General features: G+C 47.8%; 2 protein-coding genes across 2 annotated transcripts; one reads left to right on the top strand and one right to left on the bottom strand.

The window, feature by feature from the left end:
- Positions 1–43: 43 nt before the first annotated feature.
- On the top strand, positions 44–14,223 carry ADNP2 (ADNP homeobox 2; the record flags this gene model as incomplete). Its single annotated transcript, XM_080720096.1, has 3 exons — positions 44–151; positions 8,804–8,893; positions 11,065–14,223. The coding sequence occupies 3 exons, from the start codon at positions 44–46 to the stop codon at positions 14,221–14,223; spliced, it is 3,357 nt and encodes a 1,118-aa protein (XP_080576222.1).
- Positions 14,224–25,008: 10,785 nt separating this feature from the next.
- PARD6G (par-6 family cell polarity regulator gamma) lies at positions 25,009–87,859 on the bottom strand (the record flags this gene model as incomplete). The annotated part of the gene is made up of 3 exons (XM_080720097.1): positions 25,009–25,865; positions 53,896–54,118; positions 87,788–87,859. 3 exons carry the CDS (start codon positions 87,857–87,859, stop codon positions 25,009–25,011), a joined length of 1,152 nt encoding a protein of 383 aa, XP_080576223.1.
- Between the last annotated feature and the right edge of the window lie 56,320 nt (positions 87,860–144,179).

Raw genomic sequence — 144,179 nt, 5'->3', positions numbered from 1 at the left:
TATTATAATCATGTTTTCTTTTCTTTTAAGGAAAATTTCAAACATGTTTCAAATTCCTGTGGAAAATCTTGACAACATCAGGAAGGTGCGGAAAAGGGTGAAAGGCATTCTGGTAGATGTTGGGCTTGAAAGCTGCAGGGCATTGCTGAAGGTAAGAGGGTAAACATGATAAGCCAAGAAAGCCTATAGGCCTGGGGTGCTGGCTGGGTCTGGGAATGAGATCAGGAGAGTTTTGAAGAACAGATAAAATTTCTCAAATTGGGAATTGCTGCTGCCTCAGATGATTACAGGAAAGCATCATAATACTTATGTCTTTCTGAGTAAGAGTAAGCTGTTTAAGTTGTTTATGGTTTTAAGCTTCTTTTAGCAGAAACTTTTATAGTCATTAGTTATGAAAAATATTTGTTTTTAGCTATGTCTGTGGCACACACCTGTAATCCCAGTACTTGAGAGGCCAAGGTAGGAGGATTGCAAACCTGAGGCTAGTAGCCTCAGTAGCTTAGTGAGACTAGCAGCGACTTAGGGAGATCCTTTTTTTGGCAGTACTGGGGATGGAATCCAGGGTCATTCTACCTCTGAGCTATACCCCCAGCCCTATTTTTGATTCTTTATTTTGAAACGGTCTCACTGAGTTGCAAAGGGCTTCACTTAAGTAGCTGAGGCTGTCCTTAAACTTTGGTCCTCCTATCTCAGCCTCCCAAATGCTGGGATTACAGTGTGCCCCCATGCCCGGCCAGGGAGGTCCTATTTTAAAAATAAATAAATAATTTTAAAATGCTGGAGGTGTAGCTCAGAGGTAGAATACCCCTGGGTTCAATCTCCAGTACCATGAAAAAAATATATTTTTGATGTTTGAGGACAATGTGTTGAATTACATATTGACTTAGCAAAAGAAGGGTCTCAGTTTATCGATAAAGTGACCAACAAATGGGTGTGCCCATGTAGTGTGATAGGTTTTCTTTGTCTTTCTTGGTCCTAATTTATGAATTTATATACATACACAGTTTTACAAAGGTTTCAAAGTTAAGGCTACAGTCAAATACTTTTGGTAATTTTTTTTTAAATAATTTTTTTTTTTCTTTTTAGAACTGAGAATTGAATCCAGGGGCATTCTACTTCCAAGCTATACCCCAGCCCTATTTTTTATTCTTTATTTTGAAACAGGGTCTCACTAAGTTGCTGAAGCTGGCCTTGAACCTGTGATCCTCCTGTCTCAGCCTCCCAAGTACTGAGATTACAAGTTTGTGCCACCACACTTGGTATGGCATAGGTAGTTTGTTTGTTTGTTTTTGTCAGTACTGGGGATGGAACCCAGGGGCATTCTACCTTTGAGCTGCACCCCCAGCCCTATTTTTTTTTCTTCTTTATTTTGAAACGGTCTCACTGAGCTGCAAAGGGCCTCACTAAGTAGCTGAGGCTGTCTGCGAACTGTGATCCTCCTGTCTCAACCTCCCAAATGCTGGGATTACAAGCGTGTGCTACCATGCCTGGCTCATAAGTAGTTTAAAATGTTAAATAAGGGTTGCTATCTATCCTTAGAGCCATTATAATTTTGTACATGTTTTATTTATAGCTATAGAGATAGGGATACACTAAATTTCTAAAAATCATGGAGAATTTAATTCAGAATATGATGGCCTGGGAAGAGCTAAGTTTCTTAATTTCCAGACTTCAGACTTTCAACCAGATTTTTACTTACAAAGTCAATCTAATATGAAAAGACTAATGGTTGCCAGGACTCCCATCAGTGGTCAGAGTTTGTCTTTGCTGCCAAGTAGATAAGTACTGTTGATTTCTGATAGGCCCCAGATAGATCTCTGCTCAGACATTTCCTTCTCAGAGAGATCTTCATTTTTACACACCCCCCTCTTGGGCTCTCTGCTCTGTCACCCTCCTCTTACTTCTCAGAGCACTTAACACTACCTGAAATTATTTATTGGTTATCTGTCCCCAACTTGAATGCAGGGTCTTGTTCTGCGTACAATCCAGGATAGAATCTGACACATGGATGCTTCACACATATTTTTGGAATGAATGAATAAAAGTAAGATTCAAGTAATGAAAACTTTATTTATTTATGTGGTACAGTTGATTAAATCCAGGGGCATTCTACCTTGAGCTTTATACCCTAACCCCATTTTACTTTTTATTTGGAAATAGGGTCTTGCAAAGTTTCTGAGAGTCTCCCTATATTGCTGAGGCTGTCCTTGAGTCTGTGATCCTCCCATCTCAGCTTCCCAAGTACTGGGATTACAGTTATGCGCCACCACACCCAGCTGTGAAACACTTTAAATAACTGAGCATGACTGCAAGTTAACTTCAAAGTATAAAGATAGGAGCCAGCATGCTGGTGCACGCCTGTAATCTCAGTACTTGGGAGGCTGAGACAGGAGGATCACAGTTTGCCACTAGCCTTAGTTACTTTATTATTATTATTTTTTTGGTGGTACTGGGGTTCCTGGAAGCCCTTCTACCTCCGGGCTACACTCCCAGACCTATTTTTACATTTTTATTTGGAAACAGGGTCTCCTAAGCCAGTGCACGCGGGTGGCTTTGAACCTGCGCGATCCTCCTGTCTCTGCCTCCCAAGCGTGGGGATTACAACCGTGCGCCACCACACCTGGCTCTTAGTTACTTTATTGAGGCCCTCTGCAGCTTAGTGAGACCCTGTTTTCAAAATAAAAAATAAAAAAATGGGAACGGGGGTGAAGCTTGGGGTAGAAAGCCCCTGGGTTCAATTCCCAGTACTGCAAAAAAAGAAAGTAAAAAGACAGGAAAGATGTGAGAGAGGAGGCCCTCTGGTAGAACCTGTTGTTTGGGAATATCCTAAAAAGAGACACTCTTGGAGCTCTTTGCAGCTGTCTGTAAGTCATGTTTTTCTGTGTATGGAAGGAAAACAGTGTATTTGGAATCACGATGGAGGTGGGAACTCATCCTTGAAAAACAGATAAGTAGTACGACTGAGTGACATTTACAGAGAGTACAGACATGAACACCTGAGAACACAGGTGTGTGCAGATGACACGGCTCCATGGGGGTGCTCCAGCAGTGAGCCTCTCCAGGCCTGGGAGTGTGTTCACAAGTCCACTGTGTTCTCAGTTAGATGGAGCCTTAATCCTGGCTCTCTCTTTTTCTTTAGTTTTTTTGGTACTGAGGATTGAACCCAGGGACATTCTACCTCCAAGCTATATCCCCCAGCCCTATTTCTTATTCTTTATTTTGGAACAGGGTCTCACTAAGTTGCAGGCAGCCTCACTAAGTACCTGAGGCTGGTGGTGAACCTGTGATCCTGTCTCAGTTTCCCAAGTACTGGGATTACAAGCATGTGCCACCATGCCTGGCTCTAATCCTGGCTCTTAAGCAATGGTGTAACCTTGAGGGACTGAGTCCTTGCGCCTCTGGCATAATCACAGGGAAGTACTCCCTGTTATTCCTGGTTTCAAATGTTAATGGATACTGATAAGGTAAATAATACTCAAATCTATTTAAAAGTATTACTGTTCCTAGCATCTGTTGGGTCCTGTATTTTCTCAATTAGTAGCTATTAGAAACATGCCTGCTATCACATGGAGGCCGGGAGAAATTTTTTTTTTCTTGGTGGTGGTACTGGGGATGGAACATAGGGGCCTTCTACCTCTGGGCTACACTCCCAGATCCATTTTATATTTTTTTATTTGGAAACAGGGTTTCTTAAGCCAGCAGAAGTTGGCTTTGAACCTGCACGATCCTCCTGTCTCAGCCTCCCAAGCTCAGGGATTACAAGCGTGCCCACCACGCCTGGCATCAGGAGAAAATCTTGTCAGAATACCCAGGACTTCCTGAGGGATGATGGGATACCATCGTTTCTGCCTCTCTATTACTTGTGGTGATCACCTTGTGCACTTTTCTGTCATTTTCCTGCACTGGACCATCCTCTCTTCTGCCTGAGGGGAGCCCAGGAAATCTGCCTTGATGTGAATACTCTTATTGTCGGGTCTCCGGCCACAGTGTTAACTTTCTGTGTGTTCTCATTTCCATGATTTTGGGGATCCCTCACCCAGATTCATGTGCATGGTGTCTTGGTTAGAGTGACACAGTGCGTCACTGAATCTCTTGGGAATCTTTAAAATCTGTTTGCCCTGAGCTCTCTTCTGTGCACTTTTAGAGACCTAGATTTACGTGTAGATTTAATTACTATTATCATTCCTCTTTTGGCAGTACTGAGAATTGAACCCAGAGGTGCTCTACCACTGAGCTACATTCCAGACCTCCACTTGCTTCCAAAATTTAGATTTACAGTCTCCTTAAATTTCCCAGCCTAGCCTCAAAATTTCAATCCTTGTACCTCACTTTCTTAAGTAGCTGGTATTACAGGGGTGTGCCATCATGCCTGGCAATTTAAAAAAAACTATTAACCTATTGTTTTTTAGTTTTTTACTGCTGGTTTCCATTTGGAAATTGTTCATTGCTTTAAACTTTTCTACCTTATTTCTTACAGGACAACATTATTGTTTCCTTCTTTTCTACTTTTTTTTTTCAAATGCACAGATATTTGAAAAGATGGTTCATTGAAAAACTCATTCACTGACCACCTATCTCCTTCAGAATTGTTTACATTTATTATAGTTGCTTTATTACCTATTTCTACATCTCTCCACCCTTATTTTTTCATTCATTTCAAAGAAACTTGCTAACCTCCATATATTTTACCCTTGATCCACTGGTGCATGCCATCAGCGAGAGCTCAGCACTGTCGGCGGGAGTGGAGTGTGAAGCTTACGTGCTGTGAAATGCACATCTTGGCCTGTGTGTGCACATGTACAGATCAGCACATGCAGCAGCCCTGTCCCTCCAGAAGATCTGCAGACTTTTTCCTTTTCCTTTGCCCACTGGCTTACCGCTTTGTGAGATGTTTATAGATTATATTTGCTCTTCTACACTTTTATGTAAGTGAAATAATGTGTTTTTTAATCCGGGAGATTCTTTTCTATTGGTGCATATATGTTGGGTCTTTTTTAGTTGCTGAGTAATAATAATAGCCTGTTATGTGAGTACATTGTGATTTATGTTTTCATGATGGCAGGCATGTTTCTAGGTTTTGGCTATTATGAATAAGGTTCTTAGGAGTATTTTTATTTTTTTGTGGTAGTGGGGATTGAACCCAGGGGCATTCTTCCACCAAGTAACATCCCCAGCCCCCCCCCCCTTTTTTTTTTTTGGTTCTGTATTTTGAAACAGGGTCTCACTAAGTTGCAGAGGGCCTAAGTAGCTGAGGCTGGCCACGAACCTGGATCCTCAAGTCCCAGCCTCCCAAGTACTGGGATTACAAGCGTGCACCACCACACCTGAGAGAAGTATTTCTTAAATATTCTTTTTTTTTTTTTTTGTGGTGCTGGGGATTTAACCCAGGGCTTTGTTTATGCTAGGGGATTTATTTATTTGTTTGTTTGTTTATTTATTTATTTGGTGGTACTGGGGATGAAACCCAGGGGCCCTCTATCTCTGGGCTACACTCCCAGACCTATTTTATATTTTTTATTTGGAGACAGGGTCTCTTAAGCCAGCTGAGGCTGGCTTCGAACCTGCACGATCCTCCTGTCTCAGCCTCCCAAGCGCAGGGATTACAAGCGTGCGCCACCACACCCGGCTTATGCTAGGGGATTTAATCTGGGGGTTTGTTCATGCTACACGAGTATTATTTTTTTGGTATTTGGGTATTGAACCCAGGGCACTCTACTTTTGAGCTATACTTCTAGCCTTTTTTTTTGAAACAGGGTCTCTAAGTTGCATAGGGCCTGGCTAAGTTACTGAGGCTATGAACCTGCAGTCCTCCTGTATTAGCCTCCCAGTTTCTGGGATTACAAGTGTGCACCACCACGCCCACCTGTACATTTTCTTACGGAAGTGTTTTTATACCTGGGCTTGTGGCTCGCATCTTGTAATCCTAGTACTTGGAAAGTTGACACGGAAAGCTTGCAGGTTCATGGCCAGCCTCAGCAATTTAGCAAGGTCCTCAGCAACTTAGTGAGATCCCGTTGTTTCCTTTCCTATCTCCCTTCCTCCTTTCCTCCCTCTTTCCCTCCCTTCATTTCCCTCTTTTTTTTCTTTCTTGTATTGAACCCAGGGACATTTTACCTCTGAGCTACTCTCCCAGCCCTTTTTCATTTTCTTATTTTGAAATAAGGTTTCACTGAGTTGCAGAGGGCCTCACCAAGTTGCTGGGATTAGTGGAGAACCTGAGATCCTCCTGTCTAGCCTCCCAAGTGCTGAGATTAAAAATATGTTCCACCATGCCTGGCTGAGACCTTGTTTAAAAAATAAAATAGGGCCCCAGTGTTCTCTGGGTTCCATCACTAGTATCACAAAATCAAGAAGAAAAAACTAAAATGGAAAAAATATTTGTTTCCTTTGTGATTTCTTATTTGACCCACAGATTATTAACAAGTGTGGTATTTAATTTGAAAATGATAGCCAGGTGTGGTGGTGCACTCTTGTAATCCCAGTATTTGGGAGGCTGAGACAGGCGGAGTGCAGATTGCAGGTTTGTGGCCAGCTTCTGCTACTTAGTGAACCCCCCCTGCAATTTAGTGAGACATTGTTTCCAAATAAAGAATAAAAAATAGGACTGGGGTTTAGCTCTGAGGTAGTATGCTCTTGGGTTTCATCCCCAGTACTGGGGAAAAAAAGATGGGGTTTTCCAGCTGTCATTTTGGCATAATTTCTAATTTTGCTTTGTCCAGAGACAATACTTTGTAGTTGTTTTAGTCCAGATTTATTGAGATATATTTTGACTCAGCATGAGGCCTGTCTGGAGAGGGTCTTGTGGCTCTTGCTGTGGCGGTGGTGGCCTTTCCTGGGGTCAGGTGATGGGTTGTTCAGGTCTTCTCTGTCCTCCCTTTCACCTATGTGTTCTGACAGTGATTGAGAGACAGATGCTAAGATGCCGGTTGTAATTGAGGATTTAATCATTCTCTTTCAGTTCTATAAGCTTGTTGCTTCGTGAACTTTAAAATTCTTTGAAGTGAATATACATTTAGGATTATTGTTTGTGAGAATTGGCGCTCTCATGAAGTGATTTTATTCTTTCAGGGGATTGGACCCATTGGTGGTCCTGCCATTTGCCAACCTCTACATATCTCTTCTTGAAGTTTTTTCCATGTCTCTTCTGTTCATATCTCACTCTGCTTTCTTTTCTTCTGTTGTACTGGAGATTGAACAGAGAGGCAGTCTATCTCTGAGCTACACCCCCAGTCCTATATAATTTTGTTTTATATTTTATTTTTTTGTGTATATGCGTGTATGGTGCTGGGGATGGAACCCCAGTGACACTCTACTTCTTTTTTTTTTTTTTTTTTTTGTGGTACTGGGGGTGGAACCCAGAGGCTTTCTACCTCTGGGCTATACTCCCAGAACTATTTTATATTTTATTTGGAAACAGAGTCTCACTAAGTTGCAGAGAGCTTCACTAAGCTGAGCTGGCTTTGAACCTATTTGATGCTCCTGTCTCAGCCTTCCAAGTACTGGGATTACAAGTGTGTGCCACCATGCCTGGCTATAAGAGTTCTTTACTGTGAAGGACTGTATCCCTCACAGAGTTGTGGAACCCTTACCTGCCTTTGGTCCTTGCTCACATATACAAAGTGTAGATGGTGATTTGTCAGGAAGCCTGTTTATTTTTTATAAACTATCATTTGAGTCAGGCATGGTGGCCCATGGTCGTAATCCCACTACTTGGGAGGCTGCGATAGGAGGATCTCAGGTTCGAGGACAGCCTCAGCAATTTAGTGAGGTTATTAGGAATTTAGTGAGATCTTGTTTAATAAAAGATAAAATCAACCTGGAGGTATAGCTTGGAGGTAGAAATCCCCTGGGTTCAATCCCTAGTTTTAACTTGACTGTCCAAACTTCTCCTTAGCTCTCATATTCTGTTGGCCCTCGGTCAGAGTTTTCTGGTGGCTGTACTTTGATTTCTTTTTGCCCATTTAGATTTCTTAGGCAAAGAGCTGGGTTTGGTGGCACACGCTTGTAATCCCAGTACTTAGGAGGCTGAGACAGGAGGATCTGGTTCACAGCCAGCCTCAGCTACTTAGTGAGGCTCTCCACAGTTTACTGAGACCCTTCAAAATAAAGAAGAAGAAAAGAGGGCTGGGGGTATAGCTCAAAGGTAGAGAACCTCTGAGTTCCATCTCCAGTATTGCAAAATTAGCAAATAATTAAAAACAGTGCTTCTTTATAAGGTTCCCAACACATAGTCTAAACTGCTGGTGGACAACTGAACACTAGTTGGAGGAGATGAAAGCCCAGAGGCCTCAGGCTGCACAGGGAAGAGTGTCAAACAGTCAGAGTACCACACATCTCTAACAGTAATGGAGGAGAGACAGAACCACAAAACATTGAACCTGAAAGAAAGCAGAAAGAGCTAGGGATGCTGACGCACCACACCTGTGATCCCAGTATTTGGGAGGCTGGGACAGGAGGATTGCAGGTTCACACCCAACCTCAGAAAGAAAGCAGAAAGAAGCCAGGGATACTGGTGCACGCCTGTAATTTTTTTTGTTTTCAATACTGGGGATGGAACCCAAGGGACATTCTACCTTAGAGCTATTTTATAAGTATTTCAAAACAGGATCTCATTGAGTTGTAAAGGGCCTAAGCAGCTGAGGCTGTCTGCAAACTTTGATCCTCCTGTCTCAGCCTCCCAAATGCTGGGATTATAAGAATGTTACACCACGCCTGCCTTACCAAGTAATCTTGATCAAGTTCTAATAAATATTTCTTTATCTTCTGAATTTGCACAATGATCCTTTTTCTCCATTTTTTAAAGGACCTTAAAGGCTTTGATCCAGGAGAAAAGTTCTTTTATAACACATCCTGGGGAGATGTTTCCCTCTGGGAGCCTTCTGGAAAGAAAGTGGTATGTATTTTTGGATTTGGTTTTGGGGGTGAGTGTGAGTTTAGTCTGAGGAATGTTACAGGTGGTGGGGTTGATGATGGATAGGTGAAGAGGGTCATAAAGTACCCATTCAGGGAGGTTAGGCGGTGTGGGATTATTGAGGATTTTGGAGAGTTTTCTGCATACGGAGTTGATGGAGTGAAACTGCCATCTCTTACTATTAAAAGCCACTAGATGCCAGGCATGGTGATGTACACCTGTAATCCCTGTACTTGGAGGCTGAAACAGGAGTATCTCGGTTTGTGGATAACTTCAGCTCTTAGTGAGGCCCTCCGCAACTCAGTGAGATAAAGATTAAAAAATTGGGCTGGGGCTGTAGCTCGGAGGTAGGATGCTTCTGGGTTCCATTTCCCACTGCCGCAAAATAAATAAATAAATAAATAAATAAATAAATAAATAAATAAATAAAAAATAAAATAAAAGCTACTAGATCACTGATTTAATAACATTGAGTAGAAAAATGCATGGTGACATTACAGTCAATGATGATTGAGACACCATGCAGAACAGTGGTCCCACAAGATTGTAATGGGAGTGTCACTGCTATCAGAAAGCTGTAATATGGTGCCTTACTCATGTGATTGTAGTGTTGCTTGTATAAACAAATGTCCTGAGAAGCCTGTCTTAGGACAGTACCACATACGGTTATGTACATTTAATAATGTTGGTGCTGGGCATGGTGGTACATGCCTATAATCCCAGTACTTGGGAGGCTGAGACAGGCTTGCAGGTTGGAGGTCAGGCTCTGCAACTTAGTGAAACTGTTTCAAAATAAAAAATAAAATAGGGCAGGGGACAGCCTGGCACACTTGTAATCCTAGTGCTTGGGAGGCTGAGACAGGAGGATTGCGCAGGTTTGAAGCCAGCCTCAGCTACTCAGTGTGGCTCTCAGAAACTTAGTGAGACCCTGTTTCCAAATAAATATTAAAAAATGGGTCTAGGAATATAACCCGGGAGTAGAAAGCCTCTGGGTTTCAGCCTTGGTACCACACACACAAAAAATAGATAAATAAAAAATAGGGCTGGGGGTATAGCTCAGACGTAAAATGCCCCTGGATTAAATCTCTAGTACCATAGGAGAAATAATACTTGGTACTAATGGCTATATTACTGATTTATGTATAGTCATTCATTGCTTAATGATGGGGATATGTCCTGGGAAATGTATCCTTAGGTGATTTCACTGTTGTGAGAACATGACAGAGCATACTTAGATCTGCATGGTGCTGCCTACTACACACCCAGGCCACAAACCCATACAGCGTGTAGCTGTACTGAACAGTGCAGGCGAGTGTAACACAGTGTTCAGGATCTGTGCACCTGAGCACATCCACACATAGAAAAGGAACAGTAAAAACAGTATGTAAAGATGACAAGGGCACACCTGCGTGGGGCACTGCTACACATCCAGGGCTGAAGGCTGGTGTGTGTGAGCCACTGAGTGTGATGGGACCCTAACTGCTGCAGGCTTCAGGGACGGTGGATTTGGGCTATGCTCTTTTTTTTTTTTTTGCAGTACTGGGGATGGAACCCAGGGGCATTCTACCTCTGAGCTACACTCCCAGCCCTATTTTTTATTCTTTATTCTGAAGCAGGGTCTCACTGAGTTGCAAGGGGCCTCACTATGAAGCTGAGGCTGTCCATGAACCACGATCCTCCATCCTCCTGTCTCAGCTTCTCGAATGCTGGGATTGCACCATGCCCGGCTTGGGCTGTACTACTTTCATAAAATCACTTTCTTCAGTAATAAATTAGCTTATTGGGACGTCTTCATTTTTGTCTTATAAAGCCTAATTTTTTACATTTTGACATTTAGCTTAGTAAAAACACAAATACAAAGCCTGGTGTGGTGGTGCATACTTGTAATCCCAGTACTTGGGAAGCTGAGATAAGAGGATCACAGGTTCCACATGTTGCCCTCAGGCTTGTGCTCCTAGCACCACCACCTGTGACCCGCTAGCCTAAAGCACTATTGTCTCTGCTTTGCGGAAAAAAAGTTTTTAACCCCTGGCTTGCAAAAAGCACTCCTGGGCGATAGTGTCCGGCCGCGCACCAGAGGATGCACATGCACGCTGCAGAGGGCAGCCTCTGGTGGCTGCTTTCTCCACCTGAGACTTTTTTTTTTTTTACAGAGATACCGAACAAAGCCATACTGTTGTAGCCTCTGCAGATACTCGACAAAGGTGCTTGCTTCGCTCAAAAACCATTTACATCGTCACCATGAAGATGAGGCTGACCAGGAGCTAGTGATCCCCTGCCCCAACTGCACCTTCGCCTCTCAGCCCAAGGTGGTGGGGAAGCATTTCAGGATGTTCCATGCGCCTGTTCGGAAAGTCCAGAATTACACGGTGAACATTTTGGGCGAGACCAAACCCTCTAGGAGCGATGTGATAAGTTTCACATGTTTGAGATGTAACTTTTCCAACACTCTGTACTACAGCATGAAGAAGCATGTGCTGGTGGCCCATTTCCACTACTTAGTTAACTCCTATTTTGGCCTACGAACCGAGGAAACAGAGGAGCAGCCGAAAGCCAACGATGTTCTTTCTGTGGACAAGACGCCCCCGTCTGACAGGTATTACTGTAAAAAGTGCAATGCCAACGCCAGCAGCCAGGATGCCCTAATGTACCACATTCTGACATCTGACACACACAGGGACTTGGAGAATAAGCTGAGGTCTGTTATTTCAGAACACAGTAAGAAGACTGGGAGTTTGAAGCAAATGCACATTGCTCCAAAGCCAGCAGCCCGTGTGGCCATACTGCCCAACAGCAGTGTCCCCAGGGCCTCGGCCCCGCCGCCTTGCTTCCGCCTCACCCTGCCACAGAGCAGCCAGAGTCCTGCTGCAGTGCGGCCAGGGCCTGTGGCCCCAGGGTCTTCTGGAAGCCTCAGCCGCTCGCCGCCTGGGCTGGCCCAGCCCCATGTGACCCTGGTCTCTAGTCCTCTGCCTGTGTGCCAGAGCAGCCTCTCCCTGCAGCCCCCAGTGCCTCCGCCTGTCCTGCTCTCTCCTGGGGGGCCACTCACACCACCTGGGAACCCTTCCGTGCTGCCCCCAAGCCAGCCAGTGGGGCCTGTCAGTAAGGCTGTGGGAACGAGTGTCCTCCCGGTGAGCCAAGCTGCCCGCCCTGGGGTTTTACCCCTCACTCAGCCTGTGGGGTCCCTGAACAGACCCTCTGTCACCCCCGGAGTTCTGCAGGCCGTCTCACCAGGGGTGATCTCTGTGGGTCGGGCAGCCCCGTCAGGGGTCCTTTCTGCAGGCCCGATGACCCCTACTGGGGTCATCCCTGGGCAAACGGCGACATCTGGGGTCCTCCCTGCTGGCCAGGTGGTTCAGTCGGGGGCTCTTCCTGTCGGCCAGACGGCTCCGTCGCGTGTGCTTCCCCCTGGTCCAGCGGTGCCCTTGAGGGTCCTCCCTGCAGGCCAAGTAGTCCCATCTGGGCTGCTGTCTCCAAGCCCGGCCGTGCCCCCGGGAGTTGTCCCAGTGAACCAGAGTGTGAGCTCGGGCGTCCTTCAGCTCAGTCAGCCTGTCACGTCTGGAGTGCTTCCTGTGGGTCCTGCTGTGAGGCCTGGTGTGCTGCAACTGAGTCGGCCTGTCAGCACCAGTGTCCTGCCGGTGAGCCAGCCGGTGAGAGCTGGGACTTCGCAGAGCACCACCTTCCTCACATCGGGCTCTATTCTCAGGCAGCTCATCCCGACAGGGAAGCAGGTGAATGGCATCCCCACCTATACGCTGGCTCCTGTGTCTGTCACCCTGCCTGTGCCCCCTGGCAGTGGAGTTGCCACGGTTGCCCCGCCCCAGGTGCCCGTCCAGCTCTTACCCTCGGGCTCAGGTGCGCAGGTGGCTGGGGCCCTGCCCAGCCTGCCCTCCCCACCAGTACTGGTGAGTGCTGCCCAGAGCATATTTGTTCAGGCTGCTCCATCTCCGGTGGATTCAAACCAGGCACTCAAACAGGCCAAGCAGTGGAAAACCTGCCGGGTTTGCAATGAACTCTTCCCGTCCAACGTCTACCAGGTTCACATGGAAGTGGCTCACAAACAGAGTGAGGCCCAGCCCAGTGAGAAACTCGAGCCTGAGAAGCTGGCAGCATGCGCGCCCTTCCTGAAGTGGATGCGAGAGAGGACCGTTCGCTGCCTGTCCTGCAAGTGCTCCGTCTCAGAGGAGGAGCTTATGGGCCACCTGCTCATGCATGGCCTGGGATGCCTGTTCTGCCCTTGCACTTTCCATGACATTCGGGGTCTCCTAGAGCATAGCAGGACTAAGCACCTTGGCAAGAAGAAGCTGCCCCTGGACTACAGTAACAGGGGCTTTCAGTTAGACCTCGATGCCAGTGGCAACCTGCTCTTCCCCCACCTTGACTTCATTACATTACTGCCACGGGAGAAACTTGGGGAGCGGGAGGTCTATCTGGCCATCCTTGCTGGTATACACTCCAAATCACTGGTGCCTGTGTATGTTCAGGTGAGGCCCCAGCCTGAGAGTATGCCCAGGGTCCCCAGCAGACAGAAGCTGACCTGTCCCTTCTGTTTCGGCACCTTTGTGACGTCTGATGCCTATGAACTGCACCTGAAGGAGAGGCACCATGTCATGCCAACTGTTCACACCATGCTCAGGTCTCCAGCTTTCAAGTGTATCCACTGTTGTGGGGTCTACACTGGAAACATGACTCTGGCAGCCATTGCCGTCCACTTACTGCGCTGTAGAAGTGCTCCCAAGGACAGCAGCTCAGACCTGCAAATCCAGCCAGGTTTTATTGAGAGTAGTGAACTGCTGCTAGTCAATGGGGAGGTAATTCCTGATTCCTCTTTTCCTATAAAAAGAAAGCTGCCAGATGGCCATGTAGAAGCAGAAGACCAGGGGGATGGGGCGGGGCCACCGCTCGTGCTGGATGCTGATGCAGCCCCAGGTCCAGAGAAAGGAATGAGTCTTGTGCCTTTGAAGAGACAGAGGCATGAAAGCAAGGCAGAGGGACCACCTGCTGGTGATGACGCGTTTCAGGCCCTAGTGCTAGACCCTAAGAAATATGAAGGCCGTTCGTATGAGGAGAAGAAGCAGTTTCTTAGAGACTATTTCCACAAGCGGCCGTATCCTAGTAGAAAAGAGATAGAGCTGCTGTCTTCACTTCTGTGGGTATGGAAAATTGATGTGGCCTCGTTTTTTGGAAAAAGAAGATATATTTGCATGAAAGCAATAAAAAACCACAAGCCCTCTGTTCTTCTAGGTTTTGATATGTCTGAACTTAAAAATGTTAAACACAGATTGAATTTTGAATATGAACCACAAAACTCGTAGAAAGACAAGTCCACAGGACCAGGTAGTGGTTTCTGACTGAGATCTAAAGAGGTCTTCCCTGGCCACGCCGGGTTGTCAGTGTCGTGTCTTTATGCTGCTCTTCAGGGTATTTCAGGTGCTCAGAAAGACTTACGTCAAGGAATCGAATGGCTCTTCAGATGTATTATTTCCTGCAGTCGATTTGTAACAGTTATTCTCAGTTTTTCTCTCCGACATGTAAATTAAATTTTTTGGTATCCATGCACGCCTTGTTTCCCCGATAGCATCAGTATCCAATGATAGAAACTGAAATATTATACTTGTTTAAGTTTAGGGAAATTCAGCTTGAGAGTACTCGATTGATTGAGAGTTGATGTGCTGCTCTTCCTTGGCTTCGTAGGGAGCAGCAGTAACGGAGCACATGTGCAGAGGCCTGACCACAGTCCTGCTTGTCCGGCTCTGAAGGACACGCTGCATTTACTTCTGCTGATGCTTCTTTGTGAGCTCTTTGCTTATGAGATTAATGTGTGTGTGTGTGTATTTTTGTGTGTGTGTGGTACTAGGGCTGGAACCCAGGGGCATTCTACCTCTGGGTACACTCCAGCCCTGTTTTTTTTTTTTTTTTTTTTTTTTTTAATTTTGAAATAGGGTCTCAGTGTGTTGCTGAGGGCCTCATTAGGTTGCTGAGGCTGGCCTCCAATTTGTGATTCCCCTGTCTCAGCCTCCCAAGTACTGGGATTACAGGCGTGGATCACCACGCCTTGCTGACAATTTTTCAGGTTTGTCCTGACAGCTTTTTTTTCCTTTTCATCATAACTCAGAAAACCAAATTTTTTTCATTAAAAATATTGTGAGTCTGAGGTCTGGTGTGCAACTCATAATTAAGCATTATTTTAGAAAAAAGTCATTGTAGGAACAGAAATACTTTTCAGCTTAGACTTTCCCTTTTGATGGGGTGACAAGTCATTTCTCCATTTAAAGGTAAGACAGTAACTTTTTAGTGCCTTTAGAATAAACACTGAAAAAACCTGTACTCAAAGTGGAAGGTAAGGGTGCTCAGGAATGACTTCTGCCCTGAATGTAGATGCCAGCTGGGAGGGTTGTGGGTTTCAGGCACAGGATGAGGAGAACAGACCCAGAGCTTGTCCTTGTGGTTGGGAGAGCAGAGGGAAGGTGCATCAGAGTGGGGGTCCCGGCATCTGCTCTGGCCTCACTGACCTGGTGGTGGGGCAGGCGGTCATTGAAGTGTGCCTGTGGGTGTCGGCCTTGCCTCTCCTCACAGTGTGAAACAGCTCAGAGAGTTCAGCTGGTGAGCATGTCTTCAGGCAGAACACTGCTGGACTTTTACAGGTAGGGCACTTGCATGCCGTTGCTGTAAAGTGCATCTTGAGGCAGTTGTGAAACTGGTCTGTGACTGTTGGTGTATCTTGTAAGTTCAGAGAGCGCTTGTTGGACTTTATTTTATTTTTTTTACATATTGTTTTCAGAGTGTCTATTTTGAATTAAAATTTGTTACACCACTGCAAATAGAACGGATTAATTCTTTTAACATTAAAACATTACTATGAGCCAGGTGCCTGTGGTACCAAGCTACCCAGAGGCTGGGGTAAGAGAATCACTCCAGCCCAGTCTAAGGCCATCCCAAGCCTTTAACAGAAACGACTGTGTGTGTGGAAGCTCCAGCCTGTAATTCCAGCCACTCAGGCTGAGGCAAGAGGTTTTGAGCTCAAGGTCAGCCTCAGTGGCTTAGTGGGACTATCTGAAGAATATAAAAAGGCATGGGGGTATATCTCAGTCATGGCGTGCCCCTGTGTTCTCAGCATCTTTCCCTACCCCCAAAAAAGCAATATGACCCATGTCTTAAGACCATTAGTTGTCATTGTGGGAAATAAGTCAGCATAGCCAAGAAGGGCTAATTAGTTACCAGAACCACAAAATCACAAAATAATGTGGTTTTCCTTTTTTTTTGGTTACTATTACTAAAGATCTGTGGCTCGTGGTTCTGGAAGGGCTGTCTGGTGATAGCTTCTTACTGGCAGTGCCACTCACTAGTGCAAACCGAGAAGCAACTTTGTTGTTTAAATGAAAAGTAGATTATAAGTTAAGATCTTACTACAAATAAACAGTTATCAACTGCTTGATGTGGCTAGGAATTGGGCTGAACAACAGTGTTTATCCTTAGGGCCTATCCTGCACACCGTCAAACATGGGCAGACAATGTGGAGGCCTCCACCAGGCGCATGGCACATGATTGGAATCCCAGTGTTTGGAAGGCTGATACAGGAGGGTCGCAGGTTCAAGGCCAGCCTCAGAAACTTAGCAAAGCCCTCCACAACTTAGTGAGACCCTGTTCCAAAATACAATTGGGCTGGGTGTAGCACAGAGATATAATGCCCCTGGGTCAATGTCCAGTGCTTGCACATGCACATTCTTGTATGTGTGTACATGCACGCGCACACATCTTCCCATTCCACGTGGGAGGGGAGAGGAGTGCAGGAGGTTGAGGTGGCCCAACAGCCTGCCTGGGTGCCTACTTGAGCTGCTTGCTGTGCTGCTGCTGCTGCTGCACATGGAGAGCCTCATGCTGACCCCACCCTACAGGTGTCATGTGTCTTACAAATGAAGAAAAGGCTCTGATTGGATGGGCAGCTGTCCCAGCTAGCTCAGGATTTAAGGGATAGACTTGCTATGCTAAAACTGGACCGTCCCAGGCAAACGGGAAAGTTCAGCTTCCCATTTGAATTTTATTTAATTGACCAATTATTTAATTAATACTCAGTCTTTAATATTAACCATGGGTTTAAAAGTTTCAACAGCTGAGTGTGGTGGTGCACACCTGTAATCCCACTACTGGAGACTGAGACAGGATGACTTCAGGTTTGAAGCCAGCCTCATCAACTTACTGAAACCCTGTTTCAGAAAACAAAAGATAAAATGGGTTGTAGGTATAGCTCAGAGGTAAAAATGCCTCTGGGTTTAATACTCAGTACAAAACAAAAAACTTTCTGAAAGAATTCTCCTGGATTCAATTCCTACCAAAAAATAAAAATAACAATAAAAAGCCTCCCAGCAGCACAGATGCTGAAGGGGCTAGACAGAAAGGGAAGCTATTTTCACATACAGCAAATGTGCTGCAGAACATACACTACATTAAGTGCACCCTGATGTTACCATGCAGATCCTAAAGCCAGGGTTACTTCATAATCTAAACAACCTGAGCGAGAAAGTGAAGTGGGTGGAAGGTTGACAGTCACTGAAATCTAGAATATCGTTGAACTTCATGCCACACAGTAAAAACAAGAATTCACTTGGATACCGTTACCCTCAAAGAGCAGGGCTTGCGACCGGCTTGCGACCCGCTGCCTGAGGAGGCTGCCTTGCTGTGCAGAGTGGAGTGGGCCAGGCCTGCGGGGCCTGCTGACTGTCAGGCCTGAGAGGGAAAGGGCCTGGTGCCACTTACAGGAGTTGAGGAAGGTTTCCCACAGCATTTCAAAGCAGGTGCTCCTCAAGCCACTTCTCCATCCCACTCAAAATCACCAGCAACACATTTATTTTTGTTGATGCTGAGGGCTGACCCCAGGGCCCCATACATGCTAAACACATGCCCTATCATGACACATTCTAACTACTCAAAAGCAAATGGAAGGAAATTCTAGACAAAATCAGCTTTTAAAAATAACCCCAAAATACCTTATCTTCAAAATACATAATTTCTTTAAAAATGAGCTTTTCAAGCTTTTCAAGTCTTGTTTTCACAAGTTGTCTTCCACAAGATAACAGCAGACAGCCTCCCTGGGCCTTCAGGTCTGCTCTTCCAAGCACACACAGCTCATGAGGGTCGGAGCATGGACTCAAGTGTCTCAGAGAGTATGTGAGTTTTTGTCTCCCTCCTACATTTCTCAGCAAGCTGCTTGGAGGGAAGCTGAGTGCTCTTACAGAACTGCCCTGTGCATGGATCCTAGGACTGCACTGGTCCAGGTGCTCCTCACATGTGTGGAAAGGTGACCTGAGTCAGTAAAATCTATGACTCATTGAGAACAGCTACTCAATTTTTTTCTAGCTTACTTTTAGGTAAATGGTGAACTGTTTATATTAAACTTTCTAAATTTCTGAAAAATGGTAATTTATGGTAACTAATTCTGAGTATATCTTATTATTTATTAATTTATTTGTTTGGTGGTACTGGGGATGGAACCCAGGGGCCTTCTACCCCCAGGCTACACTCCCAAACCTATTTTATATTTTATTTGGAAACAGGGTCTCTTGAGTCAGCTGAGGCTGACTTTGAACCTGCGTGATCCTCCTGTCTCAGCCTCCCAAGTGCGGGGGTTACAAGTGTGCACCACCACGCCTGACTTCTGAGTATATCTTAAAGTGTGTGGACAAACAAGTGATAAATATGGCTATTTGGCTACTAAAGTTTGGTTTATAATTTAAGATTTTTATTTCTTATTTGTTTAATTAATTTTCTCTGATGCTAGGAATTGAACCCAGAGCTACTGAACTACATCCTCACCTTTTTTTTTCTCTTTGAGACAAGGCCTTGCAAATTGTCCAGGCTGGCTTTGAACTTGCAGTCCTGTCTCAGCCTCACAAATTGCTGGGATTATAGGTATGAGCCACTACATCCGACAAGATTTTACAGTCATGTTGGAAAGTTTCTCTTCTGAAAACGATCGTGTATGTGTGTTGTGGTTCTAGGGATTAAACCCAGGAGCATTCTACCTCTGGATTATATACTCCCAGCCCTATTATATTTATTTTGAAACAGTCTCACTAAATTGCTGAGGGCCTTGCTAAGTTACTGAGGCTGGCCTTGAACCTGCAATCCTCCTCTCTCAGCTTCTCAAGTACTGGGATTACAGGTGTACACTACCGCGCCCTGCGGTGTATTTTCTCTTTAGAAAAATAAACAATTGACAGGTGTGGTGTGGTCAATGCCTGTAATCCCAGGCATGTACTTAGAGATAGAATGCCCCTGGATTCAATGCCCAGTACCATCCCCCCAAAACCTCCCCAAACCAATCAGGCCTAGGGTGCACCTGGGAGCCGTGCATGCTGGGAAGAGCTGCCCTAGGCCAGGCTGGAAGCTCCCTGTAGGGATGCTCTTTGTTCCCAGAGGAGGGAGGTTCACCTGCGCTTTGCTGTTACCGTGTGAGATAACTTGTGGAAATAACAGACTTAATGAGTGGTCATTTCAAAGAGATTACTGTATTGCAGGAAAGGTAAGTTTTGGTTATTTAAAATACTTGTATTGGTGTATTGTAATTATACATCCTGGTGAGAGTCAAAGTGACACATTCATACTGCACAGGTCACTTGCTGCATTCCCCACCTCACTCCCTCCTCCCGCGTTTGTGAAATGGGTGACACCTTCACATGTGGCATGTTTGCTGTTTCCTCCCTCAAGCCTCCCTTTGTCCTCCTACCTCTCTCCCCACCCCTCCACTAGTCTAGTGGTCTTTCTCCACTATATGAAGTCCCTTTCCCCCCTATTTTTCCCGCTAGCTTCCATATTATCAGAGAAAGCATATGACCTTAATTTTTGGTTATTTTTTTAAAGTTAATTTTGTCTAGATCTTATTTGTGCCTTCAGGTAACTAGTGTATGTGTGTGTGTGTTGTGAGGCAACTTAGGACAGGAGGAGGCTAGGAGGGCTTTGAAGTGTGTGGGGGAAAAGCCCAGGTCAGCCCTCTGTGCCGCTGCACTCAGGGTCCCAGTGGAGGTGTGGCGGGCGGGCGGGCACCAGCGGAGGCGCTAGCAGGTCAGTACACGGCTGCGTCCAATGGCGCACTCCCTGTTGTATCCATAGTGGGTCTCTGTGGCACTTGCTAGCCACAGTCGACAACACTGCTGATGTTCTGGTTCTGTTCACAGTGACCATCTTTGTCTGATGAAGTACCAGCTGAAAAGGCAGCAGCATACACACCTGTCTGCACCCAGGACTATAAGTCTCTCTAGCCGTATTTGAGCTACTTACCTGACCAATCCTTCACTCGTACATGCTCTTTATCTTTAAGTGGTTTGATGACTGCAGTAAAAGTTGAGATACTGGTGGTCTCAGTGTACCTCAGTGGCAGAGCACTTGCCTAGCATGCCTGAGGCCTGGGATATGATCCCCAGCACTGCCCCCACCTTCCCAAAAGTTGAGATACTCAAAATAGATGTATTGCTACTAAAATGTTGTGTGTGGTTTCAATTCAGTTATTTTAAAAACTAATGTTAAAATGGAAAATTCAGCTTCAGACCTGTTCAGCAATAAAGCCAGACATCTAGGGACGTTGTTGTGTCTCTAAATTTTTATCTGAGTCCTACTTGGGAATTCTTCAGCCCAGCTTTAGAACTGCACACTGTTGTCCAAATTAAATACATCTTTCCAAGATCAAAACACCCATAATGTCTGTGGGACTTGGTATAACTTAAACAATATCCCCCAAATAAATTCTTAGCTCCTGAGTTCTGAACAAGAACTCTTAACCCATTTCACGCCTAGGGATATGTGTGACACTGAGAATGGCAGCGTGGATATTCCCTCTGTGCTCCAGCAGATGTGCTAGTCCAGGCACTAGAAATTGCCATTTCTGATTGGTTACCTGAGGCTGCTTACCTGTGACGACCTGTGTGAGGCAGGTTTGGGTAGTGCTGCCCCTATGCTCAGTGATGTCATACCACACAACAGTCTTCCCACGAGTGGAACGTTACTTGTGTGCACAACTGGATCAGGGGAGGCCGCACTGCGCCCAAGGCAGCAGCAGTGCTCCAGGCTTTTCCTGTAGAGGGCAGCGGCTCAGCTACACTCAGCAAGGCTGCTTCTGTTTCCCTATCATCAAACCTAATGGTGAGAGAGGTGCCAGGGTCTGAGGTGTTTCCCATATGCCCTAACCTTGAACCTAGGTGATGCAGGCCATCAGATCAGCAGAGATGGAGCTGGTGCAGGGGTGGGCAGCCACACACTTCATCTAGAAGCTTCTCCACTTGTTCTTGACAGCCTCATGGAAGCCAAGGAAGCCTGTGTGGTGCCCAGTCAGGGGCACCTCGAACCGCCCTGCACAGCCTGGTTCCATACCTAGTCTCAGCCTGCATGGCCAGGTAGAAAACTCCATGTTCTAAGCTGGTTCTACTTTAATTTGTTTGATTGTAAATCTTTTTTTAATAGGTAAGTTTCAGCTGGGCATGGTGGCTCATGCTTGTAATCCCAGCATATGGGAGGCTGAGACCGGAGGATTGTGGTTTGGGGATGCCTCAAATACTTAGTGAGACCTTGTTTCCAAATGAAGAATAAACAAACAAACAAACACATAGGGCTGGGGGTGTAGCTCAGAGGTAGAATGCCCCTGGGTTCTCAAGAGGGCATACTTTGGCATATGCATACTTCCCACTAAGGACTGTGCTTGTCATTTCTTTTTATGCAGGTCTGGGGATAGAACTCAGGGGCATTCGACCTCCGAGCTACACCCCCTGTCTTATTTTTTTTACTTTTTTTTTTTTTTTTTTAATTTGGAAACAGGGTCTCTTGAGCCAGCTGAGGCTGGCTTCGAACCTGCATGATCCTCCTGTCTCAGCCTCCAGAGCGCAGGGATTACAAGCGTGCGCCACCACACCCGGCTTTTCTTTTATTCTTTATTTTGAAGCAGGGTCTCACTAAGTTGCAGAGGGCCTCACTATGTAGCTGGGGCTGTCCACGAACCGCGGTCTTCGTCTCAGCCTCTTTCCAAGATCAAAACACCCATAATGTCTGTGGGTCTTGGTATAACTTAAACAATATCCCCCAAATAAATTCTTAGCTCCTGAGTTCTGAACAAGAACTCTTAACCACTGGGATGACAATCTTTGGATTCTGGTAACTCTCACTCCTTCCCGGGAGAGGCACATCAGTTTGATCCTCACTGACAGGCAAACTGCGGCCTGAGGTGAAGTGGCTTTGAGCAGAGTCAAGTGGTGGAGTGCTCAGTGGAGCCTCGTCTAGGCTGGTTATTTCCTAGTATATGCTCCTCATCACTCTCAAGCACCAGCACCTCTCAGGATGCCACGCGAGAGTCCCAACACCCTACAGTCTTAGAGCACAGTCCAGTGCTGGTGTGCAGCCTATCAGCTCTCTGCAGACTGCAGGCTGACTGTCCAGTCTTTGAGTTCCAACTGGAAACGAGAACAAGATCCAGGAAGGTGAAGACACCTCTGACAGTCCGATGAGGGGAAACTTGTTTCCTCTGGGTACTGGTGCTTGCTGTCAGTTGTTGTGATCTGGGTGAATCTTGATAGTATGCATTCTATATTTTATTTTTATTTTATTTTTTGTGGCACTGGGGATTAAACCCAAAGACATTCTATCTATGAGCTAAACCCCAAGCTCAGTTTTATTTATTTGGAAATTGGGTCTCACAAAGTTGTAGAGGGCCTTGCTAAGTTGTTGAGGCTATCTTCAAGTGTGTGATCCTCCTTCTCAGTCTCCCAAGATCTGGGACTACACGTGTGCGCCACCACGCCCAGCTTGCATTCTACAACTAGCAATGCCAGAGTGACAGGGAAAACTGCAAACCAGGTCTATGTAGGGAGGGCTGCATAGTACACACAAAAGCTTTTGCAAAGGACTTCAAAGGAAGTCCATGTGCTGTCTACCAGTGTTTCTTAGTGTGGGTCCACTTTCTCATCTGTAAATGGGAATACTAACGCTTGTCTCATGGAGGATGTGGGAGGCACCAAGTAAGCAGCGCCAGTGCCTTTGGAGAGGCCCGCGTGCCCTGCCACTGCCTGATGCTCTCCCACTCTCAACTGACATGTATCAACAATACAGTCTATTAACTTAAAAGCAAAAAAAAATTTATTCTGATATATAAAACAAAAAAACCCTTTAATATATAATGACAGTTTTTTTTTTTAAAAGAAAAGAAAATGACAGAAGTGTGGATGTGGGCAGAGGGAGCACTCAGACAGCTCCTGCAGGCTGTCTGCGGCTCCTTAGAGTTAAGAGCAGGCACAAAGTCAGAGTAAGCCTTTTTTCTTTAAAAAAAAATGATTCACATTTGTTTAACAACTTAAAACATAAAAAGAAATATAACATTCCTTCTTGGTAGCAGACCCAGGTGCTCAACAGATACTCAACACCAGTGATAACTAAGAAAAGGATGTTTCTTGGTAATAACTTATGAAAGGACATTTTTTCTTTTTTTCTTTTGTGGTACTGGGGATAGAACCTCAGGGGCTTTCTACCTCCTGGCTACACTCCCGGACCTATTTTATATTTTATTTGGAAACAGAGTAGCTGAGGCTGGCTTCAAACCTGCCTGACCCTCCTGTCTCAGCCTCCCAGTACTGGGATTACAAACATGCGCCACCATGCCCGGCTCATAAAAGGACATTTCTTGGCGATGGTAACTAAGCGTTGGAGTTCTGGTTCCTCAATACCTGTCTTAGTAGAAAGTGCTCCTGTCTGCTGTGGTGACAAGAGCCTGAAACCTGGGTCAGGACCAAGCAGCAGTGATCACTTGCTCACAAGCGAGAAAGTCAGATGCAGGTGCTGGAAACATGTTACTCAGAAAAATATACTCTGCCCAATAAATAGTTTCTAAATAGAAAATATATTTCTTTTCACTGAATGCATCCAAGGCAAATGGAAATGTAGAGCTGCACCAATTCCATCTGACATTCAGGAAGCCAGGACAGTTCTGCCACTGACCAGCAGGTGGAGCTGGGCCACAAGGAGAGCTGCAGGAGGAGCTGGGACCCAGAAAACCCAGAAAAATACTTTTACCTGTATTCAGACCAAAGATTTACTTGGTCAAAGTTTGTTCTCAAAGTATAAATGTAACATCTTCTTCCTGACATTGTACTCAAACAGAAAACACATTTTCTATAAAATTTAATCGAATCAAACATGAATAGACCTCTAAGAAGTTTAAAGGAAGGTGACAAGGAATTTAATACTTGTCAAAAAACATTAAGTTCCATGAGACTTGTTACAGTTAAAAGCAAATAATGCCTGCCACCAACCCCTACTCTCGGCATGGGAATTAGCATGTACTAATTGTGACATAAAAATACTCAGCTCTTTGAGAAGCAGAGAATGTGTGCACAAACCTGACCGCTCTCAGAGACTGCATCGGTGTGTGACACCCAATCATTCCTGTGGGGAACATCTGAAATTCACCGGCCAGAGCCAGGTGATGTCAGGAGAGAGTGGAGGAAGCGCACTGGCCCCACCAGCTGCTCTCTCTCTGGTCTTGTGAGGCGGGAGATGGCTCCCTCCACACTGCCGCAGCAGTGCCGGGACAACCCCACAGCTGGCCAACACTGTGGGCACACTTCCCATGGCAGCCTGGCACCAGCCCAGACACTAGGTCCTTGGATGGCCTGGGCTTCCGCGCTGCAGCCTGATGGCAGGTCACGGAGGGCAAGAGCAACACGGAAAGGCGTCTGGAGTGGTTAAGTTAAAAACACGAATATTATCTTGAAAAGTTATTTTAAAGCTTCATTCTAAAAAACGAAGAATTTTTAAAATTTAAAAATGAAGTATTTCAATACTTAGGTTTTTACCTGCATGCAGGCCTGGCTTGGGATGTGCACAGGTGTGTTAAGTTCTGTGAGAAATCCTATAAAAATAGACAGTATTTTTAATTTCTGTCCAAAAGTTGAAATAAAGAATAGGATTGTGAGAGTCATAAACAAAATAAAGAAGGGGATAAAGTATACAGTTACCTTTCTTGTTTTAAAATTGGTATAAAAATGGGACACATTTTCCTCTGGAAGTCTCACTTGTGCGGTCACCAAGTGCCAGCATGGCCAGCTGCGCTCATGCTCTCCTGCATGGGCCTAGAGGGTGATGGCGGGCCCGTGCTCCTCCACCCCGCCCTGGGGGAGCACCAGGCTCTGGCGGGGGTCTGGCTTGAGGGAGCTGAGGAGTCTGTGGATGCTGCCATTGCCTTCTCGCCCTGATCCATGCAGGGCCAGGTCCCGATGCAGCCTGTGTGCAAGGCTGGTGCCGTTGGCCCGGGAGAGGCTCCCTGGAGGCGCGGCCTGGGTCTTTGGAATGTGTGGAGGCCCCAGAGCACCCTCGATGACAATGTCTGCCTCCTCGTCGCTCTCCATCTCATCAGGGTGGAAGTTCTGCAGAACGTGGGGAGCGGGCAGGCTGTGGTAGCTGGCGGCGCTGTCTGTGGACTGGCCGGAGCTGCCGGAAGTGCGGCTGCTACGGACAATGTTATTCCTCTGGTTGGTGGGCTTGACCGTGACAATGAGGTTGTGGCTGTTGGCGATCATCATGTCCGTGACTTGATCCAGCGTTTTGCCGGCCACCTCTATCCCATTTACCTCCAGGACTTCATCATTCACAGCCAGCAGCCCGGTGCTCTCGGCGAGGCCCCCTGGCACCATGCGGGAAATGAAGATGCCTGGGACCTTCTCTAGCCCATGGGGAGTTACCCGCACACTGGTGCCATCTCGAATGTAGAAGCCGAGGGGTTTCTCACAGCCGTGTCTATAGAGCCTCACCCTGCGGTGTGTCTCAGGGAGGATGTCCACGTCAATGATGGAGGACACCGGGCGGAAGTCGTGGGGCAGGCCGATATCTAGGTGGGCGCGCCGGCGCAGACCCTCGTCCCGCAGTGTCACCAGCACCTTCTTCTTCCTTGATAGGGTGCCTGCCCCAAAGCTGTAGTGGTCTGCTTCTTCTGAAACAGCCCAGAGAGGGGACAATGAGAGGAACACGTCATGCAGGGAGTCAGAAAAGAACAAAGTAAAACCAAGTACAGAAGCGCAGAGGCCCGAGTTCATCCAGGTTGGCCTGCTTTTTGACATCACCTTGAAACTCTCCCATTATTCAGACCCTGGCAGAGCGGCTACAAGGCTTCTTTGCAGCCACACACAGTCTTGTGTGTGGGCTTAGCATCACTCCAGAGGGCCACACACTCCAGGCTGGGTGGGTCCCATGCATGTGCAGTAACCTCCTTAAAATTAACCGTGGGAACCTCCAAACTGGTGCATGGGCAACCAGACCAAGCCGCCTAGAGGGCAAACGGTGGGAAGGAATGCCTGGAGCAAAGGGAATTCTCCTGTGGTCTCAGTGCCTGGCATGCTCGTAAGAGCTTGGGTCAACCCAGCAGGACTGACAATGAGCACTTCCAAGGAGCTGGGTCACACGATTAGTGCCTTAGACCTTACGCAACCGAGCTCTTTAAAATGACTGCTAAGCTGAGCATGGTCGCATATCTTTGTAATGCCAGTACTTGGGAGGCTGAGACAGGAAAATCGCAGGCTGTTGGCCAACCTCAACTACTTAGTGAGGCCCTCCACAACTTGGTTAGACTCTGTTTCAAGAAAAAAATAAAATAGGGCTAAGAGTGTAGCTCAGAGGTAGAATGCCCCTGGGCTCAATCCCTAATACAGAAAAAAAAAAAAAAAAAGATTCCTTTGTTATCCAACTATGAGGCAGAGAACTAGCAACAGTCTGACAGATTTCACTTTCCTTCTCTCCCTGTGTATAAGCACAACAGTTATAACTAGCAGCTTCATCTACTGGAAGGTGATTCTTAGGGAATCTTTTCTGCACATTTTTGATGGTGAGATGTGGCACCACGTGCCGGCAGAGGTAAACACTGCCCCGAGGTGGGGCTACTGAAAAATAAAAGTTAACTGGCGGGCCAGAGGGATGCTGAGGACCTCAGTTTAAAGTTTCTAAAAGTGGAGAATATAAGGGGAACAAATAGGCAGTGCTTGGGAACTCTTAACAGGCTTTTCTGTGTCTGAAAAACATCTTAGGTTACACTTATTTTTAAATTAGGCCTATTTTTGACACGAGGCTGTATAAGAAAGGCATTTCTGGGCGCAGACTGAAGGGACACACGTGTGTCCATGGTCTCCATGCTGGTTCCTCAGAGGCTGTTCCTTGTGACGGCCTGTTCCACATAGCCTGGGAGACTGATGGGCACCCTGCTGGGGAACTAATTCTCCTTCACTCCTGTCCCCTTGAAAACTGACCATTTCTCATATCCATCCTCCCTCTGGGCACCAGGAGGCAGCCAGCTCATGGCACGCACAAGACCATCTTTGGTCCGTGAGGCCAACACTGGCCCTTTCTCCCTTATGTAGCTACTAAGAGAGAGTAAAAGGGAACCAATCCAGGCAGCATGGCGGGAAAGGTGGGAGGCAGGCAGGGGAGGAAGTGTAGGTGGGAACAGGCAGCAAGAACATTCTCTTAGAGTCCAACAATGTGGAACCTCCTGTCTTGGGGACAGCTGAGGGGCTGGGTGCTCAGGAGGAAAGCCTGAACTGGAAGAGGATGTGCAGGTGCAACCTCCAGCTAAACAGTGAAGGAGGAAGCTGCTGCTCTCCACCTGCCAGGTGCTGAAAAGAAGGCTCTGGCCACTGTCACTACCAGCTGGTGGTGACAATGGTGTGTGTCCAGAGGCCAGGCTGGGAGTCCCTTGCGGTGCGGGCTGAGGACTGTTCAGGGAGCCTGGAAAGGTAAGCTCTCAGTCAGCCTGTGAGCCTGTACTTGCCTTCCCTGGACCTTCCCGAACCCTCCCCGAGGCCATAGGAGCTCGGCTTCAAGAAGCTGAGCGATGGCTGATGCCTGATACTGGGCCTTGCGGGAAATCTGCCACCACCACCTCCACCAAAACTGGCATCCACAACTTGAGGCCCCCCAAACACTCTACTGATACTTCTTTCAGCAGAAGTGGCTATGGAAGCCCAGAAGCACAGGGGGGAGGAGGGCCATCAACTCCCAAAGCAGGGCTGAGTGGAGGCTGTAGGCTGTAAACTCTACCAAGAGTCAATGCTAGTTCTCAATTCAGGGCTACATGTGGTCTGGTTTTGCTCCAACAAATGGAATTTATTTTCAAAAACTGGTGCTCCAAATTTCTTACCAGGTACCTACTTAAATAATAAATAAATTTTGTTTGCTTGGAGGTGAGATTTTCACCTCTCCTGTGAGGTGGGGCTAAAGGTAGCAGTGTCTGCAGGAGCCAGCTGCCTGGTTTTGGGTCTGCATCCTTGGTCTATTCTTACTATCTGGCTCCTCTGCTTTTTCTCTCACCCTCATCCAGTATGAGACCCACATCTTCTCAGTAATCCAGAGCAAGGCAATACTAAAGTGTACATGGAGGAGAAGCAACAGGATCCTCGGCCCATACTTTCTCCCCCCAGTTACTGGGCATCTAGTCCTGCCCCTATAATTGCCACTGTCAATGTTGTCTATTCAGCCTCTGGACACACACAGTGAGCAAGAATGATGGATTGCCAGACCAGTGGAACCGTGACTAGCAGGCAGGTGATGTCTGCTCACCCGGAGAAGGCGCTGCTGCACACGTCCTGTGTGATTACAGTGTCACGGTTTGGCATGGACTGTGCACACAATCAAGTGCCTGTAGGATAAATTCCCAGGTCCTGAGCTCCAGCTTGTGGTGTAGTTTTGAGCCCTGGCCTCGGGGGCAGGTTATGGGTCCTGGTAAGGGACACAGGTTCGTAACCTTGGTCTGGGGTGTGGTGCTGATGCTCTCAGGGGCTATGCTCTGGGTTCATGGACCCATTCTGGTTAAGAAGGAGTTGCTAAGCTGAGAACACTATCTGGTACTGACAAAGAATGTCTTCATGCAGAGGGGGAAAGGGTGGGCTTCTCTGTGGAGAAGCACAGATTCCCTGTGTTAGAGGGAGTGATCTTCCAGACTCCTGAAGAGAAGCACCACAGTGGTTTCTCCGGGCCCCCTGGCCAGGGCCAAGTGTGGCTCCAGCTGTGGGCCCAAGTCCCCATGAGCTAGGTGAAGAGCAAGCCAGGCCCGCCTGTCTGCGGTAGGATGGCGCCTTAGCCTGCAGACTAGCACACTGAGTTGTAACACTGGGGTTTCAGACAGCAATCTGATTCTCTGTCTCTTTAAATATAAACCATCACACATGGACTTTATTAGTCAAAGTTCCAAGAACCTTAAAAGTAAAATTTGTTCTAAAGAATGTCCCATTCCTAAAATTCCAATTTTGTTTCCTTTAATACCTTTTTACAAGAGCAAAACTGTCATAGCTTCTCCACTAAGCAATGTGCTATATCCTGTATTTTCACAAAGTGAACAACTGGAAGCTTCATTTTTCTGGCGGGTGTCTTCCCACGTCCTGTTTTCACTCAAATTACATTTTCTTTTCTCACTTCTTTTTCGAGATATCCTCAACAAGAGGGGAAAGAAGTCCGCACTATAAAGCTCTTAGTTATGCGGTTATGGGTTTTCAAACTAGAGCCTCTACTCTAAGAAATATTTTCTTTCTTTTTTGTGTGTGTGGTACTGGGGATGGAACTCAGAGGCATTCTGCCTCCCTCCAAGCTATACCCCCAGCCCTAATTCTTATTCCTTATTTGGAAACAGGGTCTCACTGAGTTGCAAAGGGCCTCACTAAGTAACTGAGGCTGGCCGCAAACCTACTATCCTCCTGTCTCAGCCTCCCAAATGCTGGGATTATAAGCGTGTGCCACCATGTCCAGCTTTAAGAAATATTTTCTTGCAAATAACACCTCATATGATGTAGTGTGTGTGTGTGTGTGTGTGTGTGTGTGTGTGTGTGTGTTACTGGGGATGGAACCCAGAGGCTTTCTCTCCGGGCTATACTTTCAGACCTATTTTATATTTTATTTGGAAACAGGGTCTCACTAAGTTACTGAGAGTCTCACTAAGTGGCTGAGGCTGGCTTTGAATCTGCATGATCCTCCTGTCTCAGCCTCCCAAGTGCTGGGATTACAAGTGTGAGCCACCACACCCGGCTTGATGTATGTGTTTGATATGGAGTAAACCCATTCCTGACCCTGAGCAGCCTGCTCACAATAAAGCAGGGCTGAGAGACTGGAAGAGCCTCCTCTGAGGTTTTTGGGACTTGCTTCTGGGTAGAGCTGTCTACCGCCTGCCTAGGGAGAGGAGCAGCATGCAGCTGAAGGGCAAAAATGCCAGGGCCCGGTGGTTCCAGGAGCCTGGCTGCTGAGGTGAAGCCCTTTGCAGTTTCCATTTGGCATCTGGATGAGAATCGGAATGTGTACAGGGGTTCATTTCAAGTTGTACTGTGCCATTTATGAGCGAGGGCACTAAGGGCCCCAGTAGTGAGCCCTCCTCTGCTGGCTGTACCCTGAGATTAGCTAGCCAGCCCTCCCGCAGCTCGGTGGACTCATCATCCTACCTGTGTGCTCAGATGCTGAGGGCTTTGTTGCCTGTTGCCTTCCCCCTCAACAGACTCACCTGGACAACAGCAAACTGCACAGCAGAGACCCTCACCTGCATCGGGCAGCGAGACAGGAGCAACCCCGACAGCTACTGTGGAGCCTGTGAGCACTGGCCTGTTTCGACAGGCCTTGTCAGGTGACTGGGGAGGCTTCTGGCAGGACCCGGGCTCCGAGAGCACTGCTCCCGCCTGGCTGCATTCCGTTCTCGCTCCCCAGCCCCTGGTGAGCTCACTGCTCACGGGACCACGTGTTGCCAGGAGGCCTGCTGGTGCCTGTCTGCTACACACAACTTGGTCTTTGGTGTCCCCGCCCCAGAGGAAACACAGAAGCCAACACGATGCCACCCTTCATCTCCACCTGGCAGGTACGATGTGCCCTCCCTTCATCCTGGAGGCCTCAGCCCAGAAAGGTGAATGAAATCCATCCCACCCTTAGCTGGTGCTGCAAAAACAGGTCTGTATGCAGAGGTCAACCTGAGCAGGTGTGTGTCTAGAAGACCAGCGTCTCTGCTCACCTCACCAGTCTGCATCCCTGCTGGAACCGGGACATCAATGATCTGTGTTAAGACAGTACAAGGAAAGGAATTCTGGTGTTCACAGACCTGAGTTCTGAGCCCAGAGAGCAGCTCAGGACAGTGTCTGGAGGCAGAGCCAGGTCCAGGAAGGTGGGGTGACCAGCTGCAGGCTTAGACTGACTTCAGTGGCTCTCCTGCCACAGAGCTGACCATATGGGAACTGTGTGTCACTGTGAACTCAGCTATACCCACCGAGGGAGGGTGCAGGGACATCCTGGGGCAAAGGAGGAGTCAGGAGGAAGGCTCTGGGCTGCATCTCTGGGCCTGGGCAGCACCTGGGGCAGCCCTTGGCTGGAAGGGCACTGTCTTCCCACCACTGCCTTCCTGAGGTGGTTGTTGCAAATAAGAAAACAGCTTTTGGTTATTGAAATAATGCAGGCACAGTGCTGTGTCTCCCAGGCCAAGCACAAGAGGCTTCTCATCAGCTGTCTCCACGGCTGACCCTGGGGAGCTGTGTGCGGCTCAGGCCATGTCTGATGCTCTGTTCATTAATTCTGTAGATTGGGAATATTTGATCAGTATCATGTCTGGAAATACTTTTAGTGGCTCCTTAAGATTCCAGTGTATGAATTTTCATGAATTTCTTTAACCCACCCTGCTGAATATTTGGTTTAATTTTACCTCTTCATCTTACAATTGATGATGATATGGACACCCTGGGCATGCTCATTTCTATTTTCCCTAAGGTGAACTCTCGGGTGTGATGGGAGCTCTTTACCAGGACTCAGTTTACACTGTAAATCAATCCATGTCAGCTGTCCTCAGCAGTCTGAAAGCATGCTGTGGTCTTACACATTCTCAACCACAAGAACAAAACTGGATATAAGGAGACCCATGGGTGCTAGCTGTGCTTTGCAGCTATAGGTGTTGTCTTGTGTGTGCTTGCATCACCTGGCAATTGTCACCAACTACAACCAGCTCAGGACTGGTACTCAACAGCAGGCGATGCATTGAGCCAGCTCTGTGCAGGAGGGAGCAAACCTTTGGACCCATGGCACCAGGTGGTCCTGACAGAGCGTCTCCAGGTGGGATGTGGAGGTGGTAGCTTTCTATCTAGACATGCTTTTATTAAAGCCCAACTATCTTCACTGTGGCTGCTGCAGTGGCAGCCACTGGTTGGGAGAAGTGAGAGAGGAGAACTCATTCTGTTTCATTCTTGTAAGCACTCATCAGGGGCGCATCAGGTAGATGCAGAAACTGGGGCACAGAGGCACCATTTGTCCCCCTGGCAGCAAAAGACTGGAGAAGGGTGTGGAATGGCAAGGTCGGATGCCCCAAGGTGCTTGAGGGTGCTGTGGACCGCTCCTCTGCCCCCCAGAAACTGACGCACCGAGTGTGGCACATGCCGCCTCTCCAAACACCCAATTTTTCTGATTTTCCTGTCTTACAGAGCTCCTCGTTTTCAGACCATTTGTTCTACTGCTGTCGATTCAGGTTTTCTCCACCTAAGTGGGAACGTCCCCCTCCCTGAGGATCAGGTGTGGCCTTTAACTTCAGAAAAGTAGGCTCAGTGTCATGGGCATCACGGGAATGCCTGTTCAGCCACAGACACCCCAAGCCAGCCCTGGGGCAGGCGGAGTCTGACACAGGACACCCCGAGTTCATCCTGGGACACACTGAGTTGTCCATAGCACACAGCACCTTTGGCCCCTGCCCTGCAGAAGCAGTAGCTTTCTTGCTCACGAGCAGATAGGACAATGGCTTAAATGAACATAGGTTTTAAAAATTAAGAAAGGAAGAGCTGGGCATGGTGGCACATGCTTGTAATCCCAGTACTTGCTTAGCTTACAGCCTGAGACAGGAGGATCGCACAGGTTCGAAGCCAGCCTCAGCTACTTAGTGAGGGAGGCTCATAGTAACTTAGTGAGGCTCTATTTCCAAATAAATATAATATAGGTCTGGGAGTGTAGACCGGAGGTAGACAGCCCTGGGTTCCATTCCCAATTAAAAAAAAAAAGAATAAAGTAAGAAGGAGGAAGTGCATGGGGAGGGCTTGCTTTCCATCCTCTCAGGGATATCAAAATGATGCCCCACGGGTGACATGCCTGTACAGGCCTCCTTCAGCGCCAGAGGCCAGTCCGTACCCTAACCCTCCCCACAACCCAACCGCACAGACTCAGACGGGAAGCATGCCGGAAGAACTGCACCACTGGATCAGAAAACAAGCTGGTACAAGATTCTGTGCCTAAAATCAACACAAGTGTCAACATTTCAAAGCCTACCATGAAAGGGGAAAAACATAGTGTGCTACATATGAAGAAGGAACCCCTAAACCTCAAATATAAAGGAACCCCCAAACCCCACATATTAAGAAGGAACCCCAAAACCCCACATATGAAAAGGATCCCCTAAGCTTCAAATATGAAGAAGGAATCTCAAACTCCTCATATTTTTTTGTACTGGGGATTGAACCCACAGGCATCTACCTCCAAGCTCCACTTCCAGCTCTATTTTATTTATTTATTTTTAGTTTATTTATTTTTGTGGTACGGAAGATGCAATCCAGGGGCATTCTACCTCTGAGATACACCTCCAGCCTGTATTATACTTTTATTTTAAAACAGGGTCTCACTAAGTTACAGATGGCCTCACTAAGTTGCTGAGGCTGGCTGTGAACCTGAGCTCCTCCTTGTCTCAGCCTCCCAAGTACTGGGATTACAAGTGTACACCCCCGTATCTGGCTCTATTTTATTTATTTTGAAACAGGGTTTGGTTAAGTTTCTGCAAGTCTTGCTAGGTTGCTGAGGCTGGCCTCGGACTTGTGATCCTCCTGTCTCAGCCTCCCAAGAACTGGGATTACAGGTTTGTGCCACCATGCCTGGTATGTTTGGTAGAAAATAATTCCAGAGGAGAGAACCATGGTCCGTAGACCTGAAGATGCCCGGGGCCAGTCTGACTGGCTCCTCGGCCTCAGGCCCTCATCCCACCTGCATGGTGCCTGCTCATCCTGAGACTGTACTGAGGGACCTGCAGCACTGGTGCTTCCAGGAGCTGGCATGCACCTATGTGCCCAGGGGTGGAGGTCTGGCGCCCTTCTCCTTGGGCCGGTGGCAAAGTGGACATGTTTCCATCCTTGTATTCTTCCCTTCCGGGAAGGAGGCTGGTCTACACTGCAAAGGGCATGGGGACCCTTTGCCAGAACACAGGCGATGGCAGAGGGTCTGGTCTGCTGTGTGCATCTCCAGAGGGCTCACTGAAGCTTAAGTGGAGGTGCAGCTTAGGCTGCTCTCAGCAGAGAACACTCCAGAGCCACATTCTCCTTTGAGACCACAGATGCCCCACTTGATGGAGCCTGAGGAGGGACAGGATGGAGCCTCCTGCGACCACGTGGTGTGGTCGCTCTAGTGGGCTCTTCTGTCGACTGCTGTCTCCACTGGGAGGGAGGGTTTTCCCAACAGGTACTGGAGTTGGCTCTGGGCTCCTGCTTCGCAGATGAAAGGTCAGATGTTAGCAGAGAGAACTTGTATGGTGTTTGTGTGTGGTCACCTCTTTTTCCCTTTTCTGTCCCTTCCCCAGCTCCCACAGGATAAGGCTGCTCCTCACACTTCTGTCTGACAAGCTCCTGGATCGTCCCAGAGGCCTTTTCTTGGACGTGACCCTGTTGTCTGGGAAGGTGCTGATGGAAGCTGGCAGGGCTCCAACCAGGGCAAGTCTGACCTTAGCCTCTTGATGCCTAAGGCAGGGCCACCCTTTGATGAGGTCCTGGGCTTGCCAAAAGAACCACACCAGGCCCCGGCTTAGTGCTCCTCCCAGGGGATGCTGTGTGAGCTGTGGTGGCTAGCAGCTGGCGAGTGGCTTGACTGTAGCTATCATCATATGCTGAGACCCACTCTTTGTAAATGGAGTCATCAAGAGTCCTTAGCTCTTTCTTATCAGTAGTGTGGACAGCTGTAACCTGCTGCCCAGTAGACGTGGAACATACATCCTGTGTGGCATCTCTACATGCAGGCCCTGCCTGCTGAATGGGCAGCAAGATGACTTCCAGGTGAAGGGGGATCAGGTCATTTGTGCAGGGCACCTGAAGGTCTGTCTGCAAGACAATGGCTGTCCACTCCGTGTTACACACAGCCCAGGAAACAGGAGCATGCACTGCCAGAGAAGTAGAGTGAGCCTGCAGTTGATGGGGAGGTCAGGATGAGGAGGGCACGCACGGCACAGGGATTCATGCTGGGAGGAAAGCTCAGGACCCCTTTTGCTGTGAGATACACACTCCCCTAATAAATTCTGAGGGTGTGAGATTCCAGGAGGCTGAGAGAGAGTATGGTCATACAATGAGATTTCTGGGGACAGACCCCCCCGCCCCCCCGGACACAAACTACTACTTTACCTAAGTAGTGTTTTTTTGTAGCTTTTAAGCAACATTTTACTTCCACTAACACAGGAAGAAAGAAGCCCTGGGACATAGGTCTCAACTCTCCTTAAGGTCCTGTGTGGGCGCTTGCTCCAGGGCACCCCTCCAACCCCTCCCAGGATGGAGCTGAGGGTGGGAGGCAGGCAGGACCACACAGCCGTCCTTGGGAGCACTGGTTCTGGCTCTTTGTTATTTCCCTCCTCTAAAGATATCAACCCAAGTGTTGGCCTGGGATGCAGCTTGGTGTCAGAGTGTGCCCTTGCTCGCCTGGCAGGTGCGAGGCCCTGGGGTCCAGAGCAATCAGTCAATCACTGCAAGTCACATTTGCTATAGACAAAAAAAAAAAAAAGGAAGCTAAAATGACGACGCCCCCAAGCTGCCCTGCAGCCCCAGGTTGGGCTCTTTTCTGACCAGCCAGTCAGATCTGGAAGGATGTCCAAACCACCCTCCCAGCATGCTCCCCTGGGTATACCACATGCTCTGGCCTCTAGAGAGGCCACTCTAGGCATTGAGGGTAGCACCGCCTGCTGCCTCTTCTCCACGCACGCTGCTTCCCTGGGCATTTGGTTTAGACTGTTTTCTGTGATAAAATTTACATAACATAAAATCTGCCAATTTAACCATTTTTAGTCTACAATTCGGTGGTTTTAGTGTGTTGTGAAGCTACTGCCACTATCTAATTATAGGACATTTTAAGTCTCCCTGCAAAGGAACCCGAGCCTCCCAATACCCTCTTCTCTCTACCACAGAGCCCCTCTTCTGCCTTCTGTCTCTGAATTCCTGATCTGGATGCGTCATCTAAACAGACCAGGTGGCTTGTGGTCCCGGTCCCTGTCTGGCTTCTTTAGCACCACATGATGCTCCCCTCCCAATGCCTACATGAGGTTCGCCCATGTAAGTGCTTCATTTCCTCTCCTGGCTGAGGTACTCGGGTGTGCAGAAACACCACATCTCTTTGATCATCCAGGCACTGATGCATACCTTCACCTATTGTGACTAATGCTGCTGCAAAGATACGCACATAAGCGTTATGGTCAAATGGCAACCCTATGGTCATATGGCAACTCTATGTCTATGTTTTTTCTTTTCTTTTTTCTTTTTTCTTTTTTTTCCTGCAGCACCAGGGATTGAGCCAGGGCCTTACACATACCAAGCTTGTGCTCTTACTATTGAGTTCCCCGGCTCAAGTTTAACTTTTGAGGGACTACCAGACTATTCCACAAGCAGTGTTGGAGGTTCCCATTTCTTTTCTGTATTTCAGTTCGATTTCCTCTTTACAGTAGTAACCCTCGTAGGTGTGAAGTGGGTTTGTTTTGCATTTCCTTTGGAACTGTGATGGCCAACATCTTTTCATGTGCTTGTTCGCCATTTGTATATCTTTTTTGGAAAATGTCTATTTAGATCTTTTGCCCATTCTCTTTCTCTTTTCTCTCTTGCCTTTTTATCTTTCTGTGGCACTGAGATTGAATCCAGGGGCACTGAGTCACATTCTCAGCCCTATTTTGTTTTATTTTTTGCGGTACTGGAGATGGAATTCAGGGTGTTCTACCTCCGAGCTACACCCCCAGCCCTATTTCTTATTATTTATTTTGAAACAGAATCTTACTAAGTTGCAAAGGGCTTCACTAAGTAGCTGAGGCTGTCCATGAACCGTGATCCTCCTGTCTTAGCCTCCCAGATACTGAGATTACAAGCCTGCACCATCACGCCTGGCTTGTTTCTTTGTTTGTTTGTTTATTTATTTATTTATTTATTTATTTATTATTAATTTTTGGTGGTACTGGAGATAGAATCCAGGGGCTTTCTACCTCCAGGCTACACTCCCAGACCTATTATATAATTTTTGGAAACAGAGTCTCGCTAAGTTGCTCAGAGCCTCACTAAGTAGCTGAGGCTGGCTTTGAGCATGTGCAATCCTCCTGTCTCAGCTTCCCAAGCATGGGGATTACAAGCGTGTGCCACCACACCCGGTTTGTTTTTTATTTTGAAACAGGCTCTAAGTTGTGAAGGTTCTCATTAAGTTGTTGAGGCTGGCTGTGAACCTGCAATCCTCTTGTCTTAGCCTCTCAAGTACTAGGATTACAGGTTTGTGCCACCATGCCTGGCTCCTTTGCCCACTTTCAATGGAATTTTTTAGTCTTATCATAGACGCGCATATTCTTTTTATATCTAAAAACAAGTTCCTTCAAAGGTTTAAATGGTTTAAATATATTTTCTTCCATTCTGTGGGGTATCATTTAATTTTCTTGATAGTCATCTTTGGTGCACATCAGTTTTAAATTTTGATGAGGCCCAATTTACCTACTTTTGTTTTTTTCATTTTTTATTGGTGTATTATGGCTATCAATCTTAATGGAGTATAAGATGGAAGAGACACACAGGCCCACATCACTCATTTAGCCCTTCCCCAATTCCCACCCCTCTCCCTGCCCGCCCTCCTTCTCATGTTTGGCTTAGCAACTGACTTTGATGTTTGCCAGTGTACATCATGTACATGATGGAATGTTTCTTCCCACTCCCATCCTCTCAGTCAAGTTGCCTTACTTGCTCATCTATGTCTTCTCCTTCTTCATCCAGAGTTCCTCCTGTGACCCCTTTTCTCCCTAGCTTCTGCATATTAGGGAGAGCATCCTATTTCTTACTTTTTGTGACTGACTAACCTTACTTGGCAATATGTTCTCCAGTTCCATCCATTTCCTTGCTACCTAATTTTTCTTTTGTTACATTTGTTATTAGCATTACTATTTAAGAAACTGTTCCTAATCCAAAGCCACATTCCTGTGCATTTCTGAGCACAGTGGCTCAGAAATATAAGTTTATAAGAACAGAAACAGCCGGGCGTGGTGGCGCATGCTTGTAATCCCCGTGCTTGGGAGGCTGAGACTGGAGGATCACACAGGTTTGAAGCCAGCCTCAGCTACTGAGTGAGGCTGTCAGCAACTTAGTGAGACCCTGTTTCTAAATAAAGTATAAAATAGGTCTGGGAGTATAGCCCAGAGGTAGAAAGCCTTTGGGTTCCACACCTAGTACCACAAAAAACAAAACAAAACAAAACAAAAATAAACAACAACAACAACAACAAAAAAAAAACCAGAAACACACACACCACCCATGCTTCTGCCTGCCTTGGAGGGGTGGTCCCGAGTGCCAGGCACTAACAGAAGATGTCTGGCCTAGACTGATGCAAAAACAAACCAAATGACAATCGGAGCAGGAAGTTCCACTAAAGAAACAATCTCCCCAGCCTTGCGAGTGTGACATACACCAGGACCTGCGTTGCTTTGGGTGCTGAAAAAGTCTACCACACAGAAGAAGATGCAGAACTGCTGCGGGCCAGGGCCAGGGGCGCAACCTTCTCAGAAAAGGGAAGAGAGGCTGGACCTGGTGATGCCCCCTGGACCGAGGAAGACAGCAGAAACAGATGCTGACTTTTTCCCGTTAAATGGGTTTCTTCAAACAAAGGTTTCTTCCTGCGAGCTTCACAGTTAAACAAAGCTAGCGCTCACACCCCTCACTCTGCTAACAAGAAACTATCCAGGGGTCTGAGAGGCCTTTAGTCCTCTCACTACTGCAGAGGCCTCTACGCTCAGTCCTGGGCAGTACCCAAATCCCCCAGGGACTCAGTTCTCAGGTCGAGAGTAGGTATGAATGCCGTGTGTTCTCAGTTCTAGCACCAGCTGTCTGGCTTGGTCCAAGTCTCGAGCCACTGGCCACTGCATGAGCCTATGGGCCTTGGGGAGCTGTTTACCATTTCTCAGCCCAGTAATGAGAGCTATAACTTGAGGCCACACCAGTGACCAAACTCCTCCTCTCAGAGGCCTGCACTTCCCAAGTCCACTGAAAAGGCTTATCACAGGGCTGGGAAGAAACAGAAGTAGAAAAGTCCCCTGCTGCTACAGCATCTTATGCAGATCTTCACAAAGCTCGATCAGAGGATCCGCAACGGCGTAGATCCCCCATGAAGTATGTCTAGCATTCCTTTCTTCAAAAAATTATTTTAGGATTATTTGGATCAATACGTATAATTAGAATTTTATGTATAAGCATTATAAATAAAACTGATGGGCAACGGCCTGTGAGAGACTCAGGCAGCAGAGACTTTTTCTCAAGGATAAAGTTTGGGCCAAGGATTAAGTTCAAACTGACCTTAATTAGGGTTTGGGTCAATGTATAAGATTAAGCTTAAGTCAGCCTTGTGAAGTGAGACAAAGCATACTATGATTATTTAAATGTCTGACACCCTTGCCCTAAACTCTTTTCCTGTCCTTGGAGTTCCTGCTTGCATGGCTATACCCTTGCTTTTCTTTTTTTTTATAATGTTTTTTTTAAATTTATCTTTATTGGTGCATTGTAATCATACATCACATTGGAATACAAGACTTGAGAGGATATACAAGCACACATCATCCAATTAGCCCTTATCCACTCCCCATCCCATTCCCTCCCCCTCCCTCGATCCCATGCTTGTTTGGTGATTAACTTTGACACATTTGTTTATGTACCTCCTGCATTTTAAAGAGGCTCCATCCTCCCCTATTCCATACCCTCTGATTGCTCACCTTAACTGCTTCGCTATAGATCCCTTTCTATAACTCGACCTCATCCTGTTGCCCCTTTCCTCCTAGTTATTGCTGCGAGGCTGGGATCAGAACCTGATGTGAGGCAAGGCCGGTGCTGGGGCCTCCGAGGCCAGGATAGGAGTCTGTTGAGGGGTAAGGCCGGTGCCAGGGCCAGCGAGGGGAGCCTGCCTTGAGGCTAGGCCGGTGCTAGGGCCACCGAGGCCGGGATCGGAGCCAGCCGAGAGGTTAGGCCGATGTGGGGGCCAGCGAGGCCAGAATCAGGGCCTCCCATGAGGCAAGGCCGCTGCTTGAGCCAGCGAGGTCTGGATCAGTCTACCGGGTAGCCAGGCCACTACTGGGGCTTTCAAGAGTGGGATCGGTACTGGCAACGTGGCATGCACAGAGAAATATCGCAGAAAATAAAAACCAGATACCCTTGCTTTTCTGCCAAAAAAGAAAATATAAAAATTGTAACAAATCCTAAATAAAGTGGAGAAGTTTAAACCTGGTCTCATGTGACAGCTCTTCTCTCATTCGAAACACACAAACCTCGACTCATGCTAGGGCTAGACCCCAACACCCTGCTGCCCTGTGACAGCTGCTCACCCATTTCCTTTTCGGTCCTCACAGCCAACACCACCTTGTAACTGCGACAGACACTGAGGTAGAAGGCCACAAGCAAGGGGAGAACCTGCGCTCACCCAGCCGAGACCCTGCTTAAGCACACGTGCTCTGTGGTGGTGAGGTGCTCAGGACAGCAGCGCTGCTCCTGCGTGGTGGGCGTCTGGCCCTCCCCAGTTTCCGCTGTAGTTTAGTTAGGCGCTACTGGATCTTAAGACTCTACAACAGCTGGGCCAGCCAAGGACCCACACTGCTTGCCCCGTGCACCTGACCCTGGTGGGACCCTGGACCGAACTCAGGACCACCCAATACACCTGGTGGGCTTGAGCTCGCAGGGATCGGGGTCTGGGCTGGAGTGGCCTCCAACAAGAACACGTTTTGTGACTCAGGTAAACCAAGGCACTCCACTGCCAGCAGTCCTGAGTCCTGGGCACCTGTATACCACCCCCCCAGGCCCCTAAGGCACCAGGCCCGAGTCCTACCAGACCATGTCAACATGCCCCTCCCTGGCTGAATACACCGGAAGGACCCCAAGCCTACCCCGACTCCTGCCCTGCAGAGGAAGAACCGCTAAGCCTACCTCACATGGAGGTGGAAGGAGTGGCCAGCCGCCTTCCAGAGCAGGAGAGGGACGGGGCACGTGTGCCCCATGGCTCCCCACATCCAGGGCTATCATGGCTACAGGTGTGGGAGGCTGGCGGCTGCTCGGCACAACCTGGCCTGCTTGTCCTCCAGCCGCCAACCCTCCTAGCTTGGGCGAGGACCCACTCTGGGGCCGTCCACGTGTCGTCCCAGAGCTGGCTCCACAGCCCAGCTGTGATTCAGCCTGTATTTATATGACACTGTAGTGGTTACCAGTGAGGACAACTGTAATTGAAACAACCGAAAATAGCTGCTGGCAGAAAAGCCCATACTTAGGGCAGACCTCCTTCAGCAACCCTCATGGCTTGGCCATGTCACCAGTCCAACTGTCTGCGTCTCTTTTTCAAAGGAGATTGTGAAGCCCCACAGGGGCTGGGGGATGCCAAGGAGGTCCTCATGGCCTGGCCACCGGGCCTGCCCCACCCTCGGCTCTGGGGCCAATCTCTCCTGATAAGCAGAGTCCAAGGCAGACAGGACAGCAGGCCCTTTGGGTAAGGACACTGGCAGATGCATCTGTGGCTCTCCACGAGCCAGCAGGAAATATCTATAGGCAGGACGTGCCTTTCTCCTCCATGGTAATGAGAAGGGGGTGGCTCCACCTTCAGGAGCTTCCAGGTGGCCTCAGGGAGGCTTTCTACCCAGCACCCAGGACCCGTAGCCCTGGGCTCTTTCCTCCAACTAGACCTCGCCTAAGAAGAGGTGAAGCAGAACCCAGTGGAGATGAAGGTTCAGTGCCAAAGGGAACACTGCCGAGGGGGTGCTTTCAAACGGCTGTGCGAGGAGCCATGCAGCACATGCATGGTCTTGTTTAAACTACAGTCCAGTGGCTTTCAGTGCAGGCTGATTTGTGTGGCCATCACCACAACCCAATTCCAGAATGTTCTCATCATCTCCCAAAGAAACCCGAAACTCCCGTTCTCAGCTCCCCACCCCAGTGCTGTGGCTTTCCCTGGTTTATGGACTACTCCAGAATTGGTAATGCAAAGCCCAGCAATACAGATGCAGATCTATATTCTCCCCTCGTGTTACAAGGGTCATGCACCCTGTGTTTTCTACTTAATATAGTAAAGACTGTAGATTTTAAGAACTGAACCAGTGGTCTTCCTGACATTTCAAAGAACCTTCCCAGTGTTCCTCCGTGAGACCCAGGTATGCAAATCCTCGGGGACAGGGAAGGCGCAGCCTCCTGGGAGGACCAAACCCCAGCTCGGGTGGGATAGCTATACATCTGTCTTCTGTCCAGCTTTGTGACCAAAAGATACCACACAGCCCAGAACTGGGTCCAGCAGAAGCCCTGGCGCACACAGGGTCTGACTTGCACAGTGCCCGGTATTCTACAGTCGAGTGAGAGATGGGTGTGGTGAGACCTGCACTGGGTGCTCAATGTCACTGAACTACGCTATGCCGTGTACTGTACCACTATATAATTAACTAGTTATCTTTATGTTAGTCTTGACACTCTCACAACAGCTTCAGCACATGTGCCCCGCCCGGCAGGTGGGTACACTGGAGGTGGGGCAGGGCCAGGGGGCCCACCCAGTGTCCCTGTCCCAGAGGAGGAAGCTCCAAGTGCAGCGGGAACTCTCACCACACCCTCTGTCCACACTCACTAAGTGTCGCAGCCTGGCTCGGTGGGTGAGAACTAGACGCGGGCAGCACGTGTTACGGTTGTGATCACTGAGATGAACCACTTCCCAGCAGGGAGGTGGAAAGTACAGCGATAGGGAAAAAACAGGAAGAGAGACTGCTGGCAAGAGGAAATCCAAATCTTGCTTACATTTCTGGAAAAGAGTTCACCGTGGAAATTTTTATATCTGGATTCCAAACCAGTGGAGGCAAATCACTTCTGCAGTACACAGCTGAATGCACTATAACCAAAGGTCTCCCGGCCGAGAGAAATGATGTGGCCTTAAAGCGAGCCCGGGCCACACGATCCACTGCAGCCCCTACAGCGGCTGGGTCTGAGCTGAAGGGAAGGTCTTTGTTGGTGAAGTGCCCGGACATCTGGTCCTCCATGGGAGGTGCTGTGGACACCCTGGAAGCAAAGACCCCAAGCACACTTCAAACAACTTCAGCTGAGAACACGTGTGCCCTGCTCAACCTTCCCTGAAGCTTTGGTTTCCTCACGTGCTAAGTGAGAAGACTCATACAGCACTGTTTTAAGAGTCATGTGATAACTTGGAAAATCTCTGGTTAGCAGATACATGTTTCTATATGCTCTTGGGCAAGAGTTCATCCCTCAGTGAGTGAGTGAGCCCCAGCGAAGCTAAGCCATGACCATCGCCAGCCGTCCTGGTTCTGAGGAGAGGATGGTAAGCCCAGACTGCCCCGTACTCGGCAGAGGGGTCCCTGGCCATAGAAAACAAGGTCTGGGGCATCCAAAGCCAAGATGGTCACAACAGAGAATTCTGGGAAGTGATGTTTGGGAAGGGAGCCCAGCTGGAAACAGCAGGAACTGGAACAAAGAAACCACAGGCCAGGTTTCCTGGGACCCTCTGGGGGGCCAAGGGGCCAGCTGTGCTTTGATGGGAATGTGATCAGAGGGTTCTCCTGGGGCCGCCTGCCAGGAACCACAGAGCTGCTGTGAGTCTGCCTTGGGCAGCAGCGGGAGGAGGGTGGGCAGGAGAGCGGCTCACAGACCAGGTCAGCCCCCTGCCACGGCCCAGCCACCACAGAGCCCCAGGACACAGGGGGGGCAGGCAGTGTGGAAAAGTAGTGGACAGTGTGGAAAGACTGACAAGAGCCTGGGAACTGAAGGAGAAAGAAAAGGGAAGAGAGAGAGGAACCCCAAGAGTTGCCAGCCCAGTGTCAAGACCTCTCCAGGGGTACACCGAAGGGCTTCAAGTGGGCTCTGGATGCCATGTCTGAGGCAGAGCAGAACCTCCAACAACTCTACTGCCATGGCTGACTTCTGGTCAAGGTGACTCAGCTTTAGGCACTGTAAGCACTTAATAGGACCACACACTCCACATGGACACATACCCATCAGTGGCCAGAAGCAGAGGGGCTGTCCCCTCATCCAGGGCTGTCTGTGGGCCAGCCCTCACCCCTTCTCCCAGCTCTCAGCCAGTCTCCAGCCCATACCCTGCTTCTCCCAGCCCAGTCTCCAGCCCTCACCCAGCCTAGCACTTCTATATTCTTCTGAAGACAATTTCTTTCAATGGAACAGCACACAATGAATTCAGAATCACCAGCAACATTTGTATCTTGTCAATCTGAGAACCACAGGCACTGGGGACTAAAGGGACTCTATGATAAAGAGTCAGGATTTGCTACCTTGAGTTTCTGGTGCTTTTTTTTTCTGGCAAAAATACCTCACATGCATAATGCATGATGAAACATAGTTTATGAACAAGGCCCATCAACAAATTCTCACCACACAAAGGATGCTTCAATCAGCCCCTTTTATTTTTTTTAATTTCTTATTTTTACTTTTTTTTGTGGCACTGGGGATTAATCCCAGAGCACCATACCTCTGAGATACACCTCCAGCCCTATTTTACTTTTATTTGGAAACAGGGTCTCACTAGGTTGATGAGAGTCTCATTACTTGTTGAAACTGTCCTTGAACCTGCTATCCTCCTGTCTCGGCCTCCCAAGTACTGGGATTACAGGCATGTGCCATCATGCTTGGCTAACTGGCCCCTTTATGAACCCATCATAAATATCTCAACTCAACTGGGCGTGGTGGCACACAGTTGTAATCTCAGCATTTGGGAGGCTGAGACAGGATCTCCATTGGAGGCCAGCCTCAGCTACTTAGTGAGGTCCTTTGCAACTAAACTGTTTCAAAAAGAAAGAGTAAAAAATAGAGCCAGGGGTGTAGCTCAGAGGTAGAATGCCCCCGGGGCCCATCCCCAGTACCATAAATAAATAAATAAATAAATAAATAAATAAATAAATAAATGTCTCAACTCAAGGTGTTCAAATGTGGCTTCTCCATGGAGACCAGGAGCTAGCCCTTGTGGATTTGCCCTTTTCTCTGCAGGCCTCTGAAAATGATCAATAAGGCAGCCCTGTAACTGATAGCCCAGCTCCAGCACTTGTCAGAGCCCAGGTGTCAAGCCCATCATGAACCTATCCACAGTCAACATAGGAGTGTTGAGTCTGCCTCGGTGAACAATGGCCTACAAGCTGAATCCTCCAGGGCACTGTGGGCTGCCACACAGTCTGGGCTGGCTGACCTAGGTGAGGAATCCAGGCCAAAGGGGGAAGAAACAAGAGCTGGGCCTTTGAGAGGTCACCTCTCCATGACCTCAGTGTCAAAGGCAAATGGCCCAAACTCAGCCCTGGCTCAACAGAGCCCAGGCTCCACGTGTCTCATCCCACCAGTGTGGACAGTGAATAAAACACTACAGGTCTTCTCTTCATCCACACAACACAAGGCGTCTCCCAGAGCCCCACCCACTGCGGCTCACTTGCTGGCCATCCAGATGTGCACCCCAGACACCACCACAGAAGCTTGATGTCCCCCAGCCTTCATACTTGCTGAATCACCCAATCCAGTTTTCACTGACTTAGCAGTGAGCTCCTGTGGGCAGAGCCTGTGCTCGGAGAGCAGGAGCCACATCGGAGGAGACACAGTATTTGAGGAGAGACTAAGCACGTAGGGAGTCAGGAATGAGTGCTCACCCACAAGACCCCAGTTTGGCCAGGGATCCAGGGCTCCTGTGTTGTGTTGCTGCAGGCTGAGCAGCTTTTGAGATGGTTGACATATTCCTTCCTTCTAAAAACAGGCAGCAGGAGCCCGGCGTAGTGGCCCACGCATGTAGTCCCAGCGCTTGGGAGGCTGAGACAGGAGGATCGCACAGGTTCGAAGCCAGCCTCAGCTACTTAGTGAAGCTCTCAGCAACTTAGTGAGCCCCTGTTTCCAAATAAAGTGTAAAATAGGTCTGGGAGTATGGCCCGGAGGTAGAAAGCCCCTGGGTTCCACCCCCAGTACCACCAAAACAAACAAACAAACAAACAAGCAAACAAACAAAAAGTAAAAAAATAAAAACAGGCAATAGCATGCATAACCCTAACCTACCCTGGAAATGGAGAAACACAGTCTTGTTATATTTCCTGAGCAGTACGCTGCTTCTGGTTTAAACAAGTTCTGCTGCTAAGCCAATCCTGCTAACACAAGTGGCCTCAGAACCAATTGTTTAGGCTCCAGCTTATTACTGCCCCAAGCTGGCACACATGAATGTGTTCACTACCACACAGTGGGCTGCTCTGATGTGGAGAAAAGAACAGATGATAATTCTGTCACCCAACACTTTGGCCACTGAGGCAACTCGCCAGTGGGTACAATCTGCTCACAGGCACACCATCCCAGATGCCCCTCAACCAGAGACCAGACTCCATGGGCCCCACAGCCCTCACCCCAGGCGCAGGAGCAGGTGGGAATCCTGCAGGCTCCCGGCTCCCAGGCGGTGGCCATCCATTTGCCCAGCTCTGTGCTGTCCCAGCAGGAAGCTGGCCTTTGCCATGAGTTTCTATGCCACACAATAACAGTCTTCAAAGATACATTTTTTTCCAAATGAAAATGGAACCAATTCAAATGTTACTCTGCTGCCCTGCTAAGGAGAGGAACACTGGAGGTATGTATCTTTTAAAAACACATGCCCAGAGCTGGGCATGGTGGTGCATGCTTGTAATCCCAGCACTTGGGAGGCTGAGACGGGGATCATGGTTCACGGCAAGCTTCAGCTACTTAGTGAGGCTCTTTGCAACTAGTGAGACCCTGTTTCAAAATAAAGAATAAAAAAATCGGGCTGCAGGTAGAATGCCTCCGGGTTTCATCCCCAGTACTGGAAAAAAAAAAAAAAAGTCAGCCAGCTGTGGTGGTGCATATTTGTGATCCCAGTAATTGGGAGGGTGTGACAGGAGGATTGCAGGTTTTCAGTCAGCATCAGCAACTTATTGAGACCCTCCACAACTTTGTGAAATACTGTTTCAAAATAGAAAATAGGGCTGGGGTTGTAGCTCAGAGGTAGAATGCCCCTGGGTTCAATACCCAGCCCCCCCCCCCATGTTGATTAACAGAGAACTCATGGCATTTAATTGGAGTCATACGACTTACATGCCCATCACAAAAGGCTGATTTGTATCTTCATATATCTAGATGAGACAGAAAACAGTGTTAGGCCAGGCAACCCCACAGCACACCCATGACAGCCAGTTCATGCAGCTCTACATGCAAAAGCATCTGCTGCCAGGGAGAGGCTGGAAGGGTCTCGCCAAAGACTCAGTGTCACCCAGGGAGAGATGACGTCCCCATCATCTGAGCTTCCTTTCAAAACATTTTATAAACAGAAAAGGTTGAATATATAAAATATGACTAGGAAAAAGGAAGAAAAGAATCAGTGTGGTGAATCTGAACTCACTATTTTGATACGAGGTGCCTGCCGGGATGCTGGAGACTAGTGAGGTGCTTGGCCCTCATGGAGAGACTGGAGGAGAATGGGCACAGCCCAGGCTGTGTCTGCTGGCCCGGGCGGCACATTCCTGGGGCGGTGGGTGCCTCTGGCTGTGTGGCTTCTCGAAGCTGCATCAGCACATTCTCCCCACGCCCACTCCAGGGAGAACGTGCTACAGACATGTTGTTTTCTCCACGTTCCCACGGTGGCCAGTGGGAGGCTTTTTGCCCTTTTTTTTTTTAATTAAAGAAAATAAAAACAGAAAAAGGAAATCTTCCAAACACACAAACTTCCAGGAAACTGTGCAATACAAAAGCTCACGTGTCTTGTGGAGGGGCCCTGCACCAGAGGGGTGCAAGCCTGACCCCATGTCTGTCCCTGTAAACACAAGGACACTAACAAGGCCAGTTCAGCAAAAACTTGCCCTTGAGGAAAGTGAGTGAGATGGGGAGGGACAGAAAGAATTATTTATTTTTTTGGTGGTACTGGGGATGGAACCCAGAGGCTTCCTTCCTCTAAGCTATACTCCCAGACCTTTTTTCTATTTTATTTGGAAACAGGGTCTCACTAAGTTGCTTAGAGCCTCACTAAGTAGCTGAGGCTGGCTTCGAACCTGTGCGATCCTCCTGTCTCAGTCTCCCAAGCGTGGGGATTACAAGCGTGTGCCACCACGCCTGGCTGCAGAAACAGTTCTGAGAGCAAGTCAGTCCCACTTTAAAACCCAAAAGCAGCCGGGTGTGGTGGCGCATGCTTGTAATCCCCATGCTTGGGAGGCAGAGACAGAAGGATCGTGCAGGTTCGAAGCCATCCTTGCTGGCTTAAGAGACCCTGTTTCCAAATAAAATATAAAATAGGTCTGGGAGTGTAGCCTGGAGGTAGAAGGGTTTCATCCCCAGTACCAACCAACCAACAAACAAGCAAAAAAAAAAAACAACAAAAAAAACACAGGCATATGAATCCAAGAAAATCATGAGCAGGATTCACATACTTGATACTTTAAAATTCTGCCAGTGTCTAGGATTGAATTCTCAACTATTCTATTTATTTTACTTTGGAGAACATACTTATAACTTTTCCTACCTAGCAATTCACCTAAGTGAAATCACAAACACAACTTCATGCAACCTCTGACAAGTCTCAATGTTTACACATGTGTTCGTACTCTAGGAACCCCAAAGAGTACTCCAATATCCAGGCAGGCAGCAGAGAGAGCACGTACACCTCCCCAAGCCCCTTGCATCCAGGCAGGGCCTGAGGCAGTAACGGGACCCCAGGTGTGCTGGTATGCAAAAGACTTATTTGATGGTTTAGTAGTGTTTGCACTCCTGTTTACTCTGCTAAAAGGAGAGCGTCTTAAGGGTCTTCTCTGACTTGGTCCTGTGCTCTCTGGCTAGGGCCAGCTTCCCAAATGCTCTATTGGGCTTGGGCATGAAGGTGGCGTAGGGGTCCCCCCCATCCCCCGGCTTGCAACCCAACATCAAATATGAGTCCAAACTCTTCTACTGGACTCTCTGTTCTGGAGCTGCTCCTCCTCTAACTTCAGTGGGCAAGGCTTGGTGAAGGCAGAAGGGTAGCTGCTACTTACCAAGGGGAGGCCAAAAGCCATCCCATGGGCCGAAAGGCCATGTAGTCCTCAAGAAAATGTCCCTGACCAGGTCCCAGGAGGAGGAAGGAAAGGCTACCCCTGATCTGAGGGCCAGGCCGCAAATGCAACATGATGTTCTATACATGGGGTTCTTGGCCCCCTGTGTTCAGTGAGCCCTGCAGAAATCTGATGGTGACTGGGAACACCTTGGAATTATGTTTAAAAGTATAAAATAAGCTGGGCATGGTGGCATACACTTGTAATCCCAGAATTTAGGAGGTTGAGACAGGAGGATCCTGGTTTGTGGAAAGCCTCAGCTACTTAGTGAGGCCCTCTGCAACTCAGTGAGACCCTGTTTCAAAATAAAGAATAAAAAATAGGGCTGGGAATGTAGCTCTGAGGTAGAATTTCCCTAGGTTCCATCCCCAGTACTGCGAAAAACAAACAAACAAACAAACAAACAAAAAAACCCCAAAAAACATTAAATAAAATATAGGGGACTACAAGGAAATATATTATTTTGAAGGCAATTATCAGACTACTATAATAAAGGTGTGCTTATGTGCTTTCTTATTAGCATGTAACAACATGCTATTATTTAAAAATAATAATTACTGTAAATGACTTTTAAGCCATCTAGATATAACTCTCACATGATGTGGAAATATTTGTGACTCGTACTGGTGGCAGCAGCAGCAGGTGCAGCATATCCTGCTGGGTGTGCCTGCTCACCCCTCCTGAGGACAAGCAAGGCCAAGTGCCCGCCTGGGCATGCCTCACACCTGGGGGCTACCAGAGTAGTACAGTACTACCAAGGGAAGAGAAAAGTTTTAAAATGTTGAACAAAAATGTCAGTTAGAAAGTTCAAGGCATGCATCTGGGCCACCACATCAGCAGCCACAACCGGGAGAGCCCCCAAGCATGCACTGGACTAAACTCAAGGACCAGGCCTCTCAGACCTAAATTTGTTGGCAGGAGCTGCTGAATCACGCCGGCGCCAGGCCCAGTACTGTAGCCCCTGGCAGGACCTCTAAAGGGCCAAGGGCAACCTAGGGCCCTGGACTCCAGTAGGAAGTGACCAATGGGAACCACCGGAAGCAAAGGGTTGAGGTGAGAGAAGGCCCAGATGCTGACTGACCTGACAAGCAAGACCCCATTCCCATGGCCAGCCCTGACCCCCACCGGTGAGCTCAGATCCCCCAGACCTGGCCCTGCCCGCTCTCCTGCCCCACCCAGCATCTCTTCTTTCCCATGACCTCTCTCCACAGCTCCGCTTTGCGCCCTCCTAGGGCCCTTCTCCCCACCGCCCTTGCTCTCTCCTGTCACTAATGTGAGGAACCTTTGTGAAAGTCCAAGCATTCACACATGTTGGATCCTGAAAAGAAAGGTGGACACAAGCCAGGGAGCCTGACTGAGGTTGTGGCCAGACAGTAGAGCACCTGAGCCACCAGGTAGCCAGTTCGGACAGTTCTGCTGAGATACAGCTTAGGTGACATTCACCTCCTAAAGTTCACAGTATCACATTTACAGAGATCTAGCGCCTCAAAAAGAAACCCCATCCCTCAGTTTCTCTTCTCCCTTCCTCTGGAACCACAGATCTACCTTTTGTCTCTATGAAGTTGGTCATCCTGGACTTTTCACATACAACCAACTCTTGTTGTTAGTCCCAGTTCTGACGTTCCATACAGTCATTGGGAATGCTGAGCAGGAACTGTGGCTGGAGCAACAGGGGAAGGTCACCGCAGCCTCTGTCACCACACCCTCACCCAATGTCGACACACCACCCGTGCTCCGTGTCTCTGTCTGAAGACACCTGAATGTGGACTATCACGTCATGGCTCTGAACTCGTGGTGGTGATGAGGCCTGGGTGTAAAAGCTGCACACGGTGAGTGGCCTGCGTGTTGGGCTTGGTTCTCTCAGTATACTGTGTTTGCACTCATTCACATGGTAGCATGTGCCAGCTTCATTTCTTTGTATGGCTGTTGACATTCTATTGTATGAACACATACATTTTGTTTATCCACTCCCTGGCCAAAGGACGCACTGGGCTGTCTTTGTCCTCTGGTTGTTGTGAAAAGCAGATGTGAACATGTGTGCAGGACTCTGTGTGGACCGTGCTGCCCATGCTAGTGTTTGGCTGGGGTTTTATGCCTATATTCAGGAAGGATGCTGGTCTGCAGTTCTATTGCCATGTCCTTGTGTGGTTTGAGGAAAGAGACTACATTAAGCGGAAGATTTATTAATTAAAAAAAATTTTTTTTGGTGGTACTGGGGGTGGAACCCAGGGGCTTTTCTACCTCTGGGCTACACTCCCAGATCTAGTTTATACATTATTTGGAAGCAGGGTCTCACTTAGTTGCTGAGAGCCTCACTAAGTAGCTGAGGCTGGCTTTGAACCTGTGCGATCCTCTTGTCTCAGCCTCCCAAGTACTGGGATTACAAGCATACGCCACCATGCCTGGCTGGAAGATTAATTTTTTAAACATAGTTGTGAGTTTATTTCAACATATATTAGAAGAATGCTGGCTTCATTTGTGATAGGAAAATAGGTTCCTCTTGAAACATATTTAAACCATATATCAGAATGGAAAGCGTCTGTCCAACATCCCGGCTGTGGCTGCTGTGGAGTGGGGGCCATGGGTGGCAGTGGAAGGCTGTGGACTGTGTGCGTTGACCCTGGGGTCTCAGCCACAACCAGCTTTCCTCAATGACCAACTAGTGTCTGTCTGCTCATGAGGGCACTTGGCTGTCCACAGATGTACAAGGGCCCAGCCCTCCCACCCTGCCAGGCATCTCCATAGTCAGAACCTACTGAGGTGAGAAAAAGGCTATGAGCTCCCTGGTGATGGTGCCAGGCTAGGACAGTGTGTACAGAACCAAACAAGGCTTGTGGACACGGGACCCCACACTAGTTCAGGAGACAGATGTTGCCTTCCCAAGAGAGGTCAGGGGCAGCAGTTTGAGCACAAAACCCCTGAGGGTGTCTGAGCTCAGATGATGACGTGATTTGGGGTAGGCAGCAACATGCTCACACTGAAAACACCGGCGAGCAAAAGACACTGTGCAGATGGGTAAAAGCTGTGCTGCTACTCTGAGGGCAGAGTAAGGAGGAGAAATAAATAATAAAGACTGAGTGCAGGGCCTCAGCCAGCACGCAAGCTGAGGAGGCAAAGCTGTCTGAACTCAGCTCAGCCTCTGTGCAGACCTCAACTCCTCAGCCAGCGGACATGAAGACTGGCTGCCCTTGGGAGCGAGGCTGGGAGGTGGGGCCGCTGCAGCAGTCAGGGTCATGCTGGTGGCTTGGGGTCTGGTGGTAAAGGACAGCAAGCCACTCTGAGAGCTATTAGTGACTAATACACAGAGAAGACAGAGAAGGCACAGCATCCACAGATTCCTGAGTGATAAGCGGGGTGAAAGAGTACAGGCACCAGTTGGTAGCGTGGCCACCACAGAGGGAAGGAGGCCGAGAGCAGAGTGGGATGCTGCAGGCTGAGCAGAGCCCTGCAAGGACCATGGAGGGCCCCATTCCCCCGTGATGTCCTGCTGCTGCAAAAAAGGGACAGCTCTGCTGGCCTCTCAGCACCTCACGTGGACGTGCTGGCTGGGCCAGGACTGCAGAGTAGGCCTGCAGCGAGGTCAGGGTACCCTGTTGTCCCCCATTGCCACAAGCAGGAATAATAGGTAATATTTACAGAGCACAGGCTGTGAGCTGGTGTGGTGCTCAGCACAGAGCCCCATGGTAACTTGGTGGCCTGGATCACTGGCACCCTCATTTTGCAAACAAGGATACTGAGGTGCAGGGCATAGAGGGCTGGTCGGCAGCTGTGAACTCCGCAGCCAGCTCCCACACCGCACTCTCCTACCCTCTCGCTCAGCACACCACTGTGCATGCACCAGCCCCTCTCAGGCTCCACTGCACAAGGTCCCTGCTTTTCAAGGGTCCCCAGTGGATGCTCTTCGAGGCAATCAGTGCTTGATGTGCACACAGCAGGTCCACACCAGGGGAGACAAACCTCTCCAAGTCAGTGTTCACTGTGCACACAGTAGGTATGCCCCAAGAAGGAATAATCATTACCAAATCAATTACAAGATGTCATTTTCCCAATTTCAAGCCTCAACTGCAGTTCCTTCTTTCCCTTAGCATATTATTCTAAAGAGAGGATGTTCTCCTAGTTTCCAGATGAGAAAAAAAATCTAAAATACATTTCTGAGATATAAGCAGCATGCGGTCTCACAATGAGTCTGCAGCCACCCTGGTCAACCACCAATGTTAGTGGTTTGTCTTCACATGAAATGACATTACTATTACTTACATCAAGGGTAGGCCTTCAGAGCTAAACATTAACCAAAGTTATAGTTTTAAAGTTCACACTTTCCCGCATCCCTAACAGGATATGGAAAACCACACTAGTGACCTCGAGCCTCCCTCTCAGCTGCTGACCAACTAACCCCTCTTCATGGCTAAGTCCCCTGCTCCAGCAGAAATACTGAGAGTGTCAGTTTGACTTTTTCCTCAGTATTTAAAGGCCAAAGTCCACACTAGCTCAGGTGGAAAATACAGAGTAGCTATTATTAAGTCTTTCTAATAAGTTCATGTTGACCAAAAATTTTTAATTTCTTTAGTGTCGTACTATAGAAGATTATCTCCTGTATTCAAATCCTACAGCTAGAAAATAGAATCTCATTGTCCTATAATGGCAGACAAAATTGACAACTATATTTTCCTTAAGTAAGTGCTGAACAAGTACAGCAGCTCATTCTCCTGGGTACCTCGTTTCTGGATGAAGACTCGGAGCAGAGGATTCGCACTGGAAACAGCCTTGCAGAAGTTGTCATCGTTGTTGATGGGCAGCAGGTCTCCATACACATCCGCGTAGCCTATGGTTACTTCTGTGTTGGAGAGGTGGTGGGTGTGCACAACTAGCTGGTAGAAATCCTCAAACTTCCCGGGCTTATGGCGGTCCAAGGAGAACCTTCGGAATTCAGCCCCGAACTACAATGCAAGAAATGGAGATAAACCAGGAGAAGGTGCAGTGTGCTTATGGAATAAGCAAGTGGTTACTCTATCCGGCCCAAGAGTCACTGATGGTGAGCAAGGATGCAGGAGTGGCTCACTTGCCCACACTGATCATCCAGTCTTGAAAATATGAGCAGACAGTCCAGTGGGCTCAGCTTGTCTGGAAAGCAAGGCCAAAGTTTGTTATAGATTTGGAAGAAGGCAGAGTGATGAGTCCACACTAACTCTTTGGGGATTTGAGGAGGGCCTGCACCACAGTAAACCTAAGAAAATCTAGAGACAGGAAGGGGAAGCATGTTCCAGACTTTTCGATAAGGGCAAGGCAAAGCCCTATGGGTTTTAACTCTGAGCCAGAAGTATCCTGATTGATTTGTATTATTTATTTATTATTTGTGTATTATTTGTGTATATATGTATTATTTGTGGTACTGGGGTTCCTGGAAACCCTTCTACCTCCGGGCTACACTCCCAGACCCATTTTATACTTTTTATTTAGAAACAGGGTCTCTTAAGCCAGCAAGGCTGGCTTCGAACCTGTGCGATCCTCCTGTTGCAGCCTCCCAAGTGCAGGAATTACAAGCGTGCACCACCACGCCCGGTCTGATTTGATTTGTATTTTAAAAGGACCTAAGGACTGTACTTTAAAAGGATAAGAAATGAAGATAAATTAGAAAAAAAGGGGGGGGGGCATGACATCAAGGTCTGCTTCACAAATCCCAGGCAGATAGGATGGTGGGTTCTGATACTGACAAAAAGCAGAACCAGTCTCTCTTCAAAAGAGAGCACTAAACTCTTGCCTTTGAACTGTAATCGGTGGCCCCACAGGGGGCAACGCCCAGGGGCTAACCTCTTTCCTGCAGACACTGGCCTGGGCCCAGCTGCCTACAAGCTGCCTGCAGAGGTCCTGGCAGCCTTCCTGAAGACCTGGGCTCACCCTCCTCCACCCCCACATCACTCTCAAAGCAGCAGGGGTGCAAGGATGGGGCCCTGGTTTGCCTGGCCCAGCTGCCCATGGAGCGGCCCTCAGCTCCTGGAGGCGTCCCAAAGACCCAGGATCACCTCCCACATCAGTGCAAGGACTGACAGGGCCTGGTTGCCTGGCCCAAGGTCTCTGGCTTGGGACATGCTGCTGTCCCTTACTTGGCAACAGGGAACTTTGCTCTTCAGTATAATTTAAAATTAAGTAAATGGGCTCCAAAATGTACAAAAGTTAAATGTCTAATGTTTACACACACCAGTCATTAGATCATCTATCTGCACATACCAACAAGCTATAGGCAAATCGTTGAGTCACAGGGCAGGTGGCAGAATCATTTGGGTACCCCTTGGAGTTTGAGGTGTGGTCCAAGAATTTGTGCTTTTAAAAGTTCTCAGAAGAAGTTGCGGCCAGTGATCTGGGTGCCACGCAGAGAACCCCTGACTTGGGGGCCAGCCACCTGGACTTCCAAAGACCCTATGAGACTGACTCACCCCATCCCCCCGCCTCTCGTCCAAAGCAAGGCCAGCCTCTTTCCCACCTGCACCTGCACTCAGTGGTGGGGCAATCTGACTGGTAGTGTGGGAGGCCTCCCTTCAGTGACTGGCCCAAAGTCTAAAGGCCTCTGCCACACATCCACTAGGGGAAGCAGGGTGCCCCAGAGCCTGGGGTCTGCTTCCCCCTGCTCACTGCTGTCAGAGCTGCTGAGCAAACCTGAAGGACCCCCGCAGCACTCAGAGATAGGCTGGCTCCCTCTCCCAGCACCTAACCCCAGGGTGCTGATGTGGGAGGTGTGCTTGCAGCCTCACACCCAGCTGCAAAGCCCCGAGACACAGGGACAATGCCTACAACACCATCTGTATGTGTTCTTTCTCATCCTCTATCCAATCAGAGCACAAATCACTCATTCCTGAGCAGGTAGCCCTCCAGTATTCCATCTTGCACAGCGATGTCTTTTGACCCCCAAAGCAGCCCTGCCAGCACCATCTCTCATCACTAAGCACAGGAATGCCCTTCTCCATGACGAGACCAGAGGTGCATTTCTTTCCTTTTGTTTTTTTCTATCATCCATCTATCTATCTATCTATCTATCTATCTATCTATCTATTTATTTTTGAGGTACTGGGGGTGGAACCCAGGGGCATTGTACCTGCAAGGTACATCCCTAGACCTATTATTTAGTCTTTTTACTTTATTTGTTATTTTATTTTATTTTTTGGTGGTACTGGGGTTCCTGGAAGCCCTTCTACCTCCGGGCTACACTCCCAGACCTATTTTTACATTTTTTTAAAATTTGGAAACAGAGTCTCCTAAGCCAGCGCGCGCAGCTGACTTCAAACCTGCGCGATCCTCCTGTCTCTGCCTCCCGAGCACGGGGATTACAAGTGTGCACCACCATGCCCGGCTTAGTCTTTTTATTTTTATTTATTTTTTTTTTTGGTGGTACTGGGGTTCCTGGAAGCCCCTCTACCTCCGGGCTACACTCCCAGACCTATTTTTACATTTTTATTTGGAAACAGGGTCTCCTAAGCCAGCTCTCGCAGCTGCACGATCCTCCTGTCTCTGCCTCCCAAGCGCGGGGATTACAAGCGTGTGCCGCCACGCCCGGCTTAGTCTTTTTATTTTGAAACAGGGTCTCACTGAGTTGCAAAGGGCCTCACTAAGTAGCTGAGGCTGTCTGCAAACTGCGATCCTCTGGTCTCAACCTCCCAAATGCTGGGATTACAAGTGTGCACCACCACACCTGGGTTCTTTTTCTTTTATTTTAACATCTTAATGTAGATGCCTTTGTTATTTTTGCCTGTTATTCATTTTTAATACTTTTATTGGTGCATTTTAATTGTAAACTATAATGAGATTTCAAGTGATACAAACCTACATGCACACATTACTAGTATATTTTCCCCAAGAAGCATTTCTGACCTTTGGCCATGGTTTCCATCAGCACATCCCAGGCCTAATTTGTGCACTCAGAGCTACAGGAAGCCAGCCTACCTTTGACCAGCTCCAGCATGAACAGCACATTCCCCATAGCTAGGCCCACAGTGTTTCCATCTTAACTGTATTCAGCAACTAAAAGCCATCTCTAATCCTCAGTTTTATTTTACTTTATTTTATTTTATAGTACTGGAGGTTAAGATCAGGGGCACTCCACCTCTGAGCTCCATCCCCAGCCTGATTTTTTTTTTTTTTTTGGAACTGAGGATGGAACCCAGGGACATTCTTCCTCTAAGCTATAACCCCACCCTATTTTTTATTCTGAAACAGGGTTTCGCCAAGTTGCTGAGAGCCTCATTAAGTGGCTAAGGCTGGCCACAAATCTGGGATCCTCCCGTCTCAGCCTCCCAAGTACTGGGACTGCAAGCCTGTGCCACTAGGCCTGGCTCTGATTTTTTATTCTTTATCTTGAAACAGCGTCTCACTAAGTTGCAGAGGGCAAGTTGCTAAAGCTGGCCTTGAACCTGCAATCCTCCTGTCTTGGCCTCCCAAGTACTAGGATTATAAGCATGTGTCACTATGCCCAGCTCTATTCTTCAGCATTTTAATAATTTACCTCAAAATATATCTTCATTTGTTATGTGAAAAGAAAAGTGAATTCAGGCCTTTCTGGAGATGAGTGCCTCTGTGAGCCTGACAATGGTGCTGCCTGGCCTCCATAGGCAGCAAGCCCACCTCACACGCCAGAGAGCAGCCATGTTTGGACAAAGGGTATGAGATTTCCTAGGTAAAAGCACTTGATTTGAAAGTTTTATTGGCCTGAGTACTAAATTAAACCTGAAAAAGCAGGCTCTAATGACCACGCAAGAAATCTTGCAAGCCAGTGGTTTCCTGTTAAAATGTGTCCCGATCCAGCTGCTGGCTAGTCGTCATCCAAATAACTTAATGACAGGCCGCTGCGTGGCCACTATTTCTGGCGTGCAGCCTGGTGAGGGTTCAAAGGGCCGAGCCACCAGGAGCCCTCACTCTCATTTACGTAAGCACTGACTTGTTTATGTGGACAAAGCTTATGCAGGTGTTGGCGTCTATAACAGGAGACAGCCAAAGAGCCTGTGCTGTCCATCTCGCTTGGCAATAAACACTTTTATTACATGGAAGGCTAATTTTTTACATCAACCTGGAACTAAGCTTCAATCTTGATTTAATAATAATTGTAATGGCAATGTAGGAATGGTTTTAGTATAAACACATGCGATTTGCCTTCTTAACCATTTCCCTTCTTCTGGAAGAGTGTCAGTTACTGTGACTGGGTCTCTAGAACTCTTCATCTTGCACACTAAAATTCACACCACCAATAGCTCAGAAAAATTTGAATATCCTTATAGCTACATGAAAAAACTTTTTTTTTTTTTGGTGGTACTGGGGATGAAACCCTTCTACCTCTGGGCTACACTCCCAGACCTATTTTATATTTTTTAAATTTGGAAACAGGGTCTCTTAAGCCAGTGAGGCTGGCTTCGAACCTGTGCAATCCTCCTGTCTCCGCCTCCCAAGCACGGGGACTACAAGCGTGCTCCATCACACTCGGCTTACATGAAAAAACTCTTACCCTCAATTTATGTAAACTTTTTGTTGTAGAGAAAAGTGATAGGTAATTAAGCATAAATTAATAGGACAAAATAACAGAACAAATCTTTTGGGAGAGTAATGGAGAAAGAAATCAAGGAGAAAAAGGAATGTAAATTTTCTGATAATTAGGTTCGAAGCCAGCCACGCTGGCTTAAGAGACCCTGTTTCCAAATAATAAAAAAAAAGTATAAAATAGGTCTGGGAGTGTAGCCTGGAGGTAGAAGGGCTTCCAGGAACCCCAGTACCACACACACAAAAAAAAAGACTGAGAGTAGTATCAAATCATTACAGCTTTTAGATGTCACTAAAATATATTTATATATATAAATATATATATTTAAAAGATCATTTGCTAAAAATCTTTATTATTAAGTGAAATATTTACAGCGTGCTGTAAATCATTTCCTCTGCAGTGGGTGTACCAGGGCTTATGCAGACTCAGCACACCTCTATCTTTCAGTCACACCTCCACTAGTGGTAGGTTTCTTTTTTTTTTTTTTTTTTTTTAGTACTGGGGATTAAACCCAGGGATATTCTACCTTCAAGCTATACCCCCAGCCCTATTTTATTTTTTACTTTGAAATAGTATCTCACTAAGTTGCAGAGGACCTCACCAAGTTGCTGAGGCTGGCCACGAACCTGAGATCCTCCTGTCTCAGCCTCCCAAGCACTAGAATTACAAGCATGTGCTAAAACATTTTTAAGGGGTTTGTGATGTCAGGAAACCACTGTGAAGGAGCCTAAACCACTCCGAGGCCTGGCAGGAGCCTGGCCGTGCCAGTCTATGCTCACTGCCTCTGGGTGTTTGTTCACACTAGGACTGCCACTGTCCACCAGCACATCTGCTCCGATCTCTTCCGTACTTCATCCATCTGCCATACCACACACAAAATGCTGCCCAGGGACTGCCCTGTCCTGGGAGGTGGGCTTACTAAGGCTGTAGCTGACTTTAATCAGTGATCAGTATTTACTACAGAAAGGTTTGGGAAAAGCTTGCCGTGTTGGCTAGATCAGTACATGAGTTAGTGGACAAAGTATCATAAAGTCCACTTTTCCACCAGCACCTTTCCCCTTCAAGGGAACTGGGGCTCCTGCAAAGTGACTAATTCTAGGTCTGTGGCAAGAAGCACACAGGTGCCTGTGAATCTCATCCTTTGAATGAACATGGAGTTATTAAAGACAACTGTGGTTACATCCAAAGGATGTAGGAACTAGCCCAAACAATCTCCCACCAGCTGAAGATGAGGCCATTGGTGCCTTTGACCATCAATACATTATTGATTGGAACACATCTAATATGTGCAAATATATGTGCTTATGATAAAGAATTATTTGTCAACTTATAGAGGATTCTAGGGAACCAACCTATTATTTTAAAAAATGGTAAAATAAAAAAATAAAATAAATCCTTTTTAAAAAATAGAGCACTGTTAGCCAGGTGTGGTGGCACAGTAACTCAAGCATTGGGGAGGCTGAGACAGGAAGACCACGTTTCCCGGACAGCCTCAGCTACTTAGTGAGGCTCTTTGCAACTCAGTAAGACCCTGTTTCAAAGAAAAGAATAAAAGAAAATAGGGCTGGCGGGGGTGTGGCTCAGAGGTAGAATGCCCTGGGGTCCACCCTCAGCACTGCAAAACAAACAAACAAACAAACAAACACACAAAAAACATGACCAGATGCTCAGTACCATTAGTATTAAGAAAATACAAGCCAGGCATGGCTTGTAATCCCAGCATTTGGGAGGTAGAGATGGGAGGATCGTGGCTCAGGGACAGCCTCAGCTACTTAGTGATGCCCTTCACAACTCAGTGAGACCCTGTTTCAAAAAACAAAAAAGACTAAAAAATAGGACCAGGGGTGTAGCTCGGAGGTAGTATGCTCCTGGGTTCTAGTCCCAGTACTGGGGAAAAAAAAAATACAAATCAGCCCGATGTGGTGGCACACATTCCAGTACTTGGGAGGCTGAGACAGGAGGATCACAGGTTCGAGGCCAGCCTCAGCTACTTAGTGAGGCCCTCTACAACTTAATGAGACCCTGTCTCAAAGTAAGGAAAGAAAGAAAAAAACAAAACAACAACAACAAAAAAAAAAAACAGGGCTGGGGGTATAGCTTGGAGGTAGAATGCCCCTGGGTTCAATTCCTAGTAAAACAAACACACACACACATGCACGCACACACATCAAAAGCATATTGGATCATTGCTATGGCTTGGACGAGTGTCCCCAAGGCTCACCTAGTAAAGGCTGGTCCCCATGGCCCCTCGTGTGAGGTACTACAGGCCTCTAGGAGGTGGCCCAGGCCTCAGACACTGGGGGCATGCCCAGAGGACTGTGGGTCCTCAGCAGGTCCACCTTGGGCTCCCGGCTCGAGTTGCACGGTCTGCTCTGCCATCTGCCCGTCGGGATGTGCTGCCCACCACACGCCCAGAGCCTACTCCTGACTTGGAACCTCCATAACCACAGACAGATTTGTTTATAAGATGATTGTCTCGGGTATTTCCTTATAGTGATGGAAAGGTGTCTAATACAGTTACCATTTTGATTTATAAGGATGGCTATAATAAAACAATAAGAATATGTTGGTAAGAATGTGGAGGAATCTGAACTCTCATACGTTTCTGGTAGGAATAAAAATACTGTAACTGCTTTGGTGAACAGTTGGGAAATTCCTTAAGATGTGACCCAGCCATCTCACTTTTAGGTATATGCCCCAAAGAATACGAATGCCCACACCAACACTTGTATATGAATGTATAACAGAATTATGCACAATGTCCAACTGAGGAAGATAAGCAGGACATGGCATGTACACGTAACTGAGTAGTATTCAGCCACAAAAAGGAATTGTACAGCCGGGCATGGTGACGCACGCTTGTAATCCCCGCGCTTGGGAGGCGGAGACAGGAGGATCGCGCTGGTGCGGAGCCAGCCTTGCTGGCTTAAGAGACCCTGTTTCCACACAGAAAAGTTAAAAAATAGGTCTGGGAATGTAGCCCATGGGAGTGTATCCCGGAGGTAGAACTTCCAGGAACCCCAGTGCCACCAAAAAATAAAAATAATAATAAAAAAGAATTGTACACTATGCCACAAAAAAAAATGTTAAAAACATACCAAGTGGAAGATAACAGACACCAAAGACCACACATTTTATGATTCCACCTACATGAAATGTCCAGAATAGGCAAACCAATCCAAACAGAAAATATAATGGTGTTCATAGCCTGGAGGGAGGAAAGAATTAAGGATGGCCACTATTAGGTATGGTCCTGAGGGGCTTCTTTGGGGGTGAGAAAATGTTCTAAAAAGCTGGGCATGGTGGCGCACGCTTGTAATCCCTGCGCTTGGGAGACAGAGATAGGAGGATCACTCAGGTTCGAAGCCAGCCGCGCTGGCTTAAGAGACCCTGTTTCCAAAAATAAAAAAAGTATAAAATAGGTCTGGGAGTGTAGCCCGAGGTACAAGGGCTTCCAGGAACCCCAGTACCACCACCAAAAAAAAAAAAAAAAGTTCTAAAATAAGATATTGCCAGGCATGGTGGTGTACACTTGAGGTCCCAGTACTCGGAAGGCTAAGACAGGAGGATCACGAGTTTGCGGCCAGCCTCAGCTACTTAGTGAGACCCTGTTTCAAAGTAAAAAAATAGGTCTGGGAGTGTAGCTCAGAGGTAGAATGCCCCTGGGTTCAATCCTCAGTAATGAAAAAAAAAAAAAAAGAGTGATGACTGTTCAACTCTGCGACTAAACTAAAATTCACTGATTTTCACACTTTAAAGGCGTTAATTTATGTTAATTATAGCTTATAGGGCTGTTATTTTTAAAAACAACAAGAATTCACCTCAGATATTATTTTTTTAAGCAGCCAAGTGAAAGCTGACTGGAAGCCAAGTTGGGCACCGTGGAACCCTGGGGAGGCACTGGACGAAGGCTGAGTGCAGCCCTGATTTTGCTCCAGGCAGGCAGGAAGCCCAAGCAGCCCGGGGTCCAAGGGCCTGTGTCACACAACAGGTAGAAGATGAAAAGTTAAGAACTCTGGGAAGGCTGGGCAGCCTGCTGGGCCTTCAGGGAGGATGTGAGACTCACCCGCCCAGCTGGTAGAGCAAGCCTTTCCAGTCTGGATGGGTCCGAGGTGCTGAGTGGTGAGGACAGAGGGCAGGCCCTTAGAGCAGGGTAGGACTTGCCTTCCCTTGCACTCCGGTTTCTACCCTGAACCCAAACTGCAGATGTTCCTCAGTCCCCCTCCGACTCAGAAACCCTAACTTATATGAGTGACAGCTGTAGAGTCACAGGGCTCTGGGCACATAAATCTATTTTCATCCTTCAACATTTATCCCCAACAATATTTCATCAACAGTACTATGCTCATTTCTTATTTTCTAGGTTACAAGGTATTAAAAGTGTAAAGTTTCTTTTCTTGATACCTGAGGAGGACACCTAAACTTACTAACACTTAAACCCATTCTGTTTAGAAACATTTAATTCAGAACATGAATGGCTCTAGAAAGAATAAACCCCTTTCTCTGAAAGAATCAGAAGTCCAGGTGGGCACACTGGTGCACGCCTGTAATCCCAGTGCTTGGGAGGCGGAGCAGCAGGACTCGCAGGCTCAAGGCCAGTGCATGGTAACTTAGCAAGACACTCTTTCAAATAAAGAGTTGGAGTGTAGCTCAAAGGTAGATCATCCCTGGATTCAAGCTCCAGTTTTACACTCGAAGGAAAGAAGAAGAAAGTAAGGAAGGAAACGAGGGAAGGAGGAAGGGAGAAGAGACAAAGGAAAAGCCGAACCAGGCACAGTGGTGTCTGTCTGTAATTCCAGGACTTGGGAGGCTGAGACTGGAAGATTACAGGTTTGCAGACAGCCTCAGTTGCTTAGTGAGGCCCTCCGAAACTTAGTGAGACCATTTTCAAAATAAAGAATAAAAGATAGGGCCGAGGGTATAGCTTGGAGGTACAATGCCCCTGGATTCCATCCCCAGTACCGCAAAAAACCAAACCAAACCAAACCAAAACAAACTTTCAGAGGCAGGCACAGTCCCTGATGGATATGGTCCCCTGAGGAAGGCCTTGGCTGCCACCCTCATGCTGAACCCCACTGTGCTTTCCTCTCCAGGGTTCAGGGGAGCAGGAACTACAAACAGTCCTGTCCCTGCTCACTGTCATCTCCCTGGCCAGGGAAGGCTCCCTGGTGTTCTTTAGTGGCCGGGAGGGAGGGAGGCCTCCTGCCAACACCATGGCTCAAGTGAAGGCCAGGTCTTGTCCTATTCCTCCCAGCCACTGGGGGTGTGAGATACACACACCCTCCCTTGGATCCCAGGCACTAGGGAGAGATGGACTGCCTCTGCACAGAGGGACCCCAGGGCTCCGTGAGGAAGAGCTCCCTGGCCCCTTTGCTCACTCTCTGCTAGTGTCTGTCTTGGCCGTAGCTCACCTCCCTTTCCAGGATGGTCTCCATGGACAAGCAGAATTAAACCTGAAGGCATATGTCTCCAACTCTGACTTTCCACTTGTCCTTTCCTCAAAAATAATCCTTTTTTTTTTTTTTTTTTGGCCGTACTGAGGATGGAACCCAGGGGCATTCTACCTCTGAGCTACATTTCCAGTCCTACTTTTTTTTTTTATGTTTCAACAAATTATGAGGATTTTTTAATTTTTATGTGGAACATTAAAGATGGCATACATTCAGACTGCACTTGGTGCCCTCTCCCCTCACAATTCCCCTCCCCCTCCCAACAATGAGTGTCCAGGTTGACCATGCTATATTCATACTTTTACACATATTTGGATTTAGCTCCTCCATTAATTAACCTCAGCCTTCTTCCTCCTCTACCCTTCCTTTTTAGCTTGGCTGAGGTTACTCCTCTATTGTCTGGAGTCCCTCTGGTACTCCTAGTGCTCCCTAGTTTGGGCATATTAGAGAAAACATATGTCCTTCTCTTTCTGTGCCTGGCTGATCTCACTTAACATAATGTTCTCCAGGTCTTTCCATCTTCTTGCGAATGACATGATTTTTTTCTTCTTTATAGCTGAGTAGAATTCCATTGTGTGTATTTCCCATAATTTTGAAATTTATTCATCTGTTGATGGAAACCTAGGTTGGTTCCATATTTTGGCTGTTACAAATTGTGCTGCTATGAATATGGGTATGCATTTGTTACTGTAGTTCTCTGAATTCAACCCCTTTCTAGCCTTACTTTTTATCCTTTATTGTATTTTTGTTTTTGGTGGTGCTGGGGTTCCTGGAAACCCTTCTACCTCCAGGCTATACTCCCAGACACCTATTTTTTATATTTTTATTTGGAAACAGGGTCTCTTAAGCCAGTGAGGATGGCTGCGAATCTGCGTGATCCTTCTGTCTCTGCTTCCCAAGCGCGGGGATTACAAGCATGTGCCACCACACCCGGCTTATCCTTTATTTTAAAACAAGGTCTCACTAAGATGCAGAGGGCCTCACTAAGTACCCGAGGCTGACCTAGAACCTGCAACCCTCCTGTCTCAGCCTCCCAAGACCTGGGATTACAAGCATGTACCACTATGCCTGGCTCTGTTGTTTTTAAAAAGTATTCACAGCCTCAGTTACTTAGTGAGGCCCTCTGCAACTCAGTGAGACCCTGTTTCAAACTACAAATTAGGGCTAGGAGTGTACCTTAGAGGTAGAATGCCCCTGGGTTCCATCCCAAGTACTGTGCAAAAAAAAAAAAAAAAAAAAAGAAAGAAAGAAAGAAAGAAAAAGAAAAAGAAAAGAAAAGAAAAGAAAAGAAAAAAGAAAAAAAGTGTTCTTTGCTCTTCTGCACCTACTCAAGGTAGTGTTCATCTCTGAATTAGTCAAAAACACTGACTGCATGTTCCTGTGAACACAGCCTATCTGGGGAGCCACGGGCCATGCTCACTCTAGATACCTTAAAGACAGGTGGCACCCGGTGCTGCCTAAGGCTACCTAGAGACCCCACAGTGCACAAGTGTCTGACCCAGAGCACGGCTGTGGGTAGCCTCAATCCCGCTGATTGCTCTTGAGGGTCCACACAACCTGGCAGTTCACACAGAAACCACTGTTAATGCAGCAGGGTGCCCCTCTAGTCTTCTATGAAACACACTTTTTAAAGGTGAAGATCATACATGATGTAGTTTATTATTACTGTTATTTTTTTGTTTTGAATAGGGGTAACCACATCGTTCAGAACTCAAGTGGTTTTTAGGAACCTCTCCCAGCCTCCTCCCCTAGACCACCAAGGACTCCAGTTTTTATGTGTCTTCAAAAGGTATTTTCTGCATAGAAAGGCAAGTGCATTAGAATCACACCCCTCTCTTCTAAACAATGGCAGCAAACTGTCCACAGGGTGTGCACCATACTTTTTTCATTAAATTGGCATATTGTGTAGATTCCTTCACTTGATGCTGGGTGCTATGGAAGAGGTGCCATAATTTGTAAGTGCATGTCCCTAAACTTCAAAAGGTATATATTACTGTTTCTGGCTTCTAAGGTGCCAGAGAGACAGATGCCATCTGTGTCTTCTGTGTTATACTGGCCAGCTGAAGAGATGGGAACCAGCCTTCACCAGTCAAACCCACTCAATCCCTAAGCAGCCACAACGTTTAAAGTTTTAATCCATATTAGAAGTAGGAGGACTGCTCCAGCTTGCCACTGACTTCAAGCATACAGTAGTGCTCAATCTTCATGGAACTAATGAATTAAATCTGCCAACCAGCTTTAGACCAAACTTCAGAACATTATTAAGTAGACATTGACTGAGAATACCACAAAACAGAAGGATGGGATGTGATTCTGCAAGAAGTCCTGAAAGGGTCCCATTCCTTATAGCCTATGAGAGTCCTGCAAGCCCTGCCCCATGCACATGCATCACCACAACCTCCACCCTCTGCAGCCACACACCAGCCCACAAGCTGGCAAAGTTTCAAAGAATAGCTGCAAGGTGAGTAAGAACAAGGTCAGGTGCCTCAACTGCACCCAGCAGTTGAGGTATCAGATGTTTCCTTGAAAAAAGGCTTTGTTTCCAAATTATCCACAAATCAACGTAGGGAATCACTGTGACCACTCACCTTCTGCTTCTTGCTAAGATTGAGTGGCTTAGGCCACAGACTCTGGGCACTACTGCCCCAGATCCTCTGAGGGCTCCCAACCATAAGCTTCCTCAACAGATTGGACCCTATGAAGAAGATGGTTGAGAAACATCATTTACGGAGCAACCCAGAGACCACCAAACCACTGAAGCTCAGGAAAGGCCAGGTCACTTCAGAAAAGAGTCACTTTGAGGAACAGTTGTCTCTTTATTTGAACTTACTTTTTCAAACCATAAGTAGGACCCTATTCATTGAATCAATTTTTTCCTATGCTGGGTTTTAGCATTCTCAAGGAAAGATGTGTTCTCCATGTTATTGCCCCTAGAGCTTGTACAGAATAGGCACTCAAAAGCATTTGCTGAGTGAGTGAGTGAGTGAGTGAGTGAGTGAGTGAGTGAGTGAGACACACGATATGGCCTGCCTTCACTCACCCAATGAATATTAATGGACACTGCTGTGCATAGTTGTTGTCCTACACACTTGGAAATGTGAGAGAGCAAAGCAGAAGAAATGCCTGGACCCAGGAAACCTGCACTCCCAGAAAGACAGACAGCAAACAGTAAACCCAACCACCATGTGCTAGAAGGTGAGAGCTATGGAAGAACAGACAGGGGCAGGAGGTGCCACAATCCTGGAGGCTACACTGGACACAGATCACCACAGCACAATGGCCGCTTCTCCTCCAGCTTCCTAAAGCTGGTCTGCAGGAGAAGCAGCCAGCACCTCCCAGCCCCAGCCTGTTCTCCAGATTCCTCTCACCTACCTCAGGTAGCATGGTCCTGCCTGCAAAGGATGCCCAAGGCCAGTCACGTGCCTGGGATGCCCAGAGTCCCTGCCTACTGAGCTGGTGTTTCTCCAGCTGCTGCCAAAGGGACACAGCCCATCTCCACATCCTACATCAGTATCAGATACAGGACTTTGTCTCCCTGTTTCTTGAGGAAAGGGCAAAGTGAGGAGGAGGGAGTACAGAGGCAGGACTGGGGTGAGACTGGCAGGTGGACAGTAGAGTCCAAATGTGGTCAGAGTGGCCTCTTTCCACTTTGGCATTTGGTACCTGGAAACTTAACTCTGACTCAGTCATTTCATCTCCAAAGATGGCAGGCACCCCATGAGACTACTGGCCTGCCCGGATCACTCAGATGCCTGGGGTAACAGAGCCCTGAGGGAAGGGAGGGGACCTGAGGGGGCCAGGTTAAGGCCCCTCCACTGCCACTGCTTTGGACCTGGGGAAAGTGCCCAAGGTCTGTTTTACTAGGGCTCCACTCCAATCTTTAAGGACCCAGGGGGTTCCCATGAATGAAAGGCACTCCTGTCTTTCCACACACGAGTTCTACTGACTGTAAAACTGTCTCATGGTGTAGCTTGGAGACACTGGTTTGAATCACAAGTCCCATACCAAGGCCCTATCCCACCTGGTTAGGCCCCACCCTGCAAAGCCCCCAATCCCCAGGATCCACAGGTAAGAACAATCTCAGGCCACTAGAAGTACCAACAGAAATTCAAGATATTTACAATACTGAAAAATGGAAACAGTAGGTGTGATGGTTAATCTGGATTGTCAACTTGAGGAGACTATGAAACACCTACGATTATGTGACTCTGGGTGTGCTGATGAGATGACTGCCATGTGGAAGTGAAGACTGAAGGGGAACCCTGCCCTGAATGTGGGCGGCAGTGTTCTGATAGTCTGGGGACCAGGATGAAAAGAAGACAGTGCGAATGTGTGCTTGTTTCCTCCTGAAGGAAGTGCGTGTCTGCTCTGCCTGGGATATTGAGCTGCAACCCATTTTTTGCTTTTTGAACTGGACTTTCAATAATGTTTCTGTAGCTTCCTGGCCTTTCCATATTGAATTGGAACTACCATCATTGGTGGCTCCCATCCTGAGACTCGAGCTCTTGGACTGCTCGAACATTTGCTGTTTTCTCCAGTTCTCCACGTGTAGGCAGCCACTTGGGACTATGCCACATGGAACCATAAGCTGATATGATTAGTCTCCTTTTATAATATATTTATCCTGTGAGTTCTGTTACTCTAGAGAACTGTGAGTAAGACAGATTTTGGTACCAAGATTATTTCTAGAGAAGCAGAATTGTGAGGATGACGTTCTTCATTGGTTTTGTGGTTTCTCTCTAATTTGGTTAGGCCTAAAGTTTCTAAAGACTCTCCTGATAGTACAGAGAGTGCTAATAATTCATTCCATGATCTGTTTAGAGAGATATACAAGCTGGGCATGGTGGCCCATGTTTGTAATCCCAGTACTTGGGAGGCAGACAGGAGGATCACAGGTTCAATGCTAGCCTCAGCAACTTAGTAAGGCTTTCAGGATTAGTGAGACCCTGTTTCAAAAGTAAAAAATAAAATAGGGCTGAGGATAGGTATAGCTCAGAAGTAGGACACCCCTTGGTTTAATCCCCTGTACCACACTTGACCAAAAAAAAAAAAAAAAAAAGAGAGAGAGAGCCATGAAAAGTGGATGCTTTAGTGCTCCTAATTTCCCCTTGTAAGAGGCAAGGAGTTTAGCGACTCTATAATATTTTTGAACATTTCTTAAAAACTAAGGGATTTATATAATGATGTTGGCTGGTTGCTCCTGGCATCACTGGGCAAATTAACATGGGGAGATAAGCTCTACAAATGCTAACTAACCTGAAGGTTTTTCAGTGTGTGCTGAAGGGGAATTTTGTCCATTATAATCATAAGGCTAAAATTTCCAAAAATCAAACACAGGCTCTCACCCTGAGTCTAGATGAAGTACACCCTCGGTCTCCAAAGGGTGTCTGCAGTTAAAATGAGGGCCCTGGTCAGGAAAGAATGGGATTTTGCAAATCGAGATTGAGACATATAGGAGGGCCCTGAAGAGACTGAGGATATTGAATTCCTACATTCTTTTATTTTTTTTATTTTTATTTTTTTGTGGTGCTGGGGATGGAACCCATATCCCAGGCAGAGCAGACACGCACTTCCTTCAGGAGGAAACAAGCACACATTCGCACTGTCTTCTTTTCATCCTGGTCCCCAGACTATCAGAACACTGCCGCCCACATTCAGGGCAGGGTTCCCCTTCAGTCTTCACTTCCACATGGCAGTCATCTCATCAGCACACCCAGAGTCACATAATCGTAGGTGTTTCATAGGTGTACTACCTCTGAGTATCATCCCCAGCACTATTTTTTATTCTTTATTTTGAAACAGGGTCTTACTGAGTTGCATAGGGCCTCACTAAGTAGTAGCTGAGGCTGTCTTTGAACAGTGATCCTCCTGTCTCAGCCTCCTAAAGTGTGGCCCAGAGAATTCCTACATTCAGATTTTTTTTTTCCTGCCAGAAGACATGGCCAGCCACCCCTAACCTCTATAGAATTGACTTCTCCACCTTGCCCTGAAGGAACTAATTCAGAATTGCCTATGGAAACAGAGTAAGATAATGCTAGTTCTCCTCGGGGCCTACCCTTACCACCCACATTTGCCTCTGACCTATCACGAGAAGCAAGTCTGAGCAGTCCCCTAGAAGTGAGGTACAGAGTATGATCCATGAGGAAGTACATTATATTCCAAAGGAGCTTTCTAATTCATACAATCAGAAGAACATGCATGGGAATATATTTTAAAGGGTGTGGAATAATGGTGAAACATACAATTAGACCAGGTTGAATTTATTGATATAAGCCCATTAAGCAAAAATTTTAGATTTAATGCAGTAGCTTGCAATGTTAAAAATGATATCAATAGTTTATTTGGTGGGTTGGCTATGATATGAATCAAAAGATGGCCTACTATGAATGAGCTGGAAGTGCCTGACATCCCTTGGCTTTCTGTGCATGAAGGAATGCAAAGGCTCAGAGAGCTTGAAATGATGGAATGCATTTGCCATGTAAGACCCCCTCCACAGTGGGTGAGTCTAGAAGACATAGCCTTCATCAGTACTCTATTTTTTTTGTGTGTGTGTGTGTGGTACTAGGGGTGGAACCCAGAGGCTTTCTACCTCCAGGCTATACTCCCAGACCTATTTTATATTTTATTTGGAAACAGGGTCTCACTAAGTTGCTGAGAGCCTCACTAAGTAGCTGAGGCTGGCTTCGAACCCGTGCGATCCTCCTGTCTCAGCCTCCCAAGTGCGGGGATTATAAGCGTGCGCCACCACGCCCGGCTTCATCAGTACTCTAAGAAACAGATTTATGAGGGGAGCACTAGTGTTTTGGTCAACGTTCTCACTGCTGTGACCCATAAGCCCAACCACAAACTGCTTAGAAAAAGGAAGATTTGCTCACAGTACTTGGAGATTTCGGGGTTCAGTCCATGTCAGGCCAGGTCTGAGGAGCTTAGGGCATGGTGGCAGGAAGAAGAGAGGGGGAGAGAGGGAGAGGGAAAGGGAGAAGGAGAGAAGAGAGAGGAGAGAAGAGAGAGGAGAGAGGAGAGAGGAGAGAGGGAGAGAGAGGGAGAGAGAAAAAGAAGAGAAGAGAAGAGAAGAGAAGAGAAGAGAAGAGAAAAGAAGAGAGAAGAGTGTGTGTGTGTGTGGAGGTGGGGGGGAGAAAAGATCTTATACAAGCCCCAAGGCCACACACCCCCAGGGATCACTTTTTAGCAATCAAGCTCCCGTTCCAACATTACTCTCTTGTTTCCATGAGAGCTAGAGGGACATTTATAAATTTATCAAATCATTACACCTAGTACCCTTGAAGACTTCTGTCATGGCTAGTCTCTGCATGACAGATCTTATAGTGTGAGCCACTGTCACTCATTTGGGAGACTTAAGCACAATGGGTATAACAGCATCCTGGAATGGCAGGGGCCAAGCGGTGGCTCTCAACTACCTAAGGCAAGGTGGTTGTACTTGGGCAGTAGAGGAGAAGCAATGAACAAAATGGTCTGATTCATGTAGATCTACGATGTTGGCTGATCAGTCATGATGTTCCCAGAAATGAAACAGACAGAAAATCCACAAAATTATTTGATTTATATAAGCTGAAAAATTCCAGGGCAAATAGAATTTGGAGTCTGCCTTAAATCATAACAGCAGGAAATCATGGATCCTCAACCAATTCCCAGACTTGAGCCAATTTACAGACCGAAAACCCCAGACTGAATGGGAGGCCAGATTCCCTTGAGGAAGGACCCTGCTACAGACCCAGAAAGTACTGCTGTTAATCTTTCTCCCATTCTTCCCCAAAGGGACCTATAGCCTTTCAGTAGGTAACTGTGCACTGGGAAAGCAAGTGAGGAGAACTTTTGGGAACTACTGGACATTGGTTCCGAATTGATGTTGATTTCAGGAGATCCAAACTGTCATTGTGGTTCTCTGGTCAAGGCATGTGTTTATGGAGGTCAGGTGATCAAAGGCATTTTAGCCAAGGTCCAACTCACAGAGAGTCTGGTAGGACCCTGAGCTCATCTGGTGGTTATTTCCCCAGTCCCAGAATGTGTGATTGGGACAGACATACTGAGAACTTGGCAGAATCTCTACTTTGGTCCCCAGCCTATAGAGTGAAGGCTATTACGGTGGGAAAGGCCAAATGCAAGTCATTAGTGCTACCTCTACCCAGAAAATAGTGAATCAAAAACAATATTGCATGCTTAAAGGGATTGCAGAGATTAATACAATCATCAAGTACCTGAAAGATGCAGGGGTGGTGGTTCCCACCACATCCCCATTTAACTCTCCTATTTGGCTTATGCAGAAGACAGATGGAACTTGGAGAATGATAGTTTTATCATAAGCTTAACCAAGGCATGGCTCCAATTGCAGCTGTAGTGCCAGGTGTGGTTTCCCTGCTTAAGCATCTCCTGGTACCTGGTATGCAGCTATTGCTTTGGCTAATGCCTTCATCTCCATACCTATCCATATAAAGCAATTTGCCATACTTTCACTGTTCTTCCATAGGAGCATAGCAACTCTCTAGCCTTGTGTCATGACTTATTTTGCAAAGACCTTGATCACCTTTCTCCATAAAGTATTACACTGGTGCATTACATCCATGACACTATGCTGATTGGACCAGTGAGCAAGAGGTACTTTGACTTACTGGTGAAGCTCATGGCTGGTTCTGCACAATGCAGGCACCATCTGAAGTGGACAACCACAGCACTACAGCCCTTCTCTGGGATATCCCAGCATACCTGATTTTTGCATTTTGCTTGGAAGGAAAAGTGGCCAGATGTACACTTATACAGTGATTCATGGTCTATAGCAATGGTTTTGTTGGATGGTCAGAAACTTGGAAAGAACACGATTGGAAGATTGGTTGGTGACAGGCATTTGGGGAAGAGGTATGTGGATAGATCTCTCCAAATAGGCAAAGAATGTGAAGATATCTGTGTCCCATGCTAATGCCCATCCAAAGGTGACCTCAGCAGAGAAGGACTTGAACAATCAAGAGGATCTGGTCTGTGGACAGCAGTCAGCCTCTTTCCGGCCACCCCTAACAGTGCTCAATGGGCTCATGAACAAAGTGGCCTTGGTGGCAAGAACAAATGTTATGCATGGGCTTAGCAACATAGACTTCCACTTCCCAAAGCTGCCCTGGCTACGGCCACTGCTGAGTGCCCAATCTGCCAGCAGCAGAGACCAACACAGAGCCCTGTATGGCATCATTCTCCAAGTTATCAGCTAGCAACCTAGGGTAGGTTAATTATATTGGACCCCTTCCATGATGGAAGGGGCAGTGCTTTGTCCTTACTGGAATAGACACTCTAGGTGTGGATTTGCCTTCCCTATACATGATGCTCTGCCCAGACTGCCATCCATGCTTATGGAATGCCTTATTCACTGTCAGGGTATTTCACACAACATTGCTTCTGACCAAGAAACTTACTTCATAGCCAAAGAAGTGTGGTAATGGGCTGTTCATGGGATTCACTGTCTTATCATGCTCCCCACTGAAGCAGTTTGTTTGACAGAACAGTAGAATACCGTGTGTGTGTGTGTGTGTGTGTGTGTGTGTGTGTGTGTGTGTTAGTTACTAGGGATTGAATCCAGGGGCATTCTACTTCTGAGCTACACTCCCAACTCTATTTTATTTTATTATTTTGAAACAGGGTTTAAGTTGTCCTGGTCCTTGCTAAGCTGCTGAGGCCTGCTGCAGACCTGCAATCCTCCTGTCTCAGTCTTTCAAGTACAGGGATTACAAGTGTGCTTGGAATGGACTTCTAAAGATGCAGTTACAGTGCCAACTTGGTGACAATATCTTGAAGGGCTGGGCAAGGTTCTCTAAAAGGTTGTATGTGCTCTAAGTCAGCATCTACTCTATTCTACCATTTCCCCTATAGCTAGAATTCACAAGTCCAGGAAACAAGGAGTGAAAATCAAATGGTATCACTCACCATCATCCTTAGTGACCCACTTGTGAAGCTTTTGCTTTCTGTTCCCACAACCTATGCTCTGCTGGCCTCGAGGCCTTAGTTCCAGAGAGGGGAATGTGTCCACCAGGAGACCCAGAAATGATTCTCCTGAACTGGAAATGAAGAGCTCCCTTTGGCCACTTTGCTCTCTTCATAAGAAGAGAGTTATGTTGTTGGTGGGGGTGACTGATCCAGATTACAAAAGGGAAATTGGACTATTATTCCACAATGAAGGAAAGAAACATGCCTGGGGGAAGGAGATCCCTTAGAGCATCTGCTAGTATTATCATGTCCTGTTCTTAAGGTCAATGGGAAACTACAACACCTTAATCCAGAAATGAGGTATATGCCACCCCCTCTGCCATGATAGTCAAGACCCACTGAAGTGCTTGCTAAAGGCAGAGGGAGTACAGAATGGGTAGTAGGAGAAGGCAGTTTTAAGCACCAATGACAGAACAAGTTTTCTTATTCATTCATTCAGCAAAATAGTGCTGAATGCCAGCTACACTTGACCCTGAGCTGGGTTGAATATGTGTTGCTAACAAACCAACCACCTGCCCTCATGAAGCTGATGGTTCACTGGCCAGCAGAAAATCAAATGGTAGTCACATGTGCAAAAGCATGATTACCACTGAAAAATGTCCAAGAAGCATTTGTAGAACTTACCCATAATTTAAACTGGGTGTATAAGGAGAGGAGATCACCAGGTGCAGAGAGAGAACAGTGTTTCACCTAGGGGACAAGCTGAAGGAGCTACATAGCCCTGGGACCAGGTAGGCACTAGCTGGACATACAGGACAGGGTCATGTGCCAGGTGCTATGGGAAGTGTAGACAGCAAGGTGGGTACCACTTTGCGGAGACACAGTCACCTCTGGTATCCCACTCTTCATGCAGGTGCGTCCTGAAGTCACAAGAACTGCCCCAGAGGAAGGAGTTACATCCAGCTCTGGCCAGGCACTAGTAGAGACTGAACCTGTCTCCAGCTGTCAGAGACCTGGCCTGGAGCAGAGTCTGTCAGGAAGGAGCAGAGAGGCTGGACCAACAGTTGAGCCCATGTAAGTCCTGCCTGTGGGGCCTCACACATGCCTGCAGTAAGCATGTGCCACCTTGGACCTTTGAGGGACAGAGCCATGGAGTGTGTGTGCATGCACATGCCATGGAGAAAATGAAAAAGAACCCTACGGAGGAAAGATAACACAACAGAGCTAAGAGAAAACAGGCTGGCATCCTGACGAGGAGTCTGCTGGAGTGCAGGACTTGGCAGTATGGATGACTTCTGGGCTGACACACTGGGGCACAGTTTAAAATGAGGCTACTGGCCTGTGAGTCAGGAGAAGTGGCGTGCCGCCCCTTCCTGCACCATCTATCCACCATCACTCAGAGCACAACGGACCTGCAGGGCTGCCTGGACCAGCGTGCTGGTCCACAGGACCGCCCAGGGCAACTGCTAGTCCAAGAGCCCACCTCTGCCCGTGGCTCTGCGAGGCCAGCCCCTAGAGACAGAGCCCATCTGTGCCCAGCCCCAGAGACAGAGCCTGTTACTCTGGTGCCTGTAGTGCTCTGTACCCTGTGGAGCTGGAGCTGGTGTACTAGAGAGGAATGGCATGGAGGGATAAGTGTGGGCGCTTCCACATGCTCCCTAGCCCCGATGGCATTTCTTTTCAGAGAGGTGCCACTGTCCCCATTTCATGGGCAAGGAGAGTGAGGCTGAAGACTTGATGACATGCCCAGCCACAAGGCCAGTAATAAAAGGACAGAGGCCAAAGTCCAGAAAGTGTTGAGGGAGAGCCTAACACATTTCTGCTCCCATGGTGGTAGAGAAAAATTCTAAGGGAACAGTTAGGGTCAAAGGACACCCAGGTGGGAGAAAACATTGGAGCATCTAGGGGCTGCTGGTGAAGAAGCAGCCTGAAGAGCTGGGCACGGGGAGGCATGGGGACTGGGGACTAGCCTGGCCTGGGCAGGGGCAGGAGGGCATGAACACAGCTGTTCATCTGTCCCCACCTCCATGGGACTTTTCTGAAACTTCAATCTATGGCTGTGGAGAAAACAAGGCAATTCCAACATGTGCTCATAACACCTGGAGTAGGGTGGTTTCCAGGCTGAGAGTTGCAGAGAGGCTGAGGGGAAGCAGGTGGCTCAGGGTGGCTCAGAAACAGGCTCAGAAGGCAGGGCCAAGCCTGGGCGGCCAGGCTCTGGAGTCCACAAATGGGCTTCCACCCCTTCACTGGGTATGTAGCTCCAGACAACATATTAAACTGATCCTGCACTTCCCTGGTGAAACAGGAATGAAAACAAACAAACAAACAAACAAACTCCAAGGCCATTGAGAGAATCAAGTAAGACTGTGCCTTGAACTCCTGCCCTGCCTGCCTGAGAAGGTATGGGACCCTTCCTGAGTGGCTTGTTCTAGGGCTGGAGCGGGACACAGCTCTCCCTGACAGGTTGCTGCTGGGCCCTCCTCAGGACCCTAACTCATACATTTTTGCCTGTGCATTAGTGACAGTCTGTTGCGGGCATGCTCACACTGTGGGCTGGCAGTGTTCAGCTGAGCAGTACTTCCTAACTTCTGAAGAGGAGCCTCAGCTTTCTCAGGCTTGTCCCTCCCAGTGCTGGCAGACACATATTCTTTGGAGCCATTTTTCAAAACAACCTTTTTATAAGCCATGAGAGAATAGAGCAGCTCTGGGTGGGTCCTGTACCCAGCTGTGCAATTTATCAGGCTTCTTGTAACTGACCTTCCACACCAGGGTCTGGAGGGCCCAGTAATGCTTCAGACACTACACAGGGAAGTGGGTGAGGTGGCCAGGACTGTGCTCCTGGTCTGCGCTCCCTGTATCCGCCAGACACTGTGCACAGGGCCAAATACACCCCAGGCCAGTGCTCACAGCAGGATCAAAGGCTCAGGCTGCTGGGGAGGGGGATCTCACAGGATGCAGGAGGCATTTAGGAAGCAGCCCAGCCCTGAGCTGTGTCCGGAAGACACTGACCTCAGTGTGTGCAGGTGCTGTCTGTTTCCCCAGAGGTGGAGTCACAGATATAGAACCAGATGGATGCAGGCTGGTTGTGTAATCCAGAACTGTGGACTCTAATCCTCATTGAGCCTCAGGGTCCTTATCTCTATAGCTAGGAAACTGACCACTGTGCGAGGTGTGACGAGCATCAGCAGAAACCTTTGGCCAAGTATCCAGCACAAAGCTCGGCACAGACCCTGCTTAAGAGAGGTATCTAAGCACTCCAGACTGTTCAAACTGATGAGAAAATGCCAAATGATGACCCTTCCCCATGTGATATGCCTGGTGACAGCTTCTCCCACAGGCCTGCGCAGTCCTCTGGGACAAGAGGGGCCTCACAGAAACAGGCTTCGAGAAGAATCTAGGACAACCCCACAGTGGCACAACTCAAGAGCTGAGCAATCAGGTGCTAATCCTCGGCCACCTGTCTGCCTGGCCTAAGAGGACCCTCCCTACCTGCTCAGCCTTGTCCCTCCCACAGCCAGTGGGTCCACAGGCCAGGGCAACAGTGAGCTCTCAATGGAAGCTTGTCCAGCTACAGACCTTACATGTAGGCCCCAGTGCAACTCATCTCCTGGAAGTGGAATGGGGCTTCCTCTGAGCATCCTTCTGGCACCAAGAGACCTTGATGTCTGCAACCCTGTTTGTTCAGATACCCGGGGTCGCCTTCCAGGCAAAGGACCCCACCTCCAGCAAAAGGCATGTTTACAAATAATTTTCAGACAGAACCAAGCATCTGAGTGATACAGGATCTCCCCTCAGCATCAACTGCTCAGCCCACGTGGACACGGGCGGTCTCTCCCTGCAGCAGTCTGTGATCGCTCCCAAATATCTACACCAGCACTGGTGCCTATGGGCCCAGGTGGCCACAGGTCATGAGGCCAATGCACCTCTTCCACCTCGGGAAGGGCTGTCTTTTAGCAGAATGCTTTGTTCCACAGTATTATTTGCTATTTCAGACCAGTGAGGGCGTGAGCCAGGACTGTGGGTGTGCAGCCAGTGGCTCAGGAAAAGTACTGGCATTACCTCCACTTCCACACTCCTCTAGACAGCCTGGCCCTCAAACAGCAGCATTCACATGCCCAGTTTCTCTCTTCGACACCTACGGGGATTCTTCCACACCAGTACACATCCCTCAAAAGACGCCACCTGAGGGGACACAGATGCCTGTGCAACTTAGTCCCATCCCTCCACTCAGAAGTAGAGACAAAGAAAGATGTGTTGCCATGGACTGACCAATTCATAATTCAGCTTTTTTTTTTTTTTTTTGGCAGAACTGGGGATTGAACCCAGGGGCATTCTAGCTTCAAGTTACATCCCCAGCGCTTTTATTTATTTATTTATTTATTTATTTATTTATTTATTTATTTTTATAGTACTGGGGGTTGAATCCAGGGGCATTCTACCTCCGAGCTATACTCTCAGCAAGATTTTTTATTCTTTACTTTGAAACAACATCTCACTAAGTTACAGAGGGCCTTACTAAGTAGCCGAGGCTGGCTGCAAGCTGCAGTCCCCCTATCTCAGTCTCCCAACTCCTGTGATTACAAGCATATGCCACCATGCCCAGCATTTATTCTTTATTTTGAAACAGGGTCTCACTAAGTTGTGGAGGACCTCACTAAGAGCTGTGGCTGGCTGAGAACCTGCAATCCTCCTGTCTCTGCCTCCCAAGTATTAGGATTACAAATATGTATCACCATGCCTGGCTTTATAATTCAGCTTTTGACAAGCATACCAAGGGATAAAACAGAAAATAAACACATTTTCTCAGAAGGCAGGACTTTTTAGGAGAAGCAGAGACACTCCAATTGTGCTCTGATATATCAACTAGACTTCAAGTGTGTGTGCAAGAGAAGAACTGCCTGTCAGGTAGCCCAGACACCTCTTAGGCAAAGAGAGTAAGAGTGTGGGCTCTGAAGGACCCCACAGTCCACCAAGAGGAGGCTGTCTGGGGTCTTCATCCTATTCTTCTCATGCAACTCAATTTCCAACTTTCAGCATACAGAAAGATCCAGAGCCACAGAGCCCTCCTAGTGACCTGCCAAATGGCACCCAGTTGGTCCTCATTCATCTCCTGTTTGTCTGCTACAGTGCCCAGCCCACCCGGGGAATCCAAGAAAGATCTGCTAATGTGGACTAAGAGAACGAAGAAACCCATAAAAGTAACTATTTGACCTCAGCACCAAAGGACGGGCTATGAACGCCCTTTACACCTCAGTAATGGGACCCTGAATTCTGCAGAATACTCTTCCTGATGCACTATTTACTGATTTATTTTTGAGGTACTGGGGATTGAACCTGGGGATATCTTACCTTCAAGCTACACCCTCAGTCCTATTTTTCATTCTTTATTTTGAAACAGGGTCTCACTAAGTTGTGGAGGGCCTCACTAAGTAGCTGAGGCTGGTGGTGAGCCTGTGATCTTCCTGTCTCAGCCTCCCAAGTCCTGTGGTTACAAGCATATGCCAAGCTGTGGCTCTAGTGCTCCAGGATGTCCTGAGGCTGGCCACAGCCACCATTCCACCCTGAATCTAGGCAGTGATCGCAGCCTGTGTGCAGCAGAGCAAGAACAGCCCTGGTGCTGCACTGCGGCCAGCAGGAGCTCACCCCCACTGACACCAGAATAGCTCAGCATGGAAACAGGGAAGGCCATGACCATGAAGGGCTGTGTGGCCCATCAGAACTGCTCATGCTTCATGCCTGAAGAGAAATGCACGTACATAACACCCAAGGACCTGGATTGGAGCTCTTGTGGCAATGTTGGTCACCGGGGCCAAGCACTGGAAACAGCACCTGCCTTCTCAGCAGAAGAACAGAAACACAGGCTGTGAGAACTGGGTTTCAACAAAAAATATCTGTGAATACATACAACATGGACGTATTACACAGACATCACACAGAACAGCTGGTGTGCAGTCTGGCTCTGCCTCAGCTTGCTTGGGCTGCTTGGGAGGGCTTCGTTCCCAAGCTGAGACCATCCCACTTTGGGGAGTGAGGTTAAATTCTTTAAGCAGCAAGTCTTTTCCTCCAAAATAAAATGCTATACATGCACCTCCAAACTGAGCTGATATGTTCAAGTTGGGAATGGGTAGTGGAGCCCCTCCCTTAAATGGGGTCTAGACAGAAGGGGGAGGAGAAGGAGGGAGAGTCAAGGGCAGGGCGGGGGTACAGGAAGGCACAGCCCTGGGCCTGGGAATGACAGGGAGCGGGATCAGTCACAAACAAGGCCTAGGAAGTGGCCAGATTCTCTCAGTCCCAGTGAGTGGCCTTGGTAGTGGTGGCTCTACAGGAGGAAGTGGGCCTGCTTCACCTCAGAGAAGCAGGGTTGGCCACAGCAGAGCAGAGCACCAAAGAAGCCAGGAGCCCCAGAAATGGCAACATGGATTTTTAATTTCCTGTTCCTTTGTTTTGTTAGCTCACCCCCCACCTCACCATGGACTAGCATTACATACCTTTATAAATAGGGAGGGGGTGAGGCCATGGGCTGCTCTCAATCCTGGCAATAAGCCAAGTGTACATTAAGTATCTGTCACTTTCTTCAAAAAGTAGGTATTTTCCCTCCCTCCCTCTCTTTCTCTCCTTTCTTTCTTCTTTCTTTCTTTCTTTCTTTCTTTCTTTCTTTCTTTCTTTCTTTCGATGGTACTGGGGTTCCTGGAAACCCTTCTACCTCTGGGCTACACACCCAGACCTATTTTACACTTTTTTTTTTTTTTGGAAACAGGGTCTCTTAAAAACCAGCGCGGCTGGCTTCGAAACTGTGCAATCCTCCTGTCTCCGCCTCCCAAGTGTGGGGATTACAAGCATACGCCACCACGCCCGACCAAAAAGTAGGTATTTTCTAAAGAATCCTATCAGACCAATGTGAACCAATAGCTATCGTGAAAGTACAGTAATTTCTTGTCTGAATTCAGCTCAATGTTGATTGGTTACCCACTACACACAGAGAACTGCTCCTCAAGGTTAGATGCTGAAGTTTCCCTTGAGCATCCGATTGAGAAATGCTGTTCACTTCCTGGCCCGGCCTCCTGGCACGCAAATACCCAGAAGCATGGGAAGAAGATGAAAGGGCCCAAGTGAGGAGAAGTACTGTCTGGAGAAGCAGCCTGCAGAGAAGCAAGCCCAGACATGACTCAGGACCAGCCTGCAGGCTGCCCTAGCCCTGAGGCAGAGAGCAAAGGATGGCAACTGCAGAGTGATTATGTCAAATAGCCTTGCTGGACACTGGGCAGTGGGACGGCCGGGCTGCCCTGAGGCCTCTGGCTTCCCTGAGAGGTAGAGTTGGGGATTTGGTGGTACCTAGGACGTCAGGACCAAGGATGCCACCCACCACCACTCAAATCTGCCCACTCACCTGATAAGGTGAGGGTGGCCTCTGCCTTGGCTGTCCTTGTACCTGAACATGAGCACGGCCTGTCAGACACATAGTGGCTGCTTAGTAAATGAGCAAATAAGCCAGGTGTGGTAGCACACACTTGTAACCCCAGCATTTGGGAGGCTGAGACAGAAGGATCGTGGTTCACAGATTTCTTCAGCTACTACTTAATGAGGCCCTTTGCAACTCAGTGAGAACCTGTTTCAAAATAAACAATAAAAAATAGGTCTGGGGGTGTGGCTGGGAGGTAGAATGTCCCTGGGTTCCATCCCCAGTACCAAAAAAGCAAGCAAAAAAAAAAAAAAAAGCAGATGAATGCTAATTAATGATGGAGGGTGGGACTGAACTTTTGAGAAGGGTTACTGAATAGAGGGCTTCCCTAAGGCCTTGTTGCAAAAACCTTTTCCCCAAATGTCCAACCTTCCCTCCCAGCTGTTTCCATGAGTTCCAGGCCCGGGTAGCCAGAGCTTCTTGTTCTACAAAGGGGTACCTGGGACACCTGTGTGAACACCCTGGTCTGAACTTTGGCTTGCAGTTCCTAAGAAGCGTCAGGAGCCCACCTCCACCAACAGCAGACACTAAGTGGTGCAGCTGTGGATCCTGGAGCCAGACCACTGGGTCCCAGAACCTCTGTTGCGCTCTACAACTCTGGGCAGGCCATAGACACTTCCTGTTGCTCAGTGATGGGGACATAAGAGAGCCTATCTCAGGCCGTGATGGGATTGATAAACTGTATTTGCTGTTGCGATGCATTTGGAACTGAGTCTGGCACATATAGGCATATATTCAGCCTCTGTGTAGCAGGCTATGTATATCGTGTCAGGAGCAGCCTCAGAGCAGGGGTCAGGTATGTGCTGAGAAGCTTGGGGGCTGCAAAGGAGAAGCCACTTCCCATGGCTCCCAGTAAAATTGAGATTGGTCAAGAGGAAGTGGGGGCCAGAAAATGTGGATCTGACAGGGAAACAGCCAGCTGGACAAACCTCACTGCCCAGCACCTTCTGCTGCTGTCTACCTCTGAAGGCCGAGGAGACCCCTTATGGAAAGATCAGGAGAACCCTTGGTCCCAGTTCTCAACATAATTCCCAGATGTTAGGGCTTCTGAGACCTTGAGCAACTGCACCTCCCAGTCCCTGACACCTTTCCCTTCCCTTCCCTGAAACAGGGAGAACTCTGCCCTGTATCTGAAATGCCTGGGGTCCTAGGACAGCACTTAACTCCCTGGCTGGGTGTGGCTCCACAGCAAGGCCATCAGGATGCTTAGCCACTTGAAGTCACAGACCATTAAGAGATGAGCGGTCTTTGGGGGGGGGGCAGCAATGCCACCTATACCCCCAGGTCGACAGCTCATCTGGGTCCCTATGAGAGTCTCCTCTGGATGCCACTTCCCAAATCAAGTCCTGGAACCTGTTTGAACACCTACGTGCAGAAGTACTGCAACCAGCATCTTAAAAGGGTGTAGCTGACACACAGGTGAGTCAAACCGAGTCCAGGCAGTTCTCAACTGGCCCACAGGAGGCAAGTCCCCAGCCCGGTCCCACCTGGTGTCTCATCCCAGATGAAAGGGCGTGCCCTGCAGCGCTACTGTAGCCAACAAGCCCAGTGAGTGATAAGATCTTGGGGACCCGAGGGGACAAGCCGACACAAGGAACCGTGTGCCCAGCTGTCCCCGCAGAACTGGCCAGCCAGGACCACAGCACTCCCTACACACTCAGCCTCCTCAGGGCGGGGAGCCACCAGCTTCACTCAGCACCCTGAACACTAGCATAGCACCCATAAGGTAGAGCATCCCAAAGTTTCATCTCATACTGGGGGGAAAGTGGGTGCACACTGGATTGAGGATACAGCTCATTGGTAGAATGGTTGCCTGGCATGCAAGAGGCCTCGGGTTTGATCTCCAGCACCACCAAAAAGGAATGTACATACCTTTCTCTGAACTTCTAGGATTTGTCTTGAACAAACAGGAAGAGTTCTACACTGACTTAATAAAACCAATAATTTTCACATACTTTACATATATACATGCATAGATACACAGTCTAAATATCTTTATGTAAGCCAGGCGTGGTGGCGCACGCTTTTAATCCCCATGCTTGGGAGGCTGAGACAGGAGGATCGCACAGATTCGAAGCCAGCCTCAGCTACTTAGTGAGGCTCTCAGCAACCTAGTGAGACCCTGTTTCCAAATAAAATATAAAATAGGTCTGGGAGTATAGCCTAGAGGTAGAAAACCCCTGGATTCCACCCCCAGTACCACCAAAATAAATAAATAAATAAATAAATAAATAAATAAATAAATATCTTTATGTAAAGACCAAAATGTTAAAGCACTGTACACTATGAAAAAATGGGAAGTAACCTAAATAAGATATTGGTTAAATTAATTATGGCTTAGACATGATGTGGAATATTATGGAGTCTTTTTTAATGAAATGAAAAATATTTGCAACATACTGTCATGTTGGAAGTGGGAAACAGGCTGCAAAATAATGTTATAATGCTAATTCTGTACATAATTACATGGCACACATGTATATGCCTATAACCAAGTGGAGGGCCACAAGAGACACAAGACAGTATCTCATCTTGGGACAGGAAAATCAACAGTGATGTTTACCTCTCTTTTGTCCCAACATTCTTTAAATCAGGAGGCACAAAAGGATGAAACTTTTAGTGTTTTTCTCCCAGATGTCGTGGATACTTGGAGCTCAGTGTAGTGCCAGGAGGGTCTTTTGACCTGCCCTGAAAGGATGTGCAGGAACATTGTGACAGGCGCCATAAGGTGAGTAGGGAGGGGTTAGATGGTGGGTGCTTGGCTTGGGGCAGGCACCCGTGCAATGACTTTGTAGGAGGGATGCAGTCTAGGAGGTTGGTTCTTAGCATTTCAGATGTAGAAGCCATGCTGCAGGGCACACAAGCCAATATGGGCGTGGACAGAGGCCTCAAAGTCTGCCAGAACCAAGGACCACACCTCAACTGATTCTGAGGTTGCATCACTGCTGAGATGTGACCTAGGTCCTCCGGTTTAGCACAAGCAGAGGGTGGGTATAATATGCTGATGGGCTGAAGGCCTCACTGGGTTCTAGTGATGTGCTTTCTAGCTTCTCAAATGAGGTACTTCTCCTGTCACTGCCCCTGTGGGCCTCTCTACCTGGCACTGGCCTTCCTGCTGCTCTTCAAGGTGGCCTAGGTATTTGCCCTCTGCCCTCAGCCTGAAACCCCCTCCATCTGCAGGGTCACTTCCTACCAGCTACATATCTTAGGAGAGGAGAGGCAAAGTCAAAGGTAAGAGGCAAACAGCCAGAACCAGGTAATGCAAAGTACAGGCTGTTGACTGGGGAGCAAACCGACTTGTTGGAGTTGAAGATATTTGGGGAAGTGTAGGGTACATGTAATGGGGAGACCCACCAAACCAGTATCCTGTCCCCCTGGTCTACCTGGCTCCTACCAGGAACTCACTAGCTGTGGCAGAGTTGTGCCAGTTCTGAGAGGGCCTGAGGCAGCTTTTAGACCAGATGTGTCTTGAGATGCACAGCATTCTTTGTGTGTGTGAGTCTTGCTAAATTGTTGAGGCTGTCCTGGAACCCGTGATCTGCCCATCACTGGGATCACAGGAGATGCCAGGGTCCTGATCTGCAGCATGCAACTGTGCACGCTCCAGTGCCAACAGAGCCTCACACTCACTGCCTCGTTTCATCTCAAAAGGTAAGCAGATCAGGTATAAAGCCCTTTTATAGGTAAGATAACCGAGGCTCAAAAGAGTAAGTTAAATGACATGCCAGAAAGCCTTGGGTAGACCCAACTCCCTGTCTGCCATTTTCTCACAGAAAGCCCATCTTGCCACAGTGTGACATTTCGGGTATGTGATGCCCTCACTGTCATCAAGTCCTGCCCCTTCCACTTTGACAGCAGGCTCACCCTGCAGAGATGACTCCATAGGAATACGTACTAACGCTGTGTGTGTGTGTGGGGGGGGGGGGTTACAGAGGAAAAGCCATACAGACCCTCCCTGCAAGCTGTAATCCTGGCTCCAGTGTAGGAGGGGAGTGGGACAGCCAGTCCAGAGGGACCCAGGTGCACATGGACCTCCCAAGGACTCCCATGTTCAATCAAAGCCCCAGCTCTGCCACTCACCTCCCTAGGAGCATCCACTACACTTGAATTTGAACCTCAGGGTGGCATGGGTGGCACCTCTCTGCTGCGTAGAGCTAGAGGGGCAAGCAAGCTAACACCCCCCAGGGACAGGCAAAGGCAGGTCCTCACTCTCCAGCCCAGCCAACTGCAGGGCTACAATGGTAAGAGCATTTCTTCCATATCTGTCCCAAGGCCTTGCTGTGTGTTTGAGAAGGCGCAGGGCGCTCCATGGCTGCTGAGCACCTCAACAGAGTGCTGAATACAACTGACTCAGAAGGGAGGAGCCACTGTGCAAGGGTGGCAGGAGGGAGTCATTTGAAGGGCAGGACTATGCTGGTGTATGTACGGCACGGGCCTTCAGGCACACACAAGTGAGCCAGGACACCCAGTGATATCCAGTCAGGGTCCCACATAGGGGACAGGGTGCTAATCACATGAGATGGCATTGAGAGATGGCTGGATGGTGTCCTAGGATCTGCGCCTTCTTTTTTACAACTGCTTGTGAATCTACAATGATCTCAAAAGAAGAAATTAAGGAAAGGTAAATTCCGCCATCCTTAGTGGCTACTTTTTTTTTTTTTTTCGATACTGGGGATGGAACCCAGGGGGAATTCTACCTCCAAGTACATCCCAAGCCCTACTTTTAATTCTTTATTTGAAACAGGGTCTCACAGATGCAAAGGGCCTCACTAAGTAGTAGCTGAGGCTGCCCTCGAACCCCGATTCTCCTGTCTCAGCCTCCCAAATGCTGAGATTACAAGCGTGCAGCCACCACACCCAGTCTCAGTGGCTACTTTCTAAAGAAAAAGTGGGCAAATTCCTCGACCTCCCTCTGGCTTGTGGGTCCTTCACTCACCACCCATGCCTGGCACATTAGATTTTGAGGCTTGGGGCACTCCTGGACTCCAGAGAGAAGAGAGTGGAACCAAAGTCATGGAACTGGCATTTGGGGAAATAAAGGACCCAGAAAATGTATCTTTCCAAGATGGGAGGGAAGCCCTTCCACTCACTGCTGCACGTTGCTGGGACCCCTCCCAACCCCCATCCCCTGCGAAGAAATTCTTTCTACACCAAAAGAGACACTAGCCCCCTTGCCCCAAAGCGAGCCAAGAGCTGGGGCACGGCCCCCTTCACTTCCACCCGAGGCCTGGCCCTTTCCCACCGCTCTGGTAGCCCTGACTAGTTTTACAGAGAACAGGGGTGCGTAGCAAGGAAGGGCGAGAGGGTCACTGGACTCCCAGACAGTAGCTAGCAAAAGGCTGAAGTGCCCTCTCCCACTAGACCTGGAACAACGGCAGCTCGTCCGGCTCGCAGGAGTCCACCACAGAGACCCTCGCAGACAAAAGCTACTGCAGCGAATCAGCCGCCCCCGCAAAGGGCAGGCGCGCCAGATGCTATCAGCCAATTACCCAGACACGCATAGTGCCCGCAAGTTCGAGCACGCTCGGCCCGGCGCGGGCAGCAGGACCCGCTGGGGCGTGCCCAGGGCTTCTGGTTCTAGCTCGGCGCGTCCATAGCGGGTCGTCAGCAGTCTGGGCAGGGGGCGTGCGCAGGGGATAGGATGCTTGGGCTGGGGGCACTCCCGGGAAGGGTGTCTGGGTCGGAGGCGCGCTGAGGGTGGCTGGATCTGGGCCAGGGCGTGCCGAAGGCGTGTGGGTCGGGGCTGAGCCTGGCTGGGGGCCGGGTCGGGCCCTGCTCCGGAGCCGAAGGCCAGTCTTCGCAGCGGCAAGCAGGCTTCTGCACGGCAAGGGCCCTTCCCCGCCTGAGTTCCCAGACACCTCCAGTGCCCGGAACCCGAGCAGCCCCTGGCCCCCAGTTCGCCCCGGAAACGCCGCCCTCCCCTCCGCCGTGTGGCGCGCCCGGGTCGCCTCTCGCTCCTGGAACAAAAGAGCAGCTTTCGGGGAGCGTGTCCGATGCCTGCGCGGGCTGTCCGATGGCCTCGGCCCCAACAGGACCCTCGCGGGCTGCCAAGCTTTGTGTCTGCGCGGGGGCGGGAAGCGCGGCCGGGGAGGGGGCCCGACGCCCACCCCGCCGACCTGTGCTCAGCCGTGCGCGGTGCCCCAGCCCGAAAGTTGCCGGGGCCGGCTGCCCCCGCGCTCTTCAGTCCCCTCCGCCGGGCACCCCACTGGCTCGCCGGGGTGGGGTGCAGACCTCCAGGCGGGCTCCGGGGGCTTACCTTGCTCTTGACTTCCACGGCGCTGCAGTCGTAGAAGCGCAGGGTCTGAGACTTATGGAAACTCCGGTTCATGGTTCCGAACCCACTCAACCCCGCTGCGCCTTCGCTGCTCGGCGGCCAGCCGCAGGACGGCTCGGAGGCGATGCCCCCCCCCCCGCGCCGTAGGCTTCCGCCCGGGCCCCCGGCCCGCTCGCTCCGGCGAGGGGTCGATCTGTGCGGCGGGCCGGAGCTGGCCTGGCCGCGCGCCTCCGGGACTCCAGGGCCGCGCGCCGCCCACTCCAGCGCCCCGCCCGCACCCAGGCTCCGCGCCCGCGCCCGCCCCGAGACGCCAGGCCCCGCCCCCGGCCGCCTTCTAACCCCGCCCCCCGGCCGCCTCCGAACCCTGCCCCTTGGCCGTAGCCCCTCCCCTCGGCTCTCCGCGCCCGTCCCTTCGGCCCCGCGCCCCGCCCCTCGGCCCTACCCCTCGGCTCCTCGCCCCGCCCCTCGGCTCCGCGCCCCGCCCCTCCCGCTTCCCAGCCGGGTCCCTCGGTCCCCCGGCGACCCTCGGCTCTCCGCGCCCCGCCGCCTCACCTCCCGGCACTCCGACTCCCCACCGCCTCAATTCCGGGTATCGGGTACCGCGACCCCGAAGACCTGGCCGTGCCACGCCCCAACCTGACTGCCAGGCTCTGTAGACTCGCTCTTTTTCCGTGATCCCCGAGGCTGGGAATAGGAAGAACACCAATCCACTCTCGGATCCTCGTTTGGTTCTCCCCCACCGGGCAGCCTGGGGAGGGTGCTGGCTTTTGCTATTGTCTAGGGCAATTCTTTAGAAGGATGCTGACGGGAACTACGGGAGGCCAGATTCCACAGGACACCACCTGCCCACACTAATTTGCCAAGGTGTAACCGATCTGGGAGAAGGGACGTCAGGAAGGAGAACTCCCAAGGCACAGTCAAGCATAGGCCAAACGGAAAGCGACCAGAGCAGGTCAGACTTTTTCTAAGGTAGGCAGTTGAAAAAAGAAACAGGCTCAGAGAAAGATGGCATCATTTATTAGCAAACATCACTGAGGATTTGTTAATAGGCATCTGAAAAGAGGGTGAAAGAAACCAGAAATGCAGCCTGGCTCTTGAGGAATTCGGAAAGAAGTCAGAAAGACAAGACACACAGGTTCTGAAAAACGATGGTGGCCGGGTGTGGTAGCTCATACCTGTCACCCCAGGGTCTCAGGAAGCCTGAGATGCAAATTCAAGGCCAGCCTGGGCAGCTTAGTGAGATCTTGTCTCTGAATAAAGAATTAAAAGTGTCAGAGATGTAGCTCAGTGGTAGAGAACCCCTATGTTCAATTTCCTTTACTGCAAAGTAATAGTAATAATACCAAATATTGCCAAGTATTCTGTGAGATTTTGTAATGTACAAGTTAAATAACTGTACATTTACTAAAAATTAATTGCAAAAGGGATCTGGAGAAGACAAGGAAGTGAGAGAAACATGGAAATCAACAGAATCATGCTACTCACAAGTAGCCCACCAACCTTCGGAGCAACTTATTTTCTTTATCTTTCTGCACACATAACCGCATGGCTTATAACAGTATGAGCTCTTTCTTTCTTTCTTTCTTTCTTTCTTTCTTTCTTCTTTCTTTCTTTCTTCTTTTTGAGGTACTGGGAATGAAACCCAGAAGCATTCTACCTTCGAGCGACACCCCCAGCCCTATTTTTTATTTTTTATTTTATTTTACTTTTTTGGTGGTACTGGGGGTGAAACCTGGAGGCTTTCTACCTCCGGGCTATACTCCCAGACCTTTTTTATATTTTATTTGGAAACAAGGTCTCACTAAGTTGCTGAGAGCCTCACTAAGCAGCTGAGGCTGGCTTTGAAGCCATGCGATCCTCTGTCTCAGCCTCCCAAGCGCAAGGATTACAAGCGTGTGCCACCACACCAGGCTCTATTTTTTATTCTGAAATAGGGTCTCACTGAACTGCAAAGGCTGAAGTAGTAGCTGAGGCTGGCCACAAACCTGTGATCCTCCTGTCTCAGCCTCCCAAGTACTGTGATTACAAACAAGACATGATTTATAGTCATTCTATTTTTATTGAATATTGAAGTATTTCCAATGCTTAGATTTTTTTCCCCTTTGGTACTGGGGATTGAACCCAGTACCCTCCCACACACACACCCTTTTTAAAAGGTTTTATTTTGAAACAAGTTCTCACTGTTTTGCCCAGGCTGGCCTTGAAGTTGTATTCCTTCAGCCTCCCAAGTACTGGGATTATAGGCATGCACCACTGTGCCTGGATCCAGTGTTTCGATATTATCTGATACGGTGTTTCTTGAATTCATTTATTTCTGATTATTTTATTAAAATCAGCCTCTAAAAATGGAATTATTAGGCCATATAGTACAAATATCTTTAAAGCCTTTAGTACAGATTGTCAAACTGCATTCCCCCAAATTTAATTTTCTTTTAATTTTACTGCTTATTTATCCTATTACATATGAGGGGTTTAATGCTAAGGATTACAGACAGCAAAGGTTTACTTACAATCCTTGCCCTTAAGAGAAATGCCAGACTGGTCAGAGGACCAGATGTGTAGACAGAGTCCCCAACAGGCATGTGTAAAATAAGTAAGCCAATAAGCATCCAGCCTGGATAGAGGTGCCGGCTTTCTGTGAAGAAGAGCTTCCTAAACATAACATGGCCCTTTGTGCTTATTGAAAGTCGTAGGCCTGCAGTGACTATAAGCTGTCCCATTGAGAGAACCTTGCTCTGTGGGTGGTACAGGGTCTGGAGCATCTGAGGGATAAGCTCAAGCCCAGACATTTAATTAATGGAGTGCTGAGAGCATTCTCAGTGAAGGGTAGAAAATGAAGGACCAACGGCAGGCTCAGGGCTCCAGTGGGGAGCAGCCCTTTGAGAGCGAGAACATTTCTGGCATCCTGTGACTCAGCGTGGCCCCAGGCCAACAAGTTTACCTAGCTGGTCAGCAGTACCCTGCCCAGATCCCTGACTCTGAACTGCAAATGAATCAGGTCCCCAGATGATGCCTGAGCACCGCAGTATTACAGAGGAACTGTGCCTAACTCAATTAATCTGAGCCTGTTTCCAGTTGAGTGAGCAGTAGCTTCAGGGCCTAAAGCCCAGGACTAGGCAGGAATGGGCAGATGTAATCCTGGAACCTCCAGCTGAAAAAGCTGTTCCACGGTGTAGCAGCAGGATTGAAATGCCCACACCCCACACACACTCAGGTCCTGGCCAGGCGGTTGAGGGACCAGAGAACCTTAGGAGGTGTTGTCATTTGAGTATCCCCCAGAGAAGCTCATATATTAGGCTATGTAGCGAGGTTAAGAGGTGGCACGAGGCTGGAGGAGGTGAGGCATGGGAATATGGCCTAGGGGACTGTCCCTGACCCCTTTTCTCTCTGTTTTTGCATCCTGGCCCACCATGAGGTGAAAGTGTGTTTTTTCGACCATACCCTGTCATGATGCTTTTCTGCCTAGGAGCTGGCCAGCCATGGACTGACCTATGAAACTATGAATCCCCAATTAACCTTCCTTTTAATTGTGTGGTGCTAGGGATGGAACCCAGGGGCATTCTACCTCTGAGCTACACCCCCCAGACCGGGTTTTTTTGTTTTTTGTTTTTGGTTTTTTTGGTGGTACTGGGGTTCCTGGAAGCCCTTCTACCTCCGGGCTACACTCCCAGACCTACTTTTACATTTTTATTTGGAAACAGGGTCTCCTAAGCCAGCGCACGCGGCTGGCTTCGAATCGGCGCGATCCTCCTGTCTCTGCCTCCCAAGAGTGGGGATTACAAGCGTGTGCCACCACGCCTGGCGCAGCCCAGGTTTTCATTCTTTATTTTGAAACAGGGTCTCCCTAAGTTGAGGAGGGCCTCACTAAGAAGCTGAGGCTGGCTGTGAACCTGGATCTTCCTGTCTCAGCCTCCCAAGTACTGGGATTACAAGGGTGTGCTACCACGCCTGGCTTTCCAATTAACCTTTCTTTCTCCACATTGTTCTTGTCAGATATTTTGGTCACAAAGCCGGAAAAGCTAACTAAAATAGGAGGCCTTGTTGGTGGGCTGGATTCAGTCAGAGAGAGAGAACAAAAATAGAGATAAGTTGGGTCTTGTCTTTCTCAAGTCATGGCTTCAAAAAATTTATCAAAGCTGGTGATGAAGCTGAGTGTAGCAGTACACACCTATAATCCCAGTACTTGGAAGACAGGAGGATCATAGGTTTGAAGCCAGTACACTCTAACTTAGCAAGGCCTTGTTTCAAAATAAAAAATAAAATAGGGCCGGGCGTGGTGGCACACGCTTGTAATCCCAGCATTCAGGAGGCTGAGACCTGAGGATCGCGGTTCGCGGACAGCCTCAGCTGCTTAGTGAGGTCCTCTGCAACTCTGTGAGACCCGGTTTCAAAATAAAAGAATAAAAATTATGGTAGGGGGTGTAGCTCGGAGGTCGAATGCCCCTGGGTCCCATCCCCAGACCCGCAAAATAAATAAATAAATAAATAAATAAATAAGTGAATAAAATAATAAAATAGAATAAAATAGGGCTGGGTGGGGGGCAGGCGTGGTGGTGCATGCTTGTAATCCCAGCATTCCGGAGGCTGAGACAGGAGGATCGCGGTTTGCAGCCAGCCTCAGCTACTTAGTGAGGCCCTTTGCAACTCAGTGAGACCCTGTTTCAAAATAAAGAATAAAAATAGGGCTGGCGGTGTAGCTCGGAGGTAGAATGCCCCTGGGTTCCATCCCCAGTACCACAATAAATAAAAATTCATTTCAGAAAAATTTGTGCTGATTTCTTACATACACTTCTCGCATGTAGGCTTATTACTTGGAATTATACATATTAAGAATTTGCAGCAATTATATCTGGGACTGTCGCTAGGAGGAGTGTTTCTGGCATATATATCTTGGGTTTGATCACCAGTATTGCTGAAATCTAAAAGAGACAACAAATCATTTCTTGGCGCCCTCTGGTGTTCAGGCCAGAAATTCCAGTACTTGAGGGGCTTATACCGAAGATCACAGTTTTAAAGGCTTAGTGCTAGCCGGGCATCTTGGCACACACTTGTGATCCTAGCATTTGGGAGGCTGAGACAGGATTGTGGTTTACAGACTGCCTCAACTACTTAGTAAGGCCCTTTGCAACTCAGTGAGACCCTGTTTCAAAGTAAAGGATAAAAAAATAGGGCTGGGGGTGTAGCTCGGAGGTAGAAGAAAAAAGCCTTAGTGCTATAAATTATCAAGATTCTATGACCAAGTAAATAATGATCTGGACATAGGGGCTCACACCTGACATCTTAGTACTTGTGAGGCTGAAACAGGAGAATTTCAGATTTGAGGACAGTGCTCAGCAATTTAAGGAGATCTTAACTATAACTAAAAAAAATGAAACCAAACTGGGGAAGTAGCCCAGAGGTAGAACTCTCATAATTGCCATCCTTAATAGTATGAATAAATGTAGCTCAGTGATAAAGCACCCCTGGGTTTAGTGCCCAGTAGGAAAGAGAAAAATAAGGAAGGAAAGAAAGAAAGAGAAATTAGATGGGGATTGCAGTTCAGTGGTAGAGTATCCCTAGGTTTAATCCCCATAACACAAAAACAAAATAAAACTTGTGCATTTTTGTCAGTGGAACTCAAATCCTATTTTGCATAGAAGGATGAAGAGGGAGATAGTTATAGTGAGTCCAAATTTTAACAGGCAGCTTTGATAGCTGGAAGTCACAAAAATTAATCAGTGCATGGGATTTGGCAACTCCAGACCTTTGAAATCTTTATCTGTAGACATCAGTGTTCATTTTTCTTGGGGTTGTAGAAAGGTAAGGAAACATTGGTGTGGAGGTTGATTGTTCACCATGTGCGGGATACCAGTCTGTGCCTTCAGCTTCCAGGCTTGGCATGCTTGGCTTGTGTTGTGGTGACTGCACTTCCTCATGACACAGACCACTGTTCCAGGTATGCTGATCACATGGGTAGTGTGACCTTAGGATCCCTATTTTGTTTGCACTTTCTTTGCATGCTTCCTCTTGGTCCCTGTCCACACTGTTTAGTCAGAAAGGCTAATGTTGAGAGTTTGTACTCCTTCATGTTGGCCTGCCCTAGACAAAACACAGGGTGCATCAATCCTGTTGATATAGGGACCCTACTCCTGATGGCATCAACCGAAAACAGCATGCCATAGTTCTCACTCCAGGTCAGCTGGACCTTCTCTCTTTCCTATTGGACATTAAACCCAGGAGTGCTTTACTACTTGTACCAGTATTGGGAATGGCCTAGAAAGATGTGAGAAAGCTGTGATTATTAATATATTTCAAAAATTGGGTGAGGGGCAAATCTGTGCAAGGACTACATAGCTAAAAGTAATTAACAAGTCAATAGGAGAGGAGAACTAGGCCTTTCCCTATCTAAAGACAGATCTACATGATAAGCCAGCTAAGATGATAGGAGGGGTTGACCTTCCTGAAAGGAGACACTTTGCCACACCTTGCTGGGGGAGGTACCTTTCAGGTCAAGGGGAGGTACCTTACAGGGATGTACACTACATCAGAATTACGCAAACAAGATGGAGGTCATGGGTATAAAAATTCCGGTCCACGTGCTGTATCTGGGAAGTGGAGAGTTGGCCCAGGCCACCCCCCCCATGCCATTTTAGCATGGGGCTGTAATTTCTATTTTCTGTATTTCTATTTTCTGTATTTCTATCTTTTTAATAAACTTTTTAAAATCTTCAGCAACTGTCCAAGCTATACATATTTATTCTTAGCTTAGGAAAAGAACCTGCATTTTTTTCTGTTTCTGGTCATTTTGGGTTTTGTTATGGGTTGGGGGAAAGTGTGTCCGGAACCCTCACAGAGGTTCCCAGGGAACAGTTTCCCCACAACTATACTCCAAATCCGTAACACTACTGAGCTATTATTTTCTGGCATAATTATTTCATTTTTGCAAGTAAAGCTAACCATCCTACCCCTTCATAGGAGTGAATAAAGATAACAAGAAGCAAAGCACATATCCAGGATTGTTGTCCCCACCAGCCCCAGAGTGTGAGTAGAACCTGCTGTGGCCCTGAGGTCTGCTCTAGGGCACTGGGCCTGTTGTACACTAGTCCATAGATTGGACAAGGAATTTTCCCATCGTGACCTTCAGTACCAGATACTTTGTCTCTTACAGCTGGCCCTGGAGGCAAAGTACCTAGAATCCTACTACTTGGAGCAAGAGACTGGAGGGTCTCATGTTAGAGGATGGCCTCAGCAAGTAGTGGGACTCTCAGGACCCTGTGAGACCCTGTTTCTAAATTAAAAATATAATAGAAGCCGGGCGTGGTGGCACATGCTTGTAATCCCAGCATTCGGGAGGCTAAGACAGGAGGATCTTTGGTTTGTGGCATGGCCAGCCTCAGGTAAAAAAAGAATAAAAACCAGGGCTGGGGTGCAGTTTATTTTTTTTATTTTTTATTTTTTTGGTGGTACTGGGGGTGGAACCCAGAGGCCTTCTACCTCCGGGCTATACTCCAAGACCTATTTCATATTTGTATTTGGAAACAGGGTCTCACTAGGTTGCTGATAGCCTCACTAAGTAGCTGAGGCTGGCTTCGAACCTGTGCGATTCTCCTGTTTCAGCCTCCCAAGCACTGGGATTACAAGCATGCACCACCACGCCCGGCTTGGGGTGTAGTTTAGAGGTCCAGTACCAGCTGGGTTCCATCCCCAGTTCTCCCCCTCCCCACAAAAAAAAAAAAAAAAAGGAAAACTGTCCCAGAGGCTGTGTCTTTGGGCTGAGTCTCGGGAAGGAAGGGTTTCTGAAGTCACTGCTCTGAAGATTCCTGTGACCTCTAACCTATTCAATACACTCAGGGATGTTGTGGAGTTGTGGGAGCTTGATAAGAAGAGCAACACCTGAACATTAAGTCCCTCCAGTTTGAACTGGTTTCTGTGGGAACCACTTTTAGATGCGAACTGAAATGACCACTTAACAAAACAGCTTGCTGGGCTGTGGCTGTAGGCTGGCAGTCAAGTGAACTCTTTGCTCAACTGAGGGCTGTGTGCTGTGGGGGTGGGGAGAAAGCATCTTAAATACTTAGACCTTGGCCTTGCAGGTGGTCCACTCCACTGTGATGCCTGCAGAGGGCTCCTGCCCATGGGCACTGCCTCCAGGCCCTGCCTGCCTTTGCTGCCTGGGATCAGAGCAGGGAGCATGGAGGAGTCGCTGGTGGGATTCTTACCTGTATTTTTAAAAAAATTATGCTCAGATTTATAATCTGTACTGACTCACTACTGAGGACAAAAATCTGCAAAGGATCATAGTCAGTTACTGGCTACAAATGATAATAAAGAAATGTAGTGGATAGTTGGAAGCTTGAGATAGGAGGACCACAGGCTCGAGACCAGCCTCAGCAATAGTGAGTCTGTCTGTCAGCAACTTAGCAAAGCCTTTTTTTTTTTTATTGGCAGTACTGGGGATGAAACCAGGGATATTTGACCTCTAAGCTACACCCCCAGCCCTATTTTATACTCTTTATTTTATTTTATTATATTTTTGCAGTGCTGGGCATGGAACCCAGGGGCATTCTACCTCTGAGCTACACCCCCAGCCCTATTTTCTACTCTTTATTATTTTATTTTATTTTATTTTTGCAGTGCTGGGCATGGAACCCAGGGGCATTCTACCTCTGAGCTACACCCCCTGCCCTATTTTTTTATTTATTTTGAAACAGCATCTCGCTGAGTTGCAAAGGTCCTCACTAAGTAGTAGCTGAGGCTGTCCTTGAACAGTGATCCTCTTGTCTCAGCCTCCTAAATGCTAGGATTTCAAGCATGAGCCACCACACCCGGTTTACTCTTTATTTTGAAACAGGGTCTCACTGTGTTGCAAAGGGCCTCACTAAGTAGTTGAGGCTGGCCTTGGACCAGATCCTCCTGTCTCAGCCTCCCAAAAGCTGGGATTACAAGCATGTGTCACCATGCCCGGCTCTTTTATTTTTGAAACAGGGCCTTGCTGGGTTATTGCACTGGCCTTCAACCTGTGTCTTCCTCTGAGTCTTGGGATTGTAGCCTGAAGGACACCAGTTACTCAGAAAGTCCCAGTGTCTGTAGGGGATTTCTTTCCCACATCCTTAAACAGGTGTGGTTTAATATTAATATTGTGGTATGATTTCTATTCCTATTTCTCTCTCCAGGGAAGGTCTGAAGACCACATTGACATATTTTCTCCAAAATGTTCAGGAGAAGCTGGGTATAGTGTCTCCTGCCAGTAATCCTAGTACTTGGGAGGCTTAGATAGAGGGTCACAGGTTTGAAACAGCATCAGCAATTTAGGAAGGCTCTTAGCAACCTCGACAGACCCTGCTTCAAAATAAAGACTGTAAAATAAGATTGGGCATGCAGCTCAGAAGTAGAATGCCTGAGTTCAGTATCTGATACCACAAAAGGAAGAAAGAGTGTAAAGGCATGACACAGGGAATGGGCATTGGCCAAGTGGAAAGCAAGAGGCACTTTATTCTGCACTGAGGTCCAGGGCCAGGGCAGCGCGCCTGGGGGCGGCAGGTTGGGACTTTTTATGGGGCTGTTTTCGGGGGGTGGGGGAGAGTGGGGTGTTGGGGGCTTTCCGGGCAGGTAGGTGGTTATTTCTTAAGCAGTGGTTCGTGTTGAAGTGCTTGGGACTGTGTGCCACCTGTATCGGGAACCGGGTAACACGTGTTTGTGGTTGCACACGTCGGTGTTGGTCAGGGTAGGAAACTGGTGTTTACCTGCAGCTACATGCGTCAGCCAGCTGGAATTGCCAGGGGCTGGGGCAGCCACTGTCTCTGCTGACCTAACTGAGAGAGACAGAAACAGGAGTTCAGCTCCGAGTTAGAATGCCCTGGGTTCTGCCCCCAGTACACACACAGACACACAGACACACACACACACACACACACACACACACACACACACACACACACAGAGCATGTGGATGGCATTGCTTATACTGCTGGACCTAGTGACAAAAGCCCTTCTTCTTCACTGATGCCCGTGTGGTGTAAGCGATCGATCGCTGTGCTGATGGGCGGCCTCACCTGGCCCAGCGCCACATCCCTATAGATGTGTAACCTGAATCCAGTCGTGCAGGAGCAGAGGAAGGTGCATCGTCTGCAAACACAGCCCAGAGTGTTCACACGAGTCCATCTCAGCAAGGGCGGTCACCGTGCACGAGCCGGGCCAGCCCAGGCTGCGGAGGCTTGGCAGCTGGACTCCTAGGGAGCTGGTGACATGCACAGGAACCAGTCCTGAGGGGCACCCTGTTTCCAAATAAAATATAAATTAAGGCTGAGAGTGTAGCTTGGAGGCAGAAGGGCTTCCAGGAACCCCAGTGCCACCAAAAAAATAAAAATGAAAAAATAAAGTATATCCCCTGCCCCATTTTTTATCCTTTTTAATTTGAAACAGGGTCTCACTGAGTTGCAAAGGGCCTCACTAAGTATCTGAGGCTGGCTGCCTCAGATAAAATATGAAATAGGTCTCGGAGTATGGCCTGGAGGTAGAAAAGCCACCTGCGTTCCACCCCAAGTACCACATACAAACCTGAATCCTCCTGTCTCAGCTTCCTAAGTACTGGAATTACAAGCATGCACAACCATACTCAGCTAAAAAATGAGTTTATTGTCAGGAGCCTAAAATGCTGTTTCAGGTTGTTATGGTTTAAATGATGCAGAAGACTCTTTTTCTTATTCAACTAAAGTTTGTTGAATAGAAAAATTAAAACTAATATGTAGCTTAGTGCAGCTTTAACAAATCTTTATTCCAAAATTAGTAGGAAATAGACAAGAAAAGGAAAAAGCAGAATGCTGACACTCATGCTGGAGAGAGCCAGAAAGTGGAACTCTGGCCCCTTTGTTGGGACCTCAGCTTTTATATAGATTTTGTATTGGTGTCTTATCAGTGTTACCAAGGCAACAGGCTAGTGTCTTATTCCTTAGGCAGGTGGTGCCTCTTTGTCTCTGGACAGTGCACTTGCTAAGTGCAGGGTCAAGAATCTCCCTGGCCTTTGCCTCTATTGTATTGGGCAGCATTGGTTGGTCATCAACTATGGGTGCTTTGAAGCAGCTCACAGACTTTACCTTTGCTATACCCAGGCCAGGTCACAGAGGAGAGGAGGCAAAGAGGCACTGATGGCCTCTATACACTTTTGGGGGCTAAAGGCTTTAATAGTCTCTAAGAGTTTAGGTTAATCATTAGAAGGAAGGGTAAAGGGAGAGGGGTGCTCTGCATTGTAACAGCTGCTGCCCCCTCCCTGCCTGAGTGCCTGCACAGTCTTCAGGACCTGACTAATTTTACAGTTTTTTTTTTTTTTTTGGTGGTACTGGGGGTGGAACCCAGAGGCTTTAGCTGAGGCTGGCTTCGAACCTGCACGATCCTCCTGTCTCAGCCTCCCAAGCACGGGGATTACAAGCGTGCACCACCATGCCCGACTTACTAATTTTACAGTTTTGAAATTAATATAAAAGCAATTTTCCAATATTGGCATAAGGTGAGAAAGCAGCAGCTGGGACCCTTTGTCAGTCCTGGTTATATAGTGTTTTTGAGGTATGGACTGAAAGGTGGGGGAGTTTGTTAGGGGTTGGGTTGATATTTTATTTATTTATTTCAGCAGAACAGTGGAGTGGCGGGGCGGTGGAGTGGGTGAGCAAACTTAGATTCTGTTTCCAAATAAAATATGAAATAGGTCTCGGAGTATGGCCTGGAGGTAGAAAAGCCACCTGCGTTCCACCCCAAGTACCACATACAAAGCAGGGCAAAATACAGGATGCCATTCAGGCAACAGCTCTGAGGGCTTTCATTCCACACTGGAACTGGATGAACGGTAGCTGTAGCAGGAGTCAGGCTGGGCCAGGGCTCCCCTTACTACTAGGACAAGACTAGGGATTCCAAAAAGAAATTTAAAAAGGACCAATCAGGGCCCAGTTCTATGGACCAATCAGAGCCCAGAACTAAAGACCAATCAGAGTCCAGATCTAAGGACCAAACAGGAGAGTTGTCAGGCTATATAAGCCAGCCTTCTGCCCTCCAAGTAGTAGCGGCAGAGCAGCTGAGGGGTCAGTTGGCCGAGGGTCCATGGAGCATTGGAACGGCGGCAGCGGCAGAGCAGTCGAGGGGCAGAGCGGCAGAGCAGTGAGCTGCGGAGCCGAGGGGACATAGAATCTGTCTCAAAATAAAATATGTAATAGGTCTTGAAGTGTGGCCTGGAGGTAGAAAAGCACCTAGGTTCCACCCCAAGCATCACACACAAAGTGAGGCAAAATACGGGTGCCATTCATGCAACAGCACTCAGGTCTTTCATTCCACACTGGACTTCATTCTGGATGTAAAGAGGCAGCTAAAGTAAATTTTAATTGGTTAATTAATGCTATGAGTCTTACTGATACACTGGCGAGAAGGACAGGTCACACATAATGGCTTTCACGAGTACAGAACCCTAGCTACCTTCCCCCGTCAACCCTTCTCAGAAGGAAGCACGTGGAGCAGCCATTGCTTCTGGACCCTACTGGCAAATAGCAATACCAGTACAATTAGGGGGCAGCTGATAAAGGATGAATGGTGGCTGCATCAGGAGTCAGGCTGTGCTGGGCTCCCCTGACTACTAGGACAAGACTAGGGATTCCAAAAAGAGATTGAAAATGGACCAATCAGGGCCCAGTTTTATAAACCAATCAGAGCCCAGCTCTAAGGACCAATCAGAGTCCAGATCTAAGGCCCAAGAGGAGAGTAGTCAGGCTATATAAGCCAGCCTTCTGCCCTCCAAGTAGTAGCGGCAGAGCAGCTGAGCAGTCAAGGGGCTGAAGGGTCAGTCGTCTGAGGGTCCGTGGGGCCAAGCAACTGAGCGGCAGAGCGGCAGAGCGGCTGAGTGGAGGAGTGGCCGAGTGGTGTGGCGGAGGGGCCAAGGGGCCGAGCGGCGGAGAGGCAGGCTGAGGAGCTGAGGGGACATAGAATCTGTTTCCAAATAAAATATGAAATAGGTCTTGGAGTGTGGCCTGGAGGTAGAAAAGCACCTGGGTTCCACCCCAAGGAACACACATAAAGCGAGGCAAAATAAGGGATGCCATTCAGGCAACAGCTCTCAGGTCTTTCATTCCACACTGGATTTCATTCTGGATGCAAAGCGGAAGCTAAAGCCAATTTTAATTGGCTAATTAATGCTATGAGTCTTACTGATACACTGGCTAGAAGGACAAGTCACACAATGTCTTTCACAAATACTGAACCATAGCTGCCTTCCCTGTCAACCCTTCTTGGAAGGAAGCACGTGGAGCAGCTGTTGCTCCTGGACCCTACGGGTGAATAGGAATACCAGTACAATTTGGGGGCAGCTGATAAAGGATGAACAGTGGCTGCAGCAGGAGTCAGGCTGGGCCGGGGCTCCCCTGACTACTAGGACAAGACTAGGGATTCTAAAAAGATTGAAAATGGACCAATCAGAGCCCAGCTCTAAGGACCAATCAGAGTCCAGATCTAAGGCCCAAACAGGAGAGTTGTCAGGCTATATAAGCCAGCCTTCTGCCCTCCAAGTAGTAGCGGCAAAGCAGCTGAGCATCCAAGGGGCTGAGGTGTGTGTCAGCCGAGGGTCCATGGGGCTGAGGGTCTGTAGGGCCAAGCAATGGATCAGCAGAGCGGCCGAGGAGCTGAGAGGCTGAGGCGCTGAGGGACTGAGTGGTGGAGCGGCGGAGTGGCAGAGCGACCGAGGGGCAGAGAGGTGGAAGGGCGGAACGGCGGGGTCGCGTGGCCGAGGGCCCTGGGGAACATAGAATCTGTTTTCAAATAAAAAATGAAATAGGTCTCGGAGTATGGCCTAGAGATAGAAAAGCACCTGGGTTCCACCCCAAGTACCACAGACAAAGCGGGGCAATATACAGGATGCCATTCAGGCAATAGCTCTCAGGGCTTTCATTCCACACTGGACTTCATTCTGGATGTAAAGAGGCAGCTAAAGCAAATTTTAATTGGTTAATTAATTAATGCTGAGTCTTACTGATACACTGGTGAGAAGGACGGGTCACACATAATGTCTTTCACAAATACTGACCTCTTGCTATCCTTCCTCGTCAACCCTTCTCAGAAGGAAGCAGCTGAAGCAGCCGTTGCTCCTGTACCCTACGGACAATTAGCAATACCAGTACAATTTGGTGGCAGCTGATAAAGGATGAACGGTGGCTGCAGCAGGAGTCAGCCTGGGCCGGGGCTCCCCTGCTTCTAGGACAAGACTAGGGATTCCAAAAAGAGATTGAAAATGGACCAATCAGGGCCCAGTTCTATGGACCAATCAGAGCCCAGCTCTAAGGACCAATCAGAATCCAGATCTAAGGACCAAACAGGATAGTTAGCTGGCTTTATAAGCCAGCCTTCTGCCTTCCAAGTAGAAGCAACCATGCAGAGGAGCGGCGGAGCGAACTTAGGCTCTGTTTCCAAATAAAATATGAAATAGTTCTGAGTGTGACCTGGAGGTAGAAAAGCACCTGGGTTCCACGCCAAGCACCACACACAAAGCGGGGCAAATTACAGGATGCCATTCAGACAACAGCTCTCAGGATTTCATTCCACAATGGACTTCATTCTAGATGTATAGAGGCAGCCTAAAGTGGATTTTAATTTGTTAATTAGTTAATGCTATGAGTCTTACTGATATCTGGCAAGAAGGATGGGTCACATGTAATGTCTTTCACAAATACTGACCTCTTGCTATCCTTCCTCGTCAACCCTTCTCAGAAGGAAGCAGCTGAAGCAGCCGTTGCTCCTGTACCCTACGGACAATTAGCAATACCAGTACAATTTGGTGGCAGCTGATAAAGGATGAACGGTGGCTGCAGCAGGAGTCAGCCTGGGCCGGGGCTCCCCTGCTTCTAGGACAAGACTAGGGATTCCAAAAAAAGATTGAAAATGGACCAATCAGGGCCCAGTTCTATGGACCAATCAGAGCCCAGTTCTATGGACCAATCAGAGCCCAGCTCTAAGGACCAATCAGAGTCCAGATCTAAGGCCCCAACAGGAGAGTTGTCAGGCTATATAAGCCAGCCTTCTGCCCTCCAAGTAGAAGCAGTCAGGCAGAGGAGCGGCAGAGCGAACTTAGACTCTGTTTCCAAATAAAATATGAAATTGGTCTCAGAGTATGGCCAGAAGTGAGAAAAGCACCTGGATTTAACCCCAAGTACCACACACAAAAGAGTGGCTAAGCCGGGCGTGGTGGCGCACGCTTGTAATCCCCGCGCTTGGGAGGCAGAGACAGGAGGATCGCACAGGTTCGAAGCCAGCCGCGCATGCTGGCTTAGGAGACCCTGTTTCCAAATAAAAATGTTAAAATAGGTCTGGGAGTGGAGCCCGGAGGTAGAAGGGCTTCCAGGAACCCCAGTACCACCACCAAAAAAAAAAAAAAAAAAAAAGAGTGGCTAAATACGGGATGCTATTCAGGCAACAGCTCTCAGGGCTTTCATTCCACACTGAACTTCATTCTGGATGTGTAAAGAGGCAGCTAAAGTGTATTTTAATTGATTAATTAGTTAATGCTATGAGTCTTACTGACACACTGGTGAGAATGACAGGTCACACAGAATGTCTTTCAGGAATACTTAGTTCATTTTACAATGCTCATTACACTCCTATCCTTCTCTAACTAAGCCACTAGCCAGATAGCATTGGTTACCTGAGGCAGCATGGGTCTCTGTGGGTAATCGAGGTTCAGGATCGCTGTCACAGTCATCATGGATGGTCGAGGTGCAGATGCTCCATGTCTGGGGAGTCAGACGGGGATGAGCCCAACTGTCATTTAGAATAATTGTCCAGCAGCTGCCAGAGGAATGTTTCCTTCTAGCCGGGTTAACTTTCAGTCACTTAGATAATTGGGTCAGGACCACCAATCCAGCCATTTGCTAGGTCTTCTGTATCCTAAATTGATGTCACTACTTATGTAGGCTCATTGCTTCGACCGTCATCTTGTTTTCTCAGCTGTTTCATCTTATGGACATATGTCCAGGATGTGTGTCCGTTATACTCACAACAGTTAATTTTGTTGTTGGGACTGGGGATGAATCCCAGGGGCATTCTTGCTCCAAGCTACAGTCCCTATTCACATTTATTTATTCCTTTACTCATTTATTTTTGCTCTACTGGGGATGAAACCCAGGGGCATACTACTTCTGCGCCACACCCCCAGCCCCATTATTTATTCTTTACTTAGAAACAGGGTCTCACTGAGTTGCAAAGGGCTTCACTATGTAGCTTAGGCTGTCTGCAAACACCGATCCTCCTGTCTCAGCCTCTGAAATACTGGGATAACAAGCGTGTGCCACATGCCCAGCTGTGCTTTATATTTGCTTAACATGACCGTCAGGCTTATGTCTTCCCACGTAGAGGCAATTAAATTATAAATAATGCACCAGAGCCACAGCAACGGCCCAGGAGAAGTCTCCAGCTCTCCAGAATCTCTGAGTCCTGACTGCCTGTCTACTGAACCATAGCTATCCTTCCCCCTCATCAACCCTTCTCAGAAGGAAGCAGCTGGAGCAGCCATTGCTTCTGTTCCCTATGGGCAATTAGGAATACCAGTACAATCTGGGGGTTGCTGATAAAGGTTGAAGGGTGGCCGGAGAAGGAGTCAGTCTGTGGTCGCAACTCCCCTGACCTCTAGGAGAAGACTAGGGATTCCAAAAAGAGATTGAAAATGGACCAATCCGGGCCAGCTCTATGGACCAATCAGAGCCCAGAACTAAGGACCAATCAGAGTCTAGATCTAAGGACCAATCAGGAGAGTTGTCAGGCTATATAAGCCACCTTCTGTCCTCCAAGTAGAAGCGGTAGAGCTACCTGGCGGTGGCGGTTGCTCCTGATGTAGTGTTTTAACTTCCTACTGGCAGGAGAGCAAAGGCAGTAGTGACTGAAGATACTGACACATGCAGAGCAGTTGTGCTGAAAAGCGGAGCTTGGGACAGATTCTATGGTGCCGCCTCTGAGTAGTTGTTGGCCAGGCCCACCAGGAGCATCTGTCCACAGCAACCCTCTCAGACCTTCTCAGGCTCTTCCACCTGCACGGGATCTCTGGTGGAGCAGAGATCATGGTTCACCACCAGGCTTGGCTTCTGCTTGTCCTTTTGAATTGTCCATCTTTCCCCACACAAGTCTCATTTCCCCCAGATTCCCATGAGCCCAATGCGTGCAGAGCCATGGTACTGGACAGCTAGAGCTAGCAATTGGTTTGACAGAGCTTCCTCTGCAGTAGTGGCAGGCCAGGCCCTCCATAAGCTCCAAGCACAGAGATCTTTTCAGGCTCTTCCATGTGCACGGGATCCCTGCGCCACTGGGAATCATGGTGTGCCACCAGGTTTGGCTTCTGTACGTCCTTTTGAATTGTTCATCTTTCTCCACTCAAGGCTTGCTTTCTCCCCCCTCTGTGCACACCCACTTCCCCAGTCCAATGAGACCAGAAAAAATTGGAATTAACAGGCTACCTAGTCTGGGAGGCTCTCTGGAGTCAGCAGTGGTATGAAAACAGTAAATATGTCAAAGAGCACTGCTTTTCCCTACCCTGAAACTGAGGTGAATCCCTTCCTCGGGAGCTCTGGAGGTCCTCCATTTCTGCCCACTGTGGCTCTCAGGGGAGCAGAGCAGGTGGTCCTGGCCCCGGGCACCCTAATTTGATAAAAGAGGAGGCTGGTCTGCAGACCCAAGGGCCATGACACGTGGCCACTGGCAGAGCTCGCTCCAAGCTACATGGGCAGCGAAGCCATGGGCATTGATGAGATGCAGAATGGAGTGCCAGTTGGTAGAGCGGGCAGAGAACCTTCTCAAAGGGCAAAGTATGGGATGCCATCCAGGCAAACGGCTCTCTGGGTCTCTCTTTAATGCTGAACTGGACTTCATTCTGGATGTAGGCAGCTAAGGTGCATTTTAATTAATTTTGTTGGTGGTAGTGGTTATGGTTCTCAGTGGCATTTCACCTCTGAGCTACACACCCTATCCTAAATTATTTATTTATTTATGTATTTTTTTGCGTTATTACGCATTAACGATTTTATTATCATTAAGGTAAGCTGGGCCTGGTGGCATACACTTTTAATCCTAGCATTTGGGAGTCTGAGACCAGAGGATCACGGTTTGCAGACAGCCTCAGCTCCTTAGTGAGGCCCTCCGCAACTTAGTGAGACCCTGTTTCAAGCTAAAGAGTAAAAAGTAGGGCAGGAGGTATAGCTCAGAGGTTGAATGCCCCTGGGTTCCATCCCCAGACCCACAGGAAAAAAAAGATGCATTAAAACCAGAATAAGCCGGGCGTGGTGGCACATGCCTGTAACCCAGTACTTGGGGGGCTGAGACAGGAGGAGAGGTTCACAGCCAGCCTCAGCAACGTGTGAGCCCCTCTGCAACTTATTGAGACCCTGTTTCAAAATAAAATATAAAATAGGGCTGGGGTTTAGCTTTGAGGTGGAATGCTTGGGTTCAATCACCAGTATCACTCAAACAAACAAGCAAACAGTAAATAGGAGACTCAAAAGTGAGGAAATAGTCTTATCCATTCTCTAAGATCTTTAAGATAAAAAGTGCTGGGTGTGGCTTGCACACACATAATCCCATTACTCCAGGGGCTGAGACTTGAGTAGAGCAGGTTCTAGGCAATCAGCAAGACCCCGTTCCAAAAGGAGGGAATGCAAAGGAGCTTCTATTTCAGGGTCAGAGGCAGTGACTTTGTTCTCCACTAAGTTAGCTATCTTCAGGCCTCTAGGCCTGGTGGTGGGAGGTGGGGTGGAGTATCAGCCAAAGCAATCTGGCTTCCTCTTCTTGTTTTCAGGACCTGTGAATCCTCATTCTCATACACAGTTTAAAGTCTATTTTACTAAGAATTAAATTAAAAAAAATCAAGGTGGATTAAAAAAATTTTTTGGTGGTACTGGGGTTTGAACCCAGGGGCATCTACCTCCATGCTATACCCCCAGCCCTAATTTTTATTCTTTATTTGGAAACAGGGTCGCACTGAGTTGCAAAGGACCTCACTAAGCAGCCAAGGCTGTCTGAAACCTGCAGTCCTCCTGTCTCAGCCTCCCAAATGCTGGGATTAGGAGCCTCCACCACCATTCCCGGCTTCTGTTATTTTGAAACAGTTTCACTAAGTTGCAGATGGCCTCACTACATTGCTGAGGCTAGAACCTGTGATCCTCCTGTCTCAGCCTCCCAAGTACTGGGACTGTAAGAGAGTACCACTTCACTTGGTAAACCAGAATATCTGAAGGACCTAGCTTTATTATTACTATTATACCTAATTACCTAGGAAGCCCAAGCAAATTGCTGTGCTCATGGTTGGCTAGGAAATCTTTACGTTAAGTTGTATCCAAGATGGTTGTGAGCACATCTGCAAAATGGGAAGACTGCAGTCACTTGTTTTCTGCTCCTGCTTTATGAGAATGACCGGCTCGCTCTGTCCTGCTGATAATACCACACGGCAGCAGAATGGCCGCAGTTCTGGTGAACCTGGTAAAAGAAAACAACTTCACTTCTGTGAACTATTCTGTGGTGTTCGGATTTCCCTGTTGCTGTGGACGAGGCTTTGGAATTGATGAGGACAGAATGCGGAGACTCACCTCCCAGCAAGGGGTGCCCTGGTATTGATCCTGGCCAGCTGTCCGGCTCCTCGGTTCCCTCCAGGTGACCTCTTTCCTTGCTAGACACCGTCCTGTGGGCTGCAGTAACGCCTGGAGTGAGACAGCACAAGTGGTCGCTTAGGTATACATTTAATGTCATCGTAGGTGCAGAAAGTCTTCTTGAAACTCTTGAGAAGCTTAAGTCATGCTTTTGACTTGGTTTCTTTTAAATGCAAGACACCTGAAGTGTGCTGAGTATTCTGTATTGTTGTATTTCTTCTGCCCCAAAGGTCAAGCAGAATGTAATCGGTAAGCAGAAGTCTAGTTGGTCACTGAGCTGGTCAGGATGATGGAGCTTAAAAGATACTAACATGTTACCATTACTAAGCAGGCCCACTTCCTAGTGTTAGAATGTTGTACACTAGCGAGCAAGAATGACTGTCCATAGCCAATTGTTTGTCCGAAAAGCCACACTTTATTAACAGGTTCAAACCTGGACCCAAGCATCTCTGCTCAGCAGATAATGACAAGGGCCCCGTCTTTTGTTAACCCTCTCCTTATATAGCATCTTGTTACAAGGTCATTAGTCATTCTATCAGCCTGGACATTTTTGATGTTTACAACCTGAAAAGCAACCATAAAGCACACAACTGACCTGGGAACAGGGTCCCTCCTCTTACGGTATGTTTACCCACATGTTGAGGAATGAGATAACGGGGATGTGTGAGTCGGCTGCTGCTTTTATTTTACCTCCCCCCAAGGACAGCCGGGGTTCCTTGCCCCATTTGTCTTTCTATCTGCCAATTAGATAGAGGAGGCGAGGGAGAGCAGGCTTGGGAAGGTATACACTTTTCAAATTTATAACTCCTATGTTTAAATTGCCTGAGAAGCATAGATGTTCAGGGGTGGCAGGGGCTCACGGAAGAGCGTCTCTTATCTATGGAATGTTTGTTCAGACATAAGGGCAATGGAGCTGGCTCTGGGCTGGCGCTTTCTTACTCCCACCCAGTGCCCGGTTCTTCTCTTAAACTGTTAAGAGGAAGACAGACTTTAATAGAGTCAGCATTATTCACAGCTGGGCTAAAACTCTACTAAAGTACAATCTCTAAAGGTACCCTAATTCATTGGTCCCATCTTAACACCTCTGTACTATTAATGCAGACTAGAACCTAAGCCTTTGATTAAAGGCTTATCATAAAATTTCTTCACTTTAGAGCAACTTATACAGACAATTTTTAAGATAACAGGGGCCTGGGGCAGAGATCCCTTATCTGAGGTATGCAGTCAGGACACAGACGATTGTTCTTTAGTGGCCATAAACTATTTTGCACCCTGTACCTAGGTTTAAATCTCAAGGGGAACACATAAATTTAAGATTGAAATAAAACTTATAGAATCAAATTCTATTACGATATAATTTCTAATAACACACTAAATTATTGATCTTACTAATGATTATAACAAATTTTGTATTAGCAAAACTTAAACTAAGCCTTAATATCTAACCTAGAACAAAACACTTAAAGCAAGGCACAACAAGAAGCCTGGGGGAAGCACTGGGCTGAGGCCCCACCTCTGAGGGTGGAGGCTAGCTTGAGCAGCCCCTTCCCTGCCCTCCACTCACGCCCCCAGCAGCCTTAAGCATTTAAGCCCCGTGGAGCACGCCCTCTTCCTTTTTGCAGGGAGCAGGGAGCTGGGCTCCTGCAGGAGGGCTCTGCAGGCCCTGCATCTGCTACCTCACCAGGCACCTTCCCGTTTCCTCTTGTGCCTTTGGGGACCTGACCTCAGCTGTGGAGACCTGCCCCTGCTGAGTCTCCTTGGGTCTGAAAGCCGGTGCTCCTGCAGCCCTGCCCTAGGGCAGGACATGGCTTTCTGCCCTCCAGGCATGAGAGAGAGGCTGCGGGCTGCTGTGTCCAGGTTCCTCTGGCCCTATTGCTCTTTGGAAAGTGTATTCCTTGAGACATACAGCACACCACGGTGGATTTCAGGTAAGTTTGGGTGTGAACTTGTTGGATCGATGTGAGTCTCAGAGTGTTAGTAGACCCCGCTGTGGCCCTGAGGTCTGCTCTAGGGCACTGGGCCTGTTGTATACTAGTCCGTAGATTGGACAAGGAATTTTTTCATAGTGGGCTTCAGTGCCAGATACCTTGTCTCTTACAGCTGGCCCTGGAGGCAAAGTGCCTAGAATCCTACTATTTGGAGCAAGAGACTGGAGGGTCTCATGTTAGAGGATGGCCTCAGCAAGTAGTGGGACTCTCAGGACCCTGTGAGACCCTGTTTCTGAATTAAAAATATAATAGAAGCTGGGCATGGTGGTGCACGCGTGTAATCCCAGCATTCGGGAGGCTGAGACCAAAGGATTGTGGTTTGCTGATAGACTCAGCTACTTAGTGAGACCCTTTGCCAGCTCAGTGAGACCCGGTTTCAAAATAAAGAATAAAATACAGGGCAAGGGCTGTAGCTCGGAGTTCAAATGCCCCTGGGTTCCATCCCCTGACCTGCAAAGAAAAAAAAAATAGTGTTGGGAGTGTAGCTAAGAGGTAGAATGCCTCTGGGTTCAATCTCCAGTACCAAAAATAAGAAAAAAAAAGATACTATTTCTGGTGAATATATTCTTGTTTAGAGGTATGAAGGAGCCTCCTTTTTTCTTATTTATTTATCTATTTTCTTACTAGTTTTTTTGTGTTACTGGAGGTTGAAGTCAGGGGCATTCTACTTTCGAGCTACACCTGAGCTCAATTTTCGTTTTTGTTTTGAAATAGAGTCTTGCTAAGTAGCTTAGATTCTCACTACGTTTTGAGGCTGCCCTGGACCCTGTGATCCTCCTGCCAGCTCCCCCCCTCCCCCCAGCACTGGGATTACAAGTGTGCACCACCACCCGGCTCTCCTCCAGCCCTTTACATTTTTCATTTTGAAATGGTGTTTAAGCCTTGCATGGTGGCACATGGCTGTGATCCCATTAGTTGGGAGGTTGAGACAGGAAGGTCATAGGTTTGCGGTCCTCCTCAGCTACTTAGTGAAGTGTTCTGCAATTTATTTGCACTTTGTTTAAAAAAAAAATAAGCCAGGCGTGGTGGCGCATGCTTGTAATCCCAGTATTTGGGAGGCTGAGACAGTAGGATCTTTGGTTTGCGGCATGGCTAGCCTTAGTTAAACAAACAATAAAAACCAGGGCTGGGGTGTAGTTTAGAGGTCCAATACCAGCTGGGTTCCATCCCCAGTTCTCCCCCCCCCAAAAAAAAAGAAAACCATCCTGGAGGCTGTGTCCTTGGGCTGAGCCTTGGGAAGGAAGGGTTTCTGTAGTCACTGCTCTGAAGATTCCTGTGACCTCTAACCTGTTCTCTACACTCAGGGATGTTGCGGAGTTGTGGGAGCTTGATAAAAACAGCAACACCTGAACATGAAGTCCCTCCGGTTTGAACTGGTTTCTGTGGGAACCACTTAGATGTGAACTGAAATGACCACTTAACAAAACAGCTTGCTGGGCTGTGGCTGTAGGCTGGCAGTCTAGTGAACTCTGCTCAACTGAGGGCTGTGTGCTGCAGGGGTGGGGAGAAAGTGTCTTAAATGCTTAGACCTTGGTCTTGCAGGCAGTCCACTCCCCTGTGATGCCTGCAGAGGGCTCCTGCCCATGGGTCCTGCCCTCCAGGCCCTGCCTGCCTTTGCTGTCCCATGGCCAGAGCATGGGGATCAGAGCAGGGAGCATGGAGGAGTCGCTGGTGGGATTCTTACCTGTATTTTTTAAAAAGTTCATGCTCAAATTTATAATCTGTACTGACTCACTACTGAGGACAAAAAACTGCAAAGGATCATAGTCAGTTACTGGCTACAAATGATAATAAAGGAATGTAGAGGACAGTTGGAAGCTTGAGCAAGGAGGACCACAGGTTCGAGACCAGCCTCAGCAATAGTGAGTCTGTCAGTAACTTAGCAAAGCCTTTTTTTTTTTTTTGCAGTACTGGGGATGAAACCAGGGATATTTGACCTCAAAGCTACACCCTCAGCCCTATTTTATACTCTATTTTATTATATTATATTTTTGCAGTGCTGGGCATGGAACCCAGGGGCATTCTACCTCTGAGCTACGCCTCCAGCCCTAATTTTTATTCCTTAGTTTGAAACAGGGTCTCTCTGACTTGCAGAGAGCCTCACTAAGTAGTAGCTTAGGCTGTCCTTGAACAGTGATCCTCCTGTTCCAGCCTCCTAAATGCTAGGATTTCAAGCTTGAGCCACCACGCCTGGTTTACTCTTTATTTTGAAACAGGGTCTCACTGTGTTGCAAAGGGCCTCACTAAGTAGTTGAGGCTGGCCTTGGACCAGATCCTCCTGTCTCAGCCTCCCAAAAGCTGGGATTACAAGCTTGTGTCACCACGCCCAGCTCTTTTATTTTTGAAACAGGTCCTTGCTGAGTTACTGCACTGGCCTTGAACCTGTAATCCTCCAGTGTCTTCCTCTGAGTCTTGGGATTGTAGCCTGAAGGACACAAGTTACTCAGAAAATCCCAATGTCTGCAGGGGATTTCTTTCCCACATCCTTAAACAGGTGTGGTTTAATATTGATATTGTGGTGTGACTTCTATTCCCATTTCTCTCTCCAGGGAAGGTCTGAAGACCACATTGACATTTCCCCCCCAAAACTGTTCAGGAGAAGCTGGGTATGGTGGCTCCTGCCAGTAATCCCAATACTTGGGAGGCTCAGATAGAGGGTCACAGGTTTGAAACAGCACCAGCAATTTAGGAAGGCTCTTAGCAACCTAGACAGACCCTGATTCAAAATAAAGACTGTAAAATAAGATTGGGCATGTAGCTCAGAAGTAGAATGCCCGAGTTTAGTCTCGGATATCACAAAAGGAAGAAAGAGTGTGAAGGCATGATGCAGGGAATGGGCAGTGGCCAAGTGAAAAGCAAGAGGCGCTTTATTCTGCACTGAGGTCCAGAGGCCGCCAGGGCAGCGCGCCTGGGGGCAGCAGGTTGGAACTTTTTATGGGTCTGTTTTCTGGGGGTGGGGGAGAGTGGGGAGTTGGGAGCTTTCCAGGCAGGTAGGTGGTTATTTCTTAAGCAGTGGTTCATGTTGAAGTGTTTGGAACTGTGTGCCACCTGTATTGGGAACCGGGTAACACGTGTTTGTGGTTGCACACATTGGTGTTGGCCAGGGTAGGAAACTGGTGTTTACCTGCATCTACATGCGTCAGCCAGCTGGAATTGCCAGGGCCTGGGGCAGCCACTGTCCTTGCTGACCTAACTGAGACAGAAACAGGAGTTCAGCTCCGAGTTAGAATGCCCTGGGTTCTGCCCCCAGTACACACACACACACACACACACACACACACACACACGTACGCACACATGCACACACACACACACACACACACAGCATGTAGAGGGCGCTGCTTATACTGCTGGGCCTAGTGACAAAAGCCCTTCTTCACTGATGCCCGTGTGGTGTGAGCGTTCGCTGTCCTGATGGGCGGCCTCACCTGGCCCAGCATCACATCCCTATAGATGTGCATTGAGCGATCCATTGTCTGCAAACATAGCCCAGAGTGTTCACTCGAGTCCATCTCAGCAAGGGCGGTCACAGTGCATGAGCGGGGCCAGCCCAGGCTGCGGAGGCTTGGCAGCTGGACTCCTAGGGAGCTGGCGACATGCACAGGAACCAGTCCTGAGGGGCACAGTGTTGTCCACTGCCCAGGAACTAAGAGAAAGTGCCTGCGGGTGGCCGCAGGTTGGATTCTATCTTTGTGTTCCCTAATGAGCTCCTGGGATTCCAGGTTTTTGGTTTTTATAGCACTGGGGATTAGAACCCAGGGCCTCCCATGTCCCCAGTAAGTGTTCAATCACTGAGCTGCACCCCCAGCCCCCTTTACAAAGTTTGTTTTGAGGCCAAGTCTTAGTGAGTGGCCCAAGCCGGCCTCAGACTTGCTCTCCCCTGCCTTATCCTCTGTAGCAGGCCTGCACCGCCATGCCCAGCCAGATTGGTTTCTAATTAGCAAGAGAGAACTCAGACTGCAATATCGGCCCCACTTTCCTTGGAGCCAAGACTGGGGGACTGTGCTCTCTGGGCCCAGTACTCAGGCCTCGACCACACTGGCCTTGGCCTCCACTCCACTCCCAGCCCTCCTGGAAGTCACGCTAAGAGTTCTGCGATGCAGATGTGCAATGTGTTAAGATTTGGTGTATAGAACATTGCGTTGTGTGAGTTATTCTTTTTTCTGTGGTGCTATGGATGGAACCCAGGGCATTCTACCTCCCAGCTACACTCCCAAACCTATTTTTGTTTTTACATTAATTTGAAGCAGGGTCTCACTGAGTTGCTGAGGGGATCTCTGCCATCCTCCTGTCGCAGCCTCCAAATGCTGGGATTACAAGCTTGCGCCACCACACCTTTGAATTATTCTTTTAATGCTTGTTCTTTATAAGAATAGCACAAGCAAATTCTAAGTTCTTTGTGGAACACTGAAACATGAGTGAACCCTAAATTGCAGATGGAGACCATCACTCTGGTTCAGTGGTAAAATCCCCTCCCCTCTGCGCAGCGCCTTACCAGAACTCCCTTACACCCAGTGGGCAAGTGAATCAGAAACACCCCGTGCTGTGCACACTGCTGTGAGCCCACCCTCCCTGCCCCAGCTCCCCACTCCTCCTTAGGCAAGAGGCTGCAGTGTCAGGATCCCCCAGCCTCCATACCCACTCACCGCGTGTCCTCGGGCCCCCTTCCTCCACACACACGCACCCACACCCTCGGGCCCCATGTCTGGGCCACAGACCCCAACGGGGCTTGAACTCACACCTGTGCCTCCTGCGTGTTCTTGTCATGAGGGGAAGTTGGCTTAGTTGTTATTAAAATTAAAGGGGACATGTTTTCTTAAAGTTTGTCGGAAATTATTTGGATCATGACCCAGCATAACAGAATAGATCGACATGATTTATTAGAAGATAGGCTTTCCATCTCCTCATCCTGCATTTTATTCCTTTTTTATAGTTCTTTTTGGGTTACTGGGGATGGAACCCAGGGGCATTCTATCTCCAAGGTACATCCCCAGCCCTATTTTCATAGTTGTTGTTGTTGTTATTATTATTATTATTATTATTTTGGTGGTACTGGGGGTGGAACCCAGAGGCTTTCTACCTCCGGGCTATACTCCCAGACCTTTTATATATTTTATTTGGAAACAGGGTCTCACTAAGTTGCTGATCCTCCTGTCTCAGCCTCTCAACCATGGGGATTACAAGCGTGCGCCACCACGCCTGGCATAGTAGTTTTTATTATTTATTTATTCGTGGTGCTTGGCAGCCCTATTTTTTATTCTTTATTTTGAAGTAGGGTTTCACTGAGTTGTGAAGGGCCTCACTAAAATCACTAGTGCAAGAGGGAGCTGGCAACCCTGTGTGTGCTTGAGAGAGAAGCCTTGCGGAAGGCCAGTGCCCAGAGGCAGAAATGCTGCTTCTCACCCCAAGGTTTGTGAAGGTCTTTGTATGGAATGCTTCCGCATCTGTTTTCACATATTCCTGATGCGTCCTGTTTATGGCAATCAGCTCAGGGACTTGGGCCTCAGCACAGATATGTCTGTTTTGCACTTGGTTTCTTTTAAGGGGTGTAATGGTTTGGAAGCCCCAATGAATAATGCAAATCCCTGTGGCTTCTGGGACCCTGAGAAGCATCAGAAACTTGAGTTATGATAATTTAGGTTTTTTTCATTAAAAAATTTTTTTTGTTGTTGGTACTGGGGATGGAACCCAGGCGCAGCCTACCTCTGAGCTACACCCCTAGCCTGATTTTTTTATTCTTTATTTTGACGCAGGGTCTCATTAAGTTGCAGAGGGCCTCACTAAGTAGCTGAGGCTGGCCCCAAACCTGCCGTCCTCCTATTTCAGGCTCCCAAATGCAGGGATTACAAGTGTGTACCACCACGCCCTGGTATTTAGGGCTTTAAAAAATTTACTTTAGCTGGGCATGGTCACGCATGCTTGTTATCCCCATGCTTGGGAGGCTGAGACAGGAGGATCTCCCAGGTTCCAAGCCAGCCTCCCTGGCTTAAGAGCCCCTATTTCCAAATAAAAAATATAAAATAGGTCTGGAAGTGTAGCCAGGGTTTCATCCCCAGTACCACCAAGAAAAAAAAAATTACTTTAAAGTTTCTCTAGGTTGTTATTTTTGTGGTATGATATAAGAAGGGTCCACTTCACGTGAATATTAAATGCTTTAATGTTGTAGCGAGCATAACTGTCCACAGCCAATTAATTATTTATTAGACTGTCAAGCCACACTTTATTACAGGTTCGAACCTAGACCCAAGCACCTCTGGCACAGCAGAAATGGCATGGGCCCAGAGCTCCGTTTGGGGGTCAAATTTATAGTTTTACATCAAATTGCAAGTCATTTTTACATCATTGATGACGTTTTTTAAATTTCCCGCTTTACATTCTCATAACAGGGGTAGGGGCAGAGGGTCTCTTATCTAGATTTACAGCCCTGGTAGGGGCGGGTGCTCTTAGCCAGGGCGGATACTCTACACTTTTAGCTTTTCTAGGAATTTGCCCATTAATATTGGCCACTTGAGCTTACAACTTATGGAACTTCTATACAATTAAAAACATTTTCTAATCACCTATTATCTTATTTTTATTATTAGCTATTATAAACTTCTGCTATTAAATTTATAACTATAGGCTTATAATTACCACCCAATACTATTGAACTATTGGCGCACAATACTACTGATCACAATACTATTGATTCTTATTATCTCATACAATAATAACAATGTTATTACATAATATTATTGTCACAATTACTAATTTTATTTTTTGTCACAGCAAACTTATAAAACTTAAACCAACTCCTAAAGCATCTAACTTCAAATAAGGCATAAGCCGGGGTTTCTTATCTGAGACATAGGTGGGCTAGGCCTGGGCAGCTGCTATCTGCAGGTCAGTTTTTTTTTTTTTTTTTTGGTAGCAATGGGGGTGGAACCCAGAGGCTTTCTACCTCCGGGCTATACTCCCAGCCCTATTTTATATTTTATTTGGAGACAGGGTCTCACTACTAAGTTGCTGAGAGCCTCACTAAGTAGCTGAGGCTGGCTTTGAACCTGTGCGATCCTCCTGTCTCAGCCTCCCAAGCATGGGGATTACAAGCATGTACCACCACGCCTGGCTTGCCTGTCAATTTTAAAATAAAACTTACAAGCATCAATCCATATATGACATTAAAAACTTTTTACTTAGTTATTAACTAAATTATCTGTCATTGATTATCAACTCTTATTAAAACGGCACACAACACTGCACTCATGAATATAAAGACACACTATAACATTAAGACATTGTCATATCTCCTTTTTCCTAAGTTGAAGACTATTAAGTTTTGTTAGTTTTATTTATTTTTATAACTTTTGATTTTATTTATTTTTTGTGGTACTGGGGGTGGAACGCAGGGGTCTTTCTACCTCCAGGCTACACTCCCAGACCTACTTCATACTTTATCTGGAAACAGGGTCTCACTAAGTGTACCAGTGTTGGGAATGGCCTAGGAAGATTTGAGAAAGCTCTGATTATTAATATATTTCAAAAATGATTGTGTCAAATGGCCGCAGACCTGGAGAGAGAGAAGGCTTGGCTTTGGTCAGGAAGCTAAGAGCTATTGAAACTTAGGTAGACTGAGCTAAATGGAATTAGCAAGTCAATAGGAGAGGAGAACTAAGCCTTTATCTGAAGACAGATCTACATGATTAGATAAGCTAGCTAGGAGGGAGGAGGGTCAACCTTCATGAAAGGAGACACCTTGCCACACCTTGCTGGGGGAGGTACCTTACAGGGGCATTCACTATGTCAGAATTACTTAAACAAGATGGAGGTCATGGGTATAAAAAGTCCAGTCCACCTGCTGTATCTTGAGGGGTGGTGAATTGGCCCCCCCCATGTCATTTTGGCATGGGGCTGTAACTATCTCCTGTATTTCTATCTTTTTCCTCTTTTTCTATTTTTCTATCTTTTTCTCTTTCTGGTTTTTTTTTTTTTTTTTTTTTTTTTTTTTGGTTTGTTTGTTTCTTTGGGGAGTTTTCGGGAAATTATTCCCAGGGGTCCCTATTTTTTATTCTTTATTTTGAAATAGGTCTCACAGAGTTGCAAAGTGCCTCACTAAGTAGTAGCTGAGGCTGTCCATGAACCGTGATCCTCCCATCTCAGCCTCCCAAATGCTGAGATTATAGTTATTCGCCACCACGCCCAGCTCCCTAAAGACTTTTATTTTGATGCAGTTGGTCCTCATGAAGATGTATCTTATATTTTATCCCTAGATTATTTTTCCCTATTATTTGAGAAAATGGGTGTATGATGAACAATTTAAAATAAGAGTTGAAGCCGGGCATGGTGGCACACGCTTGTGATCCCCGCGCTTGGGAGGCAGAGACAGGAGGATCACGTAGGTTCGAAGCCAGCCACACTGGCTTAAGAGACCCTGTTTCCACAAATACAAAATAGGTCTGGGAGTGTAGTCTGGAGGTAGAAGGGCTTTCAGGAACCCCAGTACCACCAAAAAAAAAAAAAAAAAGAGTTGAAGCCGGGCGTGGTGGCGCACGCTTGTGATCCCAGCATTTTGGAGGCTGAGACAGGAGGATCACAGTTCCGCAGCCAACCTCAGCTACTTAATGAGGCCTTTTGCAACTCAGTGAGACCCTGTTTCAAAATAAAGAATAAAAAACAGGGCAGGGGGTGTAGCTTGGAGGTCGAATGCCCCTGGGTTCCATCCTCAGACCAGCCAAAAAATAAAATTTAAAAATGTATTTTTAATGTCCTGTAAAGTTCCTGAGTACTTATCTGTCATTAAGAGTTCAAATTCCAACTCAGCTCTTTTTCCATTTATCAAGCCCATTTCAGATTTTTGAAAAATAGTGTATTGGTTGGTATGTTTTGCATGGAATTATTATAAATGAAGTAGAATTTCCCTTACTCTGTCTTCATAAATTCAAAGCCGAATGTCTGCCGGACACATTGATTTGATGCTTTCCTTGTAGTTAATCTTTCCCTTATCTCTTTCTCAGTATCACTCATGCATAGTAATAGAAATCTCTTCTTATTCTCCTTTATACAACTTTCTTCAATTTCACTGCAGTTAGCAATGCATTTGTATCTAGAGATTCCAGTGTAAACTGTTTTCAACATTATGAACTGCTTTAATCCAGTTTGATATGTGAAGGGCATGTTCAACACTAGAGCATCTCATGAAGTTCCAGGTTTCTAAGGTTATCTTTCTGAGACTACATGGGAATTTTAAATACCTAGAGTTCAAAGCGAAGTATTACTTTCACACAATGTCCAAATGATCCAGCCTGAGACTGACTTACGGGGCTGTGAACAGTAAGGGTCTCCCAGCGTTTGCATGTATAGTCACAGCAGTTATGGCCCTAGTGAAGCAAGTCTGTCTCCCCGGCACCCAGGCCCTGCAGACTGTTCTTCCTGAACATCAAGGGCATAGCGGCCCTCAGCACACAAGCGACCCTAACACGTGAGCAGACACCCGCGAGGCTTGTAGGTATCACAACAGCAGGACACAGTTTGAGGAGAATTCAGCCACAACTCAGAATTCTGCCCCCAAGGCACAGTACACTGAGTCTTGGAGTCCTCCCGATACAAGAATTCAGAGTCTCCAGCTGCTACCTCCCCTGACCTGAATTCCAAGGCCCAATGTCATTTTAGGCCACTGTGTGATTTTTCCAAAACCATGACCAAGAAATCTGGAGATAAAATAATTGTGACCCATCTTGTGAACGTTTATAGTTAAAAACAAAAGTAAATGAAAAAACAGTAAATAAAATATTCCATGTGGCTGATCTAGTTAATTTTCATGCTGAGTTTATCCTAAAATGACTAATTCATCAAAACACTCTTAAATTCCTTATAAACTCTCTCAGTATCTATTGCATCTTAAGAAATCTTTTTTGGAGCCAGGTGTGGTGGTGCGCACTTGTAATCCCAGTACTTGGGAGGCTGAGACAGGAGGATCCTTGATTTGCAGCTAGCCTCAGCTACTTAGTGAGGTCCTCCCTCCATAACTTATGGAGACCCTGTTTAAAAATAAAGAATAAAACCCTGTTTAAAAATAAAGAATAAAAAACTAGGGCTGGGGGTGTAGCTCTGAGGTAGAATGCCCCTGGGTTCCATCCTCAGAGCTGGGGAAACAAAAATAAGATTGGGCTGTGAATGGAGAATGGAGTTCAGAGGTAGACTGTCCCTGGATTCTACCCTGAATACTAAATTTTAAAAAAGGGAAATTGGACTTTTATTCCTGTGTCCTCCAGAAGTCCATCTAAAAGCTTTGCCGGCCCAGTGAAGCACACGTTTTCTCTGCCTCACTCGTCGTTTGGACCGTTTTTATAAACAGCTCTTACTGCTTTTGTAGTTTGCAGTAATGCAGAGCCTCTTCTGTGTCACGTGGAAAATTCAGGCTGTGTTCTTAGAGGAATTTGCATAGGTATTATAGAAATTATATGTCGTAAGAAGCTAGTTTTCATTCCTAGATGTTTATTTTTTATTTATTTATTTTGTTGGTACTGGGGGTGGAACCCAAAGGCTTTCTACCTCCGGGCTATACTCCCAGACCTATTTTATATTTTATTTGGAAACAGGGTCTCACTAAATTGCTGAGAGCCTCACTAAGTAGCTGAGGCTGGCTTCGAACCTGTGCGATCCTCCTGTCTCAGCCTCCCAGGTGCAGGGATTACAAGTGTGCGCCACCACACCCGGCCATTCCTAGATGTTTAGGATGAGCCAACCTGTAAACAAAAAATAAGATGGACACAAAACCAAAATTAAATAATACAAATTTATTAAGGACACTAGGAACATACCACTGAATAGTCAGGTTGCTCTAGTGGACTCAGGCCCAAATGTGCACACTCCCATTCTTGAGAAGGTCGGGTTACCTGTGTAGTTAGAGCTGTCCCACCTAGACTTGCCACAGCACACTGGCCGTCTCTGCATTATGCGTGTGTGACCTTAGCTGCTGCTTTATTCAGAATTCACCTTGGAGAGGACCCCGCTGTCACCACAACTAGAGTGTGCTGAGAAACGCCAGGAGCCTCTGTGCGAGAGCGGCCATGAATGCCTCCCCTACACAGCAAGGCGACGAGTGAGGGTCCTCCTGGGGAGAAGAGGCATGTCCAGACCTTACGCCACAGCTGGGCTAAACCCTGCCTGGAGATGCCATGCCAACGTGGATGGGGCTCCAGCAGGGCTGAGAAGCCTTAGGCCAGAAGATGTGATAGATCCATGGCAGGAGGGCAAACGTTTCTTGCCTGAGCAGCATCCAAGGCTTTGGTTACAGGAGAGCGGAGACTGCAGTCCACATCCGTCCCCTCGTTTCCATTGCAGAACAGAGTGAGGGGGAGGACACAGCGCAGTGTGGGCACTCTGAGGAAAACTGAGTGGGGCGGGTGTGGAGGGAGTGACATAGAGCTGCCCTCAGGGAGAGCTCAGGGAGGAAGAGAGGAAGGAGCCATGGTAGGAATCATGGTAAAGAAGACCCCAGTCAGAACAAAAGCAGCACAGAGGCCCCGCGGTAGGAACATCTTGGGAGTGTTTTATGCAGAGCAAGGCTGATCTCAGGAGGTTAGTGGCCAGACTAGAATGGTGTTTAGGGCAAAGGAAGATGCCATTAGCAACAAGGGTCAGGAGATTCTTGTGCTTTCAAAGCAGCTCCAGGTCACCTGAGTGCCTGCCACTCATGTCTTGGCAAGTGTACATTAGGAGACCTCATCCAGATATCTCAGCAATAGAAAGTCATTGCTCTAACTTCCAGAACAAATGCACAACAAGAAGAAATGAAGCGTGACTTAGTTTCTTCCAGAGTGCTTGTCACTCCATTTCTGGGTGTCTCCTGTCCTGAAGGCACATGGTGTGGAGGTTGGTTTTCCTGTAGCAAGTGAGGACTCGTCAGGTGTGTGGCGTGTGCCACATACTAGTGATCCCAGTAATTGGGAGGCTGAGACAGGATCGGTGGTTTGAGGACAGCCTCACCAGGTAGGGAAACTCTTCAACCTAGTGAGACCCTGTTTTAAAATTGAAGAAAAAAAATATTGGCTGACGATGCTGCTCAGAGTTCGAATGCTCCGGGATTCAATCCTCAGTACCACAGAAAAGGGGAACTCTGAGTGAACCCCATGTATTGCAGAAGGATCATGGAGTAACAGTGGCCACTGTCTTGGCCAGTCCCTTGACTCTCCTCTTGGCCCTGGACTTGGATGCCTTGAATAAGTTCTCTCTGCCAACTGGAGCTGGATGCCTCCTTCCTCCCTGCGGCCTTGCTAAGTAATGCTTGCTCAGGGCCACCTCCCTGTCCTAACCGACCCTGCCCCTCACAAGTTTCTTTTGACCCACAACCCTGCAGTTGATGCCTACAGCTGCTCCAGAGCTCCTGGCAGCCTTGTGTGAAGGGATTTCTCCGCCTCCTTCCACTGTGCCAGGTCACCAGGAGGGTCCAGTGTTACAGGCCATTTTGCCCTTCTTGCACACCAGGAAGGAGAAAAAGAACATCTTTCACAGGCAGGGAGAGAAAAAAATCTGTAAATGGTGGGAGGCAAGGCCAGTGCAGTGACTGAGGTAAATTAGGTAGGGAGCCCCCCGCCCCTCCAGGCCAAGCATGGCCACAGGGCAGCTCCTGGGAGACTGAGACAGGAGGGCCATGAGTTCAAGGAGGGGATATAGAACTTAGCAAGGCCCTGTTTTAAGGTAAACAGTTTAAAGGGCTGCAGCTCAGTGTTCAATCCCTAGAATCACCAGAAGAAGGGCCAGGGAGGGGTCGTGTCCCCTCCCCTTCCCTCTGCTCCTGACAGTCAGGGCTGCATCAGAGCGCTGGAGGCCTGCACCCTCCCTTGGAGTGAGCATCCCTTGGCGCGGGCTGCTGCCGTGGCCTTGACCGACTTTCTAGATCAAGCACAACTACCTTTAGGTTCTGGCTGGATGTGCCCACTAAGAAGGACCCTCAGGTGTGTTTCTGAAGCGGGTTATGGTCTACTTAGACAGTAAGCAGAGTGCTATCGAATCCTGGGAGTGAGGTGTAAGCACGACTTAGGCAAAGAGACCTTAGAGACACCGTGCATGCTGCCAAAGGGGATAACATTCTCTTTTCTTTGCAGGTGTGGCGGTGGAACCCAGGGGCATTCAACCTCCGAGCTACACCCCCTTCACCATTTTTTATTTTTAATTTGAAACAGGGTCTCACTGAGTTGCAGAGGGCCTCACTAAGTAGCTGAGGCTCTTCGTGAACCGTGTTCCTCCGTCTCAGCCTCCCGAATGCTGGGATTACAAGCGTGCGCCCCGGCTGAATAACATTCTCTTACTTGTGCGCTAGAATGTGACTTTCCAAATATTGGACAGGAATAGTAACTGCCTGCTTTATAAAGTGCCCATTAGCCAGGCATGGTGGCCACACGTAAAACTTGTGTGCTTGGGAGGCAGAGACAGGAGGATCCTGCAGTTTCAAAGCTAGCCCCCCTGGCTTAAGAGACCATGTTTCCAAATACAAAGTATAAAATAGGTCTGGGAGTGTAGCCCGGAGGTAGAAGGGTTTCCAGGAACCCCAGTACCACCAAAAGGAAAAAAAAAACAACAAAAAATAAACAGGCCAGGGCTATGGCTTGGAGGTAGAGCACTCCTGAGTTCAGTCCCCAATAGCACACACGCACGCTTGTACTACACACAATCATACACTGCATGGTGCATTACTTTACCCAACCGAGATGTGCAGTGCCAGTCAGTTCTCTGAAGAACAAAAGTGTGTTTACACAATAGGATGGGGGAATTTCTTTGTCCCCCTTCCTTCTTCCTCCCAGGAAGAAAAAGGAGCATCAGGTAAGATAACATACTTTCCTTCACACTTAGTAACTTCTGTCCCCCTTGGCTTACCTGTGCAGTTTCCATCAACTGAGGATACCTGGGTATTGTGTCTATAGGGAGAACCAGCGATTTCAAATGGCATGTCTCGTTGTGGCCGCATAGGAAGATTTAGTCTTTATTTTGAAACTGGGTCTCACTGAGTTGCAGAGGGCCTCACTAAGTAGTTGTGTCTGGCCTCGAACCATGATCCTCCCAACTTAGCTCACAAATGCTGGAATGACGAGCATGCACCACCATGCCCGGGTTCATGCTGATGTCTGGCCTCGGCCAGTCCAGGGGTCTGGAAGGAGATGTAGGTTCAGAAAAACTGAAGAACGAGAAACCCTGTGTTTAGTACAGAGAGAAGGCATCTCTGCCTGTGCCCTAGAATATGCTTTGTTTGTACATTAGTCCAAACAGATGACAGCAAGCCACGTCATACATACTTTGTTTTACATTTGGTATTTTTATTAACCTAAATTTCAAGAAGCAGTCACCCTTAAAACCATTTATTTTTTCTGTTCTATTTTTCATTTAAATCTGTTAGGAGGTGACCTACAAAACTTATTCTCATCTATAATCTTTTAAAACTTTTACTTACCTATGTTTAACCTATGACCTTATGTCAAAAATGATGAAGTGCAACTCACTTTTATTCTCTATCTTAAAAGTAAGTGCTGGATTTACTGTTTCTACTTCTAAGCCTAACTGCTATTTTCATCCACCATTTTAACTTTGGGGTATTCTGTTAACTTAATATTAACCACCAAACCTACACTGAACTTATTCTATTTCTCATGGTCTCAACATACATTGTCTATACCTTACTTTTCTTTTCTTTTTTCTTTCTTTTTTTTTTTTTGTGGTACTGAGGATGGAACCCAGGGGCATTCTACCTCTGAGCTACCAGCTTTTATTTTTTATTTTAAAACAGAGTCTCACTAAGTAGCTGAGGCTGTCCTCAAACTGTGATCCTCCTGTCTCAGCCTCTCCTGCTGGGATGACAAGGGTGTGCCACCACACCCAGCTATACCTTACTTTTCTATAATTTCTATTAAGTTGTTTACCAAGAGGACTCTTGTGCTTTAGTGAGCAGGCACCAAGGAGGTCCCTGCCTGCCCGCCCTCTGAAGGAACAGCAGAGTCTTGACCTCAAGCCATTTTCTACTAATATTAACTCTGCTTTCCAAAGTGTAGGATCAGCTGGAGGTGAAAAAGTATTCTGATGAGCGCGAGCCCCTGAGGGGTATACCACAGCAGACCCCCTATCTTGGAGGTGACATGCCGAGGGCCTGGTATAGTAAGTACGGTTTATTTAGAGTTACCTTTTCAGCTGGGCATTGTTGTGCACGTTTGTAATCCCAGCATTCAGGAGGCTGAGATGGGAGGATCGCAGTTCGCAGACAGCCTCAGCTACTTAGTGATGCCCTCTGCAACTCTGTGAGACCATTTCAAAATAGAGAATAAAAATAGGGTAGGTGATGTGGCTTGGAGGTCAAATGCTCCTGGGTTCCATCCCCAGACCCATACAAAATAAAAAATAAATAATAAAGTTACCTTGTCTTTTTATGGCTAAAACCTTAGGTGAGCTAGGTGTTGTAAGCAGAGGAGAAAAAAAAAAAAAAAAAAAAAAAAAAACACGCTCTTTTCTACGTACCTCTTTGAAAAGTTCCCCATGAGTCATATTCTTAGTGCTATTCCCAGCACAAATCTTAGGACATTTTCCAGTCATATTCAAATCAATTTCCCAATTTGTTACAGAACAGCAGTCTCCATTCAAGGCTATTTTCAATTTCCCCCGAAGAACCTTTAATATTGTCATTAGTACAACTAAAATCATGAGGCATCATGGAGTCTTATGGAGGACTCCATTTCATAGGATTCCAAGTCATAATGGAAGAGTCTTCTATCCCTGTGGAATTCTCTTCCCAGCTGCGACCCTGTCATACAGCAGGAACGGCCCTGCCTCTGCTGCCTTTATTCTTTTCACTTTGAAACAGGGTCTTCCAAGGTTGAGGAGGGCCTCACTCAGTAGCTGAGGCTGGCTGAGAACCACCATCCTTTCATCTCAGCCTCCCAAGTACCGGGATGGCACGCGTGTGCCTTCATGCCCGGCCAGGTTCTGTGTTTCTAACATTCAGTATTCCGCTGTGCTGACAGCCAACCTTGAGCTGACCAAGGTCAACCTTGGCTGCAGCTCTGTTTGAGAGCTCAAAGACAGAAAAGGATTTTATTGTTTTCTGCCTAAGTAGCAAAGCTTGTTCTTATTAGCCATCAACACAGGTTCCATCCCCATCAGATCAGGCAAGATGCCATGATGAGGCAGAGCATCCTTTCTGGTTCCTCCAGAGGCAGCATCAGGGCTGGGATTTACAGGGGCTTTATCTTGGCCTCTCCAAACTGGATATTGTGTGTGTGTGTGTGTGTGTGTGTGTGTGTGTGTGTGCGCGTGCATGCATGCGGGTGTGTTGCAGACTAATCTCAGTCATCGTTATTGTCCGCTCCCGGTCAAATCCTCAGAAAGATGGGGCAAAAGGCAGGTGGAGTTCTGCAGAATCTTATCTGCAGCGATTCTTTCCCTTTAGGGACTAAATTTTCTTTAGGTCCCTAAATGACGACGCTTTGGAAAGAACCTGAGGTGGACAAAGGCTTCTTGAGCCAATGACACTTTATTACGAAAACCCCAAGAAATTTATACCCTTCCCCAGTAAAGTCAAGAGAAAAGGGGGGATGGGTGTCTTTCAGCTGGCTGTTGGCCTTTGAAGAATTAACTCCTGTTTCTCTCCAAGGTCTTGCAGATAAGCAGTTCCAGGTGGCAGCCTCCCAGAATAGTCAAGGCTTGGGAGCTTCTCGGGGAATCTTCTTTAACTTTTCCTGGAACTTTTCCATCTTTTTGGGCTCAGTTCATATAGCAAGTGTGGGGAAATGTGGTGATTCAGGTGGATGTGATGGAGTTTCTTCAGGTGTTGGTACCTTATCTTCTAAGTCTGAAAGCTTAAGCATACTCACAACACAGTTTGGCAGACAAAATACCACAAACAACACCACAAGGTTCTTAGTTTTAATTGTCAGATGTATTTCCTTAACTGCTGAGCACTCTTCTTTAGACAACAAGCCTATTAAAAGCCTACTCATCTTTAATAATCCACTTCCCTGTCATGAACTCTCTGCAGCCTGCTTCTAACTTTCTAATTCCTTCCTTTCCCAGTTGGGACTTTCTTATGATAAGCTCTTCTTCATGCAAAAATGCTTTTACTCTTACGGTTATTTCCTTTCCTTCATATCTATATATTTAGAACGTCTGTCCTTTATTTTGTCATATTTATTTCTAACTATGCGGTCAGTCAACAGTCTTTTTCTTTGGGTCTATTGTATTTGGGCAGCTAAGTTGTTTCTTTAAGGTCACACACACAAGGTTTTTTCTCTGTCTCTAGGCAGGATTTCAAGGGTAAACAGTTACTTTGAACTGAGCTACTTTGTCGGAGTTAATGGATAGTGATGAAGGTCGGAGGCCATTTGTGATTGCTGCAGTTGGGGTGCTTATCACAGTACCTGAATTCTGGCCAGTTTCTCATTATTATTGAGCAGAGCCAAGGACGTTTAGACAAATTATTAGAAAGTTTTATTTCCACGGACTCGATTTCATAGTCCTGATCTCACATCACTGGAGCAATTCGTGTAGAAAGTTAAAAGGAATAATAGTGAAGGGTATCTAAAAGTGGGGGGTACTTTGGCCAGAGACGATACCTCCTTCTCGGGGCTTTTTTGCTGATTAACTATGTGGAGTGGGGTCTCAACACATAGATGCCGAGGCAGCAGGATGTCTTGGCACGGGTGTGTGTGTTTGTTGGTATTGGAGACATCAGGGTACACTTTGTTCACCCTTCAGGACTCCAGACATGGCTGAACAGTGGTTTAGTGACGCTGGGTCTCACCATCTTGGTCCTCCTTCTCCCTGGGAGGTTGAGAGAGGAGACCAGGCCTCCCAGAGTGTCATCTGGGACGTGGCTGCCCTCAGCACCTGTAGCCTTTGGGGCCATAAGGGTGATTGTGGGGCACCTGGTGTGGTGGCTGACCATGGGCAGAGTGCTGTGTCTGTGTCCTCTGCTCAGCAGGGAGGGTCTGGGGTCAACTATCTGTGGGGACACACTCCCTCTAGAGCTTCTGGGAAAGGGTCACTCTAGGCCTCGCTCCAGCAGCCGGTGTAGCCCGGCTGAGTCAAATTCTGCAGGGCTGGAAGACGCTGGCCAAAATGAAGCCGTTATCCCTCTTGATTTCAGTTATAATAATGATAATATTGATGATTCTTTGGAAGAAATTGAAAATTGCTTTGAGTGGGAGAGATTGCTGTTCTGTAATAATCCAGAAGTTGATATGAATATGACTAGAAAATGTCTTAAGATTTGTGTTTGAAATAGCACGAAGATGAAGATAAATTTTTCATATTTTTTATTTTTGTAATTGGAATTTTTCTTGGAGTGAGGTAGAAAGAGCTCTTTGTTGTGTAGTTGGGAAGTTTTCAAGGACCTATATAGAAGGAGCTCTGCTGGGTGTGGTGGCACACGCTTGTAATCCCAGCATTTGGGAGGCTGAGACCAGAGAATCGCAGTTCGCGGACAGCCTCAGCTACTTAGTGAGGCCCTCTGCAACTCAGTGAGACCCGGTTTCAAAATAAAGAATAAAAAATAGGGCAGGGGGTGCAGCTCGGAGGTCAAATGCCTCTGGGTTCTATCCCTAAACCCGCAAAAAAAAAAAAAAAAAAAAAAAGCTCTTTGTTTCTCTGCTTACAACTCCTAACTCACATAAGGTTTTAGCCATGAAAGGAAAAGTTAACTCTAGGAAATTTATACCTACTGTGCAAGGCCTTCTGAATGTCACTTACCAGATACGTGGTTGCTGGGCATGGTGGCACATGCTTGTAATCTCCGTGCTTGGGAGGCAGAGACAGGAGGATTGCACAGGTTTGAAGCCAGCCGCGCTGGCTTAAGAGACCCTGTTTCCAAATAAAGATATAAAATAGGTCTGGGAATGTATCCTGGAGGTAGAAGGGTTTCCAGGAACCCCAGTACCACCACCACCAAAAAAAGAAAAACGGTGGTTGGTCGACTGTGGTATCCCCCGTGGGGGGCTGGCGCTCATCAGAATACGTTTCCACCTCCAGCCGACCCTGCACTTTCCTGTATAGGAATGTATGATGAATGGAAAGCGCAGAGTTAATATTAATGGAAAGTGGCTTGACGTCAGGACTCTGCCGTTCCTACAGGGGGTTGGGCAGGCAGGGATCTCCTCGGTGCCTGCTCACTAAAGCACAAAAGAGTTCTCTTGGTAGACAACCTGATAGGTGTTATAGGAAATTAAGTGCAGACATTGTAAGATTATGAGAAATTGAATAAGTTGTGTGGTATTGGTGGTTGGGACAGAATAAGTTAATAGAATACCTAGTGGTTAAAATGGCAGATAAGATTAGCAGTTGATTTTAAAACCAGAGACAGTATGTTTAGCACTAAGTAGTTAAGACAGAGGATAGGAAAGGTTCAGTTAAAGTTTATCATCGGTGACGTAGAGTAGTAGTACATTTTATAGTTCACCTCATAACAAATTAATAATGAAAAAAAACAGGAAAAATAGGCTGGTCTGAGGTATGCTTGCTTCATGGAATTTTGGTTAATGAAAAACTAGATGAAGAAGTATGTGTGACGTGGCTTGCTGTCATCTGTTAGACTCATGTATAAATAAATTATATTCTAGGGCATAGGCAGGGACACCTTCCCCCTGCTAATAAGCGCATCATCTCTCATCCCCTCGTGTGCCGACTCCTCGACCACCTTCAGGGACTTCTGGCTTGGCTGGAGCAGATCTCTGGCACCTATCCTCTTTGTTAATTTTTATTTTTTGTTTATTTGTAAGTTTGTTTATTTATTTAATGGTACTCGAGATTGAACCCAGGAGCATTCTACTTCTGAGCTACACCTTCAGCACTCCTTATTTATTTATTTATTTTTGTGGTGGTACTGGGGTTCCTGGAAGCCCTTCTACCTCCGGACTACACTCCCAGACCTAATTTTACATTTTTATTTGTAAACAGGGTCTCCTAAGCCAGCGCAGCTGGCTTCGAACCTGTGTGATCCTCCTGTCTCTGCCTCCCAAGCGCAGGGATTACAAGTGTGCGCCACCACGCCAGGCTAGTTTTTATTCTTTATTTTGAAGCAGGGTCTCACTGAGTTGCAAAGGGCATCACTAAGTAGTTGAGGCTGGCCATGAACCACGATCTTCCTGTCTCAGCCTCCCAAATGCTGGGATTACAAGTGTATGCCACCACGCCCAGTTTGTATATATTTTTTTGGTACTATGGATTGAACCCAGGGACATTCTGCCTCCAAGCTACACACCCAGTCTGATTTTATTTTATTTATTAAATTTATTTTTTAGGTACTGGTGTTTGATGGAACCTAGGTACATTCTACCTCCAAGTTACACCCACAGCCCTATTATTTTGAAGCAGGGACTCACTATAACTTGCAGAGAGCCTCACTAAATAGCTGAGGTTGGCTGTGAATCTGCGATCCTTCTGTCTCAGCCTCCCGAGTACTGGGATTACTAGTGCGTGCCACCACTCCTGGCTAATTTTTTATTTTGAAATGGTCTCACTGAGTTGGTGAAGGCCTCTTTAAGTTACTGGGGCTGGCTGTGAACCTGTGTTTCAGCCTGCCAAGGACAGGGATGACAGGCTGGATCTCTGGGATCTATTTTCAAAAACAACACTGACCAACTAGTTTGTTGCCTGAGTAATATTTACAAGCTAAAAGTTCAGTTTTGCTATCGTTTCTATAATAACATTTGTTGTGAAGGAAAATCCTTAGATCAAAATAAAACTTCACAGATAGAAACCCCAAAAACCCAACAACCAAGAAATCCCAAGAGCTGGGGGGTGGTGGTGCAGGCTTGTGAACCCTCAGCTACTTAGGCCCCTTGTAGCTCAGTGAGACCTGTTTCAAAAAGAACAATGCCAGGTGTGGTGGCACATGTTTCCAAATAAAATATAAAATAGGCCTGAGAGTATAGCTTGGAGGTACAAGGCCCCTGGGCTCCACCCCCAGTAACACACACACACACACACACACACACACACACACACACTTAGGGCTGGGGGTGTCGCTTAGAGGTAGAATGCTCCTGAGATGTCTCCAGTACTGCAAAGAAAAAGACAGGAACGGAAGTGAGTGGAACAGAAAATCCCAGAGCAAAAGTTATATAATAGAGCACTTTATCAGAACCGATAGACAGGAATGGAAGTGAACAGAAGAGTAAACCCGGAACAAAAGTTAAATAACAGAACATATTATCAGAACCAGGAAGTAGCGACCCTCCCAGACATTCTCAGGTTCTTCCAGGTATACAGTACATAGGATTTCTGCATCCCCAGAGATCATACTCTGCCACCAGGTTTGCCTTCTGCATGTCCTTTGAATTGTCCATCTTTCCCCACTCAAAGTTTGCTTTCTCTCCCCTCCAACTCTCTCCAGTCCAATGAGGCCAGAGAAACCAGGACTCATCAGGGCATCTAGCTTCTGGGAGGCTCTGCAGTCAGCGCATCTTCTCCCCACCCTGAAACTCGGGGGACTCCCTGAGAGCTCTGGAGGGGTGCAGGGACAGATGGTTCCCAGGGAGCGACCCAAGTATCTCAAATGGAACTTGATTGTCTTTCTTGTGGCCGGCTCATAGGATCAGCACAGTCCTGCAGTGTCCTTCAGATCAGTTCACTTCATGGGAAATTTTTTCAGCTTGGGAATGATCTACGTCTGGATCTGGTAAGTGCAACTTATTCCTCAGGAGGGTCTCCCCAAAATTTGGCTTCAGCCACGTGTGGTAGCTCATGCTTGTAATCCCAGCATTTAGGAGGCTGAGACAGAAGAATCCTGGTTTGAGGACAGCATCAGCTACTTAGTGAGGTTCTCTGCAACTTAGTGAGACCCTGTTTCAAAATAAAGTATAAAAATAGGTCAGGGGTTGTATCTCCAAGGTAGAATGCCCGTATTTCCAGACACACACACAAGAAAGATGGTATCACTGGGCAAGGGAGATGTGCTGTCTATGGTCCCCCCACCTTCCCTGGCCCTCGGAGAAGTGGTACATAAGCGGTGTGTGCACAAGATGGTGGGGCTTCAGCCATAGGTACAGTGGGGAGCTGTTGTCTTGAGTCTGCATGCGTTCCGTCCCTATGGGCCCCGGCCAGGCGCCCTATTACCACGGAACTTTTGTTCCGCCTTCGGGGTTCCGGGACTTCTTGTCCGTCCCTTTGGGCCCCGGCCAAGAGCCCTATTAACGCGAAAGGTTCGTTCCGGCTTTGGGGTTCCGGGACTTCCGTTCCATCCATTTGGGCCCCGGCCAGGCGCCCTATTACCGCGGAACTTTTGTTCCGCCTTTGGGGTTCCTGGCTCTTCCGGTCCGTCCCTTTGGGCCCCGGCCTGTTGCCCTATTACCACGGAACTTTTGTTCCGCCTTCGGGGTTACGGGACTTCCGGTCCGTCCCTTTGGGCCCCGGCCAGGCGCCCTATTACCGCGGAACTTTTGTTCCGCCTCTGGGGTTCCGGGCACTTCCTGTCCGTCACTATGGGCCCCGGCCTGGCGCCCTATTACTGCGGAACTTTTGTTCCGCCTTCGGGGTTCCGGGACTTCCTGTCCGTCCCTTTGGGCCCCGGCCAGGCGCCCTATTACCGCGAAAGGTTCGTTCCGCCTTCGGGGTTCCGGGACTTCCGGTCCGTCATTATGGGCCCCGGCCAGGCGCCCTAATACCGCGAAATTTTTGTTCCGCCTCTGGGGTTCCGGGCACTTCCTGTCCGTCACTATGGGCCCCGGCCAGGCGCCCTATTAACGCGAAAGGTTCGTTCCGGCTTTGGGGTTCCGGGACTTCCGGTCCGTCCCTTTGGGCCCTGGCCAAACACCCTATTACCGCGGAACTTTTGTTCCGTCTCTGTGTTTCCGGGACTTCCTGTCCGTCACTATGGGCCCTGGCCTGGCGCCCTATTAACGCGAAAGGTTCGTTCCGCCTTCGGGGTTCCTGGACTTCCAGTCCGTCATTATGGGCCCCGGCCAGGCGCCCTATTACCGCGGAACTTTTGTTTCGCCTCTGGGGTTCCGGGACTTCCGGTCCGTCCCTTTGGGCCCCAGCCAGGCGCCCTATTACCGCGGAACTTTTGTTCCGCCTCTGGGGTTCCAGGACTTCCGGTCCATCCCTTTGGGCCCCGGCCTGGCGCCCTATTACCGCGGAACTTTTGTTCCGCCTTCGGGGTTCTGGGACTTCCTGTCTGTTCCTTTGGGCCCCGGCCAGGAGCCCTATTACCGCGGAACTTTTGTTCCTCCTCTGGGGTTCCGGGCACTTCCTGTCCGTCACTATGGGCCCCGGCCTGGCGCCCTATTAACGCGAAAGGTTCGTTCCGCCTTCGGGGTTCTGGGACTTCCGGTCCGTCATTATGGGCCCCGGCCAGGCGCCCTAATACCGCGGAATTTTTGTTCCGCCTCTGGGGTTCCGGGACTTCCGGTCCACCCCTTTGGGCCCCGGCCAGGCGCCCTATTACCGCGGAACTTTTGTTTCGCCTCTGGGGTTCCGGGACTTCCGGTCCGTCCCTTTGGGCCCCAGCCAGGCGCCCTATTACCGCGGAACTTTTGTTCCGCCTCTTGGGTTCCGGGACTTCCGGTCCGTTTCTTTGGGCCCTGGCCTGGCGCCCTAATACCGCGGAACTTTTGTTTCGCCTCTGGGGTTCCGGGACTTCCGGTCCGTCCCTTTGGGCCCTGGCCTGGCGCCCTAATACCGTGGAACTTTTGTTCCGCCTTCGGGGTTCCGGGCACTTTCTGTCCGTCACTATGGGCCCCGGCCAGGCGCCTTATTACCGCGGAACTTTGGTTCCGCCTCTGGGGTTCCGGGCACTTCCGGTCCTTCACTATGGGCCCCGGCCAAGCGTCCAAAGTTCTGCACCAACATGCCCTTATCGGAACCCATAGAGAGGGAACAGAAGTGAGTGGAATGACGGCGGCGGCAGCAGCGTGCTGTGATGAGAGGTGGCGTCCGACAAGCGGCCACGTCCAACGAGCGGCGGCAGACTGATGCTGACTCTGTACTACTTATTTCCCAGAGAGGAAAGGCAGTGGTAGCTGAAGATGCTGACCAGTCCTGAGCTGTGTCTGGAAAGCAGAGCCAGCAACTTATTCAACAGGTCTTCTGCAGTCGTGGCAGCCTCGGTGTACCATGAGCTCCAGGAAGCAGCAACCCTCCCAGACCTTCACAGGCTCTTCCAGGTACACAGTACACAGGATTTCTACGTCCCCAGACATCGTAGTGTGCCACCAGGTTTGCCTTGTGCATGTCCTTTGAATTGTCCATCTTTCTCCCCTCAAAGTTTGCTTTCTTTCCCCTCCAACTCTCTCCAGTGCAATGAGGCCAGAGAAACCAGGACTCAACAGGGCACCTAGTTTCTGGGAGGCTCTGCAGTCAGTGCCTCTTCTCTCCACCCTGAAAATCAGGGGACTCCCTTCCTGAGAGCTCTGGGGGGCCCCCACCTCTGCCCACTGTCGCTCTCGGGGGCAAAGCCTTTTGCTCCGCCCTGGGGCACCCTAATTTGGCAAAAGAGGAGGCTGCTCCGCAGACTCAAAGGCCATGACCCATGCCCACTGGCAGAGCTCACTAAAGAAGGAGGAGTAGCTATTGGGGCTTCAAAGCCACGGCCAGCAAAGAGGTGTAGAACAGAGTGTCAGCTGATGAAGAGGGGAGAACCTTCTCAAAGGGCAAAATATGGGATGCCATCCAGCCAACGGCTCTCAGCACCTCTTTAATACCAGACTGGGGTTTATTCTGGACTTGGAGAGGTAGCAAAGGTGCATTTTAATTGATTAATTAGTTTTGTTGGTGGTACTGGGGATGGATCCCAGTGCCATGGTAAATATGAGCTAAACCCCCAATCCTTGAAGCCAAGCTTGTTGGTGAATGCTTGTAATCACAGCGCTGGGGAGGCTGAGACAGGAGGGTCCCACAGGTTAGAAGCCACCCTCAGCTACTTACTGAGGCTCTCAGCAACTTGAGACCCTATTTCCAAATTAAAATATAAAGTATGTCTGTGAGTATAGCCCAGAGGTAGAAAAGCCCCTGGGTTCCACTGCAAGAACCACTAAAACAACAACAAAAATAACCCCCCAATCCTAATTTATTTATTCATTTATTTATTTCCGCACTACTGGTGATAAAATGTAGGGTCATTCTACCTCTGCTCTACACCCCAGCCCTATTTTTTTATTTTCTATTTTGAAACAGGTCTTACTGAATTGCAAAAGAACTCATTAACTAGCAGAGGCTGGCTATGAAATGCAATTCTCCTGTTTCAGTCTCCCAAATGCCAGCAATTTGGAGACTAAAACAGTATGATTATAGTTCAAAGCCAGCCTCAAGTGAGCAAGGCCCTCCTCAAACAAAAGTAGTAGTGTCATATGCCTGCAATTTCACCTAGTAGAGAGGTTGAAACAGGAAGATAGCAGGTTCAAGACAAGCCTGGGAAACAGTCTCAAACTACAAAAATAAGAATGTCTGGGGAAGCCAGATATTGTGGCACACGCTTTTATTTATTGACAGTACTTGGGAGGCTGAGACAGGAGGATCTTATTGACTGTGGCCAGCCTCAGCTACTACTAAGTGAGGACCTCTGCAACTTCGTGATACCCTTTTTGAAAATAAAGAACAAAAAATAGGGCTTTAGGTTTAGCTAGGATGTAGAAAGCCCCTTGGTTCCAATTCCAATACCACACACACACAAAAATAGTTCCAAGGAGACTAAGCCCAAGGTGAGGTTTGGATTCTTTATTTTGAAACAGGGTCTCACTAAGTTGCAGTGGGCCTCACAAGTAGGTGAGACTGGCCATAAACCTGCAATCCTCCCATCTCTGCCTCCCAAGTACTGGGATTACAAGCTTGTGCCACCACACCCTGTTGGATTTACATTTTAAATGCTAACGACAGGGAGCCCTGCGTGGTGGCACAGATCTGTAATCTCAGTGTTTGGGAGGCTGAGACAGGAAGATCACACAGGTTCAAAGCCAGCCTCAGCTACTTAGGCTCTCAGCAACTTAGACCCTGTTTCCAAATAAAATATAAAATAGGTCTAGGAGTATAGCCTGGAGGTAGAAAATGACCTGGGCTCCACTCCCTGTAACACACACACACACACACACACACACACACACACACACACACACGTGACTACTGATACTGCATGATGCCTAAAACCATTTAAAATAACACTTCTTCAGGAGTTAATTATTGGAAAATGTGAAAACACAAATCAGTAGCTTTTTTTTGTAAATAGCATACATCTACTAAAAACAATTTATTTTTACTTCAAGATACTTAGACAAGGGTGTCTCCTTTTTATACAGTTTTTGTCCAGTGGTTTTCAATGAATGAAGTCCGAGGACTAGCAAAGGGTATAGAAATGTGAAAGTTTATTTATTTGCTTATTGTAGTACTGGGGAATGAATCCAAGGGCATTCTACCTATGAGCTGTACCCCTGGTCCTAGTTTTTTTTTTTTTTTTTTGTGGTACTGGAAGTGGAACCCAGAGGCTTTCTACCTCTGGGCTATACTCCCCGACCTATTTTATATTTTTTTTGGAAACAGGGTCTAAGAAAGGTCATCCTAGAAAGCGACCTCTTGGGAAGTGGGCTTTTAAACCTTCCTGAGGTTTTCTATCTGTTCTTTTATGATTGGCCGGATTTGGGCTCTGGGGACCCTATGACTTTTGTACAATTTTGATATATTTTATTTGGAAACAGGGTCTAAGAAAGGTCATCCTAGAAAGCGACCTCTTATTTTGAATTGCTATCTTGTAGGCTGGTCAGGGCCTTCATTTTCTGGGACTCAACAGTCTCACTTTTCTGCTTACCTTCCCCACCCTCACAGAAAGGAGATGCAAATATTTTTTTTATTTCTTGTTCCAAGGTCTTCTGCCTTGCCTCAATAAATTTTTATTTTATGTATTTATTTTTGCAGGCCTGAGAATGAAAACCAGGAGCATTTGACCTCTGAGCTACAACCCTGCCATATTTTTTATCATTTATTTTGGAACAGGGTCTCCCTAAGTTACAGAGGGGATCAGTAAATAGTTGAGGCTGTCCACAAACCATGATCCTCTGGTCTCAGCCTTCCGAATGCTGGGATTACAAGTGTGTACCACTATGCCCGGCTAATACATTTTTAAATATTTTTCTTTTCTTTTTTAAATTTAGAAGACAATCTCTTGGCTTGACCCCAGCACCCTCCCTTTTTTACTTTAAAACTTTTTTTTTTTTTTGTGGGTCTGGGGATGGAGCTCAGGCATTCAACCTCTGAGCTACACCCCCTGCTTATTTTTTATTTAGTTTGAAACAGGGTCTCACTAAGTTTTGGAGGGCCTCACTAAGTAGCTGAGGCTGTGTGTAGAAACCATGATTCTCCAGTCTCAGCCTCCCCAGTGCTGGGATTACAGGCTTGCACCACCCCACCCGGCTTTTTAAAACAAAAAACTTTTTATTTTTTTTTTTCAGTACTAGGGTTTGATCTCAAGGGCATTTGACCTCTGAGCTATACCCTCAACACTTTTTTGTTTTTGTTGTTGTTTCTGTTTTTTAATCCAGCAGCATTCTACCTCTGAGCTACACCTCCAGCCCTATTTTTTTATTCTTCATTTTGAAACAGGGTCTCACTGAGTTACAAAGGGCCTCACTAAGTAGCTGAGGCTGGCTGCAAACGTGAATCTTCATGTCTCAGCTTCCTAAGTACTGGGATTACCAGCATGCACCACCACACCCAGCTCAAAAGAGTTTATTGTCAGGAGCCTGAAATGCTGTTTCTGGTTGTTAAGGTTTCAGTGATTCAGAGGGCTCTTTTCTTTATTCAACTGAAGTTTGTTGAATAGAAAAGTTAAAACTAATACGCAGCACAGTGCAGCTTTAGCAAATAAAAAAAAAAAAACAGTAGGAAATAAGAGAAGGAAAAAGCAGCATGCTGACCTGCATGCCGGAGAGCCCGAAAATGGATCTTTGGCCCCTACTGCTACCTTCTTATCAGTGTTACCAAGGCAATAGGCTAGTGTCTTATTTTTTAGGCAGGCGGTGCATCTTTGTCTCTGGGCAGTGTACTTACTAACTGCAGGGGTCAAGAATTTACCTGGCCTTCACCTCTATTGTACCGGGCAGCATTGTTTGGTCGTCAACTATGGGTGCTTTGAAGCAGCTCACAGACTTTACCTTTCCTATACGCAGGCCAGGTCACAGAGGAGAGGAGGCAAACAGAGGCACTGATGGCCTCTATACATTTTGGTGGGGCAAAGGCTTTAATTGTCTCTAAGGCTTTTACTATAGGTTAATCATTAGAAAGAAAGGCGAAGGGAGAAGGGGGCTCTGTACTGCAACAGTTGCTGCCCCCTCCCTGCCTGAGTGCCCGCAGAGCCCCCAGGCCCTGGCTACTTTCTACAGTTTAGAAATTAATATCAAAGCAACTTTCCAATGCTGGTGCAAGGTGAGAAAGCAGCAGCTGGGACCTTTTGTCAGTCCATGTTTTATAGAGTTTTTGAGGTATGGACTGAAAGGTGGGAAGTTTGTTATGGGTTGGGTTGATATTTTAATAAATAGTTTTTGCTAGGCAGGCATGGTGGCTTATGCTTGTAATCCCAGTTGGGAGACTTGAGACAGGAGGATCCAGGTTCATGGCCAGCTTCAACTACTTACTGAGACCCTGTTTTAATTTTTTTTTTTTCCGGGTCTGGGGATGGAACCCAGGGGCATTTGACCTTCGAGCTACAGCCCCTGCCCTATTTTTTATTCTTTTATTTTGAAACCAGGTCTCACTGATTTGCAGAGGGCCTCAATAAGTAGCTGAGGCTGTCCGCAAACCACAATCCTCTGGTCTCAGCCTCCAGAATGCTGGGATTACAAGCATGCGCCACTGCGCCTGGCTTGAGACCCTGTTTTCAAATAAATAATAAAAAATAGGGCTGAGATGTATCTTAGAGGTAGACTGGCCCTGGGATCAATCTCCAGCACCACACACACACACACACACACACACACACACACACACACTAAATGGGTTTTGCTAGAAGAGTGGGTTTGCTTTGCCACAGTCATTAGTTTTCTGGAAGGTTCACTTTTGATGTTAAAAAAACCCAAAATAGTCAGTCTTGGTGGTGCACACTTGTAATCTCAGTATTACTGAGACAGGAAGATCGTGATTCATGGGCAGCCTCAGCTACTTAGTGAGGCCTTCTGCAACTTAGACCCTGTATCAAAATAAAGAATAAAGAATAAAAAATAGGACTGGGGGGTGTAGCTCAACCTCGGTTCCATGTCCAGTACCAAAAAAAAGGAAGAAAAAAAAAAAAAACCCAAAACAACAAAATGAATTCCCTGGTTCCTACTAAGCAGGCTGGTTCCCAACATGGTGACTGGACTCCATAATAGCAGCGCTTATTCCAATAATAATGATGTATTGTCCATCTGCAGGGAAAACTAAGTGAGGGCATCAGGTGCCACCTCCCATTCCTGTCCCTGCTTGACAGCCATCCTTTGTCTTCCAGCCATGGCAGAGGGGGGTCACAGCCTGTCTCCCAAGCAAGTGTGAGCCCCTTTAGTTGGCTGACAACTACAGGATACCTCAGCAACCAAGAGTTGAGGGTCTTAGGCCCAGTACAAGACCATGTTTCAAAATAAAAAGTAAAAAAAGTAGGCACTTTTGGTGGAACACTTGCCTAGAATGTGCCAGGTCCTGAATTGATCCTCAGTTCTGCAAAAACAAAGGAAGAGCAAACTTTGCCCTTGGGGAGGGGCCGGGCAGCAGGAGGAGCAGGGGTGGTAACAGCCCCCTCCCCCATACAGGCATACAGTCAGCCTGGCCTCAAGCAGCACACTCTTCTTCCTCCTCCAGTTGCAGGGCTCCTGAGTTCCAGGCACATCTCAAGCATGCAGTGGAGGGGTGCAGGGACAGATGGTTCCCAGTGAGAGACCCAAGTATACTGAATGGAACTTGTTGATTGTCCTCCTGTGGCTGGCTCACGGGATCAGCACAGCCCTGCAGGGGCCCTTTGGATCAGCACAGCAGGGACTCTGCACCAGAACTTGGGGCACTGCATGGGACATTTTTTCTACTTGGGTATGATCTGCTTCTGGATCTGGTAAGTGCAATGTATTTTTCTCAGTGAGGGTCTCCCGTGGCTCATGCTTGTAATCCCAGGACTTAGGAGGTTGAGATAGAAGGATCCTGGTTCGAGGACAGCCTCACCTACTTAGTGAGGTTCTCTGCAACTTAGTGAGACCCTGTTTCAAAATAAAGTATAAAAATAGGTCAGGGGTTGTATCTCCAAGGTAGAATGCCCCTAGGTTCTAGACCCACACACACACACACAAAAGTTGGTTTCACTGGGCAAGGGAGATGTGCTGTCCATGGCCCCCCCCACCATCCCTGGCCCTCAGAGAGGTGGGTACCTAAGCGGTGTGTGCACAAGATGGTCGGGCTTCAGCCACAGGTACAGGTGGGGTGCTGTTGTCATGGGTCTGCATGATATGTTCTATGAGTTCTCAGCTTCCATGGTGCAGTCAGAGACAAAGGCAGAGGTGTGCTAAGAACAAGTGAGAATACACAGTCAAAGGAGAGCACAGACCAGCTCAGAACAAGAGAGGCCCCTAGAGGAGAAGGTGGCTAGGAGCTCATGGTTGGGGTGGAGGTCTGGGCTTTCCCTTCCTGGAATCAGTGGTGGTGGCTGTGTGGGGTCTGACCTTGTTCCTCCCCCAGGATCCTTTGTTTACCAAGCATCTCAGGAATCTCAGGTAGGGTGAGGGGTCATTGTGATTTAGGGTGTGGGCTCCTTGAGGCTTCTGCCTAAAACAGAACACAGCCTTTAGGGTGGAGCTAGGTATTATGAACTTTCAAGATTTTAAAACTATATTTTTCTTTCTTTTCCAAGTTGTCTCCTCTCTACCTAGTATTTCATTTCTTCTATTCCACCTCACTGTCAGAAGTAAATTTCTATGGCATTATTTAAAAAAAAAAGAGACACAGCTGTGTACTTTTTTTGTGATACTGGGGATTGAACACGGGTTCAATCTGTTTGTGAGAATCTCACCTGTTTGTGAGAATCTCACCGGTGGCTGAGGCTGTCCTTGAACCTGACATCCTTTTGTCTCAGCCTCCCAAGCACTGGAACTACAGGCATGCTCCACCATGCCTGGTTAGAGAAATACATCTTTGAAAGCTGAGTGGCAAGACAAATTTTACTTTTTGCAATTGAACCCTTCCACCAGTGAGTCAGCGTGCAGGAACAACATGGTAGCAAACTGCTGACCCTTTTCTTTTCTTTCTTTTTCTTTTTTTCTTTTGTTTCTTTTTTCTTTTTTTTTTTTTTTGTAGTACTGGGGATGGAACCCAGTAGCCTTCTACCTCCGGCCTACACTCCCAGACCTATTTTATATTTTATTTGTAAACAGGGTTTCACTAAGTTGCTGAGAGCCCCGGAAAGCTGCTGAGGCTGGCTTTGAACCTGTGTGATCCTCCTGTCTCAGCCTCCCAAGCGCGGGGATTACAAGCGTGCACCACCACACCCAGCTTGGCCCTTTTATTTTCAGCTTGGGCTTCTGTGCTGTGCTCCTTTTAATGGGAATGTCCTGGGAAAACAACACACTTCTGTGGGGTTCTTGGTTTATGTGGCAGAAAAGAATTTCAGCATTTGCCAGTCAGAAAAGGCAGAGGTTTAATTTAGGAAACTGAGGTTTGAGGGTGAAAGCAGGCAATTTTAAGAGAGGTCGACCAAGACCATCTTTGTCACTTTTTCAGTTCTTTATAGAACCCTCACAAGGGTGTCCTCTTTACAGTGTTGTGGCTGGAGCCCAGGGGCATTCTACCTCTGAGCTACACCCCCAGCCGTATGTATGTATGTATGTATTATTTATTTATTTTGGTGGTACTAGGGGTGGAACCCAGAGGCTTTCTACCTCCAGGCTATACTCCCAGACCTTTTTTATATTTTTTATTTAGAAACAGGGTCCCACTAAGTTGCCGAAAGCCTCACTAAGTAGTTGAGGCTGGCTTCGAACCCTGAGATCCTCCTGTCTCAGCATCCCAAGCCCAGGGATTACAAGCCTGTGCCACCAAGCCCGGTCCCTATTTATTTATTTTGAAACTGTCTCACTGAGTTGCAAAGGGCCTCACTAAGTAGCCGAGGGTGTCCTTCAAGTTTACAAGAATGCACCACCTTTCCCTGCAAGGGGGTCCTCTTAATCTTCTGGTCCCTCTGGCTATGAGAGGCAGTGGGTGGCTGGTGTCCAATCATTGTCCTACTCAAGGATCCTTTGTTTACATAGCATTTCAGGGATCTCTGGTGAATAGAGGGGCCTTTGTGAATAAGGGTGTGGCTCATTGAGGCCTTAGCCTGAAACAATCTATCCTACCTGGTGGAGTTAGAGATTAGGAACTTTCCAGATTTTAAAACTAAATTTTTCTATCCTTCCCAATTCATCTGCTTTCTATCTACTATTTTATTCTATTCTGCTTCACAATCTTTACACCCTTGGCTGAAGGGGAAATGTCAGGGGACACCTATTCTTCTACCAGCCTGGAAGCTGGTCTGACTGATTGACACTGACCTGGTGCCATTTGATTTCCAGCTTTCCTTTTAAATTAGGAAAGGAGCTGGGCGTGGTGGTGCACGCCTGTAATCTCCGGTCTTGGGAGGCCGAGACAGGAGGATCTCAGAGGTTTCAATCCAGCCTCAGGTACTTAGTGAGGCTCTCAGCAACTTAGTGAGACCCTGTTTCCAAATAAAATGTCAAAGAGGGCTGGGAGTATAGCCCGGAGGTAGAAAGCCTCTGGGTTCTACCCCTATTAACACCAAAATAAATAAATAAATGAAATAGGAAAGGAATATCCAGCTGGGTGTGGTGGAACATCCCTTTAAACCTTTAAACTTTGATCCTTTAAACTTTGGAGGCTGAGATAGAAAGGTCATCTGTTTGAGGACAGCCTTAGCAAGTATTGAGACTCATCAATCTAGTGAGACCCTATTTCAAAATAAAAATAAAATATGGCTGGGAGTATCGTTTGGAGTTAGAATGACCCTAAGTTTACTTCCCAGTACCATAGGGGGAAAAAAAGCCTGTCTTCCCTGGGAAAACAAGGAAGGAAATGAAAAGGACAGTCAGAGTCATCATGCTTCAAGCCTGCAATCCTCGTACTCAGGAGGCTGAGACAGGAGAATCACAGGTTGAAAGCCAGCCTCAGTCGTTACGGATTGGGAGAATGTGATTTGGGGAAGCCGTTCCCCAGGAATCCCTGCTAGGGTCCCAGACATACTACCCCCAAACCAAAACAAAACCCCAAACAACCCCAAACAGATGAAAAACCATGGATTCTTGTCCTAAGCTAAGAATAAATATGCATAGCTTGGACAGTTGCTGAAGATTTAAAGAAGTTTATTAGAAAGATAGAAATACAGAAAAGAGAAATACAGCCCCATGCCAAAATGGCATGGGTGGGGTGACTCGAAATAAATACAACAAAGGGATTACACGTGACTGGCCTTTTATACCCATGACCTCCATCTCATTCATGTAATTCTGACATAGTGAACGTCCCTGTAAGGTACCTCCCCTAGCAAGGTGTGGTGGTGTCTCCTTTCACGAAGGTCAACCCCTCCTACCATCGTAGCTATATCATGTAGATCTAACCCCTTATAAGCCCCCTACCCCAGGCAGTCGGGGCGCCCCTCTGGTCTGATTACAGACTGAGGGCTCCGCCGCTGGCCAGCTAATAAAGGCTTCAATGAACACATTTCCCTCAGGCTCTCGAGTCTCCCATTTCTCGCAAACTCCGCATACAACAGAAACAGGGTCTCTTAATCCAGCAATGCCGGCTCGAACCTGCACCATCCTCCTGTCTCTGCCTCCCAAGCTCGGGGATTAGAAGCATGCACCACCACGGCCGGCTACGCAGGGATTTGAAAAAGAGATTGAAAATGGACCAATCAGGGCTCAGCTCCAAGGACCAATCATAGCCCAGAACTAAAGACCAATCAGAGCCCAGAGCTAAAGACCAATCAGATTCCAGATCTAAGAACCAATCAGGAGAGTTGGCAGGCTATATAAGACAGCCTCCTGTGTGTCTTGTGGAAGCAGCAGTGAGCTGTAAAGAGCTGCGGCAGCTGTGGGCGGCGTCCCACGGGCAGCGTCCGCGTCCCAAGAGCTGCAGGGGCGGCGGCGGCGGCGGTGGCGGCGGCGGCGGCGGCGGCGGCATCCGCATCCGCATCCCAAGAGCTGCAGGGGCGGCGGCGGCAGCGGCCGCGTCCCGTCCCAAGAGCTGCAGGGGCGGCGGCGGCAGCGGCCGCGTCCCGTCCCAAGAGCTGCCGGGGCGGCGGCGGCGGCAGCGGCCGCGCCGCGTCCCAAGAGCTGCCGGGGCGGCGGCGGCGGCAGCAGCGGCCGCGCCGCGTCCTAAGAGCTGCCGGGGCGGCGGCGGCAGCGGCCGCGTCCCGTCCCAAGAGCTGCCGGGGCGGCGGCGGTGGCCGCATCCGAAGAGCTGCCGGAGCAGCTGTCGGCGCCGAAGAGCAGTGGAACTTATTACTTTAACACCGGAACCTGTTTTTCTGACCCGGAACTCTTTTTACCCCGGGAAGTTCTTTCTTAGCGCGGGTATATAACGCCAGCTTTTCTCACAGGAAGAGCTTCTGACGACTGGGGGAGAGATTTCAGTTTCTGGACGCCTGTGGAAGCCCCTCCTCAGCAGGCCCAAGCTCCATTTTCCTGAGTACGAGTCCAGTGAAATGCGACTGCAGCTTTTGGAATATAGGGACGGCCGTTGTGTAAGAGGTAAGAAAACTAAGGGGAGTTTGAATAAAACACGTTCTGTTTGTGTCGGGGAGCTGAAGAGGGAGGTATGCAT

This window comes from Muscardinus avellanarius, assembly GCF_963383645.1.
Source record: "Muscardinus avellanarius genome assembly, contig: SCAFFOLD_50, whole genome shotgun sequence".
Classification (NCBI taxonomy): Eukaryota; Metazoa; Chordata; class Mammalia; order Rodentia; family Gliridae; genus Muscardinus; species Muscardinus avellanarius.
Note: the sequence above shows the minus strand (reverse complement) of the source record. Positions and strands in the feature narration are given on the sequence as shown.